Source organism: Scleropages formosus, chromosome 23 (assembly GCF_900964775.1).
Source record: "Scleropages formosus chromosome 23, fSclFor1.1, whole genome shotgun sequence".
In the NCBI taxonomy this organism is placed as follows: domain Eukaryota; kingdom Metazoa; phylum Chordata; class Actinopteri; order Osteoglossiformes; family Osteoglossidae; genus Scleropages; species Scleropages formosus.
The window spans coordinates 12578034-12721115 of record NC_041828.1 but is presented as its reverse complement, the minus strand read 5'-3'; the positions used below and the strand labels follow the sequence as shown (position 1 = coordinate 12721115).

General features: G+C 45.6%; 6 protein-coding genes across 8 annotated transcripts; 3 read left to right on the top strand and 3 right to left on the bottom strand.

The window, feature by feature from the left end:
• Positions 1-54806: 54806 nt before the first annotated feature.
• On the bottom strand, positions 54807-71736 carry LOC108922067 (TBC1 domain family member 20). Its single transcript, XM_018731943.2, has 8 exons — positions 71473-71736; positions 70163-70348; positions 69740-69820; positions 69395-69581; positions 69162-69263; positions 65759-65900; positions 63567-63751; positions 54807-57165 (listed from the first exon to the last, which is right to left on the bottom strand). Exons 1-8 carry the CDS (start codon positions 71543-71545, stop codon positions 56913-56915), a joined length of 1209 nt encoding a protein of 402 aa, XP_018587459.1. The 5' UTR covers positions 71546-71736; the 3' UTR covers positions 54807-56912.
• Positions 71737-72222: 486 nt separating this feature from the next.
• On the top strand, positions 72223-91668 carry LOC108922051 (diacylglycerol O-acyltransferase 1-like). The gene is made up of 17 exons (XM_018731907.2): positions 72223-72734; positions 75172-75259; positions 81974-82014; positions 82888-82973; positions 83885-83937; positions 84392-84497; positions 86035-86163; positions 86618-86692; positions 86805-86908; positions 87076-87114; positions 87302-87343; positions 87433-87477; positions 87839-87951; positions 89271-89336; positions 89876-89963; positions 90338-90400; positions 90953-91668. Exons 1-17 carry the CDS (start codon positions 72478-72480, stop codon positions 91103-91105), a joined length of 1548 nt encoding a protein of 515 aa, XP_018587423.2. The 5' UTR covers positions 72223-72477; the 3' UTR covers positions 91106-91668.
• A 1983-nt stretch (positions 91669-93651) lies between these two features.
• On the bottom strand, positions 93652-96649 carry cfap20 (cilia and flagella associated protein 20). Its single transcript, XM_018731935.2, has 5 exons — positions 96067-96649; positions 95708-95787; positions 95512-95623; positions 95047-95235; positions 93652-94671 (listed from the first exon to the last, which is right to left on the bottom strand). Exons 1-5 carry the CDS (start codon positions 96148-96150, stop codon positions 94549-94551), a joined length of 588 nt encoding a protein of 195 aa, XP_018587451.1. The 5' UTR covers positions 96151-96649; the 3' UTR covers positions 93652-94548.
• Positions 96650-98004: 1355 nt separating this feature from the next.
• On the bottom strand, positions 98005-100141 carry LOC114909068 (cilia- and flagella-associated protein 20-like). Its single transcript, XM_029248337.1, has 6 exons — positions 100061-100141; positions 99599-99833; positions 99294-99373; positions 99098-99209; positions 98430-98618; positions 98005-98205 (listed from the first exon to the last, which is right to left on the bottom strand). Exons 2-6 carry the CDS (start codon positions 99680-99682, stop codon positions 98083-98085), a joined length of 588 nt encoding a protein of 195 aa, XP_029104170.1. The 5' UTR covers positions 99683-99833; positions 100061-100141; the 3' UTR covers positions 98005-98082.
• Positions 100142-100155: 14 nt separating this feature from the next.
• On the top strand, positions 100156-129012 carry trpn1 (transient receptor potential cation channel, subfamily N, member 1). 3 transcript variants are annotated; one of them, XM_018731933.2, is made up of 29 exons: positions 100156-100200; positions 102706-102905; positions 103408-103509; positions 110104-110199; positions 112127-112240; positions 112683-112787; positions 114694-114792; positions 114956-115057; positions 115135-115236; positions 115486-115584; positions 116320-116520; positions 116712-116813; positions 117189-117287; positions 117386-117514; positions 118408-118536; positions 118661-118777; positions 118928-119026; positions 119191-119391; positions 119723-119821; positions 119920-120126; positions 121115-121216; positions 121715-121813; positions 121933-122082; positions 122310-122417; positions 122845-123042; positions 123450-123656; positions 126225-127575; positions 127878-128021; positions 128382-129012. In XM_018731933.2, the coding sequence occupies exons 2-29, from the start codon at positions 102774-102776 to the stop codon at positions 128531-128533; spliced, it is 4845 nt and encodes a 1614-aa protein (XP_018587449.2). In that variant the 5' UTR covers positions 100156-100200; positions 102706-102773; the 3' UTR covers positions 128534-129012. The 3 variants fall into 3 exon arrangements, with proteins under 3 accessions (XP_018587449.2, XP_018587448.2, XP_018587450.2); XM_018731932.2 differs by lacking the exon at positions 100156-100200 and adding an exon at positions 102271-102378; XM_018731934.2 differs by lacking the exons at positions 100156-100200; positions 102706-102905; positions 103408-103509 and adding an exon at positions 108465-108517.
• Positions 129013-135937: 6925 nt separating this feature from the next.
• Positions 135938-142135, top strand: LOC108922035 (G-protein coupled receptor 20). Its single transcript, XM_018731862.1, has 2 exons — positions 135938-135971; positions 140812-142135. Exon 2 carries the CDS (start codon positions 140830-140832, stop codon positions 141922-141924), a length of 1095 nt encoding a protein of 364 aa, XP_018587378.1. The 5' UTR covers positions 135938-135971; positions 140812-140829; the 3' UTR covers positions 141925-142135.
• Positions 142136-143082: the final 947 nt, after the last annotated feature.

The following is a 143082-nucleotide window of genomic DNA, read 5'->3' as shown; positions in this document are numbered from 1 at the left end:
GTTGACAGGATTTTTAAAAAATGATGAAACCAAATATATATATTTCAAAAGTTGTGTAGTTCTGCAGAGGGCGTCGGCGCTTCAGAGCAGCACTTGGGGTTGGAGTCCTGCGTCTTCCAAATGTAGGTGTGTGATACAGGTATGTGCTGCTGATTCCAGTTTGTCAGCAAGGCTCCCCAGGTACCCCAAAGGTCAGTGTGCCACTCAGTCTAATTCTGTGTCTGTCTCTTTACCTCTGCTGGGGGCAGACAGTGCAGCACTGTGACACCTGCCATATGGGTGTGTATTGGGTTCTTGTCCCAGCCAGACAGGGACCGCATTGGGAGGTAATAGAACCCCACTGTGAACGCTTCAGTGCCCATGTTTTATGCTCTTTGATCATAATCTGTATTCATAACCTACTGGACGGCATAAAGGTTACTGTTCCAAGGCATATTCTGGTGTACTTTAACTGTCTTCGACATCAATGATGTCTCTAATGGTGACGCTTTGATAACAGCAATAAAGGGTGCCCGATTTTTGCCCAAATTTTTATAGGTAAAATCATCGAAATTTATTTCCCACCTTGTTTACCCTTTCTTGCGTGCAATACATTTACACAAAAAGCATTTCGGTGCTTGTCACTCTATTGATATTGCTGGCAACAGAACAAAAACAAACTAGTTGTAACAGATTAAGAATATTTGCTTCATGTTTGTTATTTTGCTATACATTTATTCCATACATAATGCAGAGGTTGTGCAGCACCCCTGTAGTATTAGTATTTGTACTAGTATTAGTATTGTTAGTATTGTTTATTAGTATTTAGTACCCCTTTAGATCAATTCGTGTTTTGAGGGAAACTGCCATTGTTTATTATGGGTAAAAATAATCAGTTTCCAGATGAAAAATATGACACTTGAAGCAGATTAAAATGCCCAAAACAAAAGGTATGTTTATGCCTGATAATAACAACATATTTGAAACAGATTAATTATTTTATATAACTTGTCTTTCAACATGTTTTCCTTAATTCATCAGTTATCAATAACTGCCTGTTCAGAGCGGAGATGCAGAGATACGGAGTCTATATGGGAAGCATTGGGCAAGAAGTAGGCTATACCCTAGATGGAGACATTTTGATAACTTGGCTTATGGGTGTTTACGATATACGAAATAAAGCTCCTAAATTCACAGCCTTGGGTGCATAGTGTCCACGAGCATTGTAGAATGAAACACAAAGTAGGAAAAGAAAAAAATACCTTTTGTCTGCTGAAGTACTCAATAAAAAGCCTGCTGTATGAACACACACACCTTCAGAGCCGCTTGTCCCATATGGGGTCACGGGGAACCGGAGCCTACCCGGCAACACAGGGCGTAAGGCCGGAGGGGGAGGGGACACACCCAGGACGGGACGCCAGTCCGTCGCAAGGTACCCCAAGCGGGACTCGAACCCCAGACCTACCGGACAGCAGGACTGTGGTCCAACCCACTGCGCCACCGCACCCCCCGCTGTATGAACAAATTACATATATTTCTGTAAGCCATTGCAGAGGTTTTGTTGTACGGGCACCAAATGAAAAGAAAATGAAAACGAACGGCTGCTACACAAATAGCTAAGCATTTCATACCTTATGTCCACTTCCATAATTTTTCTTCATGAGAGCTTGAAACTATTTTTGGGTTAACTCTCGGTTTATGGTCAGGTAAAACTGAGACTGTTGGCAGCAATGACTGATACACGCCTAACATGCTCTGTTGACTTCAAGCGCATCAACTCATGGAATGGACGTGCTGGCAGTACTTTGTATCCCCACTTCTCCCTTTGTGGGTCAGACCCGGGTGCGACGCAACAAAACCTCGCGCAACGCGCCGACAAAGCTGTGAAAATGTATCAGTGCTCTGCCTTCAGCGAGTGAATCGCGGCGCAAAGGGAAGGCGTCTCGATTCATTCGGATACAATGGTTTTACTGTACGCGGAGATATCAAATGTTTAGCTGTTTCGGGAGGCCTAATTGTGTGAGATTAGCATGCACTTTAGTAGGATGTGTTTCTGACAGCGCTCTTGTGTATCAGTGCTCGCGTGTATCATTTTCATGTCAATCATGCTTCGGATTCACACAGACAGTCTCGGTACACGAGAGAGACTGTCTACTTCCCTTCAAATGCAAATAGGGACAAGCGGGAAGCTGGAGGACTGTAAGGTACGGGCGGAAGCGAAAGGGGACGGCATCGCAGGTGAGACGTGACAGCTCGCACATGATAGCTGATCTCAACAGCTCCATATTTCCAATCATTACATGCGTGTTGCACGAATGTCGGTTTTTCAGTATTCGCACAGCGCAGCCGTCGAAGGAGCTGTTATAGGAGCCGAAGCTAAAACAAGCAAAGATGACGCTCCATTTCTTGTAGGTGGCCGGAAGTTCTGCTACGAGGCGTCGGCCTGCAGGCCACGACTTCTCTCTGGAGAGTCGCGCTTGGCAAGGTACCATCGAGCCCTCGGTTTTTTCTTGATTTTCAATTAACTATAGAGTGACTAGCAGCAGGAGTCACCCCCGTGTTAAATATTGAGGGGCCGTAGAGGCAAGAAGGATGAATCTTTTACTTGCGCTTGAAAGATGTTCTTGTATTATGCAGCGGTGCACTCCAGTGCCTTCCGAGCCCTTCCATCTGGCAGACAGGAGTTTCTCCACACCGCTGTTGCTGAGGGCCAAGATGTGGGGAGCGTCGCTGCCGCCGAAGACATTTAGCGCTGCAGTCTGGTTTTCGGTCCTACGGCACCGGTACTCTACCAATTGGGGGAGAAATGAGGGACCTGTGGCTACCTGTAAATATTCAGATCCATACAAAAAAATCAGTGCTGCCTGTACAGCTTAGTCTGGACGGTATGTATCAGCGAGGAGACTGCTGTTTTCCTTAAAGAAAACACGTTTTAACATCTCAGAAGTGCATGTTTCATGTCACGACCAACACGATCGCTAAACGGTTACGTGTACGCGGCGCGCTTGCCGTTCCGCGTGCGCTTTACCGTGTGATCATATTGCGTGTAGCACGCCGTGATATCCGCAGAAAGAATTCATTGACGGCACTCCCCATGTTCGCGAGCGGAGCGGTAACGCGTACGGTCAGCCGTGAGTCCGCCCTGTAATTCCGTTTGACTCGGCCGTGTGTGGAGCAGCACAGCTCGGCGCCCGCCTCGCCCCCGCCCAGATAGCAGGGAGATGGCGAGCTCCTCCCGGCATCCCTCCGAGAGGACTGCGGAAGGAGGGAGCAGAAAGGGCCGATGCGAACGACTCCTCCAGGTCTGCTTCAAGCGGGGCCCGAATGACACAATACAAATGGAAGAGCCCGCGTGTCAATTTATCAAGAAGGCTCGGTCTCCCATTGCCCCCGGCGCCACCCGGCGCCACCCGGCACAAGGGCACTCGATGCGCTCGGGAACAGGGTCGCCCGCCTGCCGCTACACACATTTCTCATGTCCTGACCCTCCAACACGTGAAGCTCACGCACATGACCCTTGGGACACATTCCTGTCACTCATGATACGTAGTGCTGATCTTTTTTTCCAGCCCCAGCATGTTCCCTACGCTGTTTCTAGGACACTCTTTTTTTAACGTTTTGTAATTGAGAAGCACAGGCTGGTGTTTCCCTCTACAGGGAAGGACAAGGAGCTCTTGGGACCGCAGGCTTTCGCAGAGCGTCTCCCTGCTTTGGTCCAGTGGAGGCTGGTCATCGATGCGGGCTAAGCGATGTACACTGCGGGCAAGACAACACGGCGTCTCCCCTGACGGCTTTTTGCGGACAAACGCAAACAGACACGGACACGTACTCGCGTGGCCCAACGCCGGATCCGGCCCCGTGTCTGGGCAACGAAGCGCTTCATTTCGGCTTGTACATCCGTGAGGGTCACACGAACCTCCACGCTGAAGGTTTATCCGTGCCAACGACCCGAAAAGAAAGATGCTTCGAATTCTCACGCACGGAGACACACGGAGACAGACACAGAGAGGAGGGAACGGTTACGGTTATGTAGATGGATATTCTTATGTAAAAGGTTAAGGCCTAGAAGTGGTTTACTGATCACAATGCCTTTTGGTAAAAGAAAAAACGCTTCATACAGGCATGTGGTGACTCATTTCTTGCTGCTACAGCATTTGGGAAAGCTGGATAAAACAGTCAGCGAAAATAGACAGACCGTCCTGGCATGTGTAAATCCTGTACGAAGCGCACAAGTAATCCATTGCCATTTCAGCAGGCCAAGTGAAAGCCACACACAGGAACATATATATTTAAACATTTTACCGTACTGGAACATAACACTCTTGTTACGATATTAGTCGAAATTACTCATATACCATCAAAATCATTCACTTCGCCTCCATTTCCACACCCGACGAGACACACACACACACACACACACACACACATACAAAAGCCTTTTAAATAATTATTGAGTTAAGTTCCACTGCTGTAGGATGTACTTTAAAAGCTCTTTCTGTTGCAACATTTATGCCTTTGCCAACAGGGTGAGTTTCGCTGCCTGTTTGAATGCACTGCTGGGGGACTTAAGTCTCCCTTTCGTCAGCCCCGCTCTCCCTCTCGCCGCATTCAAACACCCGGCGCTCTCAGAGTAACTCCAGTTCTGCCAGACTCACAGCACACAGTTGTCTTTTGCTCAAATGCTTCAATTCTCTCTTGTCTTTTCTTCTGCTACACACTTCAGATAACTGTAACAATGGGCATGGAGGGTTTTTGACATTATATGTAAATTCCACTCAACCTGTGGTTTTTTTGCAACAAGACAATGGAATAAGGTCCATTCCAGGAGCACTTGGTATCATTTGCTGTTTGGCAGTCTGAGATCTCATATACCTGGGTGGCATGGTGGCACAGCGCCTGGGTGGTGTCAAAGGATGTGGGTTCGATTACTGCTCAGTCTGTGTGGAGTTTGCATGTTCTCCCTGTGTCTGTGTGGGTTTCCTCTGGGTGCTCTGGTTCCCTCCCACAGTCCAAAGACATGCTGTTCATTTCACCCATAGTGTGTGAGTGTGTTCCACTGATGCATGGCTGAGCGACTCATTGTAAGTAGTGTATCTAGCAGTGTAAGTCACCGTGGTGAATAAGGTGTGTGGGCTCATTACACTACAGAGAGTTCACTGGAAGTCACTTTGGGGAAAAGCACCTGCGAAATATGCAGTGCACAATATAATTTTAAAATCAAAGTTTGCCTACTAGCCAAAATCTGTGTTGTGTATCATTGATCATAATTAAAGGTCCATCTAATTTGATCTGTAGGAACGTGAATCATTCGCGGCAATGCATTGACGAGTGCAGTCTTCTGCTGAAATACTCACTGCAGCTGGAACGGAGAGCTATTTTTTTTTAAAGATGGCTTCAATTTAATAAAAACAGTGCCTTCAGTGCTACATACAGCATAACAACACATTTAATTCACACAGTTTCACATAGTGGGAGATTTTGCACTTCGGTTCCTCCCCTCTGAGCAACCTGTGCTTTCATGCATCAGGATGTATTGCCATTTTGCTGCATTCTATTATTTTAATCCTTTTGTCAAAATCTTACTATATCAGGTTACAGCATGGAACACAGGATGCTCGGAAAAAGAACAGCAGAAAAATGACTTGGCTCTTGACACATTTTAAGATTTTTTTTCGGAAGGAAACTAAAAATATTAAAGATGACTCCACCCACATGATTCAGAGTCCGATTGAAAGCCTTTCCAGAATGAACAATCGGCATTAAAAACCAAACAAAAGGTAATCGCCAAAGCAGAAGCAGCTAGGCACTGGGTCATCAAAGCCTAATTATCGCCGCTTGTAAGTAGTCACACTGCACAATGAAAATAATTCATGCTGCATATTCCACAGTGATTAACTATTTCAAAATCTTCGCCGTGATATTAAAAAGCATTAAAAAAAATGTTAATTTGTATACTAAAATGTCTTGAGTTCTGTAAATGCTGTGAGGGGGCCTCACTTATGGTTCATTTCCATTCTATTAATCCTTCCTTTTCAGACCTCACTATGAATGACTAAAGGAAGGAAACCTGCACTGCCCTGTCCAGAGCTACCGTAGGCATTTGCTCCCACGTACGTAGCCAAATGATCCGCTCCCACGTTCTGCGAGCCATCATTTTCTGCTTGCGAAAGAATGGAAACTTCATCTGCAGTTATTGTTATGTTTCGAGATGCAAACTTCTAGATAAACAAGGCAATATTTTCTCTTATTGTAATTTGTGTCGTCAAATCAGAAATTACTTGGTGTTATTTGCTGTTTGGCAGTCTGAGATCTCGAATACCTCATATTTTCACGTTTTCTATGGTGTGGAAACGGTGCTCCTTAAAATGATTTGTGACTATTAGTGAACACAGTATTGTTGGTTAGGATTTTTTTTTTTTCTTTTTTTGGTTTTGCATGAACACGAAATTGCCCATGGGGTTTGAGCTGCAATAAGGATAAATTAGAAATAGATTTCAGGACTGCTTCCAGCTGCGACTGTGACCAGATTTGTTATTATTTGATTTTATTTAGTGGCTCGCAAATGTTCGACCGTCACCTTTCCCTAGAGGGAGGTGGCCAGCTGAGGTGGGGATTCTTCTAGAAGGCTTGTTCAATGCACATCTCAGCCACTTGCTCATCCATGAGCTGCTATGCTTCCTCCTAGGTCAGGAGGTCTCGCCAATGTCAAGTCCAAGCAGGAAATGACCAAGCTTGGATGCACATGAGGTTCCTCAGTTTGATCTGTGCAAAGTCAAACTTCTGACTTAAAAAATAGCCTCAGTGGGGAGAGAAACCCAAAAGCTGTTGTACAACATATGAAGTAACGCAGGTGAGAAATGTAGAGCCCTACAGGTGCCTGTGGCAGAAAAAGACTCACTGCAGCATTTAAATTTGGTAGGTTGAAAAAGAAAGCAACGAGCAGCACGTTGATGGCAGAAGTGTGTATTCGATGGCTGTGCTGTGTCTTTAACGATATGTATCGTATGGATGCATTTTCTTATGTCGGAAGAGAATATGCAGATCAACATTCCTGGCTAAGGCTAAGGTGGTACTGATAAGAGCTGGTATTTTTGTCTCTGGATACCAGTAGAGCATGTCGGGCTGAAGTGGGGGTGGGGGTGGGGGTGGGAACGGGCTGCACTGCAGGGCTACCGCAGTCACAGGTCCTCTATAGGATGTTAGAGGACATGAGGAAGGACTGGGATTCTGCACCCAGTATGGGAGCAGGATAAAAATACTGAGCTGACAAGCCAATTAATCAGGTTTCAAGGCGCCGCTGCGGAAGATCCAGCTCCGGCCGTGCGGGGGAGCGGGCCTGTTTAGGCCGAGCGATTCCAACGGCACGCCTCACGGTGGCATTATGTAGCGCATGCGAATTCTCCCTGAGATGGGGCATCGCCGAGACCGCAGCAGAACAACGCTCCTCCAGCGGTTAGCAGGGGAATGAGACCTACCATTCAATCAAACTATGTGAAACCCGCTGGCAGGTTTAAGGCTGTGTAATTCTTCTCCGTTGCTTTGGAAGTAATTGTTTCATGAATTTTTACTGTTACATAAGTGCATGCTAAGACTAGAAATTATTATTGCACTTTGTGAAACTGTTGCATTGTTGCTCTTAACGTTACTAAAGCTGTGATTGTTAAAATTGTACAAATACAATGGATCACGTAGTGTAAAATGACATTCTCAGCAACAAACTGAATAATAATAATAATAATAATAATAATAATATAATAATAGTTGTTGCTGTTGTTTACAAAAACAAGCAGTGGTAGGCACAGCATCCATTGTCCATTGTTTACCCTAACCCAAATCTTGACCTATATCCTGGTATTTACCTGCTGCTCAAGACCTTGGGGTATGCCCTTTCTCAAGAGAACTGTTGAGCAGGTATAGTCTTAATATCAGCTGAAAAGCTGTAAAATTCAAAGAATTTAAATAATAATAATAATAATACATTTGAAAATTAATCCAAGTTTAAATACATTGTGGCCGTACATTTCCGGTATTCAAACAGAAACTGATTTGCATTAAAAAAATATGACAATCTGCCATGTGACATAAAGTGTTCCATGAAATTGTTAAATTTCCAAAGCCAGTGCAACTAAGGCGGTTTTGCAGCCTGCTTTCAGTGAATTAAAATACTGCGAGTAGTCTTGCAATAAGGGCACAAAAGGCCCTTAAAGACAGTAAAATTTTTATTTGATGAGAAGAGACTTGTTAATGGATCTGGGTTAATACCGGTGTCAGAAATCTTAAAGAACACCCTGAAAATTAAATTTGAGTATGATGCTAGAATTTAGCAGTGACTCCGGACCCCCTTGACCCAGATCTCATTCGCATTTTCAGAGCTTGGGTCTAAACTAGATTTACTTTTGCCAGTCTGCTCTTCAACCATGTGTTTCTGGTAATACATGCAAGACTTTTCTTAGGGCAAAATGTAATGCCTGAAACAGAAAAGACACACACAACATCAAAATGACAGGAGGACACAGGCACTTAGTCGTAGTCTTAGTGACGTTTCAGTGACCAACACTCCCATTTGTGCATAGAAAAACGACTTTCAGTTCCCTTGGCTGTTTATGGTGGTTTTTTTCTTTTCTGAATGGGACAGTTGCTGCCTTTACCCCATGACCTTTGAGATGCAAACAACTTCTGGTGCCGTGAACACTAAGCGCGATACACAATTCATCTAACAAGGAGACATCACTGCCGAGATGATGTTTGTTGCCATTATTTATGTACAGTCGCACAAATGTGATTCCACTGTACATGAATAAGCTTTTAAATCAAGCAACGTTTAACTGCATCTTCTTTAATCATCATCATGCCATGGCAATTACCACAACTGCTGCTGAATGAATGCACTGTTTGGAATATAACAAGTCACTGAAACATGTTCCCACATGTGAATTAACAGAGCTGTTCCTCCACAGAATTTTTTAAAAAACCCTACCGTCTTTGTGATAGCATTAGGTACAGTATAGTGAGTTATGATGCTCCGCTGTTATCGCGCATGTGATAACCACTCACATTTGTATTTGCCTTCTCATCTTATTAGTCATTTAAGTTTTTTTTCTCATATCTATCCTCATTAGCATACTTGAGGATCTAATTGCTTTGCAAAATTTAACAGATGATTGAGTTTGTTATGAGAGGCCTGCGGAATGATGATGTCGAGTGGCTCTGCTGGGGAGAGTATGCAAAGGCACTTGGTTCAGGACAGGAATGATGGGAGCCCAGAAAGCCTCCCTATTGTCCAAGACTAGCAAGGAACTGTTGCTGTGTGGCAAAGAACTGAACAATATTTGTACTGTCCCAAACACGGGTGGAGTCCTTAGTGCTCGAGACCTTTCTGCACCGGGCCGGAATTGGAAACACTTGACTTATTGAATGGAATGATGAGCAACAGGTCCTTTTTTCATTGTGTTAGGAATGTCCCTTTGACTGTTACCTGGAAAACCAAGGCACACATATACTTTGAAAGTGAAATGAAAGAAAACAAAGATAAACCATTTTCCCGGTCACGAACTCCACGTTTTGCATCGTTAAAATTACGCCGGATTGTGTTCTTATTACAGCGTTGTGGACGACCCCTCTCACCCCTCTCATGGACTCTTCGCCCTGTTGCCATCTGGCAGGAGGCACAGGAGCATCCGCGCCACCACCAGCAGACTCCGCAACAATTTCTTCCCTGAGGCAATTAGACTTCTCAACACCCAGCTACCTCCCAACACTCAACTGGCTCCGTTGACCAATTAACTCAACACTACATTACTCCACAACTACCTACAGCCCACAGCCATACCCACATCCTATCCTGTGTATTTATCTATTTATTTACTTATTCATTGTCTTGTGCTATGTTCTGCCTTGCACCACGGTCTCCGAAGAAACGACATTTCGTTCCACTGGACACAGGATGGAGGAACGACAATAAAAACTACTTGTAACTTAGTGCAGGCAGCGACTCTAGAATCTGAGGTCTTCAGGTTTGACCAAATCAAAGCCTTCACACTCTCTTAATCATCAGAGACACAATTCAGCTGTTTTGTTCCTGAACACAGGACTTAAAAAAAAGTTCAGAACAGGTGAACAAAATCACTCGGAAAACGCAAAATTAGCAAGCGGGGATGTAGCTACCAAGAGGGAATAACAAAAAGGGTGCACAGACAGAGTCAAAACAGTGTCCACAAAGAGCGAGGAAATGGAAATGGTAAATATCAGCTTCGGCACAAGCATGCTTAATGCGCTCATTTGCACACCGGAAGAATGACTAATTGCATTTGTTCTTTGCTCATGCCACCATATGTCAACATTTCACATTTCTTTGTCTTCCGGACGAGAGAAATCAAAGTTGTTTGTGGTCTGAAAAACGCACCCACTTTGTCCCTATCACCTTCGATAGCCTTTTTAGCCCACTGTATGTCTCAGGAGACAAATGATGACTCACAAAACAAGGCCAACTTATGACCAGGGGGACAAAGAAGACTTCTGCAGGCATGGAAGGCACATCACGCATGCAAGCAAATGGAGAACAAAATCGTTCTCATTATGAAAGTCATTAACACCATGTTCATATGAATGATAACAATATGAGGGGTAATTTTATTAGTCATTTCTCAGCGTGGAAGCATAAACTTCTCTCCCACAGATAAAGCAGATGCAGAAAGAAGGGAAAAAAAAAGCAAATGTCAGGATGTCAAATTCACCCTTGCCACCTCGGTCTTCACCTCACATTTTTGCCTCTGCCTGGTACAGTACTTTTGCCGGTGGGGCAACGGATGCAAGCGGGGATATTGTGACGGACAGGAACATGGTCAAATTGTCATCTGTGTCATTGCGCATTTTTCCCCCCGTTGACAGCAGGCTCCCTGCTCGGTTGAAGTGAGTGCACCGGCGTTAAGAGAGGAACACAGCCAGCCCTCTCTGAAAACAGTCATTGTTTTATCCGTACATAACCGTGAGAAGCTCAAATGAACGAGTGTGTGCTTAAAACTGCGGGGTAGAAGTATGAGCTGTCAATCAGAACTCGGGGCATCACCGGCGGGGCAGGGGGATGCCTCCCCGTTCGAGCTGCCCGTGAGATGTGCTGTCAGATCAACGCGCTCTTATGGAGCTGCGGTGTTAAACCGAAGAGTCGAGTCACAACCCGAGGGCGGGCAGGACTACAGCCCCCACCCCCACGCTCCATCGCAGACTCTCACCCCTTAACCGCACGGTCACATTGAGCCCAACCGCCCTATGGGACCGTCCCAGCCTCGCCTCCAGCGGCGTGTTACACAACATGCCGCCCGACCCTGAGTCAGAGAAGCTTCTCCCTGCACCGGAAAATGAGGTGCGAGGAATTCTGTTGCCAGCGAATACAAACATTACTGCTTTCATTTCTCCTTTTTTGTTCCTCCCAATTGAAACAGCTTCACAGCTTTTAAATTCTAACCGTAAACATGAATGTTTGTAATTTTATGATTATTTACTTATTTGAAAAGCGTAATTTTACGTGATCTTTGTTGCGTTTGGTGAATTTCATACCACCGGAAGAAACAAGAACATGGGAGAGGCTGGTTTACTCCAGCATGACTTGAAGGTATTGTTTTCTAAAGAATAAAATGATAAGGAGATGTTTTCCTCCCAACTCATATGTAAATAAGCACAGAGCTTATGGCAACAGGTTGAGCGGAGTTTAAGGACATGGAGCTGTAACGTGAGTTTCCACTTTGAACCCTGTGAGGAGCGCTGCTGTAGTATCCTGAGTAAAGCTAAAAAGCATAATAAAATTAAGAAATAAAACCTGGCTCATGCATCCTCCAGTAATACTGAGTTATTGTAAAAAACCCACCATCCAAATTGTATCAAAGACAGGTGAACAATGACAGGTGAATAATGCTATTAATTACAGGATTTAATGGAATCTTAAGGGAATATGAGCAGTCATTATGTTTTCTATGGATATGAAATAGTCTTTGCTTACTGCCTGCTTGTTGAATATTGAGATTCAGTGAGTGCTAATAAGGGCAAAATCTACATCAGCTGCTGACAACCAGTGTGGTTAGAAATAGGCTGCAGGCTCACACATTTGCTGCTGTAGGTAGTGACTAATTCTACAGTGTAAAAAAAAAATGTATAAATAGTTTGATTTTGTGCCAGCCCCTGCCTTCACTAATTACAGGATACACGGTCGAACCTTTACCGTATATTTATATGAACCGGGATCCAGATGAGTGTTTTGGAGAAATACGTTATCAGTGTTGGTGCCCTTTGGAGACTCAGTTAGGCATGATGCGAACTTATACTGACTCCTCCCTGCAGCTTAGAACCCAGCTCCAGCCCTGCCTGCATGCACCTTCCACGTTTCCACCAGGTACCACCTGTTCCACCTGTTCCATTCAGGTGAATAAATGAACGCAAACACCTGTTAGTGTGAATAAATGCGTGTCCTATAGTGGACTGCTGTCCAGAAGAGAGTGTGGGCCACCTTAAAGTCTCCCCAGGAAAGGCCTTGGACCACCACGACCCCAGCTGGGTAGATGGTTACAGAAATAATCCATGGATGGAATCAAAAACTATACTCTACCGTATTTTTGATGCACGGGATCGGGGAACGAGCTTTTCGCGTCCACCAGGATGGATGGATAGACAGACACCCCCAAACGAACCTTGTGACACCTTTGCCAGCTGCTAATTGTCAATCGTGAGAATAAAGAGAGGAACCGGGCACGAAAGACCTCCGTCTCCCCACGGTGCAACAAGCATTAAGAAGCAATAGCACCAGTGTGGTATTGCAGCAGCGATCCAGCAGTGCGAGTTCCTGGTACCCCGTGTCAGACTGGGCTACCACATCTTGACAGAGCTATTAACTTTGATCTGCTGATCTCCCCCCTGACTGTAACACCAAGTCGGGGGGAGGGGGAGGGGAAAAAAACACCTCTGCGATTCTATTCCTGCCCATGACGGATTATTTCCCTGACAGAACCTCTTGTCAGAAACCCCGTGGACCCCTGTGAGATATTAGAGTATCGATTTCCCCGAGATGCTAAACGCCAGGCCTCGGCCCTGCTTAAAACTTCTGCCTCGATAAGAGGGTTCACCTGTAACTCCGGCGGTGGGAAAATGACTTGAAGACGAGAGGAGCTCCGCATGGAGAGACTTCAATTTGCAAGCAATCTCTTGGGCCTGCCCTAGTGGATTATGGTCCGCGCCACCCACCCGGGCCTCGAACGTGCCGTAACCCCCTCCTCAGGGCATGTTCCCTGCATTCCAAGCCAGAACAAAACTCTGTTTTCTTCTTTTTTTTCTCATGGCCTTGAAACATGACCTTATCATATTATAGGCATCAACAGATTTGCCTTTTGAAGCTAATCATAAAATTATGGTTTTAGGGCATCTGTTGGACTCCTGTCAAGAAATAGCCTTTTTTTTCTGCTTTTATTTAAGTGTTGTTTTCAAACAAGGGCAGCAAGCCTACAAGTCACTATTATATTTATGTATACTCATGAACATATGCATCATAGTTACTTGTCGTGAGCGGCGTGCTGTTACACCTAGCAGCGATGCCGTCCGGGCTGCCCAGGTGTGGGCTCGAATCCGGTTCAATCTGTGTGGAGCGTGCATGTTCTCCCCCGTTTGCATGTGTTTTCTCCGGGCGCTCTGGTTTCCTTCCACAGTCCAAATGCATGCTTTTTTAGGTGAAGAGGTGACTCTAAATTGCCCTGAGAGTTTGTGTGTGTGACTCAATCACTGTGTGTCTGGCTACCCTGCGATGGACTGGTGTCCCATTCAGCACATACTCTTACTACACACGTACACCCCGTGCTTCCGGGATAGGCTTCAGACCACCGCGGCCCTCCCTCGTACAAGTGTTACTGACAGCGTGTGTCTGCGAGTTGCTCATTATTTAATGATGCAAAGCCCAACAAATCTCATGACAGCTGACTCATTGTAAAGAGATCACTTGTGAGAAGCAGGTGTGGGGAAGCACAGAAAGACAAAAACAAAAGGTTGTAGATGCTACAGAGGCTTGGTCGGTGCGGCCAAAACAGAGACCCAGTGCCGAAGACATGAAGGAGCACCTTAAGCTATGAAGCAAAAAGGAGGACCAAAAAAAACACCTTTCCGCTGCTGCCACCCAACTCAAACTCAAGGTCCAAAGGGTCTAGTTTTGGGAGGGCGATGAGGGGAGGCTGTCAGTCTGCTGGCCACGGGTGCATGGCACCGCACGCCCTCCAAAATACACTGTCACTTTAAAAACAGTTTTTCCACAATAGAAACCTGCAGAGAATAACAGCAGAACAGGCTCGTCTCGAATAAAAAAGGCAGCGATTCAAAATGCAAAAATGACAGACGAGAGCAGCCGAGTGTGTGTTACTTTGTAGATATAAAAACACGTTCAGGCGGATCCCTTTCAAGCGCCTCTTGATTTCACGCTTGCCGTGGCGGGCCCGTTGCAAAGAGGGGCTGATGCTCTTGAAGAGCACTCGGCTCGTATCACCGGCAGTATCGGGACCGAAATCTCAAACCCAAAATGGCACTCTAAATATTTGATGCCACGTATTTACCATTTTTTTTTCCCCCCTCGCCGGAACCTCTTCCTCCGAGCACCAAGTGTTTTGTACGCGAGACGCGGAGGGAAAGGTCCGTGGGCGCGAAGCCGGACTTTCGCGTCACTCTCAATTCGGGGGCCGCGCGCTCGCAGCCGAGGCCTTCCGTCGAGGACGTCGCGTGCGAATTGAGGAAGGGAAGCGACTGTGTTTTGGGCACAGGTCAGGGGTGAAGCGGAGGGCAGCTATTATAGCCCCTCGACGCTCCAGAGGAGGCGCACGGCGGCGGCGGCGGCGGGGAGCGTATCCGTTGTCGGTGCCGCGAAAAAGCAGCTGCTACATAAGCACCATTTACATATTTAGGTAGGCGGTGTAGCTATATGTATTTCTCCAGATTAACCGGAGACATAAAAGGCTTCATGCGTGACTTGGCATAACGGCGAGGCACAGTATTAACAACGAATACGAGACTGTTGCTCCTTATTGTGACATAGCAAGCAGACATGTCGGCTTAGGAAGCCACAGCTTACGAAGGTGTTAAAAAAAGTGTTAATGTGGTGTAAGTCAAAAAAAAAAAAAAAAAAAAAAGAAAGAAAGAAAGAAAGAAACATGGATTCCGAGACCAGGTAAGATTAATGAATCGCCACATTATCAATGTTTTAAATAGACCTGGGAGAGGGTGGTAATTATAATTTCATAATTATATTTGTTTTGCGTTCCTTTCCAAGGGAGGGGGAGGGAATGCGGTGGAATGTGCTGAGGGGGCTCTTTGCTTAAATTAAAACTGTGCTCCTCAACGCTGCGGCCTAAACACTCTCAGGTGAGGATGCCTGAGGAGAGCAGGAGGCGCCTCTGGAAGGCATCATTAATTCTCCCAGCAGGCCCTGTATGTGTGTGTGTGTGTGTGTGTGTGTGTGTGTGTGTGTGCGCGCGTGCGCGCGCGCGCAATCATTCATATGCCTGTGTGTGTGTCCTGTGCTCCGCCGAGTGACTGTCACTTTGATCAAGGAAGTGGCTGCTGCAAACAGTTTGTGGGTTCAGCGCATACACACCAGGTGCAAAGATTAGGTGTGTGTGTGGGGGTGGGGGGCACAAGGCATATAATGCAGCATTAAGATTCAGGACGCCTCTCTGGGAACACTGCGGTCCTCCTGCCTGCCTGCCCCTCGCGTTTCTTTTATTAATCCGCACACTTGCGTGAGCATTAAAAGCACGGGGGAAGAACAGCCGTCCGCACCCGATCACGGCCGCGCTCCCGCACGCGCGCTCCCGCGCGCGGCAAAAGACGCGGTCTTGCGCGGTTGCTTTGCTACCGCTGCAAACCCCAGAGAGGTAAATGACACATTTATTAAAGGTGTGTGCGCTGCCCAAGTAGCGGGGAAATCAATTTGCGGCTGTTCCCTCTCGATATTGCATTCGGTTTAGGACGGAGCTTGACGGAAGCAAGGGGACAGAGAATGGATGAGGTTGAGGCGGGTTTGAGGCATGGGGTACGTATCACTGCTCCCAAGGTAGCCGTATGGGCCCAGACACAAGGAAAGTTTATCTGTGTGCTAGGAGGATTTGGAATTGAGAGACCATCTTGTTCATTTACATTTATTTCGCAGACACTTTTCTCCAAAGCAACTTCCAATGGATACTATGTAGTGTTATGAGCCCACACACCTTATTCACTGTGATGACTTACACTGCTAGATGCACTACTTACGCTGGGTCACTCATTCATACATCAGTGCAACACACTCTCTCTGTCACTCACACACTATGGGGGAACCTGAACAGCTTGTCTTTGGAGTGTGGGAGGAAACCAGAGCACCCAAAGACTTACACTGCTAGATACACTACTTACACTGGGTCACTCATTCATACATCAGTGCAACACACTCTCTCTGTCACTCACACACTATGGGGGAACCTGAACAGCTTGTCTTTGGAGTGTGGGAGGAAACCAGAGCACCCAAAGACTTACACTGCTAGATACACTACTTACACTGGGTCACTCATTCATACATCAGTGGAACACACACTCTCTGTCACTCACACACTGTGGGTGAACCTGAACAGCATGTCGTTGGACTGCGGGAGGAAACCAGAGCTCCCAGAGGAAACCCACCCAAACACTGGGAGAACACGCAAACTCCACACGGACTGAGCGGTGATCGAACCCACGTCCTCTGCACCACCCAGACGCTGTAAGACAGCAGCACCGCTCACTGTGCCACCGTGTTCATGTCAATTAGTCTACTTGTCTAATGAATTTTAGTGTCATCTGGACATGTTACATGTTTCTGTCGGTTCACTGTACGATGACATTAATTTAAACCCAACTTCAATAAGTGATTGCAGAAATTGTTACATTTAAGAGTTTTTTCACAAGCACTATATATTAAACTTACTGTATCCCGATCAATGACAAAATTGTGATGTAGGGACAGTTAGACACCGTCCTCTATCAATTCATCTTTCAGCCAGTATCTTTGCTCTTCTTTGTGTCGTATTTCCTGTCAGAATATCTGAAACGTGCTCCTCCATCTCGGCTCCGCGCACATGCCTTTATCGCACTTTGATACGTACGGTACAACTTGCTTAGACAATATAAGGAGATACGATAGGTTTCTTCATAAAAGCTTTACTGCACTTCAAACGCTATGATGAATAAAGCAAGTCAAGCAGAACAGAAGACATTTATGCTCTTCTGCTGGGGCCAGGAGGGACTTTGTCTGTCAAGCCCTTCCTGTTTCTCGAAAATGTTTTTTTTTATTTTTTTTTAAATTTATTTATTTTTACGAGTTATGGTCCTCAGGAACAGTACAGTGTGCGACAGGCAGACTGTAAACCTGCAGTAACGAAACCATCACGGTGACTCCCCAGGCCTCTCAATCTCCTGAATGACATGCCCCCCACCCTCCTCCCCCTCCCTCCCTCCCTCTCTCCCTTCTCCTTCTTTCTTGCTCCTTCTCTACCTGGCTTTGTCTGGTGAATGTAAGCGCCGCAAAAAGTCCGACCCGCGCCTGCCGCATTTCATTTTCGCTAAAGCCCTTTTATTAATGAACGGTTTGGGCAGACCCGCCGCTTGACATCGCCACCCCGAGCGGATCCCGAATGGCCGATAATAATAAATAATCTCTTGGCTGATGCGCGGCGGAGCAGACTGGCCGATGTTGGTGACTTACAAGAAAAGTGCGCAGCGCAATGCGCTCTATTACCAGGCAGGACCGTAAGGGCCAACGAGCGCTCCGGCTGAAGCCCTTCACATCTTCGCGTGCCCTAATAGGGATGGGCTGTTTCCAGCGGTAAACTCTCCTGCTCGTAGATCAGCGCAAAGGCTAGCAAGCCCACCGGCGGGATAGTGAGGAGTGGGGAGCGGGGGCGTGGGGTGCGGGGCCACTGGGGGAGTGGGGGAGCAGGCCTGACTGAATGTTCTGTAATTGGAGTGACCCTGCTTTTGCTCCTCTCGCTCCTGCTCGGAGCTCCACTCCACTCCACTCCTCTCTCTCTCTCTCTCTCTCTCTCTCTCTCTCTCTCTCTCTCTCTCTCTCTCTCTCTCTCTCTCTCTCTCTCTCTCTCTCTCTCTCTCTCTCACACACACCTCTCCTCCTCAAACCCCAAACTCCCCCAGCTCATTTGCTGATGTGCATGACCGTGTCCAAGAGGTACCGGTGTTGAGATAAAAGGGAGCTGATGGAGGTGTGGCGAGGACGAGCGAGAGTGTGTGTGTGCGTGCGCGCGTTTGCGCGTTCGCACGTACCTACCCGCACAAAATACGTACGCACAGGTGCTATAACACGCGCGCCGTTTTGTTGAAAAAAATGATTCGCTGTCCATTTCTTTCGCTCACAATTCAGCGGGGTTGCTGCTGTTGCTCTCCAGCCTTTTCAACAGTTATTCGAAGCTGTCAAAAGCCTTCGGTAAAATGTCTTGTAATGGACCACCTGTTCCATCTGGTTGGTAGTTTATTGTCATATTTCTGGAATTTAATAGGATTCAGGGAGGGGTGCGCCTTCTGTCTGAAGTCTGAAGACTGTTATAAATAGGAAAATCAAACACAGAAGGCACTTTTTTCAGGGGCTGTTTAAATGCATTGGGGATTTTATGCGCATCAAGATGTCAGTTTTGGTTTCCAAACATCAAAGAGCTGCTCCACGGTGCACGCGAGTGAGAATTTTCATAATTGCACGTTGCTTTGTTCTGCTGGTGTGACCTGTGTAGAGTGGGGGCCTGCGGGGCTCCCTGACCCTTACACGTGCTGACAGTTCTGCTTAGACTCTGCGAGGTCAAGTGCGTGCAGAGGGATGATACACCAGGGCATCTCGCCTACTTGGAGCTCCCGGCTCCCTCTTCGGCCGCATCAGCCCCGAAACGCCGGCACACCGATGCAGACGCACCCAGGTGGAGGAGCGCAAGCCATGCGTGGACGCCCATCCAGGTGATGCTGACCTTTCTTAGACCAGCTCGAGCAAGGATACGGAACAACAGCTGCTCCCAGGAATGGGGTCCTCGGGTCCGAATCCCACGCCGGGTCCCTGGGGGAGGGGAGTGGAGCTCGCCGCGACCGGAGCCCGCCTGTCGCCACAGTCACTGTGATTTTTACCGCTCCTTGATGTCTCCGAAACCTTTGGGGTTCAGGAGAGGACATGTCATCAGCGAGCACGCGCACGCACGCACGCACACACACACTTAGCTGCCTTATACCTGTGCGCTGGTATCACACTTCAGTGTTTTCTCCACTGACACATTCTTAGTGCTACATGTTAGAACAGCATAGTAAACCTGTTGTGGCAGTTGCTCTGCTTAAATTTGGACTTGGCATTCTGAGTTCTAGCAGCAATACTGGAGCTCTGACTTGTCTCCTCGAATTAGAAATCCGCCAAACAAAAAAGACAAAATTTTCTGTAAGAGTTTTTCAACTTCCCTGTTCGGGGAAACAATCTCTCAGTGTATAGTTCACACTAGGCATGTACCTCTCTGTCCATCGAGCACAGAAATATACACACTTCCCCCCCCACACACACACACACACACACACACACGCTTACACACTCAGATGTCCATCTTGATCTAGTGGCCTGTCAGTTCCTCCTACCGGGCTGTGATGGAACCCTCATCCCTGGGGCTGCTGGATCTTTCACTTCCTGATACCTGCATAGTTCCATCCCTTCATTCATCACCTTCTTTTCTACAAGGGCCAAAAACATCAAAATGATCTTTCTCAACCTGGCAGTTAAATGTCGGGAGTGTGACTAGTTATCAGTGACAACATGGGCTCCATTGCCTGCTAATTGAAATCCAATGAGCTGTGAAAGGATCTCAGAAAAATCACAATCAAAGGGGGATGGCAATGTAGCATAGCTGAAACCAGCATGTATAATTCCATTTGGACAGTTTTACTGCTTATTATCATTCTGTAGGACCATCGCAGTACATTACCACATGAGATGGGTTTCATGTGGCAGGTTTGAAAATGCTAAAAGACAAAAGAGGTCTTATTAACTTCTGATAACCTGGCTTGACTCATCCACCAATTACTGTATTGCTTTTATTAGAAGCTAAAATGCCTGTGTCCCAAGGGATACATTTTCAAGTTGAGAAATTTTAGAGCATGTGGCTGTATTTATGTTCACATTTACATTTGCACGTGTTCATTTAGCAGGCGCTTTTCTCTAAAGCGCCGTACAGCTCAGCAAAAACAACAGTGCCTTTCATCTACAGAGAGACATAAATGCAGACACGTGATTCTCGAAGTATGGTCAGTTTATCCGATGTCCCCTTTTAAACCAACATACATTACATGGGTAGCTGCACATAAAATTTGTTGAGAGTACAACATTTTGACAACAGATAACATGCTATGACAATTACATTATAAGAGTCGCAGCATCTAGAACTGATAGGAAATACAAAGGTAATTGTGACAAATGATGTAATGCAAATTTATGGGGTAGATAGGAGATCCAAAATGAATTGAGGCTGAAAGAGCTGTGTTTTGATGATCTTCTGGAATGTTGAGAGGTATTCAACAGTTCTGAATGAGAGAAGGAGATCATTCTACCACACACTGGGACCAGGACTAAGAACTTTTTTGGATTTGGATCTTTTGTGTGTGGGACCATCAAGCAGCCAGAGGTGGAGGAACCATCTGGTTGGGGCAAAATGGGGGATCAGGTCCTGTAGATGTCAGGGAGCAGATACACTGATGGTCTTGTAGTCCACAACCAGAGACTTGCGCTTGATATGGGCAGCTACAGGAAACCAATAGCAAGAGATGAGGCAGGGAGATACATGAGAATGTATCAGCAGGTCAAACACAACTTGTGCAGCAATATTCTGTATCAGTTGGAGATATTTGTTGGTAAAGGCCAGACAGCAGGGAGTTGCTGTCATCCAGGTGAGATATCACTTTGCCCTCAACCAGAAGCTGCATAGAGTGTGATATGAGGCAATGTGTTGAGATAAGCAGAAACAAACAAACACACACACACACACACACACACACACACACACACACACTGTCTGAAGCAGCAAGCCAGAGTCTAACCTGGCAACACAGGGCACAAGGCTGGAGGGGGGAGGGGACACACCCAGGGCTGGACACCAGCCCAGCCACAAGGCACCCCAAGCAGGACTCGAACCCCAGACCCACCAGAGAGCAGGACCCAGCCAAACCCACTGTGCCACCACATCCCCATAAGCAGAAATACACACACACACACACACATTTTCAGAACCACTTGTCCCACACGGGGTCACAGGGAACCAGAGCCTACCCGGCAACACAGGGCGTAAGGCCGAAGGGGGAGGGGACACACCCAGGACAGGACGCCAGTCCGTCGCAAGGCACCCCAAGCGGGACTCAAACCCCAGACCTACTGGAGAGCAGGACCCGGTCCAACCCACTGCGCCACCGCACCCCCTAAGCAGAAATAGTTTACTATTAAATAAAATAAGTAAATGTAAAAGTTAAAATTGTAAAAAAAAAAAATCATTTATTTTATGTAATGTAAGATTAAAGCATGTTTTCTCAACACTGTTTTCCTGAACTTTCTTGGGAACTTGTACATACGTTGCATGAAGTTCTAACAAAGTTTCAAATAAATCTAAGGCAATGAAAGGGGAAGCAGCTCAATGAATTTCTAACACTTCAGACATGCATTAGTTGATGGAACTGGAGACATATTGAAGGTATTTCTCCATTTATAATTCAAATATTTTAAACAAGTGTATCTGGGAAGAACTGAACAAGCTTTCTCATTATAAATTATTAACACACCTTATTGACTCTACCATTTTTTTCAAACAGTTGCATTCGAGTCATGATGCCTGTTGACATTTTAACGTTAATGTTCAAAAACACAACAAACCAAAAATAATACGTTTTCAAAGCTTTTAATGACAGTTTTTGTAAGTCTGTAAAAATGGTCCTAATCACCTTCACACAGCCAGATTTTCAGTTTTTAAAAGTTTCTGCATTGTAAATTTAATTGCATAACCTTCTTGCTGAATGATTATATTCAAAATATTTCAAACATAAATGGCATCAAGCTTCCATTCAGCTGATTAAAATATACTACTTAATGCAGGACAAATAAATTTTCAAAGTGAATGGAAGCAGCAAGAGCTGATTAAGTGGTCTAGAAGAGCAAGAATATTAATTGGAAAAGTAGCCTGCTCGCTCTTGGTTTGTGAAGGATTTATATTGTGTTTGATAAGAAAATGGACATGGGACAAGACAGAATGACAGGATCATAGGCAGTGTGCTGGACTGGACGTATGCAGTGTACAGCATGGGTGACACAACATCATCATCCTCAGACTTTCATGGCTTGGCCATTGGTAAGGTAATTAGTTATCACCTAGTTATTGACATTAGTAATCGTGGAACACCAGCCTGATGAGTACTATTCCTATTCATATTCACTATTTTTCTGCTTTTATTACCTACTGCCTTATTTACCTAGTTGCTACTCTTACTGTCTTATCCTGTTATAGATGTTTCTTTCATTTTCATTTTTTATTATTTTACTTGTTGCACATACACGTGCTCTGACACAGCACCTGTGTAGAAAGCGGAAACTTCAGGACAAAGCACCCCTGTCTATAACTTTCTACAGGTGGATGTGCAAAAGACCTTAACTAACTCTTGTTTTAGTGACGTATCGATAAGAACTATGTCTCGGGGTGTATTTAAAGAGGAGAGCAGAGATGAGCAGTGGAGTGCACATAAGAACACCCAATAAATCTTTTGCAAGTTTTCTGCGTGCAGCTGCCTGCTGAAATTCTGCCCAGAAACAGAAATAAAATATGTTTAAGCTCTATTGTGGCTCATCATTAAGTGTCCAAAGAACCGAAAGAAAATCAGTTCAAATATATGCAAATTGCTCAAGTTGACACTTTTACTCTGTGTCTTGATGCGGCGTCATGGGCTACTTGTCATGGTATAATATGACCTCCCACAGCTTCAGATCCCACACAAGGAAGGGCCCCTCCAGTCCCCAGAAAACCAATCCGTCTCTCATGCAGAACTCCATCCTTAATGTCCTCATAGCAAGCGTGCAATGGCTCTGTTTCCTGCTGGCAAATGCCTATTCCTTGCACTCGGTGTCTGAGGTGACAGGAGTGTTTCGTTCCAGCGATCCTCGGCGAGCTTCTGCTAGCTGAACATTTTCCCAGGCCTCAAAGCACACATAAAGGTCACGAGCGAGAGCCTTGCCCACCTAGCCCAGAGAGGTGTCCTTCTGCTGGCTCTCGCAGCGAGGTCCCCGGGTCTCTTTCGGCCGCTATTGAAGTCCGCTGTAATTGTGTGTCAATCCGTCGAGCCCTCCGCACTGTGGTTTGCAGATAAAATAGGGCTTTGATACCTCTCTCCCTCTCATGGCTTGTCCCAGGTGACAGTACACACCGCTCAGCACCATGGTGTCTATCTGATCCTCACGCTTGGCCGGCGCAGGCAGAAGCCGGACTGGCTTCACCGGCTTCACCGCTCTCCTTATGGGGCACAGACTGAGGAGCTGGAAGCTGAAGCAGAACTTCATCAGCGTACATGTCGGAGAACCACACGTATCACCATTTCGTCAACATTTTATATGGGTTGCAGTGTGGAAGGTTGTTATTATCTGTCCCTGTTGTTGATCTTCTATCCTTGTTGTATATGAAACAATAAGAAGAGAAAGGGAAAGAAAGACTGTTTCTAAAAACCTCAGTGATAGTCATTATTTCAAAATATTGTGCTGGTTAAGGACATCAACCTTTAAACTGAACTGCTTCAGTAGCAGACTATATTAACATACCTATGCAGCTTCGTGTGAGTCTATTTTAATTAAAGGTATAAAAATCCTTTGAAAGATTTACTTCTGCAGAGGATCTCGGGGACGAAATGAAACCGTAAAAGCGGACCCACAGCTGACAGCTCACAGCCGACAGACTCTTCTGTGCCTTTAGATCGGGTGGCAATGACAGAGAAGGACCAGACATGACGCACAAAGGTCATTGTGACAGTGACGGACAGGGAGAGGACAGTGCACGCAATGCAGAGCCTGGATCTCCCGCTTGTGACCATTCCATCTGGCACGGGGATAACAAGGGCTCGCTCAGAACCGTCACGGACGAGAACTGCAAAACGGAGTCAAGCTTGAGAGTCCCTCCAGCTGCATTTACCACACAGTAATGTTATTAAAATCTAATGTTACTGCGCTCTGGACACTTGGGTGGGACCATTAATATTTTGTTCTACAGCAAATTATTCCGCAGGCAACGTTTCCAAGGCCACGGAATTTATTACAGGGCAAACGCAGGGAATCACCTTCAAGGTAAACTGAATCTTATTACATGCAAAGTGTTTCCCGCTATGGGGTGGGAACATTGTAAATGGAGCACACATTATGATGAGAATCCCCTTCCCATCATGCTGCTGCTGAGAGGGAGATGTGGGGGGTCTATTCTGGTCCTGGATGCTTCAGGCTCAACATCGCCGAAGTGCACTGCCACGCAGGTCTCCTGGGAGGGGGACTGAATTTAACAGAGCATTAAGTTTATAAGCTTATGACCGGTCGCTACTGACCATGTGAAATTGTGTTCACAGTCTATTGATTTATAATAACATGAGAACATGAGAAAGTTAAATGACGAGAGCGAGGCTTTCGGCCCACCGCGGCTCCTGTCGTCGTGTTGCCAGGCGACATTGGAAAAAAATCAATTACTTGAACCGGGAGCCAGTCTTTAAAAGTGCTCTCCCTCCAGTCCTCCCGTGCATTCCTGGGAAATTGGAAACCCACATGTCTGTAGCCGTTGATTCTATTACACTGGTTAACGTTTGTCACCGACTGGGCTGGTCAAGAGGAGTCTCTTGAGAAAATCGCAGGACAGAGGGGTATGCCATCGTTACTGTGATTTAACCAAGCTGGACATCTGTGACACGTTGCTTTGTGACACATTCATGCTCTCACAACTGGGATTCTGTTGCTTTTCCCAGATACAGCTTGAAGATCTTTGCAGTTCCCCCTGTAATGGTGAAACTGGGGTGAGTCACCATGTAAGGTACAGGTGCATAAAAAGGACAAGGGCATGCTTTGCCTCACGGCAATGTCACTATTAACACGTGCAAATCAGTGGCGTCGAGGCTGCATCATCATGAACCATGGTCTCATTGTTTTCGGGTTTGACCTGTCACGGCTGAAATCGCCTCTTCTTTGTCTACCTGATCAGCTCTGAGGCCACAAAATCACATAAATTGCAGTCATTAACCATCAATTAAAATGAAAAAAAGATTCACACAGAAATAAATTCATTGCAAATTTATTGTTCTCCAAAAGTAATAGACAAAAAGTTAAAAATGTCTTAATGTTCCCTTCTTAGTGAATGTTTGGGAGGTAGTCATCAACAGAATGCTTTGGAAATGAAAACAGCAAGACATACGTATTCAGAAGACGCAGTTATGAGCAGAGATCATCCCCCTGTAAGTGAAATGCGGTGTTCTGACACAAGGTCAGTTAGCTATGAACTGTAAACTCACGGGGGACACACATTCCAATCTAAAATCATTTATTCATTTGCTGTGCCCATACAGGTCATGTCCATGGAGAACAAGTGTCAATTAATGGAGAAACCTCTCTTGCTCAATCCCAGCTACCGTTTGAGAGCCAGAGCAGGTAAAATATGAAGCCATTCCCTCTCTATAAGCAATTAGCACAATCTAATAAAATGCCTAATTACAGCGATCTTACCGAAAGCAAAACTTAGGATACAATAAGGGAAAATATGCTAATGGCTTCAGTGGCAACAGGCATTATTTTACCCCAAGCATTAAATTATGGTATTGCAACAACAGGAACACTAATTATATACCACAGAAGGCCTAGCGTTAATGTGCAACGGACCAGTACAATGCCTGTAATCTGAGGGGTGTGCTGTCGTAGCACCGTGCTATGCGAGATCGTTCCAGAAGAAAGCCATTAATGCGAGTACTGGGCTTTGTTATTTTACGATTTTACACAAGCATATGAAGTGTGCGAGGAAAAAGAAGAGTAATGTAAATGGAAGGAGTTAATATCGCCCACAGCCCATTTGGAATTAAGTCTAGCCATGCAAAAGACTCCAAAGGTCACAATCCTAGAGCGTGGAGGAGAGAGAAGAAAATGGCAGGAGCAGGTAAAGGGAGAAGAACTCCAAAGATCATAGCTTTAATTAAAGCAAGCCTTTCACTGGGATGTCTGTGAGGAAAGCTCTAGATTGCAAGTTATGTTGATGAGGATCATTGCATTGATCTTCAAGGCTTATAAAATCAATTTAGCTGCGCTGGGTCCTTGTTTCAGAAATGCAAAACTTGTAATAAAGGTAATTGAGAATGCCCTTTCAGCGCTGTGTTAAATGACTGAGCAGCAGAAGAACACATCTTCGTTATTTCACCATATGGCTTCGCCGGAACCGTTTCCGGGGCTTCTTTTTCCCTTGCGACTGGAGACCCGGATGAGTCGCGTCTCGATGCACGTTACGTCCCTCCCTTCACTTTACAAGATCACTGCCAGGGTTCATGAGGTCCTGGTTGGTTGTTCTCGGGTTTCCACGTGTTTAATGGCTGGCGAGCTTTTCCAAAGGGTGGTTTGTTGTCTCTTCCTGTCAAAAGTTGTGCTGTGCGTACTGGTCAAAGATGTCCCTTGTAGGGCCCACATAAGTAGGGCAGTCGCATTAAAAACCAGCAGCAGGTCAATAAAAGCGTGAGAGCCTTTGACCAGCGGCATGGATTCGGCAAAAGAAAAGAACCCCATTTGTGTGAATGTCAGCAGAGGCATTCGTTTTGCCGAGGAAGCAAGAAGAAACTGTTGTTCCTTCAGACACATTCTTATGGTAAAAACTTGTGATGTTTTATTAAAATAGCTTGTATTTGATGGATGAACACCTGAAAGAGGGGAAAAAACAGGAAAGAATGAAATACCTTTGATGATTTTGAGGAGCCTGTCTGCGGACCTGTCTTCGTAATGATGATATGCAATGTGTGTCAGTTTCCGTTTCACACGAGTCACCTGACAACAGGAATACACACAATGCAAATTTTCAAGCTTCGCGTTTGGTCAGGAGTACAGGAGTACACGCAATGCAGATTTTTAGGCTTCACCTTCGGACAGGAGTGTACACAATGCGAATTTTCCAGCTCCACATTTGTGGTGGGGAAGCAATGTGGCCTCAGCTCTTGCAAAGGGCTGTTAACATCCAGCACGGCTCCCTCTGTCAGAGACGCGGGTTCATCTCAAACACGGTTATCAGCTTTTTAACAAAGAGCCGAACTAATGCATTATGGGTGTTTGGAGGCCTTCGACACAGCACGCTTTGTAAGAAGAAGGTATGGGAAGAGGAGCTAGTTAGCACAGTCTATTCTTCAGAAAAATCCTCAGGTGATCACAGACCCCCTCTGCCTCCAAAATGTAATTATTTCACAAGAAATACACTCTTGACATACATATTTTCTCTGGACGTTTGAACTAGGGTGTGGTGCATGTGTACATAGTGACTTTTAGAATAACCGTTTCAAGTAATCACCCGCAGCACATTTGCAGTATTTGCGGAATACGGTGTTGTGTATAACTACATGCTGTAATGAGCACTACCACGTGTGTGTGGGTTTCCTTCAGGAGCGCGGCTTCCTCCCGTAGCCTAAAGACATGGAGTTTAGGTGAACTGGCGACTGTAAATTGCCCTTACTGTGTGAATGGGTGTATGAGTGTTTGCATGTGCGGCTAGCTTGCGATGTACTGGCATTCTGTCTTGCACCCAGTGATTCTGGGATTGGCTCTAGGCCTCGGAAAGTCTGATCACTTCATGAGAATGGATGGATGGATGGATGGATGGATGGATGGATGGATGGATGGATGGATGGACAAATTTATGGATGGATGGATGCTGGGCACTCCTACAAAACACACATGTATACTCTGACTGCAGGGCATAGAATCATACGGAATTGGCCTGTTGACCAACAGCAACTAATAACGTGCTCGGAATTTTGAAAGCACCATCACATCGGTAACATGCTAAGTTTCATTGTTAGTCATTTTACAGAACATCAACTTCCATTACTTGTACTTAAACTGGATTGACATGCAGTGACGGTGAACTCTTTTTTTTTTATCTGAATGTTAATCACTGTTTCTCTTGGTTGTATATGATTTTTTCAGCGGTAAAATGGGGGTGTGTACATTTACATACTTCCGCAGTATTTCTAATCCAGACCTTTTTGTTTTTGAGGCCAAGTGTTTTTTTTCTTCAGCATCTATCTGACAAAAAAGTTTCTTTTTTCCCCTCTAGATGCGTCCATTTTATTGCACAGAGAGATCAATAACCATTTAGATCAAACAGAATTGATTTCTGCAAAGCTTATTCTTTTTTTTTTCTTTAATGAATACTTACACATCATTGTGAACGCGAGTGGAATTAATGCATGTTTAAGAAGATAAGAAATAAATTTGGTGCACTCTCCTTGAGTATCAAGCGCTAGTATTGATGGGCATATTGAATTTTCAGTGTGTCGTTATGTTTGTACAGAATCCTTATCACAGGCTATACTCCTCATTATTGAATAATGACTGTTATACATGCTATAATATATATATGTATACATTATAACAGTTTATAAACACCTATGTAGCTTGCCCTTTTTTAAAATAAGATGGACTAAAGCTCAAGGGACAAAGAAGCTGGTATCCTGAGTAAAATATTGTAATTTATATAAGTAAACTGAACGAGGTCAGTTAATTCATGTGTTTAAAGACATAACTGCAAATGAGCAGAATGACTCAGCAAGACCCCATTTTTCTTGGGTACCTTGTAGATGTGGAACTGTAGCTTCACTGATCCTCTGCAGAGGAGCAGCGCATTTCCTTACAAACAAACTGCTCCGACTGCTTAGGTGCTCAGATTTCAAATGAGCGGTCCAGGGCACTGCAGACACGACTGACAGCTGAGCGCTGCGTCACATAGCAAATTAAACCTGCGGTGACAAGCAGCGATGCCATCGACTCGGGGAGTGGGGCCTTGCGTCACGCCGCGCTCGCCACGGGGGCCCTGCGCCTGCAGTGGGAGATAAAGCAGCTCTGGAGGCAAGGGCTAATTTACTGGAGAGGGAACAAATTAGATGGAGGTCGCTCTTAAGGTTTCCCCCAAAAAGGCAGCAAGGTGAGGTTAGATGACCACACGTGATCGACAGGGTCCGGCGGAGGGCAAGTCAGGCCCTGCCGGCGAGGGGATGGGTGACACCACCTTCTGAGCTTGGCATCTTGGTGTCAGACACAACACCCCTTCGAGGAGCAATATCATGTGCCGTTATCAATATAATGCCCTGTGAGGTCACGCTGAAATGAACTGCTTTCTGTCACTCCGGTAAGTCAAAAAAGATATTATCATAGCTGTTCAGCAGTTTCTTTTATCCAGCGCACATAGCTTACAATTTTACCCCTGCAAACTGGAAATGTACCGACGTTACTCAAGAATTGAGCTCAAAGGGTACAACAGCATTACATTATAAGTGTTTGTTTAGCTGATGTTCTTTTATTATTTTTTTTCAAAAGCAATGTAGAATGATTTTACCTCTACATACAGCTGGAGCTATTGAGTTTAAGGACCTTATGGCAATTGCAAGGTTACAGCTCTGACCATTATGCTGTCCCTCATGGTGAATCACCAGTGCCACTACCACAAGCTATATGTTCTTCGAAGTTCTTGTAGCACCTTTATTTTCCTCTTAGTTTCAGTCTCATCTCCTAACAGTATATTTTTAAGCACTGATAAAGTCTGGATGTTGCCTGTCTATCGTTCTGTGTCCGTTGTGTCTAACGGGGACCGCGCGTGCACAAACGCCAAGTTCACGGATAAGATGATTTGCTCCTTTTTTGTATCATCCTGTTGCTCGTTTTTTCATCATCGTGTCACCGGGGAAAGTTTGATTCATGGATCACGAGAGTTGTGTCTTTTTTAGGGATGAGGAGGGAAAAAAACATGGACCGTTACCAGAGCTGCGACACAGAGACGATGCGATGACACCTTACGGCTGCTAAGCTGACACATCTCCCGTGTGCCCGTGTGTCTTTTTTTATTAGGGCGATGCGTGCCGAGAGGAGATGATAATGAAGATTGAGAGGCCGGGTGACTGGCGTGCTCTGTGTTTGTGTGTGAGGTATGTGGAGCAAGCTATGCTGGGAGAACACGTCTGAGTGTGTGAGTGACAGTTCGTACTCGCAGAGCCCTGACACTGAAAGGCAGGCCCAGATCTCCAGTCAGTGGACTGGCTGAAGGCTTCTGATTTCCTTCCTCGATCCTTTCATACAAACGCATTGTTTTATGACGCTTATGTACAGTTTTTCAATGTACTAATTTTGGGTTTCGGTGGATGTGAGAAAAGGTTTCTTCCGTTCAACGCTGTTGACATATATGACTTAGCAAGTTAGCGCTACCGCCATCATTTAGCACTGCGGAATTGTCATCATGTTCTCATCTATATTCCAGGCTGGACAGACGCTGGAGGTGTCGCTGAATTTGTCATACGGAAGCACAGCTCGAAGTGCTGCAGCTCGGTACTTGACTTCTGAGGCTCTCTTTACACTTGTCATGCCTAAAGATTAACCAGGAAAGTGCTTTAGAAGCGCACGAAAATCACCAGGGCGGCCTGTGCGGTTGCCTCAAAGCTCCGAAGTTGTGGGTTCGGATTTGACCCCAGCTCTGTCTGTGGAGTTTAAATTTTTCTCGACGTGTTTCCGTCGGCTTCCTGCTCGAGCTCTCATTTCCTCCCCTTTTTCCAAAGAGCAGCGGCTTTAAAACTCCCACTAAAGGAGTGCGGCCTGTCTCACGTCCCGTGTTCCTGTGGAGCTCTGCGTTGGCATGATCCTGCCTGAACGCCTGCCTGAAAATTCAAAAAAACCTCACGGAGAATATACTGTCCTCGAACGCAGTCTTATTTACTGCAGTATGGAAAGCAGCTGACCTGACTGCGGGTCTACAGAGTATTACATCTGAGAGGCTGCTGAGATAAATGCCACGTGTTTGGTATATATGATGCATGCTGGTATGCAAATTAATTTGATGAAAATGGCTTACTAATTAAAAAAGAACTGTTGCTGCTTTTCCGCACCTCGATGTTTGTCACTGACACCGTGTAGCGCGATAATTATTTTTCTTTTTGGTTCCTTTGAGAATAGAGCTATTGACCCACCAATATGTATGTTAGGGAAAATGTTCAGCCTGAAAAATCTGTAAAAACTTGTCACACTTATAAAAATGTGTCAGTGTGAGGGTAAAAAAAATACCCTTCAGTAAAAATGGTTAAACCTCAAGCACTGATTCCATATAAAGACTATAGACATTTCCCTAGATTTTCATCTCTGTGTGTATATGTGACAGCTGGTAGGGTAGTGGTTAGAGCTGTTGCCTTTAGACCCAAAAAAAGTTGCAGGTTTGAGTCCCATGTACAGCTGTAGTACCCTTGAGCAAGGTACTTACTCTAAATTGCTCCGGTTAAATTACCCTGCTGTAAAAATGGGTAAATAATTGTAAGTAGCTTAACATTGTAAGTTGCTTTGGAGAAAAAGCATCAGCTAAATCGAATGTTTTGTTTTCCAGTTATGCCGGAGAGCATATTGTTCACATCATCCTCTGCCGATAGCCAAAGGCCTTAAAGTCAGGGTCTACAGTGTTCCAGCTCTTTTTTCAAACTGTACAGGTTACATTGTCTCATACTTTACAGCTAGTGATCATTTATAGAAACTTATAGGGTTCTTTATACAGAATCAGCCACTGTCTGTCTAAATCATCTGACATTTGGCTCAAAGAAAAGTATTGCTACTGGATGTTAGAGGTTTTTTGCATAATTTATGCAGAATCTGTCACAATGTCTAAAACTTAGGGTTAGGGTTATCACTTTGCCGTATTACCTTTGCGAGGCTAACTTTGCAGTAAAGTCAGCCTCACAACTAGATGTGCCTCTGACTAGATGTACTTCTAAAGCACATTGAATAAAGGAGCAAAGAAGTTTGCATCTACATCATTCTCCTTCTTGAAAATCTGTGGGGTCCACGAGGCAATGAAACACAAAAATCGCACGGGGCCCTGAGTGTGCGGGAGTAACAATGAGTTTTGTGGCGTTCTGGAGCCTCCAGGTGGAGTTAGGTATTCTGGGACTCTGTCAGCTGAGTGAAGGGCAGTTTCTGGCCCCAGGCTGCTGCCAACTGCTGCACACAGTATTTGAAAAGTAAGCAGATTTAACCAAGGCCTGGTACTGTTCCAGGTGCAGGTTATTGTTTTCTAAATCGACCTGCCCAGTTTCCCCCCTATACAGTACAGTTTTTGGGTATGTTCAGAGGTCCAAATGGAGTTGCTCCACGATGAAAAAGGCCTTCAGACATTCATTGATCCAGTCTGGATGTATTAGCAGTTATAGCCTCTAAGATTCATAGTCTGAAAGTACGTGAAATCATTTTGCTTTTTTTTTCCTGTAGCTCTGAATGCCCAAGAGTCAAACACCTATACATGTATGTCTTCGCATTGTTGGTCAGTTCACATTCTCATTCTGTTGAAACCTTTATTGCATTCTCTCACTGTGACCTACAAACTCAGATGTTTTTCTACAATGTATAATACAAAATGTTTTCAAGTGACAGTTCCAGAGAGAAAACCACAGTTATCGCAGCAAGCACAAAAAAGACTAAAAAATTCTACATGGTTAACAGAAAACTGTATATATATTGCTACTATATTGTACTGTATATATTATTCAATTTATTTTGCTCTTTTGGTCTTTCCTGAGTTATTAGTTATATTTCTGAGGATTATCATGAGTTCTTAGCACACAATGAAAGTGCTACATTTGTTATTGTATAGTCATTAGAGGTGACATTCATTAATGCAAGCATTCTTTTCAAACTCACATCCACACTAATGCCTTGATACATATATCCTTACAGTAATCTGAAATATTACCGAACATTATATTTTTTATAATTGCATCTCTTTATGCATGGGTTTTAAATTTCTTTGTGAGTGCCATAAAAGGACCGGTCATTTTCATTTTGCACATTCATTTTACTTCATAAAAAGAAATTGTTTCCCTGAAAAAAACTACTGGCAGTGCCAAAGAATTTCAATAAAAATGAAAAACTCTAAATTGTTGACAAGCGACATCATCTGCTCCACACCATATTGTTGCAGCATGTGGGCAAAATGCAGTTATTGCTCAACCCAAGCCTTAAAGATAATTAAAGTTTTCCTCTTATAGAATTTGTTATTTTCTGACATAATTTTAGCCCATATTCCCATCTAAGTCGTGTCTGTCTTTCCTTGTCAAGCTTCGTCTTTCATTTTTCATGAGCTTGAAATCGGCAACCAGCACTTTATTGTGATGGAGATTTTTCCTTTCTCTTAATCCCAAAAAAAACAGATTATAAATGCTTCACACTCGGTTTTGGGGAAAATAGGTTTTTAAATACAATTCTTGATGTGATTTTCAGTGAGAAATTACTGTTAGTGAATTAATTAGCCAAATTTGTATAAAAATAGGTTCGTGACATCTGGTCTGGTAGTAGAGCAAAGTGTTAATGAGCTAGATACAGTCCATTAGCATCTGTTGACTGGGTCTCAGAGATACCAGGCACTAGCAATGACCTGCAGACCAGACTTTGCAGGCGGTATTGAGTGTGGGGGGTGAGCAGCATGGTTGAGGGAACAATCTTTCATTTGGATGCGTGATACCATCAGAATTAAAAGACCAACACTACAGAATATTCAAAGTAAGTAGGATAAATCGAAGTATTAAAAGGTCTAATTGAAAAATGTTTTATGACCACATAACATCTTTTGTTTTTGGTTTGGGCCCTAAAAAATCTGTAGGTCTTGTCCAGCAATGTGCAAAGCTTAACGTAGCCTTTGTCAGTGCGTTGTCTCATTTCATTGTTACTTTCTACAAGTTAGACAGTTTGAATTTCATTGCCTACCTTTTGGCCTGAGCTGTGCTCCTACCAAAGCAGATCTCATAGATCTTTTATCTTGTCAAAGGTTTGATGCTATTAGGGACGCTGTGTTCTTCTCTGTATCTTCAGCAGGCAGGTGGTTCACACTGCAGTTTTGCGCTTCATTCAAAATCTTGCACCAAAATTTTGAGTCTCCCAGATCATTTTGGTGTTGACAGCCACTGGCTACAGCACCAATCCCTCACCTCCTTCCAACCAATGTTCCAAGCCAAGGTGCCTCCGAATGCCCCACCAAGAATTTTATTTTTCACATCAGTGGTATGGGAGCACATTAATGCTGCATTTAGAAGAGCAAGAATGCAACATAAATAATTCCTGCAGATTCAGTGGTACCATCTAAAGAAGCACTTACTGCAAGACATATTTTTAACATTCTCTGTATTCTAAATAACAAATCATTTGTAATAATAATTATGGTTCATAAATGGAAAGCATTTTGTGTGAATGTAAAATATTCAGACTCTTTGTATTAAAAACATCATATAATTTTTTTGCATGGAAATCTGAAGTAATATCAGCTGAATTTCTTAATCATGCTTTCCAGCCTTTGTTGTTCAGATGTCATTAAAGCTTTACAAAATGGCCTTTTTTTGGATGGCTATGTCATGCATCATGCATTACTCATAGTCTTGGGAGAAATGTAAGGTGCTACAACTGGGATTTATCGTCTCAGTGGGGAATGATTTTGCTCAAGACAAAAGAGCGTTTTTGTTTTTGTGAGGATTGTGGTAGTTTAGAGAAATAGGATTTTATTTTTGTTGGTCCAAACTCCCGTATAAGAGGACAATGAGAGCAGTGCACCCCTCGAGGCAAAAAATGTTCTCTCTTTAAAATGTCACTGCCGCTCACTTGTACAAAACTGTGCATACAGCACATATGCTGCGGCACATATTAACCGTCCTCCATTCTTTCCTAGCCTTCACTGATAAATTCACTCTTGCTATAGCTTACTTTAATTGCTGTTTTTTTTCCATTGTTTTTTCCATGCTCTGGATGAAAATCATTGGCTAGGGGCTTCCTGGACCGATTATATGAGCATTTCTGCAGCCACAGTCCACAGATGCTAGCCCAGAGGCAGCTGAGGTGTTTGCGGGTCACTGGGTACTTGGGGAAACTAAGCCACAGCACATCCTCATCTCTCGGGCAATCCCTTGGCACTAGATGTGTTCATCTCTCGGGGATGGACAGCGTACAAGCGCGGCAGAAGCTCTGGGCTGCTGTGCGAGAGCAGAGCCTCGCCACTTCCAGGCCCGCTGTGGTGGTTTAGACATGGTTCTTCCTGTCGCAGGGACAAGCTGAAAAACCTGCAGAAAACTTTGGAACAGCTTAAAGTACAAAGGAGGTCTTCAAGACCAAAAGCGTTCCCTGGCCAGCGATGCAGAACAGTCTCTAAACTGCGGTAGTATTGAAGTCTTTCACCACACGCTCCACTGCAAGATTTATGAATTGTACCTTCTAAAAAATGAACCGGAGCTTTACAAATATGCTGTGGGCACTTCTTGGGTTTCAGGTTTAAAAAAAAAAAAAAAAGTCAAAGCAATCAACACCAACTTAATCATTATTCATATAAGCCAGCTTCGTTACGATCGTGATAGGAACATGTCCTAATCAATAATGATACATTAGTATTGCTTTTTTCTGTTCTCAGCAAATGTTAATCAGTGTAAATTCATTATGACTCATTACGACAAGGAGCATGCACCTCAGGTCTTCTAATTGAAGCACGACATCGCCTCGGTAGTTAGAATACGAACGGCATGAAGTTCACGTACGCATCTCTTCAACGTAATAATTTTTAAAAAATGTCATTTTAGTAACGATGCGAATGGTAGAGTGACAGCAAGCAAAGGAAATTAAAGCCTTTTCGAGGCCGCGTCCATGCAAACGGCCTTTTCGGTTACCGTTGTAACAGTTAGGGGTGTATTGCTCTAGAGATTTATGAACGTACACAGCATGTCACCCTTAGTTAGTTAGTGTTGCTCTTTGACAGAGTTATACCTTGTTTACATGTTCACTCACATTTACCTCAGTCTGATGCAGCTTTACTGTTTCGTCCCATTAAAGGGCTTTGTTTCCCACATGAATCTTTAATTCTCCCAGTCGCTGCAAATCTCCGAGATTGTAAGGGACATTGTTGCTGACTTGAACCCACACACAGCTACTGCGATTGTAGTAAATACACGGGCAGAGGAGGAGGAGGAGGAGGAGGAGGAGGGCGAGGAGTGTGTATCTTCACAGATGAGCTATTCATGCTCACGTTCTGTCTGCGCTGCGACACGCTTGGTGGAAACAATAACCCCGGGCCCAGCACTTCACAGACTTAAAACATGATTACCTCCATGCTTAGCATTATTATGTGGGGAGAGATGTCACTCTTGTTTGTTTTACTTCTGCTCTTGCCCGTTTTTAAAAAAAAAGCAGCGTCCCGAAAAAGATGAGGAAAGGCCCATCCTTTCAGCAGTCATAAAATGGTCAATATTAATACGGTAAATGCATTTTTAAGACCCGGAACCATCCGCAGGGTTCTCTCGCACGGCCACTTAAGAACGAAAAAGAAAAAGAGCAGAATGTGCGTGTGAAGGGACAAAAAAAAAAAAAAAGTTGTGGGGTTTGGTGTCTTGTCTTTCCGCACAAAGAGACGTGGATGAATGGGCATCTAAAATGCCACGAAACAAACTTTGCCCACCTCCACCTGATAAGCGGAGCTATGCTGAGACGGGAGCCTCAGCCATTCTGCGCAGATAAACAGATTAGATCAAAAGGCTATTCTGACGGTCTGTCCCTCAGCGGAACATCAAAATTGTTTTTATACAGCGCGGTGCTTTTTCGCGCCGAAAACTCCGCTCCTTGCCGGGGCTCCTGATACGAGATCTCTTCTTTTTTGGCTTGTTTATGTGTTTATCCCCCTCGGTCACTATGCTCAGACATGCCCTGCTGGTTCTTGTCTGTGTCCTAGATTGTAATTAGCATTACTCCATCTCCCTCCTTCCACAAACGCCAACCTTGGCAGCGTAAGAATAAAGAGCAAAGTCTTCTTTCGGCGTAATCTCCTTACGTCATATGACTCGCGTTACCGAGAACGCTCTTTAAAAGGAACTTCTTCGCCTTTTACGTATGATAATTGGACCCGTCGGCTCACGAGGCGCAAGAAAGCGTGCCCTAGCTGCATGGACTATTAGAGGAGAGCCTCAAAGATTCGTATTGCGCTCGTGTCACGTCGAAGATCCGTGAAACGGCACATTAGATCCATGCGAAGCAACCTGCTTTGGTTTCTTCCACCACCTTTGTAGGTACACACGTGTCCATCCTCTGGCGGGAACAGCGGGGTGGGGTATCTGAGCCAAGCGCGGGTCGGCCAGCGGGTATGCCTCCGACAGCAAACCACGCCAGCTGGGCGTCTCGGGAGCCTGGCATACAGCGTCAGCATCCCTCAGAGGACTGGACTCAGATGCCACCTTGCAGGATGGGGAGGAGAGCAGTAGAGCTGGTCTAGTCACTACAGTAAATAAATAAACGGGGGGGAGCGAGCAGGGACAAGGACGAGAGAACATGTTTTCGACCCGCTCGTGAGCGTGCAGTTGCAGATCACAACAGTTAATTCTGTACAACCATGAGCTGAGTTTTCTCTGAACTCAACATGTTTACATTATTCGGCGGGTAATATCACACACATTAATACAGTAATAAGAGCTAAACACATTCTTTTTCCCTTCTTCAGTAGGGCTTGTGAAACATGTTTACTGACCTTGTTTTCCTCAAAGCTTCCAAACTTCTCAAAAACCCTACGTACGAATACAGCGGGCTTTAAACCGGACTTTTTGTGGCGCACGCTTGGAGACAGAACTGAGCACGCTCACGAAATTGCCCATATCATCCGAGAGCCAAAAGAACGGTTTACACTTAGGGTGGGGGTCTCCACGGGAGCATGGCCGAGGGACGCCCAGGGTGGATTTTATTAATATCCATTACTTAGATGATGCCTTGTCCCTGGTGACTTACAAATGTTAGATTTCTGCAACAACTTGCCTATTTAAAAAGCAGGGTAATTTTTACCGGAGCAGTTCAACGTAATCAGACTCAACGTGAACGGAGACTCACACCTGGGACTTTCAATAGCAATGCGATGCCTCCAGCCCCTAGGCTACTCGCCGCCCCCCCTCCGCCCTCCCAGTGAGGACCGGGAGCCCCGGCGCCCCGAGTTTGAATTCGGCCCGGGCACCGCGCGGAGTTGCGCTCGCGGAGACGTGCCGAGGCATTGCTGGGGATGCTCCGAATGCTCGACGGAGCACGTCGTTCGGAGCACGGACCTTTCGGAGGAGGAGGCTCTCCGCTCCTTCGGGGTCCGAACCGCGTCGGAACGAATCGGACCGCTCCCCTCTGTCCTCCGCGCACCTGGAGCCCCGATGCACGCTGCATATTAAACACAAAGGAGCAATCTGCCCACTCCTCTGCCCACACCAAGAAGGGAATCCTCACGTGTTTTTAATCTTCCTCCCACTTCCACTGCAGGCTTCATTAGGAACCAAGATGGGCCTCTAATTAGTTTTGCAGCGAAAACTTCAGTGTTTCCCCCCCACCCATAAATGAGTGTGACCTTAATAAACAGGCGAGATTTAGAGCGTGCACAAAATGAGTTGTTTCAGCATTTTTATGGATAAGTATACTGATTTGTTTAGCGTAGCCACACGCGAATATACCCGAAAATGAAATATCAGAAAGCCACGCGGGTTGCACAAAGGTCTCCGCAAGTATTCTGAAAGTCGGCGGTTTGGAAGTTGACAATGAGGCTCGCTGTCGCCGTACCGCCGACAGATGTCACATCGTACGGGATGCGGGGGGGGATGGCGGGGAAATCGGTTGCGCTTACAGGTTCTTGTCGGAATTTAACTAACGCTACGGGTCCCGTCTCCATCATCACGCTTTTCCCGGAAAAAAAAATCTGCTGCGTGATGTATTTAGGCCTCAACAGAAAATTAGACTTAATTGCCACAAGCACAGAGAGACACATTTCAATACTTGTCTCCCGGCGTTTGCTTTATGTGGGAGTAGGGGGATGAGAAACGGATTACGTCTCGAGGTGGGAATGCAATAACTGCATGAGTATTGTATTTTCCACATTGGCTTGTCTCTTATTACATATGACCCAGGCCAGCAAAAAACTATTTTGTTTTTTTTTTTAAGCACAGCAAATCACCTTATGGTAATTCTGCACATCGAGCAGTGGGTGTTTTTCTCAGGAAATGGCAATGCGAAACTTACTCTTATTGGGCACAACAGGTTGCCAGTTTATCCCAGCAACAATTCCTCTTCAACAATAAGATGCAAATGTACGTAACTTAATTTTTTTTACAACTAGGCCGTTGTTCCGCAGATACTGCGGTGGTGCCATAAATACATTGAATGATGAACGGACTGTGGGAAGCAGCTGAGAACTATTTAATTAATAAAAGAGCGGAGAAGAACAATATTTTAGTTTTTACTTTTACAAAACATGTAAGTTTGCCTCGCTTTAAATTTTGCATCGCTTTAATTATTGCGACACAGTGAAGGCAGTAGTGTTGAGTCAAGCAGAAATAGGAGAGTTCTCTGGTCTCTGCAAACTCTCCTCAGAGTTGGCTTAACACAGTTAATTTAAATCTGAAGCAGAGTTAATAAAACGTCCAGTTTTACCATGTAGGCTGGTATGTTCTGACTCTTCCTGGCTTTAAAAGTGCAGTAATTAATATTTCATGTGATGATACTGAAAGGCAGACAGAATGCGTAACTCTTAGTGTACATATTGTTTATTGCTCCGGAAACATATAGGGCTAAATTTAACACCGCTTAATTCACGTTTGATTTAAACATAGCATTTAAATCTTCAGTTCTGAAAATTAACATGAATAATGTAGAGCAGAATGCACGGTGCTTCTAACCATCTACGGAAGTTATAAAGTAATAAATGGGAAAAATTATCAAGAGAATATCATTTTTTTTTGTGAAAAGACCAGTAAAAACCTTACGAATGAAAAGACCAGCAACAGATTTTACATAAGGATGAACCGTAATTCCAGGAAAAAAAAAAAAACTTAAAAAACTTACAGCATTATGGTCCTTTTCAAATTCAGCCTGTCTTTTGATGCACCGTGGCGAGTTATTGATGAAATATCTCTGTCTAGGCTTCTCAACACATGCTTTGCAGACATAACACACCAAAGCCAATTAGATGGTTTAGTGACTCCTGGCATGAACTGACAAATGTTCGCGATCACGATTCGATGGTTAAATCAGTTATAACAATCGGCAAACACTGCTTAATGAATGGGAAGAGTCATTACAATTCATTTGTCTTGATTTAGACAGAGCAATAATTATGGAACTCTTCAAAGCAAAGTAAAAAGTGCTGAAATTAAAGTTCCTCCACAGGTACAGAATGTATTATAAAATAGAAGACCTGATAATATGAAAACATCCGCTGTTACTCTTATTATGTACAAATTATGTCCAGAAGTCACATGCAAATAATTTTTTTTTCAGATAAGCATGTTTTCTTTTTTATTTTATTTTATTTTATTTTTTTTGTTTTAATGATTAATAACAGAACAGAACCAAGCAGAAGCAACACAGAGGCAGGAACAGTTCCCCAATAAATTCCAAATACGTACACATACATAATAGAATACAAGGGCGAAAGGTGATGTGGGTGAACAATGTATTTAAATGGGGAATTTTAATTTGCTGTATGTACGGTCTGGACAGTCTTTCAAAATTGCGTGGAGAATGGAGGGGAACATAAAGTCAATTTCTAATAAAGTTTAACTTTGTGGCCATCAAATGCAAATTGTACTACGTACGTAATACAGCAATGTTTGGTATATTATGCACGTATGTACTGTACATTTCCAGATTTCTTTTGTAACTTTGCCTTGTAACGGTAGCGTACGAGACGTGGATCTCACAGGCACGGAATAATGCGTGTAAAGGTTTAAATCATTGCAGGCGATGCTTGCTGCGGTGTGAAGGTTAATTGCTGAAGCCAGACTGCTCGGCAGCAGACTGCACATCCCCGGGGTGCTTCCGCTGAACTCACCTGTCTGCTTCGGGTGACCGGCGCCTTGAGTTCGCAGAGGCTGCCGGACCCGCGGGGGAGCAGGAGCCACGTCCTCCGCGGACCGCCCCGGGTTGCCGCGGACTCCCCGGCTACACGCAAAACCTAACAGGCATCTCCGCCTTGCAGAGGAATTAGCAAAAGTTCCCAAAGTGCCATTTAAATAAAGAGCAGAGAAACACATTATAGAAATGAGAAGGGAGTGAAAAAACTGAAGCAGGTGTGAAGATGCCACAGGTATTGCATTGATTCTGTGAGGTTACAGCACACCTGAGGGCTTCTCAAAATCAGAATGAGTTAGAATGCTTTATAGTTGTCTTCTACCAAAATAACTGTGCTGTTGTGTAACAGATTTTCTCAAAAATCTTTGCATCCATAGCTTTAAAGTTCTTGACTATTGATAAGCATTCTGCTTCAAAGCTTGCCTTCTCCAGAGGAATGTAAATTAGATGAGATATTGATGGCAGTGCTTTAAACTTTCATTATTTTAGAGATGGCAGAATTTACAATGAAAATCTCTACTTTAATAGCAATTTCAATAATAATAATAATAATGGCAGCAATAGCAATAAGATGATGATTATTATTATTATTATTATTATTATTATTATAACCTTTTTGGTAAAACTTTTGTCCATTACCTTGTGCAGATTAAATTTTTCCACAAATGGCCAAGTGTGCAGTAAGACTATTGTGAAATATTTTGTTACGACTGTATATTTACAGTGAAATATTTCATTATTAAGCATGAATGACCCATCCTTGTGTAGCCTAAGACATGCTATATATGAAATGAAACAAAGGACAGTATAGCAGGCTTCATTTTGATTTTTGGAAGCTCTGTGTCCGGGCTTTTTTTCTTAGTTTTTAAGTTCGGTTGCCAGTTTGATCGGCGTTAACCACCCCAACGCCGGTTTCAGTGTCTGCTCCGGGAAACGTGCATTTGCGCAGCAGTCCTGCGCTCGGCTGTGCACCCGTTCATTAGCATCTCAACTGGATTTTTTGCATGCCAGATGAAAGCAGCAGAACAAACAGTTTACATGCGACACCGGCGGCTGAGAACGGCTCGGCTTCGTACATCCTGGCGTCCATTAGCAGATGCGACTTGGCTGACATTTGCGACTGCTTTATATTTTACACCTTTTAACCGCGGTGAGGACGGAGAGATGGCTCCGTTCGGAGGCACGGCGTACACGACACGATTCTGTTCCAGGAGATGACGCAGGCTCGGTTAATACAATATTCACATCGGCGCCGTGAGCTTCTGAAATCCTGTGTTTCACGCGTCGTCCTGTTTCCCAGTCTGGAAAGATTGGAATTTTCACACTGAAAGTCTTTGTGTGAACACACTGAGATTCCACGGGGCCCATGAGGACAGTTGCAGCAAATCATTTGTTATCATCGTTCCTGTAACAGAACTGACAGCATATTGATATCTTGATGTCCTGGATTTCACGAAGCGATAAATCACAACCCAGTACATTGCTGCTGCCCTCATCACCTGGAACCCCCCTCACGTTGCAGAAGAGCGTCCAACAGGCTGTCGACGTGAACTCTGCGAATGGAAAGGAACCACTGCGAAGAACTCCCCTTGTATCCTTAATACCGTATTGATGCATATTATTATACTAGCATTGACGAATTTGATCCACCGATGTTTCCAGCATTACACTTCTTGTCATGTTTTATGGCATTAGCTTCTGTTGGGCCCGGTGGACAACGTGCGCAAATCAGAGAACGCTCGATAAGGGAAATGCTGCTTTACTACGCATCTGTAAAACCTTAACTGTGATGAATGTATTACAATAAATGTTTATGAAAGCAGGGACAGAAAGGAGTCTTTATGCTTCATCTGGCTGCCAGTAAATCATTCACCGAGGGATCTCCCGAGGTTTTTACCGTTCTGGCTGTTCCAGCACCGCGTCTATGCAACAGTACCTCCGCAGATGCCTCTTGAGGTTATTCCTTAATTCATTCCACTTAATAACCATTTTAATCTGATCCCCGTCTCTGTGCTGTTTGAAGTGCCTTAATCGTCTGAGCTGAGGCTGTTCTTCCGAGCACCGACTGCGTGCGTGTTGCTTCCATCAACTGCTCTTCTGTATTCATTCATTGTGAATTCCAGATTTGTTATTATTTTTCCCTGGATTGATTTTTTTTCCCGTTGCACCGGACATAAATCGCATTAAGGGGTCGCCTGTGCCCGTGGTGTCCGTGTGAGATGCATGGGGTATTACACGGTGTGAGACAGTGTAAATTTCCATTGAGGTCATTAGACACCCGAACCCATTTTATGCCAATTAGGCGAATATTTCGCCTCACTGTAATCCCCAGCACTGGAGAGCGGCATAATGATGTTGAGATAAACAGCTCTTTGAAATGTTTTCAGTCTCCTTTGCTATGTAATATTGTTTTTTGGTGAATTCGCAGTCTTTTGAAACTGAGACAAAATGAAAGCATTCACTCTGGAGTTCAGACTTTTCTTTCGGATTTCACAGCTGTGATCTAGAGCATATAAAATATCAAAAAAATGAGAGACTATAAGTAGATATTTAATTTTCCAGTTAAATTAGTTAAAAAAAAAAAAAAGCTCTATTTTGCCGAACATATTGAACGATTCCACATTGTTTGACTTTCACTGGATAATTTCCCCCTTGTGCAATCAATAGGGAAGCACAGTGAGGTCTATATCAAACAAATTACCGCAATAATATTAATAGTTCTGCTCCTGTAGCTTCATAATGAATAAAGGAGTCAAAGCTGGACAGTTAATTCATCTTATTTTTAAATCCACCTTTTTTATATATACTGCTTTTTACACAATCTCCGCTTTGTCCATGTATGCGATTTTGCTAAGGGAACAAAATGAAAATGGAATATTTGCTGTGTGCTTCTCCGTGCAAGTTTGCAGTGCGTCCCCAAATGTTTATTTCTTAGCGAAATTGATCTTATTTTACTTGGTCACTTTTCCAGCTCCTTGATAGGCAACCATTTTCTCACCTTTTCTTCCACAGTGTTAGCATTTGCAAAGAAATGTGTTTGAAGAATGCCCCTCCTTGAGCGGCAGTGAAAGTTCACGGCGTATTTTAAGCTCAAGGCTTTGGGTTTTCCCATCATTAAGGGAGGCCCACTCTTGATATTCGCTCAGCATCTGAAGGGAAGATAGTGGGATACTCTGTTCTTTCAACCCTCCATGATCGCTCCTGCTGAGCCTGCATAATCCTTAGTCACATTGCGCAAAACCACCACCTGGAAGTCCTTGACCAATGCACATGACGGCATTTCCCATTTACTGAGGATGATGACTTATGTAAATGCAGCGCTGGGATCATTCCGCATATCAGCACTCCAATACAGTGATGACCTATACACACATACTGTATATTCCTGTACATATACACACATGCCCAAAGAGCATATATACATACATGAGCATATATACACACATACCTACATTACTGCTTGAATGTATGTTAACCCTGTGGGGATGGTCATTACACACACACACACACACACACACACACACACACAGTCTACAACCGCCTGTCCCAAGCAGGGTTGCAGCGAAACGGAGCCCAACCCAGCAACACGGAGCACAAGGCTGGAGAGGGAGGGGACACACCCAGGACGGGACGCCAGTCCATCACAAGGCACCCCAAGCGGGACTCGAACCCCTGACCCTCCAAGGAGCGGGACCCGGCCAAACCCGCTGCACCGCTGTTCTTGTTTAAAATACTAAAATCATTCAGTCTAAATCTTAAATCTTGATATAAACGTAAAATAAATAAATTATTCTCATTTACACAACTGATTCCACATAGCCAGCTGGTTTAACCAGCGCATCTCCGGGTTCGCTTATTTTTGCATCTGCACTTCTTCCGTGTCTCTACTACGCACAATTTCCTTTAAAGCAACATATGGAATTGATCATTACACACCTATTATGTCAGATGAGAAAGACTGCTTCTCATTAAACAACCTCTTTGTGGTAAAACTAAGGGACGCAAGGGGTCCGCATACTTTCAGGTATCACAGTACATTCATGCATACACACACCAAACAGAATGACTGGTGGTAGCGAAGGGAAGCTGTGAAAGTCACTCATGACTCAGAGAGCCGCTCATCAGGTCTGATTATGCAAATGGTGGCAGAGAGGGAAAGACAGGGACAGGAGGAGATGGAATGTGTGGGGGAGAGAATAAGGAGACAAAAGCCAAGGGAAAGAGAACAGGCATGTTGAAAGAGACAGAGCGAACGACAGGAGAGGAAGGTGGAAATGGATACAGACAGAGAGGTGGCGAGAGGGACAGGAGGAGCTGCGAGAGGTAGCGGCTCCGGGCTGCGCGACGGCTCCGTGCGAAGCTGCAGCCAAAGATAAGAGCTCAACCTGGAGCTCAGGTGCAGCGAGCCAGGCCGAGTACAGGCAGTCCCGTCACTCAGCCTGCCACTCATACTCATCACCGTGCGGTGCCGCCCTGCTGCTTAACACGCTGTTCGTTCCTAGCCCGCAGAGTAGCGGGGCTCTCTAAATAAAGGGGAGATGATTGTATAAGCATTTCTTATCCCCTTACTCACAGATGTGAAATCACAGGAAAAAAATAAGTGAGCAATACGTTTCAGACCCTTCATTTTTTTCAGACCAGGTGAACTCCATGACACAGCTGTGCGTTTGAGTGAATGGACCTTGCAGATGCTGATCATCTTCAGCATCAGTTCTGTTGGTAGCGGTGAGTCTTGGTTCATTACAGACACAATGGCGAGATATGGAGACTTGGATTCATGAGATCCATACATAAATATTGCATAGTCAGCTTCCTAGATACTACCCTTCTTCTCTGAATCAACAAGTGCCAAAAGCATCTGAGTCACGCCAGTCCTTTATACCCTCTTTGTCTGCTGTGTCTGACAAACACATACACGAACACATCCCATGCCCTGCTTTTACAGCCCAGCAACCTACTGTCAGTAATTCGCCCCTCATGACTCCAGGCTTCTAGAAAAACTTGCAATAACATAAACTTATACTGTATATACACAAACACATTGACTGAAACCGTTTATCCCAAGCGGGGTCACGGCAAGCTGAAGCCTAACCAGGCGACGCGGGGTGCAAGGCTGGAAGGGGAGGAGACACACCCAGGACGGGACGCCAGTCCATCGCAAGGCACCCCAGGTGAGTTTCGAACCCCAGATCCACCAGAGAGCAGGCACAGGCCAAACCTGCTGCGCCACCACACCCCCCTACCTATATATAGCATAACCATATTAATGTAAACATAGACAGATATATATTAGGGTACATTAGTGGGAAAGGGTAGTTGAGTAGATTATTCATGAAACGACACTGGTGAAATTATTACACTGTTCCTTTAGCCTTGATCATGAACCAGGCTAATACGAGGAAGGGTCCAGCAAATGGCCACATGCAGCATACAACTTAGAGACCAGCATCCTGTAGACACGCTATCAAATGGAAGCTCCTCAAGTATATCCAGCATCTGGAACTCGGGGCGAACAAAACAACACGGAGATGAAAGAGCTGGCAGAAGACGCTCCCCGTAACCGTCGAGGAGCGCTGCCTTAACGGCGCAGCTGCCAGAAATGCCCTGAAACGGGACAGCGCTAGAAACCCTATCCCCTTCCACACCAGTGCAGGCTGAGCCAGCTTTTCCACAGAGCTTCAAGAAATACCTCTAAGGGGAAAGGAACTTATAGGCATACACACACGCGTTGTATACCGGAAAAGAGAAACGCGAACCTAGCGGCCGAGGTAGTTTGCGGGTATCAATCACACGTGGAATTGAGGTCGTTTCCCTCGGTGAGGGGGGTTAATAGCAGCCACTCCGGGGGCCCCGGTGAACCCGAAACAATTACATAGCCTCGTGAGGGCGTGTACCGCGCTGCCCGCGGAACGCTGGAGGAGGTTGCGTGGCAGAGCTTGGGGAGACGCCTGGAGGCGATTAGAGGAGCCCCACAATCAGCGCGGTTCTGGAGTTGCCTTGTGTTGCAATCCAAAAGTGTCCCGATCGCCTGAACGGTGCCGCACGCTGTACTCTTCCTCGAGCAGCTTTTCATCCGTTCTCAGCCTGTGCGCTCACAGAGGGCCGCCTTACTCTAGGGTGCAACATCTACGGCCGGAAACACAGCTGTACGAGCCCAAATCCGAGCGTCATTAACGCGTGTCGCGTCAGTTTGGAAAAAATTGCGGCCCGCAAAGCGACGGCGACGTTAACAAACGCATCGCGCTTGTAAATCATATCCGATCGGTCCCGTATTTCCTTCGAAAGCTCGAGCCGCTTTCCAGAGTCTCTTTCGATGATTGTTAATGCCAAGGGCATGAGTAGCTTCAGATGGCGCAGTGCAGCTCTCGCTATCCGGCGAGCAATTAGTTATTTCTGACATTCCGTACACCGAGAGCTCCCCAGCCGCGTGCATTAGTCAAGCGCGATTTTGGAAGGCAATGAGCAATGGGGGGAATGCTTGCTGACACGTGTGGTTTCCCCGTCGCAGGCAATGCGGATGCTCGGGCACAGATTGCAGAGGCACTCCCCCCTCGATGGCTCACCGAAGTGCTGATGAAAGCCGTTCCACGCCAACCCCTGCGCGGCTGAAAAGCGCTGGGTCCGTGGTCCACTTGCCTTTTCCGAACTTACAACCGGTCTTGGAATTGCCTCTACAGGTGTGTTGTGTTTTAGCCCACCTGCCCCCGTGCCCCCGTGCTCCCTTGCCTCCCCAGCGCTCTCTTTGATTCTCTGACATTTCCTCAGCTTCCGGATGGATTAAAAAATGGATTTGGCCTTCATCCTTGTCACGCAGATGACATCGTGTCCCATCATGTAGCCTGCTATAACCGTTATGACTTGCTCGCATGCCTCATTTCCTCAGGTATTTATCTTTCTTTCATCTATCTTCCATCTGCTGCTGCTCGTGGCTATGGGTTTCAATAAAACTATTTACTTTTAGGATAAATATAAAAAATAAACTGATAACAGCTAATTTCATCATCCATGACAAACGGAAATGGCATCTGCTTCGAAAACAAATTGATTCCAGATTTATCTACCTTAAGTTCCCAGTCTCGCATAGGCCCGAGCTGACTAGTTATCTCTGCTTTAAAGTGTAAAGTTTTAACACAGGTGACATATATTATCTTTCAAGGTTATCAGCTATACTCCTCTTCAGCTGATCAGCGGCTATACTGTGCGTGCGACATTCCAACCGGCTCACAGGCATTTCGAACACTGCACGCTTTATTTTTTTCTGTACAAACATTTTGTTAAATTGACTGTTTCACCTGGGTGTGTCTTTATTTTCAAATTTAAAGCAAATCCTCATGAAGCTGGACTTAAAACTTGCAGGTTTCATTTCTCTCGTCAAATATTTCCACGTAGGCTTCAGGCTGCCCGTTACAGTTTGTCTAGATCTCCCCTTACTGAGCCGCCCGATCCGAAAATGCCGAGGCTCTGAGCTACACTCAGGTGTACCGGAGGCACAGAGACAATAAAGCGAAAGGGATGCAGCTGGAGTTAATCTGGGAAGACAGAATCACGGCTGGAGTCTGTGTTCCTAACACAGTTACGCTGCCTGCGATGCCGGCCCTATGGTGGCTTTACTATTTGAACACATGACGCTGATTTGTTTAATAAAACGTGACCAGTCACAGCCAAAACAAATGATGCCATGCTGATTAGCAGCCTCTTGGTGCCACACAGCCATATGCCAGTTCCCTCTCGTTGCCCACCATGGAGAGGCAGGGAGGCAGAGCCGTGGCACACTGGCACGCTTTCACAGACGCAAAATAATCACCCCCCCGTCACCATCCCCACAGGGACATCAGTGAAAGGACAGAATGAGTCCAGCGCAAAACCCGCCACTTCTCCCCGCAATCTCAGTTCTCCTCTGCAGCATTCGTTTTGAGCGCCAGGATCAGTGAGCTCTGTGAAAACAAACAGTACAGTGCTAGTTCCAAGCCCATGCCTCCTAGGCACTCTCGTCACGCAGTCCAGGCTGAGTGGGGCCCCGGGACTGGGCAGGCCATTAAAGGACGTTTTGTCGACAGAGCGGGATCGTATTTGCAGCCGCTTGTGATCCCTTTGCCCATGGAAGGGAATGAAAAACAGCCGAAGGTGCTCGGGAACAGATGAGTGGGTGGGAAGGGGGGGCTCTGAACCAGCTGGCTCCAGCGCATCCTGCTCTCTCAGGCTTGCTGGTCCTCCTCGGCCCCAAGCCCAGGAACCACCCCCCTTGCCATTTCTCCCGTCGGCCGTCGCCAAGAACACCCCATCAGTTTGTGAACATTGTGCTTTGCTTTAGTGTGGAATGAAAGGGGGTTCTCAGCCCACCTGGCATTAATGGTGCTGCTTGAATCAAAGGTAAGGATTGAGCATGGGCCTATAGGTAAGTGAACCATGGTGGATTCCAACCCAACCCAAAAATGGGGAACATATTTATTATACATATACACATATACATATACATACATACATTATACAGCTGAATGTTCTGCTGAAGTAATTTTGGACAAATACCTTTTTCAGGGGTACAGCAGCAGGATCCTTCGTGGGATTTAAACCGGCAGCTTTTAGCTTACAAATCCGTGTCCTCATCGACTGCGCTATCTCAGAGCTATTTCAGCACCGAGGTGCGCAGAGTAAGAGGTAAACCACGTGTGTTTTCCTCCAGGAGCACTACCTGTGCTTTTCGAACTATGATGATAATTTAGAATTGAAGCATCTGAGGCCCCAGAGGTCCACGGCGCTCCGAGAGCCTCGTCGCAGATGCAGTAGCACGGTGAAAATTAATCGCAAGCAAACGGGCCTGGCCAATCAGACGCACTTTAAAAAAAGTTAAAACAAATTCCGGTGGAGCCCGAGAGAATAATCTAGTAAAACGTACAATCTGCCTCACTGTCAGCTCAGTCTTCCAGCAGGAGGGTGTCCCGTTTGACAGGCCTCCAATTACTCAACCTGCCTGGCGATCGCCTCTCCGGAGTGCCCGTTCCTCCTCTCCGTCCAATTACCCCATGGCAGGAGCCCGTTACGGAGTAAAGCGAGTCCCGGTCAGCGCGGTAGTCCCCGCTGCAGCCGCAGCCGCCCGCCAGCATGCCGCCGTCGCCTCGCGCCCGCGTCGGACTAGGTCGCGAAGATGAGCTGTGACAGCTGGGGCGCAGCGGGCCGAAGACCGCACGGGTTCGAGGAGGCAGGTCGTCGAGCCGTGCCTTCCAGGACGGCCATAGCGAACGTGGAGTCGGTGCCCGTTTCCAGCTGGTGCGGACCGTGAGACCGTGCGGCGGTGGCGAGTGTGTAAATGTGCTCCCCTGGTTACAGTTTGGAGCTCTGTAGAACCCTCTTGTTTGGAATGACAATGAGCTGCTGGGGCCTTTGCTGCGGACTGCTGCACAATTTCTGCCTTTTTTTTTTTCTGAGTAGCAGAAGAGAAAGCAGAGAAAGAAAGATTGGGATGGCATTGGGGGGGGGGGGTCTGGGGGAGTAATTATTCAGACTGATTATTAGTCAATTACAGTTACTTTACAGGACATTTGTGCCGGAGTGGGAGAGAGAGTAATCCTGTTCTCGGCGATGTTTCGATAATGTACTTTACGCCGGCAATTGAATGTCGCCGTATTATCTTGCCGAAACATTTGCCGCACACTCTTAGTGTGACATTGCGGCATGTGATAAAGCTGAAGGGCTGGGGCTGGGGGGGAGGGGAGCCCAGTTCCAGCGTTCCGGGAAGCAGGTCAGCAGGCACCCTACGTGACATTCCACTCCTCCCTGGGCTTCTTTCGGGCGTTCCAACGGAATCAAACGTTCGGCCGTGTGATCGGAAACACCCACCCCGTTGTTTTGAGAACGCGCGGGGCTGCCAGTGCACGCGTGGGTCCTGCGGAGGGCTGCACATCATGCCGGAATGACCCTTTTCACCTTATCTATGGATAGAGCAGTCCACTGTTGCAGTAAAGAAAGTGGGGAAATGACGGAAACACTTCGGCTTGGTTTGCAGGGAGCTTCCGAAGAAAGAGAGGCGGAGAGGAACTGCTAGGGGTGTGGGGGGGGGGGATTTGAGGACGGGATTTGAGGGCAGACTCTCACATTCTTAGATATTCCCCCATGAGGAGCTTTGCTACTTTAAGACCTAATACATCAGAATAAAGTTCAGCTTTCAGCAGAAAACATACATTTTTAAAAAAAAAGTGAACAAAATAATGCAAACACTACAGGGAAAAGGATCTCAACTTTGAAGCAGCTAAATCACGATTATAAATGCAGCTGCAAAGGTGAATAATATCGGGCTGATTGCCAATTAGCAGTGGGCTATGTGTCACTTATAAGCAAAGTCTTACAATTAGCACTTCGATGTATGAGTTCTCAAAGCAACGTGTGGTAACTTACAGAGTTCCAAAGGGGCCTGATAGTTGTTGCCTGAGTTACAGGTACACTAGCTGGGGGGGGGGGGAAAGATAACTGCTAAATTATTTAATGTGATGTGGAGCAAAGTTTCAAAAATAGTGGCAGCATATGCCAAATGTGGACAAACTCCATCAGCCAAGAGGAACAGCGGATGTAAGGTGAAGATCAGGGGACGGGGACAGACAGACACTTGCTGAATTCCACAAAAGCACAGCCTCGGAAATGATCGTAGTACTGAATCAGCACCCCTGCGAGCCAGTCGCAATAAAATCTATATGTCACGAGCTTCACAAAGCTGGAATTTATGGCCAGGCTGCCATTTGGAATCCACTTGTATCCAAGTCCAATGCACAAAGACCCTTAACCTGGTGTAAGGAGCACAAAACCTGGACCTCCGAACGATGGAGAGCGTTACATGGGCTCACGAGTCCTCTTTGATCCTATTTTCTACATCCAGAGAGGAAACCCAAGGGATACCTTGAACCCACAATCTTTGTTGCCACCTTTTAAACATAGTGAGGGATCCTTAATAGCATGAACAGCCATCTTCTGGGAGCCATTAGGTCTGATGAAGACGGTGGTTGTATAACAGTCAAGGAAATTGAGGATATTTCACAGGATCAGGTGCACCCTATGGCGCAAACACTATTCGCTCATCATGCTTCCATATTCCAGGATGATTATGCCCCCATACACACTGCTAAAGAAATTTGAGTGCTTTCATGAATGCAGTCAAATCTAGACATCATTGGGAAGTTCTGGAGTGCAGAATGCAAAATACATTTGCAGCATCCTAGTACACACAGTTCAGGATGCGTATGCCTATATTCCATTTAATCTGTCACGATGGAAGAAGGTGGCTGTACTCCTTATTAGGGCCCTGATGTTCATATATTGTTGATTCTTCTGTAATTAGCCCCCACCCTGTACAAAAATTATACGTGGGCTGCAATATACTATGACGGCACGTCTGCTGCGTGTGAAAGACTGAACGGGGGGTCGCCGTCATTAAGACGTCTGTATGTATGAAACAGTATGACTTCCTTGTTCATTTTTTAATGTTTTATGGACACGTTTTCCTAATTTAATGGACAAATATGTTAATTGGCCCAGTAAAATCAGCCAGCTGCATAAATTGGTACGTAGTTGTCGGTAGCTTAACGCTGCAAGTTGCGATAAATGTAAACGTGTATTTGTAGCGAGGTGAAGGAGACACGCTAAGCCCATGCTATGCAGGTGCCACTCATTTCCAATTATCGGGACCTGGGTCTAATTGAAGACTCTAGGAGTGTCTGATTGAAGACTGAGGAGGTCTTCGCTAACGGAGCTGATTAGATTAAAACATGGCGCATCTGAGCACTGAGCTTTAGTGACAAGTGCATGTTTCAATGAGCGATTACTTGCGCAATGTTTGCAGCGTCAAAGATTTTTTTTTTCTTTTTTTTATTAAGTTTTATTGTGAAACAGATTTTGATGTTTGTCATGTTCCTTCCAGGTGTCCTGTAACTCCTGCCAGCCCCGCGGGCTTGCTGCAGGCAGTGGACCTGTAACCCACCAAGCGGCTGAGCCACGACGGCCTTCGCGTTTATGAAGATCCACCTCAACGCGGCAAAAACTTGTTTCCTTTTGTCCACAAATATATAATAAACATTGAAATGTTAAGCGGAGGTTCGTTGGAGTCTTACAATATCCCCTTTTTACTGGAGTCAAGGAGTAGTCTGCAGTAGTTGGGATTCTTACGTTTGATTTCTTCAGGAAAAAATGTAGTAATGTAGTCATCGCGGTAATTTTCTCGTAGAGATGCGTAGATGAAAACGTAGCCCATAAGAGGTCGGTTGCTTTACCTACGCCGGCCCGGGGCGAGCCCGCTTGTCCGCTAGGTCTGCTGCCGAGCCGAGCCCCGCGTCCCAGCGCCCGCCCCGGGCCGTGCTCGGGCCGGCGGGAGCGCGGGGGTTTGGCCCCGGCTCAGCCCTGCGAACAGTCAGCGGTGAAACTCATCAGAAAGTTCCGGGAGCTCAGGGGCCAATTAGAGTCCACTCATTTCCTACCTGCGCACGAAAACACTCCAACAGTCATTTTTCATTATTAATACTTCAGCACCGCTGACCGACAGGAGAGAATTTAATTTGATCAATTAACCCAGCGGTGGAGCGCCGTGGGTCCGGAGCCCCCCCTTCCCCTCCGACGCCCACCTCTCTGCGCTCGTCGGGCTCCGTTGGGGGTCCGCTGCGGTCACATGAATATTAATCGCCACCTTCGCCGTTTGGGCGCGTTCGGGTGCTCCGTGGAGACGAGACCTTGGGCCGGGGAGGCGAGACGTACTCGACTCCCTTTCTGCGGAAGGAAGCCGGCTTCAGACAGCCGAGCTCTTGATCCGGGTCTGCAGATCCGTCACTTGCAGCCTGACCAGCCGGACCTATTTTGGGATCCCATTAACAGTATGGAACCGCACATCTGCCAAGTGTGTGAACAGAAGAACCATTTATACAGGTGACACATTTTCAGTTTCCCCTCAAAAGTTTATTCATTTTTTTTTTTTTTTTTTTTTTTTGTTAACATGTACAAAAATAAACCAAAACACCATTTCACCAGTACCTTTTTTGAAAGCTGTCAGAGGAGTTTCGCATCTGCTAATGTGATGGTGTTAAAGAACACACTGGCACTTACGAGAATTCACAAGATGTTTCGGATACAAAGACATACAGTACCAAAGAGGAACCTTGCTGTCGCCGAGTTTGAGCGTGGCAGTTGGGTAGGGAACGATCGGAGAAGCCGCAGCAGCCAGTTCTTCACGGTCGCTGCACCGTAAAGGCTGCGAGAGCGAGGACCATCTAGGTCCAGGTGAGGCCCGCCACCTCCATCCGGGGCACCATACCTCTCCCCCTGCCCCTTTTAGAGCCTTTTCGATGGCACACCAACACAGCCGCTTGCTGTAATGCGAAAAGAATCCGACGGCCCCCCGGTCATCAACTGTTAAAACGGGCTGCGGGGCCGTTTCAACGCCGGGTGCTTTTCGTATTCGTAGTAAACACGGCACTTCCTCAGACTGGGCAGCACCACCTGAAGGACTGTGATAACCACAAGAGATGCACTCACGGGATCAGGTCTCATCTCAGGTGCCAACAAGTCCTTCATTTTCCTAGTAGTTTCAGTTTCAAGTTTTTCTTTCCATAACTAGGTAGAACACATTAAAAGCAGGTACCTGAAAATTAAAAATGTCTGTTTTACCCAGAATTCTTATTTAATACAAACATATTACAAAGAGCCTTTTGTCCTGTTTTTTTTTTTTTTTTTAAAGCTAACTACATGTCACACACTCTTGTGAAAAATAATTAGAAGAGGTGAACAGCCAGACCATTCACAGCACTGAAATCGCACCACGCCAGAGCGGGGTGCGAATGCATTCTTAAAAAAGACAGCTGAGGTTATTGCATAATTAATATTTAGCTTCAAACTACAGTATACTACAGTACAAAGGCCTGAACATATTACTCACAAAGCAAGCTACGGTATGCATTCACAAAGTGTGTTACGTACAAAGTTCAGTCAATAACAGAGTAACAACACGTATTTCCGAAGTCACAAGAGTGGCACGAAAAGATTCCCGCGTCACCAGTAATAGCAAAAGTGGCAGTACGAGCACTTGAAAAAGAGCACCTAATGAACGTATGAACGGGTGCAGAGGTGCGACAAGGTCGGGTGAGGGTCTGCTTTACATTCCGTAAGTTGTACAAGAACTGGAACTACTAGAAGTACTACAGCCGTGACCTGTAACTCAGTAACTCAGACATTGTGTGCCTAATTATGCTTACTAGCTAAATAAATGTATAAAGAGATGAAGAAGAACATAAACGATTAGCAACAGCTACGCTCTGGACTTATGGGTGACGAATGCTCTTGTACTGAACGTTTGTACTTCACTGGCAAACTTTTGGTTTTTTTTTTTTTTTAATTTATTAAATAATAATAATAATAATAATAATACATTATGTGCTAAAAGCCAGTCCCTTACGCTGACTCTACTGAACATCAGCTTGGTCCACTAGGTACATCTCACACCTAAGCCCCGTCAACAAGCTGGGCTTACAAATAAACAAACAAACAAACACAGTAAGACGCAAATACAAGACTGCTGACCAATTCCAGCAGCCGGATGCATTTATTTCACCGTTTGCGATACGGGGTGCTGGCGTTTCCCGACGGAGGGCACAGCGCCGCGGCGGGGCTTCCGTTCGCCCACGGCGAGACCGACAGCGCGCGCCATCACGACGAGCTCGAGACGAAGCGACGCAAACGCGGTCCAACCCTCCCCCCGTGTCGCAGAAAGGCCTGCTGACGCAAGTACCCCCCGTCCCTACATCCGTAAGCGAGGGCAACACGATGTTGGCTCGTTGCCTCGTTTTGAGAAGCGGAGACAAGAGAACCACGGAACCCACAACACCCTTGAGCGCAGGAAACATTTAGAAGAAGCTTGAAAGAGGACGACTTGACAACCCACCGCGCAGACCCGTCCGCGGGCTATTTGCTTCTGGATTTGGACGGATTACTCAGGGAACAGGCGTTTCGGGTTTGATTTCCTATTAAAAGCGCCGCTTGCTCAAATACAAATCTTTCCCTCTGGCTCGGCGTCAGAGATGGGTGAGCGCAGTTGATCTTTCGGTCGCGTTTCGGGAGGGAACGTGCGCACGCAATGAGAGAATAATGGCTGTCCCATTTGCGGAGACGACTGCACTTAGTGCAGTGCTTCGATGGGTGGCGGCACCGGTTTTGAAGGCGCGCTGATGGCGCAGGGGAGGAGGGGGACTCCAACGTTCCTTCACCGGCATTGCTCTCACATACGACTCCTCCTGACGCCCTATCATGGGGCAGGTAGATACTAGTGGTCACGTGATTCTGGGTGGAGAATCATCTGAGCTCATAGTCCGAGGAGTGGGGGGAAACCCTCGAGTGCTCTTTCCCTTAGAACTGGCCTGTCTGATCCAATAGAAGCCCTTTATAATGGGCTGTTCCAGACAAGTTTATTGCTAGTGTTTCCTTCCCTAAATTGAGCCTTTCCTCTCTTTTGCCTTCATGGCAAAAAAGGGTTTTTTTTTTTTTTTTTTTTAATAATTTCCTCCTCTGTTGTAGAAACGTGGATCAGCAATTTCCACACTTCCGCAGACATACTGCTGACAGGCTGGCATTCAAAACGCTTATTGTTACAAAAAAGAATTTCATACCATCCTTTCCCAATATTAGCACAAGTTAAATCTATAACCGCTACCGAGTGAATAAATCATACTGGAGATGCACCGCGCTCCGCCACCCGACGCCCTTGCCCGCTGCCCCGTGCCCACCGAGTACACAGATGAGTGTCGCTTAAAGGGTGGCGAAGGGTGAAGCTTCAGAAGAGCTGCATCAGGAACTCGGGGGCCCAGTCCAGCGCGGTCTGCGCCACGGCCAGGGCCGCCGCGCCCAAGGTGGCAGAGATGCCCCACACCGCTACTTTGATCAGCTGGCTGGTGCCGGAGGCCTGTCCGTTCTCGGGGGCCACCGGCAGGGCGGGGGAACGCTGGCGGAGCTGCCGCCGCAGCACGGCATCTGGGCGCTGCTTCAGCGTTGCCATCTGAAAGTCCTTGAAGGAGTTGATGGTGATGCTGAGGAAGACAGAAAGAAGGGGCGGTTTGAGTGCGACAGGCCAGTGAGGGGACGCTTCTGTCCAAACGGATCTCAGCGCAATTACAGCGAGAGACAGGGCGCCTCCACTTCTCCGACAGAAATACGGGTCATCTGTTACATGTCAGTTTGGTAAATCCCAATAAATCCAAATGTACCCCATGGGGAAAAAAAAAAAAACATTCAAATAATTTCAAATGCTAAGCATCCAGGCAAACGGAAATTTATGTAAAGCTTTAATTAAGAAAAACTTTATTTTCAAGTTACCGATTCTTTTTTTTTTTTTCTTTCGAAGTACGTCCTCTGTGTGTCCTTTAAGGTAATGTAAATTTATCTTCTCATCTCTTATCTCAGCACCTTAGACGACCTCAGGTACCATCTCTCTGTTGTAACTACAGACGCAGAACTTAGAGACACGTGAAATTTTCATTTTATATTTAGGAAAGCCTGGAGAGAACAAAACCTTGCGTTTGTCTTCTTCATTTTCTTTATTTTTCCTGAAGGAAAGTGCGCGCGGCTGTACCATGCCTCGGTGAGGTAGACGGAATTTCACACGAACATGAAGATTAAGCACAGCAGAATCCTTGGTGATGGACAGAATGGATTTTAGTTCATCAATTTGGAATCATGGTTATGGTTACAAACCTCATTAAGAGCTAATAAGATATTCACTTCTGCTCCATTATTTTCCCTCCAGACACATCCTAAACATTACATTAAATTAAATGCAAATCATTTCCTCATACTGGGAGAAAAAGGACTGCATAAAGGTTTCCCGGAAAAAAAAAAAAAAGAACGTAACATGGGCGTGGACGAGGGCTCCGTGTCTTAAAGACTTAATTTCGTTTAAAATTAGACTTGATTTTATTCTCCAGCTCTCATTAGGATATGATGCTAATGCCATAAACGCTGAAAATAGCTGACAGGTAACACCGGAGCAATTAACTTTTAAACTTTTAGTTGAACAGCTGAAAGCCCCAGAGACAGACGGGTTTTTCAATAATGAAACGTATTCCCCACTAAGTGGCGGCTGGACCGGCTGGCTCCACGTAACCGAGGCCTCCTTCGCGGCGAGATCCCGCAGTTTGGCACAGGCTTCACAGCACCGCGGTCCGACTCCTGCCGACTTGATGCAACGATCGCGTCAGTTTGTTCTAATTCTTTAACTTGGCAGGGGATGCCCAGCTGATGCCATACTAAAGTTTTTTTTTTTTTTTTTTTTTTAACCCCCCCTGCTTCCTTGTAGGAAACAGAGCCATTTTACCGTTTTCTTGGGTCATGCTTTGTCTCGACGGGATGGCCCACAACTGTGCCCACCATTTCAAAAGGACCCATGTGGGGCGGGGCATCACGGACGAAGGGGGGTTCGATCCAGCAAGCGTCGTGATGAGTCACTACTCTTGCCGTTCTGGCCGAGGGGCGCCAGGTGCCTGCATGTCAGAGCGCTGGGGGGGGGGGGGGGAGTAGAGGTGTGCAGCCTGGTCAGAGCCCAGGGAGCATCATCCACGCAAGGCAGATTGGCAGCACTACAGCCGAGCTCTCTGCGTGTTACGCCTCCCCCAATGCACCCTCTGAAAGTACATGAGAAGAGTGTGGACAACAACCTCACTCAAACAGTGCGGCAGCAGGTAGCACAGTGGTTAAGAACACACACTGGGACCTGCAGGTCTCCGGGGGGGCCCTGCTGAAGTGCCTTTGAGAAAAGTTATACAGCTAAAAAAATAAAAGGTTGAAGGAATTCATTCTAAATACAGAGGAGCATGTAACTTTCCCTGTACATGAAATACTGATGAAAATAAATCGCTGGGCAAAGACTGATGCCACAGTAACTACGGTGTGGCTTTTACTGCAGTACCAGTGAAAAGTGTGGGAACACCTGGGCAACACCTGCGTGGGACAAACTGGACAGAGGAGTGAAAGCAAAGCAACACGCAGGTGTCCTACATCTCGGGGACCTGCTGCACAAGAGCTGGGGGGACGTGGCACCGCAACCCCTGATCAGCACTCTTACCCAAATGCCTTGTAGGGGGGAAAAAATTGTTTCCAGCAAGAAGACTCAAATTTTTCACTGGTCTTACAGTAATCAATCTTCATCATGTTGCTATTAGGCAAATATAAGGTCTTCCACAGACTGGCCACTATCTCTCTCACACACACACACACACACACACACACACACACACACACACACACACACACACACACACACACACACACGTCTCCAGCCGTTTGTCCTGAGCGGGGCCGCGGGGGGCCGGAGCCTAGGGCGGGAGCACAGGGCGCAGGGCTAGAGGGGGAGGTGGCGCACCTAGGGCGGGACATCGGGCTGCCACAGAGCACCCAAAGCAGGACTCGAACCCCAGGCCCCCACTGGCCACTATTCCCTCAGTAATTTAATACCTAAATTAACAATAGAAGTTCTGCTTGCAAATGGCTTATTTATTCATCCATTTAGTTGACACATTTCGCCAAACTGGCTTCCAGCGTTAGGTTTATACTGGAAGAGCCTTACAGTGATTTAGCCCATAATACAGCTGGGGAGTTTTTTTTTTTTTACTGGAGCAAGTCAGGGTAAGTACCTTGTTCACGGGTACCGCAGTGGGATCGGGGGGGTTTGAACCCTGCTCCTTTCTGCAAAGGACTGGGACTAGCCACTACACTACCTGCTGAGTGGCTGAGTGTAAATAACGAGGTGAATGCAAACCCAGAGAGCAGCTAAGCCCTGCGGCACCAGCGTAACGCTTTCGGCCCAAATACGCAAGGCAGCGGCGAACAGGACTGCGGTCGGAGGAGTCTCTCCCGCCTCGCACCGTCTGCCGTAGCCGGCGCTCCCGTAGCGGCGCGTCGGCAGCGCCGAAGCAGCGGAGCTCTCTACCGATGTTCCGCCGGCGCTTCCCGCGAGTCCTGCTGCACACCTGTCACGCGAGGGGGAAGCTACGGCGAGCCGTCGCAAAACAAACGGGAAACACGGCGAACGAGCCCCAACCGCAGACCTCTCAAGATTATTCAAAAGACGGCCTTTTTGTGCGGCGCCGCTAAATAATTAACGCTCCGGCGGAAGTGCGCCTCGTTACTCGTCGCGGCGCAGACAGACGGCTGCCTTTCACCGGGGGCCTCGCTTGATCTCCCCCGCCGAGCCGGAGGGGCGCCGGCAGACGTGGCGCGAAGCACGGCACGGACGGGGATTCAGACTGAACAAAAAAAAATTAATAAATAAATGTAAAAAAGCCCTCACTGCAGAGCACTTCCTGGTAAAGAAAGGAGACGACACGCACTTCTCCCGGGTGTTTGTGCACCACAAAGGGAAGAGCTTCCCCGGGTCGAGAAGCGCGGGGCGCCGTTTGCTTTACCCCACAAAGTAACAGGTGCACTTTCATTCGCCCATATCTAAGCCGTGCCTGGAAGCTGCCGAGTGCCGCTGCCGTGTTGGATTCAAACCGATACGCCGGGGCCCGACAGGGACTCGAGCGCTGGGGGAGAAGCTGACCGGGTCACGCCGAGATGAGGCGGGGAAACGCTCGGAGACCACGCCCCAAACCTTTGACCTCGCACACCGTCGCATATGGCGAGGCCGCGCATCGCTGTTCGGCGTCCCCGTCCGGGACCTTTGACCCTAGCGTGAGGCACTTACAGCCAGGGGTATCGCCGAGTGCAGTCACCACGCGGAAGAGCTCGCTGGCGCCGACGGGACACCGCCGTGCCTTCTACCGCTCGGCCGGAGCGGCGAGGGCGCAGCGACAGAGCTGCCCCCCCCTCCTTAAGGCCAGCCCGGGGTGACACAGTCACCCACTGCAGACTTGGCAGCCAGCGGGGTAATCATCCGCATCAAATCCTGTCACTTCGCAAACGATCTGCTCCTGTTGCAACACATCGCCGCAGACAAACGCGGGGCCGAAGGCGGGGGCCGCGAAGCGAGCTCCGCGGGGCACCGAGGTGAACGGCAGCAGCCGTGCGCGTTCCATCACGGCCAGGTGAGTGGGGCGACGGGCGGAGCGTTATTCCCGTCCCCTCACCACTTTCCCATCCAATCACGAGCGAGGATGAAAGTTGCCGCCGCTCGACAGCTTGTGGGGGGGGGGGGGGAACACGGAGGCCGGAGGGCCATTTTCTTTTTTGCGATAACACCCGACGCCACACGTGCGCGCCGCTGACAGCGCTAGGTCCACATCAGCCCCCCGGCGGAGATGGTTGCTATGAGCACTCCTAGTGTTGCAGGAGCTGCCACCGCCTTTGATGCTCAGTTCATGCTTTGCTTCATCATCCCCACAGACACGTGTGGCACGTCCTCTGGTGGGAGCCATCGGAGGGCTGTCCACAGCTGTCCGGCATTAAAAAAAACGAAAAAAAAAAAAAAAAAAAAAAAAGCCACAGCAATTACTGGGAGCCGGTATCAGCTGCTCCTGCATTTGACCGAGCTGTTTTTCAAACCGCTTGTGGATGCTGGCAAAAGTTTTTTTTTTTTTTTTTTTTTTTGGGACAAAGACAGCAGCCAGCGAACAGTCCCCCCTCTGCTTTACACAGAGCATTTGGGAGCTCAGAGACATCATCCCGTGTCGCCAGCACCGTTCCAGGCCGTGTTGGCATAACGGCAGGATAAAGGTTAAGGTGCCACACGCGCTCATTTCATCACCTCCAAGAACAATGCGAGCACACAGGCGCCCCTCCCCCCAGAACCCCCTGGCTCCCCGCTGAGGCCCTACTGCCTCGAGAGGCCACAGATGCTGAGGGGAGGTGTAATTTATGCAAAATTAGGCATGCACATAATTACCACGGGACATGTCTCATTTATTGCATTGCTGCCCCCCATAAGGGGCCTTGGAGTCCCTTTCAACACCGAGGGGTGAAGCGCAGGGACCAGGGCGCCATGTAAAGCACGTCGGATCGGCACCCTTTGCCGGCCGCTAGTCCGACGGAGGCGCGAGGGCAGAGCGGCGCCAAATCGGCACCAAGCAAGGAAACCTGCCGATCAGAATCCTGAACCCTGATGCCGATGAGCAGGCGAAGGCGTTCCGCTTCCGACCGTTTGCCGACGAGAACGTCGCGAGAAACCTTCTCCCTGTAGGAATCGCCACCAACACCAACACGCTGCGTCTCCAGCCAGACAGGTACGGGTTAGCTATAAGGGAGTCAGACGCAGACAGGCAGGACGCCGGTTTACATTTCAATAGCCCCTAAGGTTACACCTAGGATGACGGAGCCAGCGGCTCTTATTCCCCACTCCACAGCCCCACCTGCTGGACCGACGACAAACAGCGCGTTCTATTACTTGCATCGCATTCTCATTTCTTTCAACGCGTATCGCAATATTTAACCGGACTGCTTTCGGATTGGATTTATCCATAATTCCAATTCTAATGTAATTTTCTCCCCCTTGTGCGGATGTCCCCGGTTCAGGAGAGAGCAGAACAGTATGTTACAAAGCACAGAGACGGAAAAGAACAAGCAATGACAGAGCATAGCATTTACAAGGTCACCGAGTCAGCCGTTAAGTCGTACTCGTTACTACGGTAATAACAGAAGAACTTTAGCGTTGTCTCTGAATGAAACCGGCTCGCAGGGATCTGCTTCGCCAACACCGATGATTAACTTGGCACAACGCAGCACAAGGAAAACTTCTAAGCAGAAGCATGCTGGGAACATGAAAAAGAGCCATTATCGTTTGTGCATTTCCGCAACCCAATTATACAGTGCCTGGCTCCGGCGATCCGGGTGCAAAGTGGAGGCCCTCACGGGATACACACATCCACTCAAACAGGCACACGCACGAGGCAACTTGTAGGGATCAACGTGAGATGACATTCAAACCGATTAAGAGGAAACGGACGTCTGGAATGTCGAAGGAAACCGGATCAAGTGGAGGAGAACCATGCGAATACGGGAGGAACGCGAGGAGTACTTTTGAACTCCGAAGGGAGCTGGGCTCAAACCCGTGTAAGGTGACAGCTCTACCCACTGAGTGACCAGGCTGCCTTACGGAGCATCACGCGAGGTCCGACGTCTCGCCTCTTGCAAGCATGTCTGAAGAGGAGCTCTGCCGTGGTGTCCTGGGTGTGACCCTTCCTGCGGTTAGATGCAGCATGACTCCTCAAGCGAGAGACAAAAGCGACAGGGGGGCTTCACAGGCCAACAACGTCCACCTCAGCCACAAGCAGAGAAGGGCAGCGATAGACTGATGGCCCTCCCTCCGAGACCGAAAGAACCGTGGGAGCGAGAAACCAGCGCCACACACACACACACACACACACACACACACACACACACACACACACACACACACACACACACACACACACACAGCCCTTAGGTGTGAAGAATGGAGACGGTCTGTCACCCTGAGTGCAGGCCATTACTCCTGGAGCACACTCAGCTGTCCTGTTCCCACCTCTTGCGGGACTGCAGAGCGGCACGCTGCTCCAGCAGACTGGGTGGGTACATCGAGAAGAGGGTGTGGGCGTGAGCGATCAGGCCCTCGTAGGGCAGGTCCTGAGGGATCTGAGAGAGCAGGTGGTGCAAGCTGGCCATGTCGCACTCACAGCTCTTCACCTCCTGCTCCCGGTGCAGGACAATCTGGGGGAGGAAGCAGACAAACAGGGGGTCAGGGGAGCTGGTCACATGACCGGAGCTCTGCTCCAGTCATGGCAAGCAACGATGCACCAAACCTCTGTTACTTATGTACAGGTGTGAAGTACGAGGCGAGATGTATATGGGTGTGTGAGACACAGGCATTGCAGGTAGTGGAGGAGTTACAGCAGACAGGCTGCAAGTCGAAAGACACGGGTTCAAATCAATTCCTACTCTAAAACCCTTCATCAAGGTACTTATCCTGAATGCCTCCTGTGAAACTGACCCTGCTGTATTAACGGATAAATCACTGTGCAACTTAATACCTAAGGGCATAAGTCACTTCGGAGATAAAAATGTCACATGGATTCATACTTGCACTGTGAAGGTTACAGGTTCACGTCCCCAGGAATTTACATTTCTGCTTCATTTACCTGGCACTTTTCTCCAAGGAGCATCCAATGATTTATCCATTTACAGAGCTGGATCATTTTTAGCGGAGCAATTTAGTGTAAGCCCTTTACTTAAGGGCACTATGACAGTAGGTGGGATTCGAACCCACAACCTCGGCCGTTGTACCCCAGAGCGAGCTACTTAACCCGAAGTGCTCATCTCCTGTTTGCGGCACATGTGGAGGGGAAGAGTTAAAGCCCGCTGCCGTTTGGAAACCTAAGAAGCGGAGCTGCACTACATTTCCTGGCCGCTCCATTATAAGGACTTCAAAAGGCAGAGTGCCCCCTCTGGTCTCCGCGGCGAGTGAGATAGGGGATGGGCTCGGCGCAAACGGGCCACGAGATGCTTCCACTAATCTTGCAGAAACAGCACTAGTCTTCCAAGCAAACCTCCAGTGAGTTCATTAGAGCTGTTTAATTAACTGGTCGACAACAAAGTGCCCCCGATTCCCTCATGATGTGCGCAACAAAAAAGGAAAAATAACAACAAAAACCAGCAACAACAACAACAAAAAAAAAAAAATCATTAAAACCCCTGTCCTTCTTTCAAAGTTTCAGGGGTGTTGGTATACAGCATTGAAGGGAAAAAAAAAGCTATCAATGCAATTAAAAACAAAAGTGTGTGCGCGCACGCACACATGCACACACACACAAAAAATGAGGAAAAACGCTTCATTGGGATCCTTCAGCATCTCTGTAAAGTTACACCAGATCCCCATCAGTTTATCGAAAATCAATTTTAATTTAAGTTTTCACCAAGAGGATGTGAATGGAGGCACAACGGGGTACATTGTGCGGTACATGTATGCAGCATCACAGCATAACGGGGGGGGGGGGGGGGATATATATCACGCAATGAAATTATTTTCAGGGAAATAAAATTCTATTTGTCCTTGGTGGATCAACTTAAGAATTCCCTGCCTCTCATGGCTACGGTCAAGTTTATGTACTAGTTCCAGACTGCTTCAGGCTTTCTTTTTAAACTATTTAGTATTATTGTTATTATTTACTAATTTAGCTGACATTTTTCTCCAAAGACACTACAGATGTGAGGTTTCTACAGTAAGCCACTAAAGGATTTACCCATTTATACAGCTAGGTTTTTTTTTTTTTTTCTTTTCTCTCCTTACTGCATTGATTCTGAGAAAGTACCTCGATCAAGGGTACTAGAGCAGGATGAGGGATCTGAATCCAGGCCCTTTGACAGCAAAGTGAAGCATCTAGCTACTATGCTACCCTCTACCAACAATGCGGTAAAATAATTATGTGATTATTATCTGGCCATGGTATATTTCACTATTTTTTGACCTCACAATAGACAATAATGACTCACAGCAAATGCACCAGCTGTATGCCACATGTAACTGAGAAAACAAAAAAAAAAAAAAACTGACACTAGAGGGGACATTTAAGAGAATCAGTAGTTGTGTGTGAGTGTGAGAGAGAGAGATAGTGGCCAGCAGTATCCGCTCCCCAGGTAGGCTGGTACGCAGTTCATGCGAAACACGCAGTCACACGTCCGAGCTGCGATGCACCACAAGAAGCGAGGATGTGTTCTTACCACCGCAGCAAAGTAAATAGCCATCAGAGGGTGGGAGGCCAGGAAGAAATCGTAGAGCCGGAGGACGTGGCGAAATTCCAACAGGACGTGGCCGTACCACGTGATGAGCCAGCTCAACGCGAAGATGGTGCCCACCTCTGCCCTGCAGTGTGACGGCATGGACAAGAGTGGGAAGAACATCATCGGTGCACGCCCGGTCAGACAAGACCGACCCCCCCAGCGCCCTGCGGAAACCATTAGGGACACCCAAACCGGGCTTCGGCAAGCTTATGAGCACAGCGGGCGCCTCTAGGATCGACACCCCAGGAGCAGGCGTCCTTCTCATCCTGCAGGTACCGGAGCCGCGACCTGTTGATCGCATGCGGCGATGCCAATCGCCCGTGACGACCGCTGCGAACGTCGCATAACGTTCGCCCGCGTCGGAACGTGTGCGAAGGGGACGAGTTCGGGATTCCGTTCACTGGTTCGAGCGCGAGCGGCTCGCCCGGACCCCCTGCATTCGCCAGAAGGTGTCCGAGAAGCACCGCTCGTGCTAATAAAGCAGAACCAGCTACTGAGACACATTTTCTAACTACCCAGTTAGTATTTCATATTTCATCTGCGCCGATACGTTCCATAACAAGAGGGGGAATAAAGAAACACCACAACAGACACAGAACAACCCTTCTACCGCAGCTGTGTCTTTCCTTTCTATCCCTCCGTGTATCAGGGGACTTCAGTCCTAGTCACTGCAGCAGCCACCTAATATTACGCGAAGAAACCGCATTAAAAATCCAACAGCAACCAACAGGGTTTGAAGTGTATATGCTGCACTGGGAGTGTTTTGGAGGCGCCGAAAAGGAAAGGTGACCTACACGCCTGGCCCGTGTCACGCCGGGGGATGCCGTAATCCCCTCGTCCCCTCGCCGGGGCCGCGGTGGGCTCCGAGGGGCTTCGGCGACACTCCGGCGCACATCGAGTGCAGCGGCCGCTGCTAAAACCTTTCCGGTCACATCCGCCTCTCTCGCGGCGCTCGAGCAGACAGGAGCCTGTGGCTCAGCCGTTGCCTGTGAAGATGCTCGCATTCATTATTTAACAGCCTCTTATTCTCTACATTTTAAATGTCCCACTATTAAAAATAACTTCCACGTTGAAGGCTGGAGAACCGGCACGCAACGTACTGAAAAAAAACCCCTTTGGCCCAGTCTGGCCAAATGCAGGTTTCCATGAAACCGAGAAAAACTGAATATGGCTTTCAAGGAAAAAATTTAAATAATAATCTGCTATTTGGAATCCAGTAAAGGCCTGTGATTAACCGCATAATGTGACAACCCCAAGCCGCTAAAGATTAAACCAAGTCCGGCTCACTGAGGTGGCCGTCCGGAGCACTGATGAAATCCAGCGCTCGATTGCTCCTTCTGAGCCACTGCGGAATGAAATGGCTCTGAGAAAAACCGTTTGGCGGTGGATACACATCGCAGCAACTTTTCACGCAGTCACATAATTGGCAGAGAAGTCCGACTTGAGCACCACGTCTGATGGAGAGAGAGAACGGGGACAATTACAAGAGCCGAGAGCCCGAAGGCCGACAGCCTCCCTGGAAACGGACAGCGCGCGCTCGGAGCCTCCCCAATTAAACCCCGTAAAGGGTGTGCTTTCGTGTCGTTTAATCAATTATTCACACACAGCGACGGCGGGAAAAGTTCCCTAATAAACAAGAAATCCACTGCACTCTTTCACTCTCTCCACCCATGTTGACACTGCATTAGTCTCACAGGCGACGAGGGGAGCGGAAGGCAGAGGCGATCGATACGATGGATTTTCTCCCCATCTCTTACGTTTGATCCAATGTAATTAATATCCTGCGACAGACTGCTAGTCCGCATCCTCCAGTGCACCGCTCATGGAGGCAAAAAAAAAAAAAAAGCTTGCAGCCATACACTGTACCCCCCTCTCACCAGCAGCAGCACCTCCAGACTGGAAGTGATTCATTTAGGCTGCGTTGCTCCGAGGGCAACGCACAGCCTGTTAAAGCAAAGGAAATTAAAGGCAACCTTAGCCTGTTCACTGTCTGCTGTGATATAACAAACAAACATCTGACACCCTCCTTCCAAAAATAAAACCCTCAAGGACATCCGTTTAAAGTGTTAACAGAAAAATAACTGGGAAACAAAACAAAAACTGAGAAACACAAAGAAGTGCACACAAAATGAAGAGAAACTGACTGGCTCTATCCTATAGATGACATTATGTCTAATAGTATATTCACAAATTACAGTTTACAATTAGCAAACCCTACACTCCATCACCCAGGGTGAAGGTCGATCATCACTTGCACGATCACGTGTTACTTGACCATGCCGACGTGGTTGCTACGGAGTCTTTGTGCTTCACAAGTGAGAAGTATTTCACCGTTCAGTTTAAACATGGATTCTTACCAGTGCAAGTCTCTTCTCACCGTTAACCTGGATGAGTCAGCTTGTCCTGCTACACATTCTTATACTAAGCCCAGCTGAGTGGATCCATAAAGGGTGTGCTGGATCTGCTATAATCCAGACTCTCACAGTCATGCTGAAGGTGAGTGCTTCATGGTTTTTACCTCAGAAGCTACATGTGTTACTCACAGCAATACTTGCCTCACAATAAAAAAAGTTCACATATTTACTGTATCTTGTGTCACCTAAAATGAAAGCTCCAATACTGTAAAAGACCCTAAATACATCAAAATCTTCAATTTAAAAAGTTTTGTGAAGGTTGATCATCACTTGCACGATCACATGTTACTTGACCATGAGGACGCGGTTGCTACGGAGTTAAGGTCTCGAAAAAAAATGCATAATTTATGGGAATTCTGTGTCCACCAAATGTGAAATGACTCATCACAGCTAAACATTACAGATTAAATAAAAACAAAATTAATGCATCTGTCAATAGCTTTGTTACAGGACACACAGCTGGATTATATGAGTGACGAAGGCTATACACAGGGAGAGATTGGGGTTGACGATTCTCGAAGCGCAATGTATATTGCCCTACTCAAACATGCCAGCAGCTACCCATAGAGGTGACACTCAAGTATAAAAATAGCGGCTACCTTACAAGGTGTTGGGAGTTATTGATGTGTGTCACATGTTTCTATCTTCAAACATGCCTGCTGTTTTACAGAAACACAGTTCATGTTGACCAGCACATTTTTATCTGACAACAGAGCATTGCTTCCAAACTTTGCCGAGCCTTCCTCAGCTCATACACATGACAAACAACCCCATTAGAGGAATAACACTTGGCACTTTGTTTACTCCCAGCACGAGCATTTCTTATAGGGGAACACAAGCCTGGCAGGTGAGAGAAATACAGTATGTGTTGCTAACTGACACATGTCCATGAATCCCTCCATCAGCTCCCACATTTGGCGTGGTCCTACCTCTGCATAAAGCTGTGCAATTCAGGGTCTACTTGCTCCAGTATGGGCATCAGGTAGTTCAGTATATGTTTTGTGCTGTCCATAGTGGGGTCCATGAAATCCCTGCAAAACAAGAAAGGACGCCATTACAAAAAAAAAAAAAAAAAAAAAGTACGAGACCATTTTCTTTATTCACGATTCTCTGCGAGAAATCGGCATCTGGATGGGACGTGAAGGGACAGGGTGTCAGTCACCTGAGGTGGTGATTGGAGAGCCTTTCCACCATGGCTATAGACATCCTTTCCCCCACCACCAGTAAGAAGGTGACCACGATGTCATGGTAGCCCTGGTAGTAGTGCAGCTGTGGGTTCCTCTGCAGGACATCTAAGATAATGTCTATGAGCTGCTCCTGTAGGACCTCTCGCTGCGCTGCACGCATACCTAGGGAAACATCACAGACTAGTTGTGTCTGAGCCAGCTGGCAGCATAAGGATGGTATGTGATCTGACGGGTCCATTATCTCCTAAAAGGGACGTTTTACGGATGAAGCCCCCTCTGCACCTTTCCAATATGCTTCAATTATGCAAAACCAGGAATACCTTTAGGAAAGCGGCGCATTGACCTCCTGACATCAAGGAGCACCTGGTTGTAATCCTTGTGATTTTCTCGAGCATCCTTCACTGTAAATAACACATCTTTCTGTAAATCTATACGTAAAACGTGCCCTGTTGCATTACCATAGAAGGAATTATAGATCCACAGATGCAACATTAACTTGTCAACATGACAACATGCATTATGAGAATGCATGTTGGTGCAGAAGAATGTTCACACATTTATTTGGCATGTGACCATCAAACTTTTACAATATTAAGTTTAAATTAACGGATTGCTGGTAGAACAGAATTACAGTACCAGATGTTACGTGACAAAAGCCTGAATAATGGGTTTTAAAAATATCTTGGGACTTCAAGCCTTATTCTTATCATGCACAGAGCTTACAAACACACAGCTGGATTTACCTGGCTTGGCAGGCAGCTCATAGATGTTGATACTGAGAAGCTTTGGCCACACCTTCCTCCTGATCTCATCTGTCAGCAGTCCTCCTTCACTGATGGCGGCCCTGCGCAGGGTCTCGATGTCCACAGGGTCACTGTTGAGAGCCTGGTGGACCTCAACTAGCTTCTGCCTCTTCCTGGACTCTTGCTCTGCATGTATGAGTCAGTTGTTGAACGTGTCAGTTTGCTGAGTCACATCAAAAGAAGAGTGTCTCGTGCACTTTTCCCACATTCGTATTAAAAAAGCATTTTATATTTTATTTAAAAGGCAATTAAATGACTATCAGAGAGTGTCTAATTCTTGACTTCTGCTGTGGCTGATCTGAGATGTTCGGCATTGCATTCGTACAAGCCATTCCCGATCGGTCACACAGTTATGTGCACAGACAATGAGGGGGGAAGTGTTCAAGAAGTCTGCTCCTGGAGAGTGAACTGAATACTACAGATAATAGAATGTCTCGAAAAAGTATTTATTCATTTAGTAAAAGAAATATATGGACATTTCCATTGTGTGGAAACGCATGTTAACGGGGCAAATGTCAAACACCTGTCCTAATTCAACATTTGTCAAAAACCTGTCTTTATAAATAGCTTCCTCCAACAAGCACTGCGTTTAGTACGTTAACAAGTGTATGAGTGTACTGACGCATCAGACAATATATCTGATTCCCAGATACTTGAGAAATTTGTTTTCACAAACAATGATGTGTGCTCTTGGTTAACATAGACTTGCACCACATAAAGCCATGTGTCAACTGATTCATAAAACTGAGTTGTGCGTTGATTGGTTACACACACAATGACATGCACTGATTGGTCATACATATAATAAGCTGCGCTGATTGGTTACAGGAATAATGACGCGTTTTTGGTCGGCTACGACCCTTTAGACGTGTAACGTGCGAGAATGAACTGGAGCCCGCTCTCGGAAAGTGGCCGGTGACCAGTTTCCTATCAGCCTACTTTGGAATGTCAGCTGGAAGTTGTACAAAATGCGACCACTGACTAAAAAGTGTTAAACACGCCGTGCTGGGGGATTTAGGGAAACCGTTTTGCTGTAACCCTGGGAATCCCAGTGAGATGAGCCTGCCTTGCGGCTCCCACCTGGGAGAGATCCACGTCACAAGGCGGCTGAGATAGTTAAGTATCGATGAGCCGCAGCACGTATGAAACAAACAGTCGAAACTTTTCTGTACAGTCAAGAATATATTGCCAATGACACGTGTAGGTGAAATGGAATTACATTCACTCAGATCCACTTTAATTATTCTCACCTCCTTTCTTTATGTGTCCATTTCCAGTCACTTGGAATCCAGTATTCTGTAGGTGTTTCTTTACCTTCTTCATTTCCTTTTAAATTATAACTACGCGCATTATGAATTTACCGTACTGTGAAGGGAAACCACGGAGGAAATGCATACAAATCTGCAGCTGTCATCTACCATACAGCTGTTCCTGCTCGATCGGTTCCTGTCATCCAAATGCACCTCCACCACGCAGACGGAACCGCGGCGGCCCTGTTTTATTATTGGTCCAAACTAAGGGTGTCGTATAGATTAGCTATCTGATTGGACAAACTGTAACAAACGCGCCCGTTTGAAGGGATCACGTAGCGCGAGAGAGACGCTGTGCATTGTGGGCATTGTAGGATGCGTAATCATTTTGATTATTGTTTGAATTATTCTGAATGAATGTTAAATACGATAGATTTCTTATAAATATATTTATTCTTTTAGTTGACGCTTTTCTCCCAAAAATAGTTTACAATGTTAAGCTATTTACAATTATTTACCCATTTATATAACGGTGTAATTTTACTGGACTAATTAATTTAAGAGAAGCATCAGTCTAGAGTCTACTAAGAAGTGGAATTTGAACTTGCGACGTTTTGGGTCCAAAGACACCACTATGCTACCAACTATCCCACAGTTATAGTAAAATACAAACGATGGGAGTGAACTTTACAGCAGTTCTAAATCCACACTATGGGCACAAAAGTTAAAATGAGTGAGCTCTGTACGCCTAGCCTAGTTAACCAGCAAGTGAGTGGAAAAAACTACAACGACCACAAAGCGCTGCTTCGTGGAGCTCCACCCCCTCACTTCCGTGATGTTCATGAAGGCACAAGTAGTGAGAGGCGCTGGGAGCGTTTCAGCTCCTACGCTACCTGATGGGGCGTGACTGAATTAACGTATCGGAGAACTTTGACTGTCCCGACCTTGTTTCCCCCCCTCTCTCTCTCCCTTCCTCCCTTCCTTAATGTGTCTTAACGAAGGAAAATGGGAGACAAATACGTGAGAGCCCCGATCTCTCGCAAAAGAAGGACTACAATATCTGGGGGAACAGGGGTGGTAACTTTGAAAGCGGGCAATGGCAGCAGGTCTGCAGCTGGAGATAATAATATGACACTGGCAGATGGCAACAGGAAGAACAGCAGTAGGAGGAAGGAGGAGGACAAGCAGCGTGGATCTCCCACCAAGGACAAGGACAGAGGCAAGGAGAGGGGCAGGCATGAAGGTTCAGGCGATGAACTCAGGTGAGGAAGCCGGATGACCCTTCCCCTCTTGTGTGTCTCTATCTGTAATGGTGTATGTGTCATATGAGCGTCACTGTCGGTGGTGCCACTGGCCAGCTAAGGCATGTAAAAGTGAGATCCTGAGCAAATTCAGTGTTTTGTTTAGCTCATGCGCCTGACAGTCTGCTCAGCTTTCCAGGTTCCTCTCCTCCTCCTCCTCCGGTTCGGAGCGGCGTCTCTCGGCTGTGGTTTCTTTCCCACTTTTCGCCGTCGGCGCACTTTCACCCGGCAGTTTTCCTGCGGGAGGCCTGGCACGTTTCATTCGAGCAGATGTCACGAGCAACAGGTCGCGGTTGCTTTCCCAGCTGACGTTAACCGACGGTGAACTGCGGCCTGCTGCGGTCCCGCAGTGGGTCAAGTGTCACTCGATGCTGGTGTTGCGAAATTTTCCTTGCATTTCGTGAGCGAACACAGTTTCACAATTTAACCCCCTGAGCTGTTTGCCAAGCCCCATACTTTCAGATCTTTTTTTGGAAAGAGCCAAATCTATAGAAGAATAAAGCATTTCTTTTCAAAGTTGCACTTTGACTCCAGGAAGCCACGCTGAGGAACACATACTAACATTAAACACACACACACACACACATTTTCTGAACCGCTTGTCCCATACGGGGGTGCGGGGAACCGGAGCCTAACCCGGCAACTCAGGGCGTAAGGCTGGAGGGAGAGGGGACACACCCAGGACGGGATGCCAGTCCATAGCAAGGCACCCCAAGCGGGACTCGAACCCCAGACCCACCAGAGAGCAGGACCCGGTCCAACCCACTGCGCCACCGCGCCCCCCTCTAACATTAAACAAGTGAAGGAAAATATATTTTCAGCTTTCCCACAGGTTCAACATTATAGGATAAGTGCAGAAACTGTATGTACAGTTGAACCACTCATTGCCATATCTGAAGTTTCGGCGCTTTGTTGAACATTGTAAGCTTCGCCTTCCTGTGCCACGTCAAATGTCCTGCCCTCCAACAGCAATTGAATTGAACATTAATATTAATAAGTACAATTTAAACAATCTCTCTCTAATGATTGGCTGTGGTTCATGAGGAAAGTTATTCATTTGAAAAATACCATTAGGGTTCACCTAAAGATCTGTTGAAGGTCAAAGTACATCATCATGAATACTTAAACTTTGTCAGTGTGTAAGCATGATAGCTGAGGCAGTTGTCCATTGGCTTGGTATTTTTCATGGAAAATAAAATGCGCTTACACAAAAGTAAGCATCCAACATGCAGCCTTATTTTTAATATTGCGAAGATCAAGTCGCATTCAATAAGTGAATGCTGAATGTTATACTTTTACGAGAAACAGCGGCAGTGCAGTAGCACTAATGATTCAAATGCTGATTGGTTTTACCTTCGTTTATTTGATAGCTCTCTAGTCTGCTAGAACTTCCAACCTCTACTCAAATATTATTCTTGAGATCTCGGCAGCTTTTGACCTGATCAACCAACTCCGTACTTCATTTCAACGATGTGGTATCAAATGATTTTCACTGAAATAGTTTCAGTCTTACCTAGCAGGCTGATTTTATCAGGTGTTTTAGCTTGATTTCTTCTCTGCCCCTCAGTTTTACAGAGACCTCATCTGCAACAGTTTTAGAATCTGCCTGTTTCTCATGCCACACTCCACACGCACACCTCTTGGTCCATGTTATGGTGATATTTCAATAGGACTATTGCAAACCCTGCTTGCAGGCTTTCTGGCCTCTGCCACCAAGCCTCTCCAACTGATCAGGAATGCTGCCATGTGAGTTGTGTTTGACGTGCCAAAGCGTTTTTATGTGCGTGCCTTCCGCATCTCTCTGCATTGGCTTCCCAGTGCTGCCCACATCAAGTTCAACACTCTGATTACTTTCTGCAAGGTGCTCTGAGAGTCAGCACTCTGATACCAATGGGTCCTGAACAGTCCCACCTGGTCCCACTCTTGAAAGGTTCAAAACCGAACGTTTCTTGTTTCTCAGTTTTCCCCCATGTGTGGTGCCATGAGTTCCCTCTCTCCCTTTAAATTGCCGAATCTCTCCCAGCATTCTAGGAGCCCCTCAAAACTCAACTCTTTCAAACCGATTTCTCTCTCAACCTCCTGTCAGTTACATTAGTTTGTACCACACTGATCCATCCATATTACCTCTTGAACCTCACTTGTATAGACAGCCCTTTGAGTAATGTGTCCAAGCAAAGTGGCTGTAACAAACAAACTAGCTGTACTTTTAACAATTGTGTTTGTATTTAGAGCTCTTTGTCTGTTGAACGCACTTTGATATGTTATAAGTTGTATGTCGCTTCGGAGAAAATCATCTCATGAATGAATGAATGAATGTAAATGTAAATGGTAGGCAGTTGTTTTTTTGTTCCTGTTTTGATATCAGTTTTGTTATCCCTGTTTTGATTCTGTTCTGCAGCTGCCACAAGCTGCAGGAGTCCTTGCTCAGCTCAGCCAGTGGTTACAGTAACTACAGAGGCATCCTCAACTGGTGTGTTGTCATGCTGGTAAGTGCTTAGGCCTGCAGCTGTGAGCCTTTGAACCAGGGTGCAGCTCCCAGGTACTGGGTCTCATCAGAGGCTGCCATAGCGACTGGCAGGATCGTAAAATATGTTTTTCCTGGTGCTTCAAACGGGTATCAGTCTGCTCATGTTTTCAGCTCAGCTTTGACTGAACTAACTGGTAACAAGCCTGTTTTTCACTTTTAAAATGTTGGTTTTAACACATAAGTATACTGCACTCTACTGTACCCCTGCTGATTGACACGCTGTTCTTCGTCTGTACTGTCCAATAATGAGTTCTCTTCTGAACAACTTTTCTACTTCTGCTGAACATAAGCATCCACTGTTACACACAACTATATTCTTTCTTATTCTCTCAATTTTAATTTCTGTTTTGCATACGTATATTCTGTTGTATTCCAGGAGAGTTCCATGGTTAGTTGCGTATTGTTTCAAATAAGTACTGTACAGTTTACAGCCTACATCAGAAGTGATGTTTTAGTCAGACGGTTAAGACTGTGTGTCTTTCCCAATATTACAACAGCAAATCCCATCGTGGGACTTGAATTTGGTCACGAGTTTGGTCTCTTGAGCACGGTGCTGTAGTACTTGAAACTTTATTTAGTTGTTTTTGAAATGCATGAACAAGCCAATGGCTGCTGTATGGCAGTGTTTTTTAACTGGTGACCTCTGACAGTTGCTGGATTTTGTTTAAACTGAATGAATTAGCTATGCTCGAGCTGTTCGCTGAATGAATTGCGTGATGCAAACCATGTTAAATTGCGTAGCATTTTTGTTTTCAATAATCTTACAAGCAAATCTTGAGGATACAGGGAAAATATCGCATGTCTTTGTGCTAGTGATGATTCTCGCAGTGTAATTATTTGCAGAACTGAATCAAATTGTTCAAAACAATTCAGCACAATTGAAAAGACTAAGTTCTATATTGATCAAAGAATGCTTTTTGTAATCAATAGAGTAATTTTAATAGCGAGCATAGTTTGTTTTAAAAGGTAAACTAACAAATATAAACATTTGAACATTAATGTAGACATAGCAGGTTTTTGCTAAATGCATGCAATTGATTCAGAAACCAGCTAAATAGTAGTTAAATTACAAGTTCTGTTGAACAAAACCTGCATGCACGGTGGATTGCTAAATCCAGAACTGAGGCCTGTTGCCCATGGTATACTATTATGCATGATGTACCACACAAGTATATTCCAGGATACGCTGGGTTTTTTTTAGAGTTAATATAGCTGAAGATAAAGGCTGCATCTAGGACTTTCTGTGTGGTGGTCTAATTTTCTATCACAACATGTTTAATGCAGTTACTTCTGCTTAATAAGCCAATAAAACTCAGGATTTGGTTCGTTGGTGTGGCTAACCCTTAGCCTAGGCCTCCTCATGCTAACTTTAGGAGCATTGTTGTTACCTTTTGTGATTACTGCACAAGGAATAATTGTAAAATATAGAGACTGACAGCATCCTCCAAAAATGGAAGAGAACAGAAGATTTGCATCCTGAGTGGTTTCATTATTAGTTGGCATCTTTGGTAGGGACATTCTGTTTCCAGTCAAGGTCACATTGTTTGTTCCCTCAACTGGTAATGAAACCTTTGCATCAAAAATCACAAGCTCAGCAATCGGCTAATAATGAAATCCTCCAGAAGTGCATTATGTTAGAGTTAGGCAAGTAAGGTGATGTTAACTAAGTGCAATTCTGGTTAAAAGTTTGCACATGCAAACTTGTCCTCGAGCGAGGCGTTAAGCTTGAAGTTCCTTTTAAACTGCCGTCTATTTTTAGGATGTGAACTGCCTAGCAAATACAGCCTCGCAAAGTTGTCAAGCCACAATGAAGACTCGGTACATTTGCGAATTGCGAGTCTTTTATATGTGTGATTCAAAATTATCGAGACTGATACCTGCACGTGCGCACTGCACAGGTGAAACTTCACTGAAACAGTTTAATTTGGCTTCAGCAAAATTTGCGCAAGCGGCAGAGCTGATGCGAAAGCAGCGACTCCTTCGTGTTCGATCTCGGTGCTTGGGGCAATGTGTAACGTGAGAATGGTTTCTGTTGTTCCCGCGCCCCTGGAAAAGATCAAAGCGGGAATATTGCACGAAGGGAGATGCCTTCAGGTCACACCGCTGGTGGAGAAAAATGCAGCGATGGTTCAAGAGGAACCTCCAGGTTTAAAACGCGTCTGAATATGCAAGCACTGATCACTTCTCATAAGGGACGAAATCCCTAGAAAGAGCCTTTGTGGCATTTTTTTGAAACTGAGTAGCTGAACAAAAAGTTTTGCTTTAATTTCATTTAAACCCTAAACTACAATATAACTCTTCTAATATGAAAATGTGCAGCACCTCAGCTGAAACGGTTAGATTTATTCTTATGTTCTTTGCTGCCCAAAAACACAACTGGATACGTGGCAGCAGGTGACATAGTGGTTAGAGCTGCTGGCTTTGGGCTCAGCAAACCTGGACCAGGTTTGAATCTCATCGCCAGCTGTTGTACTTTTGAGCGAGATACTTACCCTGAACTGAGACAGGAAGAAATTACCCAGCTCTGTAGGTGTCTTAGCAAAAAACTGCTTTGGATTTGCGTTAGTGAAGGAAACGAATGTAACGTATACATGAAATGTCCACTTCCAAAAATGTTTGGGTTCTGCCTGTGATAACAATAGACTGACAGGTTTCACATTGCAGTGTCTCTGTGGGACAGCATTGTGCGGCGACCTGTAGGTGGCGCCGTGCCGTGCGTTAAACAGTTTTTCAGTCCCCAGGCCTGCAGCGGCACTCTGAGCCCAGGAACGGGCCTTTCTGCAGAACAGCGTGATGTCTGCGCCGCTGGTCCTTCGGTTCCCGTAAGCACCCTAACTCACACGGGTCGCTACACCCAGATACCACAAACAGCTTGGTGGAGCTTCACCTTTTAGTTAGTGTAGCAGTACTGTGTTAATGTTCCCTGGCCTGCTTTCAGGCAGCAGAGGCACGCTGCGCCAGCTGTCCTCATACCAGGTTTCTGGCCCCTGCTGCGTGCCACACCGGTCACCTCAGTTGGCTACGCCGCGCAGCGAAAACATGCCCGGGGTCTCAGGGGACGGAGCTGCGAACAGGTTGGGGCAATGATTCCACGCACTTTGGCAGGGAGCACCGCCACCATACTTGCTGTCCTCATTGTTTGTGAAACAGCTGTGAGGGAGGAACAGGTCACCTCTGCATGTTTAAAGGGCGCTCCACTGGAAAGGTCATAATTTTCATATTCTCATTACACATGAAATACATCAACCCATGTGGCTGCTTCACACATCTTTATCTTGAGCTCTAGCTTATATCCATTTTTCAGTTATCAATAACCGCATGTCCTCGTGCAGGGTAACGGTGATCCAGAGTCTATCCTGGGCATCACAGGGTTTCAGACAGGGTACACACTGGATGGGACACCAGTCCATCACAGGGTAGTCACACAGTTACTTGCTCAGTTACACACAAAGGGTAATTTTAGTTTATTTCACTGACTCATTTCAGGCTCTAGTCATTGCTCAGTGGCGCATCAGCAGGGATTTGAACCAGACACCTTCTGATCTCAGTGTCTAGGTTCTGTGAAGTGATAAATTACCTAATGCCCCTTGTTTCAGGTCACTTATTGATTCAGTAAAAGACTGAGAGACTTGCAGTCTGTGGGGTCGCTGTCTGGCGGTGATGGACCCTGTCAGGTGTGTTGGCACAGGACCAGGAAAGGCCCTAAACAGCGCTGTGCCCTCCGAGACCTCGGCAAGTGGCTCATCTGCGTCAGCTGTTCCTCTGCTTCATCAGCCTGGCAGCGGCTGCGGGCTGGATCTGTCCTTGTCATCTTTTAATTGGGTAAAGTCCACGTGAAACCCGGCGGACCACCAGACCCCTTCACGCAACACACATGTAATTCTCTGTACGTGTTCAGTCTCCGCTTTGATAGTGAACTTCAAGGTTGCTGTGATCACGGCGCAGCACATCTGATGCAGTTTACCGCAGTTGAGAGAAATTAACAATTTCTGTACGTCTGCGGTACAGTGCGCACAACGTGTCACGCGACAGCTAAAAATAAACAGCCTGCAACAGCTTGTCCCTCGGAATTGAAGGCAGGTCTGGATTGCCGCCAGCGTCGTCGCGCTCTTCAAAGCGGCCGAGAACTCCTCTTCCTTTCTGAAGCCGCTATTAAGACGTGCTTTGAAACAAGATCGTTTGACATTGCAATAATTTTAATATTTTGTGAACTTTCATCATATCCCCTCAGAACACGGTAAAGTCTTTGTGTTCCGTAATGAGGAACCGCAACGGCAAGCGCAGGGATCCGAGGACGGGAGGAGCGGCGCTGCGGTTTTCACAGACTTCTTTTGCCTGGTCTTCTGTTCTAAATGTCGCTCGTTCTCAGGAAGTTGAAATCCTGTGCTGTTAGGAAGCATTACGTCCATCGATGATATGGCAGAAAGGCTGTGCGGGAGCATCAACGGGCAAAGTTCCTGTTGCCCTCGGCCCTCCGCAAAGGGCCCAGGTTCGCGCATCTGTCGAGGGAAATGGCTTTTGCTTCCAGGTCTCAGAAGCAGGATGAGAAAGCTAATGCAAAATGCAAAATACAAAACACCAGTGAAAAGTTTTGAGTCCATTTTCTGTGGGTTCCCACCCCCCCCCACCAGGCATTTGGTGAACAAGTTTTGTCAGGAATTGAGTCCGCACGTCTTGCCAGCTCTTCCGCAGCAGCTCCCAGAGGGTATGAGTAGGACATCTGTGTGTTGCTTTCCTTTCACTTTTCTTTCCAGTTTGTCCCCTAACAGTGTTGTCTAGGTGGACTCTTTCTTTCCACTGCTACTGTAAATGTAAGATAATGCTTCTTATTCCTACAGTGCATTATAAATATATGAGAATCATTCTAAAATTGTTATAAAAATAACACTAATTTATTTTAGAATAATTTCTTTGGATAGGAAGCTTTTAGCAGACAGGTTGCAAATAATGGTGTTATTTATACCTGTCAGTAATTTCAGACTTCAGTCAAGTTACGTGATGTTCGCTTAAATAAGGTTTCAAACGATGAAACCACTCCTGTCCCCTTATGCCCTGTTCATGCTACCCAAAAAGAGCCATCAGCAGCCTTGACCTGAGGGTCAGGTGCAATAGCTCTACCGCCCTCCAGGGTAACATGCGGCCAACCAATGTCTACAACCGCTTGTCCTGAGCCGGAGCCTAACCCGGCAACACCAGGCACAAGGCTGAAGGGGGAGGGGACACACCCAGGACGGGACGCCAGTCCACCTCAAGGCACCCCAAGCAGGACTTGAACCCAAGACCCGCCACGCAGCGGGCGCTGGCCAAACTCGCCGCGCCACCGTAATGAATGCGCTAATAAACATTCCATGACTATGTGAGCATTGACTCCTGCAGAAGGCACTACAGCGTGGACCAGTTTGACAGACACTACCTAACGCTGTTTGTCGAGAGCGAACTCTAAATATTTTTCATCGCATGTCAACACTCGTTATAAGGAGACTCGGAACCATGATGAGTTGGGCAAGTGCACTGTATTGCATCATGCAAATCCAAATGTGTATTTACTTGGTTTCCAAAATCTGTAGTGTTCCTGTGTGTGTTCATCTACTGCAAGAAAGATGAAATTTGTACTTCCAACGAGCGCTTAACTGTGGCGAGAGACCCTTGATAGCATAGCCACGTGTAGAGCTAGCTTTACGCAAGGACCATCTGCACATTCTCACAGCGTTGGAAGTTAGTAACACGTTGGATCCGCGCTGCCAGAAGACTTTGCCATCTTTTGCTTTGTTCGGCAACAAAATTGGACAAACGGGGAGAATGGGTTGTTGCTAAGGTTACCGCTTCGCCGCCGCTCGGCAGCAGCCGTCGGTGCTGCAGGGAAGATTTCCCCTCGATTAGTAGAAAGCTGAAACTTCCTCCCCGATTCATGGAATAAGATAAAAGAGAGCATCCAACCCCCTCCCCCCGTCCTCTGCGAACCGTGTCCCAATTAGGAGCGCGGGCGCGCGAAAACAGCGCTGCCACCAACAGGCAGGCGGCGAAATGCGAGCGAGTGAGCGCACACCGCCGCTGGTGCGTTCCTTTACTACGGCACACTGGCTCTTCCTTTATTTGTACAGCAGGGCCATTAATGATTTAACCGTTCAGCTGAGGGATGGAATGAGAGCGAAGGAGTGCGTTTAGGATTAATTGCGCTGCTCTTCAGGAGCAGCGTGCGGTAACTCGGGCCCCGTCTGCACAGCCCGCTCCTCCGCCGAACTTGTGCCAAAAATACGCAGTACACTGGAGGGGCTGATCCCTTAAGTCTACTGCAGTCTGCTGTGCTTAATCAGAACCATAATGCTGAAGACTAACAAGCCATAAAATTGCATGACACGGCTGTTGCTCGGTTTTATTCCCACTATTGACCGTGTAAATTGCTGGCTTTATCAGCGCTGGGCGACGGCGGCGATAAACCCACATGATGCTCCCCGTTCACGTGTTGCAGACTTTGATCTGTCTCTGGATCCTTTCATCTTCCTCGCTATCGGAGCGCTCATCTCCCGATGTAGAGATGGCTCTGCCTCCGCCGCTTTCTGGGGCTGTTCGCTAAACAAAAAAACAGCACAATTCCACGCTGGCGATAACAAGGCCGCTCTGTGGCGACTCGGGATGGTAAAGAGTGCTCACTGGGTCTCCCCCTCTCTTGCAGATCTTGAGCAATGCTCGCCTCTTCCTGGAGAACCTCATAAAGTAAGTATGTGGAGATGACGTCACATCTTTTCTGGAGCATGTGTCTTTCTGCACGGGACTGACGTGGCCAAAAAGTACACGTTCGTGAAGCCCGTTCTCAGACAACAGATAGTGGTAAGGTTCATTCCCAGGACTGATCGGTTAAAAATTAGATGGTGGTGATCCATATTTACAAGGATGACCTGGTGACCATTATATATCATGGTGAGGTCTGTTGCCAGGGATCACCTACCCAAATATAATACCATGGTGAGATCCACATTCTCAGTGTTGATCTGGTCAAATACCCCACAGTTGTGAGATCCACGTACAGTGATGACCTCTTCAAATACGCAATGATGAGGGCCGTCCCCAAAGATTACTGCTGACCCTCAACAACAAATGAGGATGTGGAAGATCAGTTTTCGCCTGAGGCATCTTCTCAAATGCGCTTTGACTTCTGTATAAAAGAAAACTTGATGTGCAGTGTGTTATAACAAAACAATAAATTTGCTGACAGCAAGACAATGTCTTGTTATACATTTTAAAAAGCAATTAAATTACACCGAGCTTGGGGTGTTTTTTTGTACTTTTTAATTGATAGAGTCATGACAAAGATCTCATCTGACAGGAAGACGTGCAGAGTTGGGTCCTGCCAGGTGGAGCTGAGCGTGGTCTCTCTGCTGAGGAGACCATATGTTGCAGTGTGCAGCGTTACAGGCTTGACGCCGCGTCTCCCAACAGCCCGATCCCGTCTCTGCTCCACCTGGCCCAGCTTTCCATCTTGGATGTGCTCCATTTTCTGCAGCTGTCAGGAAAACTCCGTTCAGCTGTGCTTTGCTATTTAACTGATGGACTTTTCTTTTTCTTCTCCATCATCTTTGCCTTCTTTAGATATGGAATACTGGTGGACCCCATCCAGGTGATCTCTCTGTTCCTAAAGGACCCCTACAGTTGGCCAGCGCTGTGCCTTATCATTTGTAAGTGTCTTGCACTCCTTTGTGGGATTGTCCCTTAGACTGGGATTCTTCTCTTGAGGAAACGTTCCACAATGGTGCCATCTCCTGTTGCATATGCCTGTGCCGTGCTTGTGGGACTATGGGAGCTCCTCTCATTCGGTCCAACTGCATGTTTGGCAAGACACTGACTTTATACAGCTCAGCACTGTGTCCGTCCGTCCATCCGTCCGTCCGTCCATCCATCCATCTAGTCCAAACAGTCAATCAATGTTCTGAATTTGAAAGAAGCACAAATCATTCCAGGCTGGTTGTTGTTAATACACACTGTGCCTTGTATCTGTGACAAATATGGATTTTCTGTCTTAAACCAGTGGAGATGGCTGGTGTACTGTTATGTATAAGTTTTACGTTTAAAGTTAAGCTTATTAAGTTGAGTGGTACCATTTTATTAAAGTAATAGAGAATATTTGTATCAGTAAGATGGATACAGCTGGACAGTTTAGTGAGCTGCTTCTGCTGAGAAAGGGCTGTCTCACCTGCTGTCCCATAATTGCAAAGCTGTTTTACCCCCATTCCTATCGCTCCGGAGCTGTCTTGCCTCCCTTCCTGCTATGGCAGATACAGGCTGACAGTGCAGTCTGTATGCTGTGTTTACACTGGCACTCTTCACAATAGCTCAAGCAGCCTGATCTCTCTTCAAGAAGCGGAGCTGACCCGCTGTACTCGCCCAGAGTGTCTCTGCTGTCACTTATGTGCTCTGTAGTTCATCGCTGCACTGAAAATTGTTTGTGTAAAACCTTGTGTCATGATAACGATTAAATATGTCTCAGGAGATGCAAGAAGACAAATAATGTAATGAAAAATTATCCTTGCGCATCTCAAGGTCTTGTCTTCATTGTCTAAATGTCTATTTTTTTTTCCTTCTGTTTCAGTCTCAAATGTCTTCATTATGGCAGCTTTGTACACAGAGAGGAGATTATCCGTGGTGAGTGTCATGCAGTAATGTATTAATAAAATTAAAATATATGCACATATATAAAACTTCTGCAAAGTTCAGGTTTGGGGGAAGAAGTATAGCAGTCTAACAAGAATATTAGACCAAGTTCATAAACCTGACTCTCAAACAGGTATCCTTGTTATTCCAAGATGTGCTGTTTATGAATATAATGAAATTATAAAACCATATTTTGTAAGGAACATATGGTTTGCTGCTTTTATATCACTGTATCCGGTAGTATAGTCTTGAGATAAAATACCATCTTCATCTGATCTTGCCATCAGAAGTGCTGCAAGGTTCTTCTTAGCTCAGAAGCTCCTGTTTCTCTCACAACGAGGTAGGAGTGACCTGCAGCAGTGTCTTCAGGTTCAGCAGGGGGTACTTGAGCCTTCTGCCGGCTTGCGTAACCATGACGACACACTGAGTTTACCTCTGGTTGCAGGGCACTTTTGGCGAGCGTCTTGGGACCTTCCTTCACCTCATAAACCTGTCCACCATCCTGTGTCTCCCAGTGGCCACAGTGCTGTTCGTCAGCTCCATGACACCAGGTTAGCCCTCCCACTTCGTGTGACCCATAGAGCGCCCCTAGCATCAAGCTCTCTCTCTCTGCATTCCACATGTGTCCCTCACGCAGGACACTCCGTGTACCATGCAGACTCCATTCTAGAGCCTGTAGCACTGAAGGCTTATGATGGTCTCAGTTCTCCTGGCTGTGTCTGCAAAAGTGCTGAAAACACAGGACTTTGTGGTTAAGTCTTTGCTGGGTTCCGCTCCCCCCCCGCCTTCTTTTTTCTTTCTTTCTTTTAAACCTTGCACTGGCAGGCATGGTTGATTCCCTGTATTTATAGCACTGGCAGACAGTACTCGGAAAGGTGTCACAGAACAGACAGACAGTAAAGCTGCCCACTGAAGGACTTGGCGTGACTTTGAGCTGACCACACGTGAGGCGAAATTACGCGTTACCATGACGACAGATCTCCGTTGTGTGCCCTGGAGTGACTTGACTTGACAAGTTACTCCGGCTGCTGGTCTCGTCCTTGACGAGAATTGAGAGGGAGCCCAGATTTCGGTCTGAGTGGTAGGGGAAAAAAAAAAAATCTCACCACCTGCTAAATCGCTGAGAGACGTCCTTTGCTTATTCGCATTTCTTTTAAGTGCTTTTTTTGTCATCTATGAACACCACAGGGGTTGACAGTAGCATACTGTCAAGCTGCATTCTGAACTGGTTAGTACAGAAAGGTCGGGGAGGTGTGTGACCGCAGCCGTGCGGCTCAGAAAATTCACTGTGGAACTCATCAGGAGTTACATTTACATTCATTCATTTCACAGATGCTTTTCTCCACAGCCGCATACAATGATTATTAACTAGTATTAAGCCGGACGCTTTATCCAAGGTGACTTACAGTGCTAGATATTCTGCACTGTACTGCCTACATTGATTCAACCATTTATACAGCACAGTAATATAACACACCCACACAAAGGGCAATTTACAGTCATCAGTTCACCCACAATACATGTGTTTGGGCTGTGGAAAGAAACCAGAGCACCTATAAGATACACAGGGAGAAATCCATCTCCTAATGTACAGCCCAGGTGCTGCGTTGCACCAGTGCTACCCACTGAGCCATCGTGCCACTCTGAGTCCATCGGGGAGTCCAACAGGGGCCTCTACCACACAGCGTATGACACTGTTGATAAAGGAGCAGTTAGTCTGATACAGTAGACTTGGACCCTTGCTAGCACTCTTACCTCAGGCATGTTCCTTTAACCTTTATCTCCACAGGATAAAGATCATTCCACCAAATGTGAAAAACTAGCATCATCACATTATCCACAATCCTTACACAAACTGGTGGTATAAAAGCTGGTGAATGCAGTGTGTGCTGTTCTGGATGCATGCCTGTTTGCTGCAGCCTCACACCTGCGCTGCCGTATGTATTCACGCTTATTTGTAAACTCCAGGCGAGGGCATGGCGGGGAAGTATAGCAGATGGCTGCGTGCGGCGAGAAGGTGGCACCTATTCATTACCGTCACGTGAGCCGCGCTTCCGCCTTTAACTGCTTGTCCGCTCATGTCTGCAGTGGGAGCCGTGTTCGCCCTGGCCGTCTACACCATCCTCTTCCTGAAGCTCTACTCCTACAAGGATGTCAACAGGTGGTGCCGGGACATCCGTCAGGCCAGGGCGCGTACCCTGGCGAGGTCCCTGTCCTGTGAGTAGCTCGCCGCCGTCTCCCGCAGCATCTGAAAACGCACGCTGGCCGGGGGCCTTGGTTCTTTGCTCAACCGAGCCGAGCCAAGCTCCATGGGGAATGCGCTTTAACTGAGGGATCCGCACCGACCTTCCTACGTCGGCCCCGACCGACAGAGGAATTAAAAGAGCATCCTGGGGTTTACGAGAAGCATCAGCGTAAATAACTTCCGTGACCCACTTTCTGTGGCGCTTTTGCGGTTCGATTACTGTGAACGGTCTTCCATATTGGTTTGGATATTTATCTTCCGCATTAGACCCACAAACACAAGCTTACGCAAGTATGGGTGGAAACTTTTACTGTGTCTCCCCCTGCTGGAGAAATTCAGGAACCCATTCCAGTTCACTCAAGGGCACCTGGGCCTGTGCGGCAGGAAGCCAACCCTTCTGACTTAGGATCTCATGTCCGTCCCCAGGCCCCACAGTCCAGCGGTTCAATGGATCTGCTGTGCAGACTCAGGTGTCTTATCCGGGAAATCTCACTCACAGGGGTACGTACGCAAACGCTCGCGGTACAAGCTTTCACCACATCTCACTCTGCTTTGTGACCTAACCTTGAACCTTCCTGTGTCTTTTCTCTCTTTTTTTTTCGTGATCATCAAGATATGTATTACTTCATTTTTGCCCCAACCCTCTGCTACGAGCTCAACTTCCCCCGGTCACCACGGATACGCAAGCGCTTCTTGCTGAGGAGGCTGTTTGAGATGGTGAGTATTACATGGAGAAGTGTGCGCTGCGTGCAACATATGGCAAGCGCATCACTGACACAATAACTGTCACACGCCTACCCGTGTGTGTGTGCGCGCGTGTGCGTGCGCGGACTAGCAGCTCCGCGTGGTTCACGTTTTGATTTGTCAAGTGGTTTTCATTTCAGGTTTTTCTCATGCAGCTGCTGGTTGGATTGATACAGCAGGTATGTCACGCCACTTTCACACCGCTTCCCATTTGAAGGGCGTCACCGGTAATTATTTTTGTCTTGAGAAACTATAATTTCTGCAACTTTTTTTGCTTACCTGCCTAACCTGTCAGCAAGTATTTGTTTTACATAAGCAACAAAAACAAGATTATTTCACTCAACAGCTGATACTGTTATTTTTCAGTGGATGGTACCAACTATTCAGAATTCCATGAAGCCATTCCAGGTAAAGTACAGTTTTCATATCTGCGCTACATTTTGTGTGTGTGTGTGCACGTGTGTGTTAGAATCTAATTTGTGTTCCTCTTGCTGTAGGACATGGACTTCTCCAGAATGATTGAGCGTTTGCTGAAACTTGCTGTAAGTATCAAAGACAAGCAGAGAATATCTGATAGCTTCAGAAGTGATTAAGAAAATCGTAGACTTAGTAATATATAAACTAATTTGTTGAGGTGGAATTTTTTTTAATACTACGAACATTCAAGTGTTTACACTATTTGTATCATTTACTACATATTGGGTCATTCCTGATTAAGTACAAAATAACACTACAGACATCTGGTTAGTCACACTTTGTCCAATTTATCTGCATAAAATCACCTTTCAAATAGTGATGCATTAATGCACCTGTGCTTATGTTTGGTATGTTTTTCATTCGCAGTCACACTGTTCCAAAGCAGTCTAAAGGCACAGGGTTTCCCTTCTCCCGTCTACCCAACAGGTCCCCAATCACTTAATCTGGTTGATCTTTTTCTATTGGTTTTTCCACTCCTCCATGAACTTTGTAGCTGAGCTCATGCAGTTTGGGGACAGGGAGTTCTACAGAGACTGGTGGTAGGTGGATCGCCCTCTTGCTCCTTCCTTTTCACCCTGGTGTATACCCGATCTGTGCCTGTGTACTTGTTTGTATGTGTGCTCTATGAGACCTGTGCAAGTGCATTTACAATCTATCCAACAAAGGGTTAAAAAAAAAAAAAAAAAAAAAAAAACTGTTTCTTGTAGTCTTCTCGACACCTACCTAAGCACCTATGGATTCTAAAGGTGCAGCTTCTCAACAGTTCTGTCATTCTCAACATTTAAATATTTTCTTATTTTACTTTGCTCTTCCAGAACAAACTAGACGAGTACTATACGGAAAGGGTAAAATGGTATGTGGATCATAGTTCCACAGCAGCCACAGGACCTGCGTCCTTCATAGTGTAAGGTGAAGGCAGAAAGGAAGTGCTGTACAGGCGTCAGCGGTGGGTCAGGTCTTTCTGTCTCTGGATTTGGGGCCGGCCCTGAGATGCATCTTTTTATAGCACTAATATCCACCTTCCGCCTTCACTAACTGAGTTTCAGGTGTAGCCTTGAACTCCAGCTTTTGTGCACGCGCCTAGGGACCAAGGGAATACAATAACATTGCAATTTAGCCTCTGAAGGAATGGGCTTTATTGCAGAAATCCGGAACATTCCTCCCAGGTTTATTACAGTCTATTAGTGTGAAGGAGATAAATGTCAGAGCTGTTGCTCAGTAATGAGCTGTTAAAGGATCCTCTGTGTATGATTTGAAAGACTCAGAAGGCCACTGGGGATGCTGGGAACCCACTGGCATGTGCAGCGTTAGCAGTGAGTCACAGGCGGCGGTTCTTCCTGTGGGGTGGGGGTCGGGGGAGAACCTTTTCGACGACCCGCCATCCCCTTCACGCACCCCCACGCATAATCTCCGTGAAGAATCCCTTCCCCGACTGCTCCCTTGTTTCCCGTTTTGCCCTCCGCACCGACGCCTTGAGGAAGTCGGCGTATTGAAGCTTGAGTACAGCCGCGTGTGTCGGTCTGCCGTGAGCGTGATGAGTGAACAGTCGTCAAAAGACACACGTAGGCCATACCGTTACTGTTGGCCAAATGTGAAAATGCAGGCGCTTACACTTTCAGTGATTAAAACACGTGTTTGTATATATACTGGTAAATGTTATTCATACCTGCCCTGTCTGCCCAGGCTCTGCCTCGACTCCACTTGGCTCCTCACACTCATAAATGATTAATGTGCTTTGGGTTATCGTATATAATGGCCCTGTTGAAGTGCTGCCGCCGTGTAGCGCGGGGTCCTGTTGTGCGGTGAGGACGGCGGACATCTGTGTCAATGTGGCGTGAACAGGTGACTTGTTTTGCAGGAACTCTGAGACGGTCACTTACTTCTGGGCGAACTGGAACATTCCTGTGCACAAGTGGTGTCTACGGTAGGTGACCGTGTCGTCTGGTCAGTTTGGGCTGACTGGGTGCGTTCAACATATTTCTGTACGTCATCCACAGTAGGGTAGCATTTTCGTTGTTTGGTCTGAAATGTTGGAAAAAACTAAAAATTCCATGTTTTTACTGGCCCAATCGAGTTTGTCGATAACAACCTATTTTTATTTCATTTTAGTTTTAGTAGTTTGAATTTAATAAAATATTTAAAACGCCTTGCAAAGTATTTTATTTATTACAGCTACATCCAAGATTTTGAACCTGCAAATAAACTGAGGGATGTGTGTTGAGTTTGACTTGATAGTGAGTTAATGGTAGAAGTAACCTGGGCATTTGAACAAAGCAAGCTATGAAAAGACTTCCAGAACCAAGCATGTTTGTAAGTTGAGGAACTGATGTAATCTTGGATTTCGGCTTCTTAATATCAGAAGTGATTTTTGTTAAAAACACGGTGCGTATTTTTTTCTTCGTTTAATGCTTAGTGCCACATTGTTTCCTTAACCACCTTTGGTTGGGCATGTCTCTCCTGAAGCCACTTCTACAAGCCCATGCTGAAGAGGGGAGTCAGCAAGCGGGTGGCCCAGGCTGCCGTCTTCCTCGTCTCAGCTTTCTTTCACGAGGTGAGGCTAGGCGAGGCGCCCCGGTCCGAGGACGTTCCCGTGGAGCACAGAGCAGTTCTTGAAACAACTCGACTGTAACGTTTAAAAAAGGTTTCCGAATGCATCTCTGAGAGCCGGCAGTCAGAGCGGGACGTGTCTGCCGTGCGCACTTCCTTTCGTTGGATGTCTGATAAGCGGCGAATAAAGGCAGAAAGAGGCCCTTAGCCTGCAGGCTTGGAGGGGACTTCATTCTGACAGCAAAGCCTTACTCTTGATGGCAGGTCCCAGAAAGGCTCCTGTTTAAGATGTGTGCAATTAGCCAGTATAATTGGTGATACAGCTATGGATCAAGTAGAGTGAATGACCATCTTGAAAGCTGCTCTGGTTTCTTGCAGTACCTGGTCAGCGTTCCTCTGAAGATGTTCCGCTTGTGGGCCTTCATGGGCATGATGGTTCAGGTGAGCAGAAAATGCCAGATATTTTCTGTGTCTTATGAAAATCTCTTTTGTTTTCTTTTCACTGGGTTGGCATGTTACAAACAGCCGAGTTATACATTTTTCAATATATTCACATTGTCCACTTTTTTATTTTCTTCACTTATACGTACATTTATTAATTTAGCAAATGCTTTTTTTTTCAAAATGACGTAAAGCTCAGCGAACATTTTACGTTAAATGTAACACTTCAGGCCAGGTAGTGGACAATGTACCATACAGCCAAGTCCAAGGTTTGTACAGAACGTAACCAGTGAATACACTGATTGGCATCTGTGTTGCTATAACCTTTAACTGATCGTGACTTTGTCATTAAAACAATTTTCAAAGAAAATGAGTTGGGAACAGACTTCTGGTACTAGTCGTGTTTGTAAGATGAAGAACCAGCGCATGCTGCGTTCTGTGGAAAAAAGACGTTGTTTTGTTTTCTATGCTAATTAGGATACAGTTTGGTAATTACTGTAGTGTTTGTTTATTACATTCTGGGATGAACCCATTTTGATTCTGTGAATTCAGGTTCCCCTAGCCTGGTTTGTGGGCCAGTTTCTGAGAGGCAACTATGGTAACGCGGCGGTCTGGATCTCACTCATCATTGGCCAGCCCATCGCTGTGCTCATGTACGTCCACGACTATTACGTGCTCCACGTCCAGGGACCATCAGCAGGGTAAAGGCCATAGGTGAATCGTTACATTCCCCTGGCACAAAAACGTTTCATTATCATTCTTTTTTTTTTAAATTTTTATTTTTATTAAAATATGTGTTTTCCTTTAATTAGCATTGTATGACTTCGCCAGACAGGCCTTTCAGGTCCAGATTTTTTTTCTGCCCGGTGTAACTTGTGCAGAGTTCAAACTCCGTGTGAATCACCCCATCAACACTGTCTGGCTGAAGTAATGTTAAAGTTCCCATTAAATGTTTCTTTTGATATTTCCTTGAAATGTACTGTAGTTTCTTGGACATTTCTGCAAACATCCATATGCATCCTTTTTCTATAAATGAGTATTTTCAGTGTGTTCTGCGTTGTTCCATTGCCTTTCAAAGCATCTCGGTGTGTGTTGTGTTTTTTTTTTTTTTTTTTATAGGGCATCATGTTACGCCTCATGTTGCATTAATAGCCGAGCCAATGACATTGTTTAAACTGTATCCACATTTGTTTTCATTTTCCTTCAACTTTGCCAGAATACTGTACAGTATAATCGCTGCACTTTTTACAGACTAGTTTTTGCAAAGATTTGCCAAACAATAGAATGATGAATTTTTTCAAACAATGCATCTATTACTTAATAGATGTTTAGATGTCAAATTTTATTTTTTCCAGTTCATTTCCGGTTGGGATTTTTAAAGTAATTCATAGTGACTTTTGAAAGAGAAAACTTTGCACAAATTAAACACTTGCAGGTAAATAAGTCATTAGCAAATTGGTTTTGCTGGAATTATAGGATTGTATTTCTGTAACTGCTTACGTACTGAAAAACAAATGCATATATTAATGTTTAAGGAATTCATAGGTATCCAGCTGTGTTTGTAATACAGATATTCACTGTGGAATTCTACATCTGCATGCTCCTGTTATTAGGGTTATTCATATCTCCCTGCTCTGATGCTAGCACATGCCTCTAAATGGTTACTTCGTGTTATTGCCTTTTCAATTTTTTATGCCTCAGTTCTTTCTATTAAGGTGTAATTTAATTTCCTGACAAAATCCATTCTTTTCTCAGCTATGTTTCATTGTGTTAGGATTTTTGGGGAAAACGTTTAGACATGGAGATGTATTGGACATACTTCCGCATATAATATAGAAATGTCAATGAGTAATTGTCCGGGGTTCTTTTTAGTCCTCACCAATAGGAGAACAGAATGTATACTGTAAAGTTTACATAATGCCATGTAATTACAAGAATACTTATAGGGAAATGTTATGAATGGTAAGCATTTTGATTTTCAGCATTTTTTTTTTTTTTTTTTTTTTTTTAAAGAATTTGAGTGCGGTCTTTGTATTCAGCTGTATGAATGTACTGTGCTTAATTGCCAAGTTATTGCTTCAAATTGTTTTTGTCTGATTGCTGTGGAAGCTTTGCATCCCAGATGTTTTGAGCCACTTTCACATTATCACTAATCCCAGAGTACAATCAGCCTTGCACGTGTTCATTTGCAGTGGCTGGAATTATAAATGTGATCAGGATGTGTGGGATGACTCGGGTCAGAATATGATGGCATACACTGCATGCTTTAAAGCCCTAGTTGCACACAGAAGCAGAATTCAGTCAATAGGAACTATTAATACTGATTTTGGTTTTTCGGTTTGCATTAACGCTGGTGTGTTAATCCGTCCAATGAACATCAGTTACGTCCCATTTTATTTTAAGGTTATTTACAACTGAGTTTTATGCCTGAATACCCAGTTCTATGTTCTAACATGTATAATGATCAGTGGTGGCTTATCCCAGCTGTCAAAATCAGTTCACCCCTGGGCCCTCTCAAGTGCTAGTGTGAAAGTGACAAGGTGGATTTATTAAAAATATATATATATATTTTGTACATGTATATTGACCATCTAAAGTCAGTTTTCACTGATACTAGCTCCTACTTTGGCAGCTACTGTACTCGTGAAATAAAATCCTGCCTGTGGAAATGTCAGTCTCTCTTTCTAATACGGGTTTCGGTATAAAATACTGGTTATTGTTTCTGTAAGAACATGGCTTTACCCAATTTGCCACAGACTACGTGAATGTTTCCTTTCAGTCCTGAAACTTTGCCCAAAAAGTAATCATCTTAGAAACAATTGCTTTACCTTTAAATCTTTATAAAAAAAAAAAAAAATCATGTTGCTGAGCTGCTTTTTTTTTTTTTTTTTTTTCTTCTTTCCTCCCACCAGACACAAAATTTCTACCTTAACTTTTGAACAGAAAAAATCTAGTTCAAAACTGCTTCGGATACTTCTAAATCCAGGCTCAAGGCCAAGATGTTGACGTAATTTTTAACAGTGGATGTTTTTTTTTTTTTTTAATTTATTTAAAGAATGTGGACTTAATAGTAAATTTCCTTAGAGTAGCACTGCTACCCCACAGCACCTGAGCTGTTCTGATGTAGGCTCAAATCCAACTCATTTTGTGTGGAGTGGAATCAGGCATGGGTTTTGTCCAAGTAATTCAGTTTCCTTACTCAGTCCAACAACATGTATTTCAGGTGGATCAGTTATTTGAAATTACTCGTAGTATGCATGTTTGGCTACCCTGTGATGGTCCGGCATTCTGTGTAAGGAGTTCCCTCATTCGCCTTGTGCTTCCAGTATAGGCTCCAGACTACACAACCCCAGACATGGACATGCAGTTGGGGAAGTGAGTTCTTTGTTCAAGAGTTGGAACTCGCATATATTTCTTCTTTCGGGTTTTATTTGTGATAACTGAATGGTAAAGAAGTTATTTGTAATGTCTTTTTTTTTTCCCCAGTTCATGTTTAAAACTGATTGGTAGTGCTTTCCTTTGTCTTTGCCTTGTAAACTTTTTTTTTTTTTTTTTTAAGCTGTGGGAGTCTGTATGCTTTTTATGGAACTTGACATCATTATGATGCATTGTGCATTTCTGTTCTCATAAGGCATTTCTCATGTTAGCGGATAGATCATTAGAGTTCTTGTAATAAAAGGGCTTGGTATAGGGAAAAGATAGTGAACACAGTAAATGGGCCAATGATTTATAAACCCTTTATTGCAAATACATTAAACAAATTACATGGCTCCAGAATAATTATAAAAAACAATGTTTCATCACAGGGTAAACCATTTGTATGAATATGTTCTGCAGATAAAACTAGCATCTGGAATGAAAATTGGTTACAGTCCTACTGTTGTAATAAAACAAATGGGACCACTGCACTGACAGCAACACAAAAAATACATTATACAATGAAACTAAGTCAGAGTAGTTTAACTTCTAAATTTCAACATCTTTTAAATCAATAGCATAAATACAAAATAATGTGATAGAATCCGGTTCCTCTTTTAATATATGTAAGCACAGTAAATGAAATCACACATTTCCATTTACTAATCTGCACACCCAGTTAAAGGTTGCAGTTTTTTTTCCTACATAAACTAAATGTATAGTTGAATGTTTTATGCATTTACCTTTGCTTTATTCTGAACTGGTAAATATAGTTTGAATTCTGCAGGGAGCTCATCTTCTGAATACAGTCTGTCAGAGAAGTAAACTCTCCTAATGCGACAATTTGCATGGATCTGTGGGAAGAAAAAAAGACTTCGTGAGTTTCATTTGTTAAAAGCAAATGTTCCTGAAAAATTTACATTTTTTTCAAATTAGAAACTTATAAAATCATGTTCCCATAAGGACTTTTAAAATCAATCAAATTTCAACCTTAATATAGCAAATTCCTTTGCCTTATGTATGCTTTTGACTGTATTCATACCAATTATGAATGAGTGATTGTTAATGATTATGAATGTATTAATGACCATGACTCATGATTATGAATCATACCAATTATTCAAACCACAACTATGAATTGTATTCATGACTGTAGTCATACCAATTCATAATACCAAGTATTTTACTTTGTTGTTAGTCTTCGACTAGGGCTTCTGTCTACAGCTCACCTGTACACGGAGCGTCTCGATGTAGTTTGTGCCGTAGGCCCGACGCGTGAAATCGGACAGATTGAACTGAATCTGGTTCCAGCCGTCGTCCAGGCGCATCGGCATGGTGCAGATGAAGGGTTTCACCCGAGTTGTGCTCTGGTAGTTACTTGCTCTGAATCGCCGTCTGACATTCTTATCATCTAACACCTACAACCAAGAAGTGACCCTGACAGTTCAGGAGCATAAATGACAACACAATTACACACACACACACTCATGCCCACTTTTGGCCTATGGCTAGTGTACAAAAGCTCAACACACATGTGAACTGTAAGGGCAGAGAATGTTCTTTTTCATAAAGTAGGTGTGCTTAGAATTAGATGTAATTTTATAGGTAAATAACCTGTACCTGTGAATGTCATATTGTGTTTAAAATCAACTGTTGAATAACTTACACACACACAGAGTTTTTGGACTTCTTACCTGAACTTCAAAGGTGAAATATTTCTTTAAATTTTTGATGATCATGACCAAGAAGGGAAGTTTGATGCCCAGTGTTTTTTTTGGGTCTGCAGGACATGTGATGTATGTAGTGCTATTGGAGGACAATAATAAGAGTTAAAATCTCACACTGAACATCTGTTCAGCTTTTAAAACTGTTCATAATTCATCAACTTACCTCACATTGGTTCCCTCCACTTCTAGGACCAGAGACTGGATGTCGTTGTCAGTGATTCGCTTGATGTGTCCATTTCTCACCTGATGGACAGACGCACACAGACAGACAAAATCAACACAACACACAGGACAAACTCGCAGAGAGACAAACTTTACTTTACCGATAACCCATGTTGCGTTTATTCGTTTTGCAAACGCTTTTTCTTCATAACACTACAGCCACATGATCTAGAATCTTAGCGTTAGGTGACTAAAAAAATTAAAACAGTTACACACCGGCGTCACCGACCTGCCGGGCTAACTCGCTTGACTGACATGTCATGATGACACCCGTGAAAAAAAAAGGGAAGTTGTTCTTACCTTTTTATCCCATATCTGGAGAGGTTTGCTCCCTATGCTGTACAGAATGGACAGGAATCCGCTCTGAAACGTGTTTTTAAACATGTTCTTCCCCTTCTCTCCTTTCCTTTCCTTCCTCTCCTCTAGCTAACTGCGTTGCCCACACGCGCTCCGCCCGATTAGCTCTCACTTTGTTGACGTTACGAGCTTTGCGTCCGTACGTCACGTTTCCAGCTCCGGGTGGAATCAAAGTTTCGGACAGAAAATATTCCGTTCCGCTGCTGAAAAAAATATTTTACGATCTATTTCAAAAACCTGTCATACTGCAGGCGGCGCCTGAATATATGAACTTTTAGACTGGCTTGCAATTTTTTTTTTCCTATTTGCCTCCTAGTTAACTGGCTATATAGCAAATTACCTAAGTAAGCCCTGATACTTCATTTGGCAAAACAAAATAACACAAATTAAGACATCTAGTCTGAAAAAGTTTTGTAAACGGGGCAATTTAGTCAAACTGACCAACTCTGCAATCCGACACAGAGGGTAGATTTAGCGGTTTGATCCGTTTCCCTTCGCCTGTTCTTCCGAGTTGCTGAGAGACGAGATGCAGGCGGATTCATTACGCCTTACTGTAGCCACGTGACCGTTACTATAGCAACTAAAAACATCACCAGCTGGTCCACCATGTCATGGTGAAAATCAGTGTTTTTTTTCAATATAGTAGGGTGTTAAATTAGTCTTTTACTCGCTGTGTAACTACATGCATCATCCTTTTTGGTAATGTTCTGGAGACTTAAAAGAACCTTTTGCTAGTGTTTGCATAGCTAGTGATATAGGAGTATGTATCAATTAACTTCTCAAGGTATTTGAATGTTGTAAAGTGTTGTAATAAAAGATCCAACCATAATTATGCTCTTTAAAGACTGATATTTTACAGACATGGCAACAAGTGAAAATCATTCTTCAGAAAATTGCTGCATAGCAACATCTAAGTGAAGGTGGGGCAGCTGTTAGTGTGGTGGTATGAACAGTTGCTTTTGGACCAAAATGTCATCGGTTCAAATCTCACCTCTAGCTGCAATACCCTTCAGCAAAGTACTTACCCTACAACTGCACCGGTAAAATTACCAACCTGTATAAATAGGTAAATTATTGTAGGTTAGGTAAATCAACATTGCAAGTTGCTGTAGAGAAGTATCAGCTAAGTGAATTAATGCAAAAATTATTATTACAGCTACTGAAACTAGAGGTCCAAGGTTGGCAGTAGTATGGGGCCTTCTTCTGTCTGGGAAGCCTCCACCCTGAACTGCTGCCACTCTACACAAACCTGCTGTGTACAAAGATTAATTAGATGTAATTAGTTTTTAAATCACACAGATGTTCATTGTGTTTACGATGTGTCAACTGACAGTTCTGAGATTAGTAAATATGAACAGCATTTTGTCCATGTGGATCATCTTTCTAGTGAATGCGAGCAGCTGAATTATGAGGTGAATCTTTAGACCTAAATATAAGGTGTATATCACCCTAAAAAAAGAGCAATGTCCAGGGATTCCTGACTCCGAGACCCTACCTCTACGGCACTATAGGGAGTTGTTACAATAAAGACAAAAAGGCAACATTTATGCTGTTCTGTCAACACAGATGGAAGAGTAAGGTGATAAAAGCTGTTTATTAGTCTCATACAAAATCATATATTATACACGTGTACCATATAAACAAAAAACCACAAACTAAAATAACCATTTTGACTAATTTTCCAGTTACTGCAACTTTTGAATATAACTGATCATACTGTTTGCAAATTGAAGACTTCAATCAAATACATGTAATGCATTAAATATCAAAAGGTATAGTTACAAAAATATATGTACAAAAATATATTAGTTGCAAATGAAGAAAAATTCCGTTGGAAATGAAATTAAAGGTTTTTTTTCAAATTACAACTATCTTGTCTGAGTCTATATTAACTACTCTGCTTACCCAGTTTAAGGTTGAGGTTTTCTTCTGCACAAAAGAGAAGTACAGCTCAATGGCTTATGTATTTCCCTTTGTTTTATTCTGAACCGGTAAATACAGTTTGAACTCTGCGGGGAGCTCATCCTCTGAGTACAGTCTGTCAGAGAAGTAAACTCTCCTAATGCGGCAATTTGCATGGATCTGTGGGAAGAAAAAAAAGACACTTGGTGAATTTCAATCAGTAAATAGTCACACGAATGGTTAACTATTTCACCTGAATGTGTGTGGTTTTTTTATATGTATTATATATATATATATATATATATACAAAAAATAATAAATGCTTTTTGACTTCCAAACAGTATGCTGTTGACTATATTCATAACACTAATACCAAGTACTTTGTTACTGGTCTTACAGCTCACCTGTACACGCAGCGTCTCGATGTAGTTTGTGCCGTAGGCCCGACGCGTGAAATCGGACAGATTGAACTGAATCTGGTTCCAGCCGTCGTCCAGGCGCATCGGCATGGTGCAGATGAAGGGTTTCACCCGAGTTGTGCTCTGGTAGTTACTTGCTCTGAATCGCCGCCTGACATTCTTATCGTCTAACACCTACAACCAAGAAGTGACCCTGACAGTTCAGGAGCATAAATGACAACACAACTACACACACACACACGCCCACTTTTGGCCTACAGTTAGTGTACAAAAGCTTTACACATGTGAACTTCAAATGCAGAGAATGTCCCTTTTCATTAAGTAGGTGTGCTTAAAATTAAATGTATTTTTAAGATTTTGTAGCTAAATAACCTATATCTGTGAATGTCGGGGGGGCGCGGTGGCGCAGCAGGTTTGGCCGGAGCCTTCTCTCTGGTAGGTCTGGGGTTTGAGTCCTGCTGGGGGTGTCTTGCGGCGGACTGGCATCACCACCGGGGTGTGCCCTGTGCTGCCAGGCTTGGCTCCAGCTGGCTGCAGCTCCACTCGAGACAAGCAGTTGTAGTCATTGTGTGTGTGTTTGTGTGTTAATGTCATTTTATGTTTAAAAGCAACTGCTGAATAACTTTCATACACAGAGTTTTTGGACTTCTTACCTGAACTTCAAAGGTGAAATATTTCTTTAAATTTTTGATGATCATGACCAAGAAGGGAAGTTTGATGCCCAATGTTTTTTTCGGGTCTGCAGGACATGTGATGTATGTAGTGCTATTGGAGGACAATAATAAGAGTTAAAATCTCACACTGAACATCTGTTCAGCTTTTAAAACTGTTCATAATTCATCAACTTACCTCACATTGGTTCCCTCCACTTCTAGGACCAGAGACTGGATGTCGTTGTCTGTGATTCGCTTGATGTGTCCATTTCTCACCTGATATATTGGACAGACAGACAGACAGACAGACAATCAACAGTTACACTGTAGGACAAACTTCGCACAGACTAGAGACAGCAAAAGTTAATACTCTCCCATACATGAAATACAACATTAATTCATAATCAATTATTGACTGATTCAATACATCGCAGCAGGCATTCACACATTTATTTAACTATCACATAACTCACATTTTCACTTTATTGGAATTAATCTTACCTTTTTATCCCATATCTCTAGGGGTTTGCTGCCTATGCTGTAAAGAATAGACAGGAATCCGCTCTGAAACGTGTTTTTGAACATGCTTTAAACTCCCCTCCAGTTACTGCGCTGCTCACGCGCCCTCCGCGCGCCGCTCACCGTCTCGCCCGCTACACACAGCAGCGTCCGCACGTCACGTTTCCCCTCTGCGGCTCCAATCAAACTGGTCTCGTGCGGACGAGATGACGTAATGCTGTCGACGAAAACGAACGTTTCACTGCGCAGTCGGGAAAAAGATCCCGCCGCTCTGCGCGTGGCGACTGACCGCGTCAACACATGATGACACGGACGCGAAGTTATACGATAGATACAAACGACTCTGCCTATTAGCTGGCCGCATGACACATTTCCCGTGATAATAAGAAAAACAAACAAAAGAGCACAAATCTGATGTAAATCAGACAATTTAGCAAAACCTACCACTACCGCTTCGGTCCGACAAGGAGACGGATTAATTGTCTGGCTGCCCTTCGCCAGTACTTTTTGGAGTTGCTGTGACACGAGACGCCGGCGGATTCGTCCGCCCTCGGTGTTGGCACGTGACCGTTACCACAGAAACGGTAAACTAAGTTTACCCGCTAATTAAGCAAAGCGTTTTTCGGACACATGTGGGAATGCGACTCCAAATATTAAAACATTTGATTTGTTTTTGAGGGCTTTTTTCAATGAGTTCTAACACTATCGTCGCAGATGTCTGGCTAAATTTGCAGAAAGATGTAGAAGGACGTGTTTTCACTCGAAATCGAAAGGTTACACAGAAGTGTTTTTAATTGTTAAATCAGTTTTCTTGTCTGTTTACGAAAAGGTGCTGCTGACATTTTTTTTTCCCATGAATCCTATTAGTCCAAGGGAGTGTAAATATTCTCTTAAGTATGTGACATATATTAATCAAATTATATATTTACAAAATATGTTTTTAAAAAAGTAGTTAAAATGAACAGATGTTATGATGAAAAATTAAAATATGTTGGAAAAGACATTTGAAGCTTCAGGTTACAGTTGTCTTTTCTTTCTTCCTCACTTTCTACGGTGTGTGTGTGTGTGTGTGTGTGTGTGTGCGTGCGTGCGTGCGTGTGTGCGCGCGCGCGCGCGCGCATATTGACACCCGGTGAGAGGTGGAGTTGAACTTGATGAACAGTTCCCCACTTCAGGCACACCGTTTCTTGATAACAAAGACCATTTGCTAACAAAGCAAAACATTTAATACAGTTGGGTTGTGGGTTCAAGGACTTGAGAAGAGTGCTGGGTGGGAGCAGAAGGATTACTCATTCATTTAGCAGACACTTTTCTTCAAATCGACCTACAAGTCAGTAAACAAAAATGCATTTCACCACCTGCCAGAAAGACAGAGACTCTCTGGAGTCTTAAAGTACAGTTGATTAGTCCAGTTTCACTGTTTTAGCAGCATATATTGTTCAAGTGGCTCAATATAGAACTGACTGGGAGTTAATTATTTCAAGCAGGTAGTGTACTGAAAGCTGGCGGAGCAGATGGGAGATCAAGTCGGTCCAAAAGATGTTTTGTAACCTTTCTTGAATGTTGATGGGGATTCATCAGTCCTGAGTGACAGAGGGAACCCGTTCCACCACATTCCACGTCATCCAGGAGAACCTTTTGTCTTTTTGATTTGTGATCTATTGTATGTGGGACCATCATGCAGCAGAGATGGAGGAGTGTAGTAGTCTGGTTGGGGCATAAGGAGTGATCAGGTCCTGTAGGTGTTACACTGATGGTCTTGTAGTCCACAACCAGAGGCTTGAGCTTGATATGGGCAGCTAGGAATCCTGTAGAGAGAGATGATGAGGACGGGAGGTACGTGGAAATGTATCAGCAGGTCAAATACAGCTTGTGCTGTGTTATTCTGTATCAGCTGGAGAGGACTGATGGTGAAAGAAAGGAGGCCAGAAAAGAAATGCAGGGAAGTTCAGCGATCTTGGTGGATATCACCATGAGCTGGACCAGAAGGTGTGATGGGAGGTAAGGGTGGATCCCTTTGAGATGCTATGCAGAACATTTTCTTGTGATGGTCACTTTCTGTTGGTGATTTCTTCCTTGTTTGGTTTCTTTTTTTGTGTTCTGCTACAAAGAGGCAATACCGTCATTTGATTTTAAGGTTTTCTTGTTTCTTGCAGCAAAGTATATATAGAAGATAAAATGCAAATACTGCTTAAATTAAAATGATGCTTGACAATTTTCCACAAATTAGCATTACACATTTTTTAATTTAAATCGCTGACCATATTGTTCCCAGGGTAAATTGAAATACATGTAATATCTTAAAAATCAAATGATTTTATTTCCAAAAACCCGTTTACAAAAGCGGCTGCAAATGAGCAAATTTTATGGTGAAGAAAAAAATAGTTTTCAAAACAGTTTTCTTTTGAAAGTTCACGTTACAGTTGTCTTTTCAATCGTTTCTCTCTCGCTCGCGCTCTCCCTCTGTCTGCGCGCGCTCGTCGTGTGTGTGTTTTGTGCGGGGGTGGCTTTTTGTCAGACTGAAGACACAAACTCTTTTGTCCGATGGATGTAATCCAAGGAAACACGAGCCAGAGAGGCGGAGTTAGAGCAGTTTGACCTGACTTTAAATAGAGTGGCCCTCACACTCGGAGCCCGAGCGGCTTTGACGCTTTCCACGCGCACGCCACGTGCACCTCCCGAAAAGAGCGAGTGGGACCGGCGCCGGTGTAGCGCACTGAGGCACAGCGCGATGAACGAACACGCAGAAAATCCGCCAACAGGTTGATGAGCCCAGAACAAGCCAAAGCTGGACTGATGAACGTTTTTGTTCCTGCTTTGATGTAGATCTAGCTGTAGATGTAGGTGTGGATGTGGATGGTGATCATAATGCTGCAGTGCTGTGTGTATGTTACATGTATGGGCGCTGAAGTGGGAGAAGTTCATCATCATATTGATGACTGATATTGATGATGGCGCTGTTAATCATGGAGACGGGTGTACTGTGTAGATGTTGCGCGCGCTGATATCGATGCTGGTGTCATAGATTGTACAGCGATGCCTGTGTGTTGACGTAGGTGGTGCTGATGTTGGTATCGATCTTGATGCAGGTCAGGCAGACGTTGATGTCGATGCCGATGCCGACGCCGATGTCGCAGCTGAAGCAGATGCTGAGAAGATGCCAGAGAGTTTGTCTCCAGCCTCCGACCAGCGGCCCCTCCAGCTGGCGCTGCGCGGGTCATGGGAAGCGCTGGAGCACCTCCTCCGGACCCTGGATAAAGGAGACCCCGAAATTGCCCAGGTGGACCAGGTACGCATATGATAATATGGCCGTGTGCCTATTATTATTATTATTATTATTATTATTATTATTATTCCGTAGCAGACGCTTTTTTCCACAGTGTTGACTTCCAATCAAATAATTATACTGTGTAGTAATATTTAGCCCACACTTTTTCACCCAAGGTGACGTGCAATGCTCGTTTTACAGTGCTAGATATTACTAGTACGATGAGTAGATTATCTTAACACCAGTGAGCACACACACACTTCGGGCAATTTAAAGTCTCCCATTTACTTGAAAATATGTTTTTAGACTGTGGATGGAAACCAGAGTAGCCAGAGGAAACCTACACAAAAACGGGGAGAACATGCAAACTCAATGTTGTTGTTGTTGTTGTTGCTGTTGTTTACCTGTAATCTTCAACTGACTCCTTTGTCCAAGGTGACTTACAATGATAATCAACTTTTCAATGATTTACTCATTTATTCAGCAAGGTTCTTCATTAACATTAATAACTTTTTCATTACAGGAGTCTGGTCTAAATGTGTTGATGATCGCAGTCAAAGAAAATCGAATTTCCGTGGTGGTGAAGCTTCTGGACTTGGGGCTGAATCCCAATGAACAGACAACGGTAAGAGTGAAGAACAAATGTCGGTAAGAGGTGATTTACAAGCCGAACACCAGGCCAGTGTTCATGTTATTCTGCTATAGCTTACAAGTGTGGCTACATCGTTTTAGATCAGGTTTCTAATTCAGACCAAAGCAGGTGATCTTGATTTTCTTTTTATATGTGCAATATCTTAAGTTGAAATAATTTTGTGACCATTATGGACATCAAAGCCACCGTGTGACTCTCGTGGTTAATTGTATTGAAATTATTTTGCTAGTAAACTCTTTAGTCTGTTTACAGTATGCAACATTGCTTTGTCCTTTGGGACTCCAAGAGGAATGAACTGGGATACTTGTTCTTTGCTAATGAATGCTGTTTTCCTCAACTCGTTGCTCAACGAGCAATTAGCCAGAACTCTTCTGAGATATCGCGAATTTCCAGTGGTGAGGGGTGGTTTTCAGATGGAAAAGGTCAGTACCAGATATGGGGAAGGGAGAGAAGGGTGAGGGGAGTAAAGTAGAAAGTGACTCGTCTTTAACAGGGACCTTTACAAAGTATCTGCATCTGTTCTGCTATCAGAGATGCCTTTCTCTCCATTTGTTGTAACAATGAGTATGAGACTGCAAACGCTCACTTTCTTCATGGCAGGGAACATAGGCCCCTGGTTAGTGCTCTTTTCCTTTCACCAGTCATATCAAGATTTTAAGTACTTTGCTCTTTTAGTTGTTTTAGTTGTTTTTCTATGGAAAAGCTGATTTGAATGAAATGACAACCGAAAGAACCTGCAAACCTGGGTAAATTTTGCAAAAAAAGTGCAGAAGGTCATAGCTGTCTGTCAGAAAATCAACTGCCAATGTAAGAGCTCCTTGTTTATTTCTGTATTTTTCTTTCATTGTGTCAGTTGCTCTTTGGGCGACGCAATGGCGTAGTGAGTAGCGCTACCCCCTCACAGTACCTCGGTCAGCGGATGTGGGTGTGCCTGCTCAGTCTGTGTAGAGTTAACGTGTTCTCCCGGTGTTTGGGTAGGTTTCCTCTAGGTGCTCTGGTTTCCTCCAAAAACACATGTGTTTCAGATGAACTGGTGATGCTAAACTGTCAGTGTTGGTCCTAAACCTGGGTAAATGGTGACGACTGACGTCAAGAAGGGCATCCGGTCAAAAAATCTCTGCTCCAACCACACTTCCAAATGCTCGGAGGTAGAAAGACCAGCCTGGGTTCTCCTGAAAAAACTCACAGTGAAACTTAGTGTTGTCAGTTGCTGTTTGTCATTTGCACAGAAAATTATGAATATACTTAACAAAAGAGCTGAATTTCTTTCTGCAGTACAGATAATAAGTTAATTGCAAATGTTTAAGTGAGCAGAGCAGTAGTTCCTCCTGGCCTCAGTTTCCAGTGGCAAAACAGCTCCAGCAGTGTATGGAGGTCCGCATCGGTCCGTATCGGTCCGCAGCTCTGACTGAGGAGTGGGTCAGGGGTTGTAGGAGCGACACTGGCTGTTATCTGGGATGGCAGAGAAGGCACCCAAGGGCTAGTCCAGGCCAGCTAATTACCATCTAAAAGTGGTTGGGGGGGGTCATAGAACAGTCATAGCCAAAGATGGTCAGTCAAGCACTTGTGAATTGAATTTTCTGACTAATCTATTAAAAGAAGGACTGGAAGGGTTTAACCATAAAGGCAGTTATGGAAGCAATGAATGCCATACAAGGTAATATACACACACACACACACACACACATACACACAGTGACTGAAACCTCTCGTCCCAAGCGGGGTCACAACAAGCCGAAGCCCAGCCCCGCCCAGCAACACAAGGACACGGCTGGAGGGGGAGGGGACACACCCAGGACAGGAAGCCAGTCCGGTGCAAGGGACCCCAAGCGGGACTCGAACCCCAGACCCATCAGAGAGTAGGAACAGACCAAACCGGCTACACCACCGTACCTCCCCTTACAAAGTAATAGCATACAACATTATAGTTGCGGCAGCTACACTAATACACAGTATCAAAAGCATTAACCTTTAAACGTTATACTCGAGAGACTTTCATTGGCACACATTAACTGTCTGAAGAACTGATTATTCAAAATGTGTAAACATAATACATAAAGTATTACATTAATGTATAGAATATAAAATAAATGATGCAGCGATGTACAACAAATGACCTTTATTAAATTGTTTCAAGTCCTTAAGATCTCAGTTGACATGATTCATTGCGAATTATAGAGCACTTTAGTACATATTTCTTCTTATTTCCAAAACATCTGTCTAATTATATGCAGAGTATTATGTGCAACTTGCAGACTCTTGAAGACTCATTGCTTTTGGTGAGAAACCTTTTCATTACATCCTGAAGTGACTTATAAAGAACATATGTTTTGCTTCCTGTCATCCACAAATGCATCCATTTGTCCAGTGGGACAAAGTGACGAACAGTCACTTTTTATGAATTAAATTAACTTAAGTTGCGCATAACACTCCCTTCCTGCTCAAGTGTATCAAAATTTGAAACATTCTGAGAACAGGAACGTGTTAAGACTAGAAAATGGAATTGTCACAAAAACCCACAAATGTGCAAAGCCATAAGAGCAGGATGTAGTGAAGAAAAAAAAAAATTATTAAAGCTCAGCTTTATGAGTGCGAACAAGAGGCAGGCAACTGTAGGATTGATTTTTTTTAACAATAGAACATAAGAACTTAATATTAGGTTTGAATGCATGCCAAGGTCAACCGTGACCCGTCTACATTGTCTTTCTCACTTAGCTGTGGCCCCAGGTTATAATAGCCTGTCATTTAGGAATTTTCAGCTTGACATTGCTCTCCATTCCCGAGATTGCAATGAGATAACTGTTTGCAGTGGTTGCAAAGTGTTTTACCATTGCAGGGTGGAGGTTGGGGGAACATTATCGAAGTCATTGTTGCGGGCTGTAGCTTTTCCACATGGCTTTGGCAGATAGTTAGCTCAGTTTTATTGCTTGGAAAATAAGAAAATATTATGAAGGGCGGTATCATGCTTCCTTTTATATAATAAAGAGCGGGTTTCATTTAAGTTAGGATTTTTGTGCGTAATGGATACCTTATTGGGTGCTATGACCAATTATAATTAAATGATGAACAACCTATTTGGTATTTGTATCGTTAAAATAATGTCTTCCCTTCACTTCAGAAGAAATAATTGGGAGTGCAACTTGACCGTTAACGCAGCTTACTTGAGAGCCTGGGAACACATTTAAAGGTTGCAATTATGCCCTGTCTTGACTTTATTTTAGAATCTTAGAAGCAATCATCATTAATGAATTCATTCTGTGGCAGGAATGTAACGTATTATAGCCACATACTTTTGCAGTTCTTGGAGCGAAAATATTGGCTCGTCGCTGATGACACTGATGATTTTCACCATCATGAGGTTGGTCATCATGCACCAGCATGGAGAGAAGACAGGAGGTATGGATGCTACAGAAATTCCAGACACCTATGAGGGCATGAGGTCCCCCTTGCCTCTGGGCTGGGCTACATCTGACAGACTTTTGAAAGCCTGGAACAGGCTGGCGGTCTGTTTGGAGCAGCAGGCTGCAGTGTCCTTCCATGCCAGTGAGATCCCACAAGTTCTCCAGTTAGTCCCAGGCTCAGGACCGGAAACCAGAAGGGAGTTTTCATGGGTGAAGTCATGTGAGTGGCTTCCAGCTACACTTAGCACATATGGATTTGGGAGCCTAAAGAGATCCATCAGTGCAGTCTGGTTTGGGAGAGGAAGGTTAACAAAAGCACTTTCTTCTGATGTCTCTTGATTCGTAGTTGTGGCGCTGATGTGAAATGTTCAGCACGTACTCTTAATTTTGTAAAGTTTGGCAGGGCTGTGTCTGGATTTATGAAAAGTAGATTTTTACAGGGAATTGCAGACCAGTATTTTTGTTGGAATTGAGGGGGCGCGGTGGCGCAGTGGGTTGGACCGGGTCCTGCTCTGCAGTGGGTCTGGGGTTCGAGTCCCGCTTGGGGTGCCTTGCGACGGACTGGCGTCCCGTCCTGGGTGTGTCCCCTCCCCCTCCGGCCTTACGCCCTGAGTTGCCGGGTAGGCTCCGGTTCCCTGTGACCCCGTATGGGATGAGCGGTTCTGAAAATGTGTGTGTGTGTGTGTGTGTGTGTGTGTGTGTGTGTGTGTGTGTGTATTTTTGTTGGAGTGGGGGGTGCGGTGGTGCAGTGGGCTTGGCTGGGTCCTGCTCTCTGGTGCGTCTGGGGTTTGAGTCCCACTTGGGGTGCCTTGTGATGGACTGGCGTCCTGTCCTGAGTGTGTCCCCTCCCCCTCCAGCCTTACGCTCTGTGTTGCCGGGTTAGGCTCTGGCTCGTTGCAACCCCTCTTGGGACAAGCAGCTTCGGTCTGTGTGTGTGTGTGTGTGTGTGTATTTTTGTTGGATAAGTTTAATAAGGCTTAGGGCATTATTTCTGCTTACTGAACATTAAGTAACTATGCAATACAATACAGTGGATTTCAACTCCAAAAGCTTCTTTGTATTTTTCTACTGGTATGCAGTCCTTGGGTCTTTGGACCCACAAAGATTAACATTGCATTTGTGTGTGTGTGTTTGGAATGCTTAAAAGCCCAGTTCTTACAAAAATAATTCTGTGGAATCTTAGATGGTCTTTTTCTCAAGCAAGAGCTTTGTGGTGTTCCTTCCTAGAAGATTTTGGGAAATTACATTGGCCAATTGGCCATAAAGTTGCAAAGTTCCAGTGAAAATGTTACCCTTTCATAAAGCTATTGTCTCATGGTGATGGACAACAGGTTTCGTGAGTATTTTGCAAGAACGCAGTTTTTCTCTGGAAGCCCAGGAAGATGTGGAACGCTCAGATAAAACGTCAGTACATTAAAACAATTAAAGCATTTTCCTTGTGATTTCAGGATGTTTATATCCTGCAATTTCTTTTCAAAGGCAACATTCCAAGAAAAGAGAAGTGAATTCTCAATGCGGAGTCCCTTGCTGCCCTAAAGGAAGTGAAGGTTGTGCTCTGCTTTGTAGCAATGGCTTTAGGGGTGGGTGTTGGATTTCCTACCGCATGTTCATGTTGTGTATGGGTTACTATCCTTTCCACAATGACTATAATCTTTTACTTCTCTGGAAGCTTCCATATCCTGTATCTGTAATGTCAGCTAAGATAAATCATATTAAAGGTTAATCAAAGTTTACCTTTTAAAGGACAGCACCACATTTCAGAACCAAGTGGGGGAAATCTCTACAGGTTTTGGAATTACGGGTGTGATGATAAGATTGATATCATGGTGCACTTTTTGAACACAATGACTGTCCTCAGGGCACGCTTAATTTTCAGTGTTGTTACAAAGCTACTTTTGTTTGTAAATTGTGATCCATTGCCCAGTTACGTTTGGCTCCGTGGTATATTTTCTCACGTAATTATATTCCTTTTAGTTTTCAGATAAAGACTATTAAAATATGACTTTCTTCTCTCAGGCAAAATACAGAGCTGCTTCCTGCTTCTGTTCATGCATGCATGCCATGGCACTGAGGTACAATAGATGAAATGCATAGGTTTAGTTCTGAGGAAGATTCCTACAGCCCGACCTAGACAGACTGGTCTAACTAATGAAATGTGTGCATATCTGTGGTCAAAAACTGTGGGCTTTGGATAACTTGGCAGTCCCTGTCGGCTACCGCAGCAGCCAAATATGCCCAGCAGATGCACCCGTGTGCACGGAGCCCTAAACTCAGCATGTCCATATCAAGACATAGTCTTAAGCTCACTGTCTGTGCTCCTCTCATGGGTGCTTTTAATGCTTAGCTGGGCAAATGAGTGGAATGACATCACTATATGTAATTTACATTACATTTATTCATGTAGCTGATGCTTTTCTCCAAAGCAACTTACAATTGTTTACCCATTTATACAGGTAGGTAATTTTACTAGAGCACTTTAGAATAAGTACCTTGCTCAAGTGTACTCGTGGGAATCAAACCCACAACCTTTGGGCTTAAAGGCAACTATGCTGACTACTACACTACCAGCTGTTCCTATTTGCAGGTGAGCTGTATCACATGTGTTAAATTTATTTGAATTCATTGGAAATAAATGGGGAAAAATCTTCTCACCACACTGAAGTGACATTTTTGACTTTTGATACACCAGGGTTACTTAAATCTTTCTGCGTATTTCCACTTTCATGCATTTATTTAAAAATCCGACATATTAATGGTATTTTAACCAATCAATCCATTATTATTAATTTGTCTCTTTTTTCCAGTGTGAAGTTAGAAGGAAATGTTACACGAGTATTCAGTAGGCCATTGTTTAATTGAATCAGGAGCTCTCATATTCAATGTTTATTGAGTGTATAAAGACTGGACATGTCGCTTCAGTTTGTTCCATCCTTCGAGGGTCGGTTTCCATGTAGTCTCAGAGAAAAGATGCCAGTTAATAAAACAAATAGAACTGGTGTCATGAGTGTGATCTACTGCTTTTGATTAAATTAGTCTTCAGGAAAACAGGATTTACGCTAAATAAAACGATCAGATTTATGTCTATGGAAATGACAGGGAAATGGTCAAATCCAGAGAACTGATGTCACTCAAAAGCTCACTCTCTTCCCTTTGCCTCCTCCTACAGGACGGTCGGACCGCGCTTCATGTGGCTGCTGCGCATTCAAAGGAGGACATTGTCAAACTGCTGGTGAAGAAAGTAGACCCCAATATCCAGGGAGGGGTAAGAATAGCCCTTATGCACAACCTTTTGGTTTTTCTTACCACACAACTATCCTGGAGAGGGTAACGTTCTTAGAGCAAGCTGTGTCCTGGCTGATTTTTGCAATTTTTAAAACTTTAAACCAGAACTAATTGAGGCTATGACAACCCCAATTCCAGAAAAGTTGGGACAGTTAGGTAAAACATTAAATACCTTGTCTTTATACTGTTTTTGTTTGAACACAAGCCAAAGTAAATTTACAAATCACTCCTTTTTTTGTTTTTATTAGTATTTTCCATACTGTCCCAACGTTGTAATTTTTCTGTAAGTCTTGGCACAGCTCAAATTTTTAGATGAAAAATGACTAACAGACAAAAAAATAGACAAAAAATATCATCATCACCATGACTTCTGAATAGTGAACATGAAAATTCTGGGCTGTACATACAGAACAGTAACAGTTTTTGTTTGTTTTATTGCTGTCCCAGCAAACTTGGCAGTATAAACTATCTTACTGTTCAGGGTGTCCTCTTTAGGTTAGTTCATTAGTCTCGGAGCATCACAACTTTGTGCATGTCTTTCTTGTAACCGTTCCATTTATATTGCAAAGGCCTTCTCAATACAACACACTCCTGTTAGATGTCAGTGGTGTAAACAAGTGAAGATATCAATGAGGAGAACATTTAAATTACAATTCAGATCCCACTGTCTTTAATTGGTACTGGTCCAGAAAATGACTTGCACCACAGAATGCCTAATGTGAATTCCAGAGAACTAAGCTACTCAGGAACTTTTAAAAAGTAGGTAACCCCTCTGCCCTTCCAGGAAAGAATGTTGCTGACCATTTATTTTGGAAAGAGTGCAGTTACCGTGAACTTCAAAAAATCCCTGACAAGCACTGAGAAACTGAGAGATCTGCCTTTGCTAATCATCCCATGTAGGGCAACCTAATAGAGTCAGCATGCAAGAGAATAGCCCATGTTTTGAGGCATCAGGGCCGACCGCACACGCTGCCCAGGTGCTCGTGCCACCCCGCTGTAGCTGGGAATCCGTGACAGCACAACATGCCAGCCTTCCTCTAGCTCTCGTGACGGGAGATGCAGCCCCAGATAGAACAATGACTGGCAAATCACCACCTGGATGCAACATGGGAAACAGACTGATATTCCTGTTGACAAATATCTGAAAAAATCCCAGACCGGAATGCAAGAGTGTCAAATGCAGGAACATGTGCTTTATGGTGCCTCGGCATGTCTTAGCAGACAAACCATAGAGTATACAGACATACCAGGCAAAGCTGTAGAACACATGGAGCTATGTAACTGTCAATAATACAGCTTTCTACATTAGGACACATCTGTGTTTCTTTATGTATCTGGCCTTAATAAATTTAAATGGCTATGAAAGTTGCTTACCCACTTTGCTAGCTATTGTCAGTGTTATATAAATATGATTTTCAGAACTGGCTTGCAGTAGGCACCATGAATCCTGTTCGAACCACAGTGTGAAAGCAGTTTCACACCCCTACCAAACCACTTTCAGATTTTTAAGTGCAAATTAATCTTAAGGAATAATCTCATCTCTTTCCAGCAGCTCTTCTAGGGTACTGCTTCGAAGTATCAGCGTCATGATTTTGAATGCACCTCATAAAAACTAGATAATCTGTAGAAATGTAAAAATTAATTTGGTCCAGATTTTAGTGTCCTCTTAATGCCTGCTATCCTCTCTGTTCTCCCATTTCTTGGACTTTTCCTTTCCCCTACTTTATAGATTGTCCTCTCCATTCCTCCACTCAATGGCTGCACAGTATCTATAGTCCATGGACTGTTTTTCTGCTCTCTCTTCCCATGGACTTTTCTCACCATACCTGAGTCTATGGATTGCCCTTTCATTCTTGAGCTGTTATCCCTGTTTTCCTGGCTCTCATTACTGGTTTTGTGCTGTTTAGGAAAAGAACCAACTCCCCCTACACTATGCAGCCAGCCAGGCAACGGGTGCCATCAACGTTGTCCAGACCTTGCTCAAGTGTTCAAAAAAAGAGGCCCGTCTTGTACAAGACAAGGTAGTTCCCACAAGCCTCACTTTTGCTTCTGGCTTCTCTATGTGTAGAGTTGCTCTTTTAGTTAAATATCTTCTGCATTGAGTAGCATAATAGTCAGAGCCTTGGATTTGAATGACTGGCAAGAACTAAGAATTACCCATCTGTGTAATACAGTAACTGTAATTAGACTAGTGTATTATTATACCTGACAGTGTAAATTGCTTTGGTCTAAGATTTCTGCTAAATATATTTTTTCAATCAGACTTCGTGGCCAATGCTTTTCAGTGCTGTTCTTTTTTAGGAAAGCAAATACTGGAGAAATAGTTTTAAAAATCTTGTAGGGTATTACAATATTTAAAATAACAATTTTACAGTGTTGTGGTTACCCAACATAGTGCTTTGGATCTTTGATGACTTCCCCAAATCAGACAATCACCATTTCACTACCTTTGCTCCTATTCAGGACGGCTACCTTCCTTTGTTCCTCGCTATAGAGGCAGGAAATATGGGGACCGTGAAGGAACTCCTTGGAGCCTTAACTGAAGCCCAGCTCACAGCTCGGAGGAAGGTAGAGCCAGAGTATCTCAGAGGTCACACAACCCCCCAAAGTCCCCTGTTCATTTGCTTTAGCCTGACAGTAAAAGAAGGACAAATTTTTGACTTTGTCCTTGACTGCTAGCTGTTATTTTTCCCATCATGTACAGTATCCCCACCAACGGTGCATATTGAACCTGATGCCCAGTATGAAGCTGGTGGGAGGAAATGTGGAATTCGCATTTGCCTATGCGTTGGATCAAAGTAGTATGGTCATAGAAGTGCTCCTCCTGAACCTTTGGGGACGGTATTTGAAACAGGCCAGTCATCTGCTGCACACAAATGCTGCAGGCCTCATAATTCCGCTCTCATTTTGTTCTGCGCATTGGACTGACCTTTTCTTTGTCATTACATGCGTTTAAAGGCACAATCAAAGCATTTCAATGGAATTGTAAAATATACTGCTTTAAATCATGACAGAATTTGTAATAAATCCTGCTAGAGATAACAGATTTAAAATACTATTTATATGTCTGGAACAGCAGGATATTTGATTGGACTGTTATTCTGTTGCCAAAAATGTTTTATTTTAATAGGGTTTAATAGGGTTTTCCACTTGTATTCTTGCTTGTTTCCTATTTATCTCTCAGTGCCTTTTAATTGTACATTTTATTTTGCAGGGCTGAAATGTAGACAGCTGTGGTTTTCTTTGTTAAAAAGTAAGAAAGGTGACATAATGAGTCAAAAGGGAAAACGTTTTCTCGAAGAATGTTTATAATGACTGATTTTAATCCCTTTGCTGCTATTGAGTGCAAAAAAGGTTAGCTTCTTACAAAATATTGAACTTAGGCTATACAATCAAAGATAATACCAGTCCTTGGTACATCCTTCCTCTGTTAAGAGAAGGACTTCTGAATTTTGTCCCTGTCCTATACTAATGTAAAATAATACTGTATATGCCTTTTGTGAAGTGGAGGTGTCAACACAGACAGGATAAAGACAATAGCAGGTTTCCCAGAAGTGAAAGGTTTCATTTACCAACTCAAACAAGCAAAATGGGAATGTTCCTTCTTTAAAGCAAAATATAATGTCACTGAGCAGGTCAACCAGCAATATCATTAATACATCCTACTTTTTCAAGTGTCCAAAAGTCTCTCGGACAAGCTGCTGACATCACCACGTTGACTGGTCCTTAAGTGCTCTCAACTGGTCACGATTAATTTGGCTGGACAGAGACTGGTAGTGGAGAGGTATCCATCAAGATCCTTCCCACCCCTACCATGGAAATGCCTCCACCAGCTCAAAAAGTGTTTTGTAATTCTTCATTTGTTTTTATCACAGAGTGAACATGCTATCACATTATTTCTAAATAATTTAAATCTTTTACTCTATTGCAACTGCTCATAGATATCAATTAAAGGTACTGAAGACATTAGAGACCAAAAATGAAGAACAAAACTTCCTTAATCTAACTTTCCTCCTAATCAGTTCTTGTTTTCCATAAATATTTCCCAGATGTCAGCAACTGCAATAATTTTTGGCTGTTTGTCAGTCATGTTCTAGGCCATTGTGCAAAGTCTGGACTACGTGTAGCAGTATCAAAAGATACTTATTAAGCCCACATAATTATGTGAATGACATAATAAGCCATAATTATAAGTAAATAAAGCTTATTTATCATAACACATTAAACATTATTCAGTAAAATTTTGAAACCTGCTCTGTGGGAGGAGTTATAGGAACGATCAGAAATGTACCCCGAAGAGTCAGCGAAAATTAGTCCACGTTACAACTCAGATACAAAATAATGGTCAAATCTAACGATCTAATAACTATGGTGTTAACTGTCCTCATGAAGTAGAAAAATTGAGTATTTTCAAGCTCATTTTAAACCTGACACAAGTCCACCATTCCTACTGCTCTGTGGGGTTTGACTCCAGGAGAATGGAGACAGCGCCCTTCACATCAGCTGCCGGAGAAGAGATGTAGAAATGGTCAAGGTCCTGGCAGAACACGGTGCCAACGTTGACATGCAGAACGTAAGTGTCCACTCTATGATTCTCCACTCTGTTCCAGAGTACTGTGGACTGTGGGTGAGATGAAACATGAGCAATGGCCACTCTGGGAGAAGGTTTTTTCCACCATAGAACTATGACAAGTGACCTGTATGTCTGTTAATTATGACATGTGGCCTACCCGCAGGACAAAGGACAGACCCCTTTACACATAGCTGCAGGGTTAGGGGATGAGCCCCTGCTGAAGTACCTCTGCTATTGCAGGGCCAACCCCAACATCATGGACAAGGTGGGTAGATTGATGCCTGTAAGTGGATTGATCTCCATGTCCCACCCAGCTGCTCATTTCTGTTATTTCCTCTGCAGAAAGACCGCACCCCTCTACACATTGTTGCTGAACGAGGTTTTACAAATCTGGTTGAGATCCTGACAGAAAGGTTCAGGTCCAGCGTGTTGGCCCGAACTAAGGTGCTAAACTTCAGAGAGCCCTCGCTCCACATACTGTATGTCCTACACGGTCCAGCTTGCATGACATCATCACATAAACGTGACGCATCATAAGGAGAATGGAAATAACCAAAAAAGCTGTATAAGGCCTGTGCTCCTGCATCTGCCGTTTTTGTATTTACTCCAGAGCTAATCCACTCTGCAGCGTGGGACATGTCACGGTTTCCTAGCAATAACCAAGAGTTTGTCTGCCTCGTCTCTCCCTGCAAGGACGGAAGCACATTGATGCACGTTGCTTCTCAGAGTGGACACCCGGATACAGCGCTGGCTTTTCTGAAGAAGGGGGTCCCTCTGTACATGCCCAACAAGGTGACCCTCAGTTTGCACGACAGCACTTTTTGTGTTGTGCAATTAAAGCAATAAAACACACAAAATAGGCATTAAAAGCAATAAAAAATGTTTAAATACATATGCGTGTACTTCTGTGTACGTGGGCACAAACATTTGCATAACAATCCGAGCGTAGCGCAAGGTCGGTGCCTCCTCTAAAAGTTAGCAAAGCAGGTTGTGCTCGCTTGTTACGTAGCGCTCGTTGTCCTTTTTAAACATTAAAATTTAAGTGTTTTTAATTTGACCTTCTTTGGTTTTCCCCCCAGGAATATACATACATATGTGCATATATTCATATTTTCATATAATAAAACTGTCTGTGTGTGTACAGTCTATGCATGTGTGTATATATACTGCATGTGTATATATAGTATATTTATAGTATGCAAAATGTTGGGAACAACAGATTTTTGGGGCAATGGATACTTTCCACCATAGAGTCCCCTGTTCCAAAGATGGACTGTATAGGTTATATGGTTGCGTGTACACTTGATAGGGGCCAAACAGTTCTTTAGACCAATTAATCTTTAGCCTTTACAGTCTGTCTTTATCTCTGAATGATGCATTAAATGAAATGTCACTTTATTCAGAATGTATTATTTTAGTGACAAACAAATTTTGCACATGGCCTTTAGTAACGGTGGCCATTCTTGGCCTCATGCAATGGTTGAAGTGCCCCAGGCAAAGATGTATCTGACTGCAAGTCCTCCTCAGTCAGGAGCAGTGTGCCTCCACGCAGCTGCAAGGTCCGGACACGCGGGTGTAGTGAAGGCTCTGCTCCTCAAAGGGGCACAAGTGGATACGATCACCAAGGACGGCTACACGGCGCTCCACCTGGCCGTGCAGGCCTGCAAGCCACTGGTGGTGGAGACCCTGCTGGGCTTTGGGGCCCAAGTGCAGTGCAAAGGGGGCAAGGTACCACGCAAGACCAGTCCCGGTCCTGGTCTCCACAGAGTAAAGTGTGTCTGGTGAATGTGTCACGTGATGAATCCATCGTAAATGTTTTCAGATGTTTTCGTTGTCCTGCTCCTTTCTCTCCATCAAGGGTTTCTCAGAGTTGCACACAAACAGGTTCTGAAATGTGCTTTGTCTTCCGCTGTGGAAAGGCCAAGGAGACCCCACTGCACATTGCTGCCCAGGTGAAGGAAGGCAAAAATGTGGCAGAGATGCTGCTCAAAAGCGGGGCAGACGTCAACGCAGAGCAGGAGGTCAGGGCTCATCTGGATTGGATCGCAATGTCTCATGACTAAGCTGCACACTGACTTCAACGTTATTCAGGGTCAGATATTTGCAGAATGAAGTGGTTTTGGCCACAGCCTTCTAATAACTAGCCTGGTCGAAGGTTTCTCTCATTTGCATTTATTTTATTTTATAATAAGAGGCAAAATAGTCAATATAATAGCTGTGGCAGACTTTAACATGTCCTAAGTTTCATTAAAACTGACTAGGTACAGCTCTTACGTTCATTTGATTGTATGAACTTGGTCTGGCATTATTTATGCGATCACCTAGAGTCAACGTTAACTCAATGGCACTTAACATGGATGAATTTGCTCTGACCCCGAGCTCCTCCCTCTGTCCAGAACGGGGAGACGGCCGTGCACGTAGCCGCCCGGCATGGCAACCTGCAGACGTTGAAGGCCCTCATAGAGGAAGGTGGAGATGTCACCTGGCAATCTAAGGTAGGAAGAAGCTCCTGACATTGCTGTCGAGTTAATCCAACCACCTGTAGACAAAATAAGGAGCAACACTGGTACACCCATTTTCTTTTGACTTTCAGGCTGGGGAGAACCCGCTGCACATCGCAGCGCGCCATTGCCGTGCTCACATTGTGAGGGAGATCCTCACCTACCTGGCTAATGAAAGGAGCTACAGCGAGGCACAGCGATGTGTCTGCCAGGAGAACCATGTAAGTCTCCACCAAGAAACCCTCAAGAATAAACTATCCTCCATAGTCTTTATGACTTTTACGCTATAATTGTTAGCTAAACCAAGCAATAGATTTGCTGTGGAGTGCTTTGTCTTCCTTAGCTGCACATCTTCTCCATGTAAAATTTGTGCGCCTCTGTGTGGTAGAGGGCTGCCATCGCCATCACAGGCAGTCAGTGAAAGCTAAGGCTAGGCCAAAGTTTTGTGGTAGTTGTTTGAAAACCACTTTTTACATTTACATTTATTCATTTAGCAGATGCTTTTGTCCAAAGCGACATACATCTCAGCAGAAGTACGATTTATGCATTACATTGAGAGAAGGAGACAAAGCTGCAGACAAAGTCTCAAGCAAACCTAGTTTGTTACCCACCACTTGCTGCACCGAGGTTTATCGTTCGAGTAGGTGCATAAAACACAGGATAGACAAATCCCGATACCCTCCCACCAATTTTTTTTTTTTTTTTTTTAAGTATTATAAGATACACAAAGAAGCAAGTACAATGCCAGAGTAGTGGCTGAATAAAGACTGTATCTGGGGATGCTTGTGGAATTACGACGCGTGAACAGTTGCACCGTAAATGAGCTGGAGAGATCTTGGGTGAAGTGGATCTGGAAAAGGTGAGTTTTCAGACCCTTCTTGAGAGTAGACAGAGTTTCGGCAGTTCTGAGTGACAGGGGAAGGTCGTTCCACCACAACGGACCCAGAACCGAGAACTTTTTTTCACGTACTGACCGGTATCCTTGATGTTAAAACCAGCACGCTGATTTCTGAGGAAAAGGAAAAGGAAAGAAAGGTGAAAATGTCAGGAAAACCTACCCCTTTGGAGACAATGGAGGGCTCACTGTTTGTTTTTTCTTGACGTTTGGCTGCAGGCAGGGGAGACACCCTTGCACCTGGCCGCAGCGCTGAAGAAGGAGATGGCCCACAGCGAAGGAGAGCGCATCGACATCATCACGGCTCTCATGGAATATGATGCCGATGCCGCTGCAGCCACCAAAGAGGTACAGCGATGGAGCCAGGTTTGGCTTTGCGCAAGTGCCCTATAGTGGCCCTCTGGCAACAGGGCTGTGCGTAAACGCTGTTTGTGTCTTTCTGTCTGTCCTGTCTCTTTCCCTCCATCCACAGGCAGGGGAGACCCCTTTGCACTACTGCGCCAGGGTGGGAAACAGTGATGTTCTGCAGGCGATCCTGAGCAATGTCGAGGACAATAGTCTGTCCCTGGTTGTCAACAAGCATGCCAAGGTACCAAATCATGGATCCGTGCGCACAAGCCGTGTTCCCACCAGTGCTTGAGATGCAGTCGGGTTATTAAGAGCGTGGAAAAGAAATGCGGGGCTGTGCCGTGCCCTGTCCAGCAGCGAAGACTGACTGCTTCCTGCTGCGTCTTGACAGAATGGCCGGTCACCCCTGCTGCTGGCTGCTGAGGGAGGCCACACAGAGGTTGTGAAGGTCCTGCTACAGAACCATGCCAGGGTGGACATCTTTGATGAGGTCAGATATCCTCCGAAGTTAGCGGGCCTTCGTGTTCACGTATACAGATGCCTCCTCTGGGGCTGTTTTGAAACATTCTGTGTGCCTTAAGTGACTTCTGTTCATTCAGTCCTGCTTTCAGGTTCACTTTTTGTTCATGAGGAATGGTGTCCTTACTCCTCTAGCAAGGCAAGGCTGCCCTGCACCTGGCTGCAGAACATGGGTACGAGGAGATTGCAGACATCCTGCTGTCCAACAAAGCCTTTGTTAATGCCAAGACCAAGCTGGGTATGACACCACTACACCTAGGTGCCCAGAGCGGCTCTACCTGCCTGGTGATGCTGCTGGTGAATACGCACCTGGCCAGCATTGATGCGCTTACCCTGGTGAGATCCTTTTCCTGGCACAGCACAGCAAAGATACTCTTGTTCTCCACGTTTAATCTGCTGTCGACTGAGTGATGTTCTGCTAGTCAGTCACGAAATTAGAGCTAAATAATGAAGGAGTTAATATCATTGGCAAGGGACTAAGCACTGCACTGCAGCACCCTTCATGTCAGGTTGTGCTACTTCTCATGACTGAAACCTTTTGGCGATCTTTCAGTGTCCTGTAGTGGTCTTTTTATTTATTTTTTTTTTGCCTTTGACCTTTTGATCAGTCGCTGCCACTGGTGGCAGAGGCATCATTGTCACAGCCACTTTGTCTTTCTCTCTCCAGAAGAAACAGACACCCTTACATCTGGCTGCTCTCTACGGAGAGCTGGACGTGTGCAGCGCTTTACTCAACATGAATGCTGACGTCAACGCTTGTGACATGGTGCGTGGCCATCTGCCCAGCATGCTCGCGGAGCAAAACGTGCACACAGCCTCACTCACATGACTCGTGCTGCTTTTCTTTCTCCTGTTCGCATCCAGCATGGACAGAGTCCCCTGCACCTTGCAGCAGAGAGCAACCACTCTGAGGTGGTGAAGCTCTTCCTGAACCACCGGCCAGAGCTGGCCAGCCTGGCCAACGTGGAGGGTTCCACTTGTGCTCACATTGCTGCCTCCAAGGGCAGCGTGGCTGTCATCAGGGAGCTGCTCAAGTTCAGCAAAGGGGGAGTGATGTCAGCACACAGCAAGGTCAGGCTCAGGATGTCACAGCTCTTACAGTGATTGAGTTCAGACATTCATATTTCAAATACCATGAAAACATATTATGAACGTAACATAACTTAACAAGGTTAGGCGTTAATACCAAATAAGCAGGAGGGGTGCGGTGGCACAGTGGGTTGGGCCACAGTCCTGCTCTCCGGTGGGTCTGGGGTTCGAGTCCCGCTTGGGGTGCCTTGCGACGGACTGGCGTCCCGTCCTGGGTGTGTCCCCTCCCCCTCCGGCCTTACGCCCTGAGTTGCCGGGTTAGGCTCCGGTTCCCCGCGACCCCGTATAGGACAAGCGGTTCTGAACATGAAATGACCAAATAAGCAGTCAGCGTTTACTGCGAATGAATCACTGCTTGGTGCCAATCAAAGACCAGTCGAAGGTTAGTGTCGACTTCTTAAACTTTCTAAGTATTAACTAGGTTTTGATTTGTTTTTGAATTGAATTAACTGCTTAGTCAACCTTGGAGGATATAGTACAGAGAAAGGGACTCTGAGCAGGCTCTCATAAATGAGGGCTGTGTACATGAACACGGGGGGGGAAGCAAACAGTTATGTAGAGGGCGAGACCTAATGTTGGACAGGGCGCAAGGAATGCCAGGACCCATGGAATTGTGGGCCAGTATTGTGTGACCACAAAAGCATTTTTCTCATCAGGTTTCAGCAGCAGTTGTCATCGAATGACTGACCGTTTGGTTTATTTGCACAGCTGTCTGCTGTTTTTTTCCCTCTAATTGCTGAGCCAGTTTAATGAATACAATAGTTAACCACACTCTCAAACAGAAAACATGTGCCATGAGGCTGTTGCCTGTGTACTGTGCTGTCCCTGTGATGACATCAGATGCAGTAGTGTGGAACGTCTCGTCGGCAGGGTCACCGCTCTGCGGCATCCTGCCGCTTCTGCTTTCTCTGTACCGCCAGTATGGTCACCAATAACCTTGCTGTCCTTTGTCCCTTTTGCGCTCCTCCAGGCCAAGGGCTCCTCCCCGTTGCACTTAGCAGCTGCCGGCGGCCATAAGGAGGTGGTAAAGATTTTGCTGGAGGCGGGTGCTTCCACGACGGAGGAGGATTTGGTGAGTGGTAGGCACCAGTTGGGTGGGCTGCTGGGGCATCTTCCACCTTACAGGTGATCCTGGCTGTCCAGTGGATAGTATGACAGGTCATGTAACTTGTGGGTGGCATGGTCACAGAGCGGGTGGCGCTGGTGCCTCACAGCTCCTGCCCCGCGGGTTCGAATACGAGCATGAATCTGGCTCTGCCTGTGCCGAGTTTGTATATCGCTCCCCATGTTTGCACGGGCTTCCCTCCAGAACTCAGAGAGGTTTTCCTCAGGGAAACCGGTGACTCTAAACTGCCCTTTGGGTATATGCCTGTGTGTGATTGCCCTGTATTAGATTCGTGCCCTGTCTTGAGCGTACCCTGTTGCGCAGCCTAAACAATCCACAGTGACTAGCACTGGACAAATGGTTATCGATGACGGATGGACATAACATTCGTGTGTCAGCGTATGCGTGCCTGTGAGGTCATTTCCAGCAATTGTGTGATGACTTCTGTTTCTGCACCACCCCCAGGATGGAATGACAGCGATTCACTTAGCAGCTAAGAACGGACATACACACCTCCTGGAAGTTCTAAAGGGCCACATCTCCTTCAAAATCAGCAGTGCCAAGGTATTATTGCTGTTGTACAAACGCATTCCATGTGATTTGGTTCTGATTTGAAAAATTGTTTATTGTGAGATGATACAGACTTCTACTCATATACTCGTGTGTGTGTGTCACTTTTACAGACAGGGCTGACAGCCCTCCATATAGCTGCCTCTTTTGGGCAGGAGGACTTTGCACACGAGCTCCTTACCGAAGTGCCTGCCACCATTTGCAGCATGCCCCCTATTGGCAGCTTCAGGGACAGCATAATTAGGCATCAGCTGCTCTCAGAGGTACAGAAGATGTCACCTGCAGATCCAGGATGGGCGTTTGCACAGCAGTGACACGTGTTCTCCACACTAGCTTTGACTCTGTTTCCACCGCACATGCTCCAGTGTAATGCACAATGTGCAGTAATAGAGCCTTTTAAAGAAATGGTCTTTTGGCGATACACATGGATGTGCAGGAGGGCTGATCCATGGCTATCTGTGTCTCTATGCATGTGTGTTGCATCCCGTAGGCTGGTTATACTCCTTTGCACCTAGCAGCACAATCGGGCCACGAGGGCTTGGTGAGGCTGCTGCTGAACTACCCCGATGTTCAGGCTGACGCGCAGACGGATAAAGAGGCAGGTCCACCCCACCCCACCCCACCACGCCAGCTCAATGGACGTTGCCGTTCGCACGCCTCGCCACTACTTCCGCTGCACAAACAAGGCCAAGCTGTGGTATTTTCATGAGCCTTCCCCATATGCTCGGTTTCACACAGAGCTCGGCCCGACTCGTGCAGTTTACAGTGAGATAAAAGGAGACGTTCCGTCACTGTCATCTCACATTTACACTCGAAGTCAGCTGTTATGCAGTAGATGAAATATTCCCATATATAAACATGACTTGGCCTAGACACATGACCTCTGCAACTCTGGATTTTTGTATATTTTTTAAACATAATGCTTGACATACAACATTTAAATCCTCCTTTTATGGTCTCCTGTTGGCCACTGTGCCGCACCACTGGGAAAAGCATGTGTGTGACACACAGTCTTTCCCTCTCAGGGCTCGACCCCCCTCCACCTGGCTGCTCAGAATGGCCACATAGCCGTTCTGGGTCTCTTGCTCAGCAGGTCCAGCTCGTACCTCCACCTGAACGACCTGAAGGGGCGCACCTGTCTGCACGGGGCAGCAGCCCGCGGACACATCGCCACGGCCAGGATGCTGCTGGGCCAGGGGGCCGAGGTCAACCACACGGACAAGGTGGGAGCGGCGAGGGCCAAGACGGGGACCTTATTCCCACCACCTGCCCAGTGCTGCCTAACATTGGCATGCAGCCACGTTTGCTTTGCTGTAGTTCCAGGACGTAAACTCTGGAATTCTGCAGAGCTGTGAATATGAGTCGCCTTGGATGAAAGGGTGTGAGCTGAATACTACAGAGTATGTATTGTAAGTTGCTTTTGGAGAAAAGCGTCTACCGAATGTGGTGATCGCCTAGGGATGCCGGCCAAAGCTGTGCGCTCTGATGCACCCAGAAAGATTATGAGGCTTTTCGTCTTGTGTTCCGTTAAAATAAAATACGACTATGCTTAGCCGATGTTACTTGTAATAGGCAGGAAGCAGCACTTCCCCAAGCCCACCCTCCTACCTCTGTACTTTCTTTCCTTCAGAACGGGTGGACCCCCCTGCACTACGCAGCCAATTCGGGCTGCCTGGAAATGGTGCGATTCCTGGTGGAAAGCGGGGCATCGGTGCTCTTAGAGTGTCAGCACGGCCGTACGCCTCTCCAGCACGCGGCAGAGGGAAACCACCACGACACCGTCAGCTTCCTTCTTTGCAGGAGCAACAACACGCTGCGGCTGCTTGAGGATAAAAAGGTAAAGCAGCTCCGTCCTCCTGCCAAGGCACGAGAGGAAACCTCATGCTAACAGGAGTGCGTTTGTGTTGTGTTGTGTGTGTGAATGTGAGTATGAATGTGTATGCATAGTATATGAGTGCATATTGCAGTATGCACTCATATACTATGTCTAAGCGCATGCATGTTTGCACCAGTATGCATGCAGGAGTGTGCCAGCTTGTGCGTGTACGTGCACGAGCGTTCCTGTTCGACCGGGCATACGCAACGCTGTAGATGCTGTGTTTCCCACCATCGGAAATATGCCTCTAAGACACACAATACTTTTCCGTTACCCGTGGACCCCAACTTACAAATTTTACACGAAGAACCAACGCAAATATTTTTGAGATGCGTTTCGTACTTATTTTTTCATGAAAGGAGAGCTAGCGTGTGAATTCAGATCGCAAACTAAAGGGTCAGCTGATGTACGGGCAGATGTTGATCACAAACAGTAACCACTGCCTTAAGTTTTTCAAAGTAGTGGAGGTGAACAAGTTGTAGATGGACCTCTGCTGGTTTTGATAGCAAAGCACTGAACTGCCCCGAGGTAAATAACATACAACTCTCTCACTCACACAAACACTTGCTGAAGCCGCTTGTCCCGAGCGGGATCGCGGCGAGCAGGAGTGTAACACGGAAACACAGGGCGCAAGGCTGGAGGGGGACGGGACACACCCAGGACGGGACGCCAGTCCGCTGCGGGGCACCCCAAGCGGGACTCGAACCCCAGACCCACCAGAAAGCGGGCAAAGCCCAAACTCCCTGCGCTGCCGCACCCCCCTACACATACAACTTGGTTTTTTTAAATTTCTTCATTATGCCTTCCTGGGGCATTAATGAATTTGGTGTGATGTGAGCGGGTGAAAGAAGGGATCGCAGAGCTGCTCGTGAAAACTGCATTCTAGCTCTGGGCCTGTATTTGCACCAAGTCATAAATTCCCCTGCCAGGGGAGTCAGAATGTGGAGACGCGTCTCGGCTCACGAGAAGGAGGGGCCGTCTCCCCCACTGCCGTCCGCAATCTGCGCAACAGCAGAGAGGAACAACCCAGATAACCCCACTCCTTCTTCTCTCCCTCCTGTTCAGGTTGCTGACATTGAAGTTACATTTAGTTGTTTAGCTGATGTTTTTCTCTAGAGGGACATATAGCTCAGAGTAAAGAAAAGTTAATTCCACAAGTTGAAGAATTATAGATGCAAACACGTGATTCTCAAAGCACAATCACTTAGCCCAATAGCACTAGTTTTTGCTGCCTCATATTACATAAGCTGCAAATAGAGTTGATGACAGGCCCCTGGCCCTTCCTGTGTTACCCTTGACTTGCGAACTTTTTGAGTTACGAACCAACTTCGTCCTAATTAAGTTTGTAAGTAGGGGACCAAATATACTGACCAGAAATGTTACATATCCCAACAAAGAAAACCACAAGAGTGTAATATACTTAAATTTACGTCTATTCTTTTAGAAGACGCTTTTTTTCCAAAGCGATGTACAAATCATAGAAAATACAATTTGTGCATTACATTAGGAGAGAGACATAGTTGCAGACATCTGATTCTTAAGTAGTTTTTTTTAATTTCCACCATGTTAATCACAATATTCATCATACGAGTAGCTGCCTAAAACTCAGAATATTGACGATTCCTGCTCACTTTCCTATTATTTTTTTTTTTTTTCCTTTAAACCTGGTTTTGTGTCTATAATAGCATAGCAAGGTGGTATTTGTACCTTGTTTTTAAAAAATATAAAAATTCACTGGTTCTTCATGTTAGGAACACTTAAGGTACACATCTTTGAAGATGCATTTGAAGAACGTTTCCCAGTTTATTTATGTTTAACTGCATACTTTCTTCACTTTACTTGCATTTCAAAATTTCAGGCAAAAAGTCTAAAATTTTCCAAGGTGTAGCAGAGCAAAGTGTGGCAGACCTGCGCTATGTTTTCCCACAAAGCCAATAGATGGCAGTAAAATGTACTCAAGCAGTATGAATGTGGGACTGACTTAATTCAACTGACTTCCAGAGTGTTTGCGAATGTTGGAGAGCTGCAACAAGGTGATAAACATTGTGGAGACTAAGTATTTTTAATTTCACAGATTTTTAAATTAGTTTTAATTTTAACGTGGCACAAAATTAATAAAAAATAAAAAAAAAAACTTTTTTTTTTAAACAAAATTTTTGTTAGTTTCATCCAAAAGTTTTATAAAATCTAAGCTTTAAACAGATCAAGCACATTTGGAGTCAAATAGTCAAACAGATGAAACAGTGAAAATATAATTTTCTTAAACTGTTTTTGACTGAGGTGTAGAAGTGAAAGTGGCTTTGGAGTTATAAGCAAAAATAAAATCAGAATTTCCGTGTTAATAAACTCAGGAGCCAGTGTAATTTTTTATGAGCAGAAAAGCTCTTTGAGAATACTGCTTGTACTAAATCATCAGCAGTGACGAAAATCTTAAACGGCTATTCTTTAATCAAAAATTGCCTAAATGGGACTGAAGTTTTTTGTTTTTTTTTTCTCTCCCCCTGATTCCTTGCTGTCCTGCTCCTCCAGTTCATTTTTGACCTTATGGTGTGTGGAAAGCTCAACAACAACATAGTCATCCAGGAGTTCGTGCTGCACTCCGCGGCCCCTCTAGACACTGCAGTAAAGCTGTCGCGGGCGCTGGACCAGGCGGCGTTGCGCGAGAAGGAGCGATCCGTGGATCTGCTGGACACAGCACGACACTGCGAGGCCATTGCCACCGAGCTGCTCACTGTGGCCTCGGAGAGCACGTCCACTGATACAATTCTGCGGGCCGTGGACCACCGTGGTGCCACAGTGCTCGACTGCCTCATTGAGTGTCAGAAGAAGGCAGTGGTGGCTCACCCAGCCGTGCAGGAGTACCTAACAGAGGTGTGGCACGGCGGCCTTCGGTGGGCCTCTTGGAAGATCGTTCTGCTTTTCCTCGGCCTGCTGTTCTGTCCCCCGCTCTGGCTGATCCTCTCTCTGCCCTTCAGGCACAAGTTTAATGCCATCCCCATCATCAAGTTTATGAATTATCTGGTGTCTCACATCATCCTTCTCTTCCTGTTCATCCTCACCATCGTCTACCCGCCCAGCAACACTAACTGTCTGAATCACCTGCTGCCGAACTGGAGCGAGTGGCTGCTGCTACTCTGGCTATGTGGGATGTTGGTGACTGAGCTGACACAGCCCGGGTTACAGGCTGTCCTGCCTTGCGTGCGGCTCCTGGTTCTGGCCTTCTCCGGCGTTGCCTTCATCTGCCACCTGGTGGCTTTTGGCTTTCAGGACACTGACCGCTTTCACTGCCTCTTTGCTCGCAACATTTTCCTGGCTATGGCGATGACCCTCAGCTTTGTGCAGCTCCTAGAGTTTCTGACCTTCCATCACCTCTTTGGACCTTGGGCTATTATCATCAAAGACTTAATGAAGGATGTGGTCCGCTTCGCTGTCATCCTGGTCCTCTTCCATACTGCTTTTACCATGAACCTCTCAGCTATTTACCAGCCTTTTCACACTGCCGTTAACACTACTGAATGTCACAGAGGCAACGGCACCAACATGCGACCTTTGAACATCTCTTATAACCTCTTCTTTGCTCTCTTTGGCTTGACGGGGCTTGATTCCATGCCTTCCCTAAGCCATTCTTCAAAGTTTGCAGATATCATTACCCACATAGTGTTTGGGATCTACTTGGTGGTGACCATCATTGTCCTGATCAACTTGCTAATTGCTATGATGAGCGACACATACCAGCGCATCCAGGCCCAGTCAGACACTGAATGGAAGTTCGGGAGGGCCGTGCTGATTCGGGATATGAACGTTAAGTCTGGCACCCCTTCTCCTTTCAACCTCTTCACAAGCCTCTTCTTCTTCATCAAGGTGCACTGCAAACGTGGAGGTACTTTTTGATTTTACATTGGTGTAATTTTATTTCTTTACTGTTTTGTGGTGGTAATTATTGTAAATGACATGCTGGGATCCACAAAGATCTCCTCCTACTAATGTGTGTGTATCGTGGTGTGTTCATAAAACCTGCTTGTTGGACATTTACATAACGAGATCCAAAGCAATGGTATAACCACTGATCTGCTATTGTGAGATACCAAAAATTTTCAAGAGAAGATCTGTCCTTAGGAATATGGTGTGATCTGAAAGATAGCTCTGCTCATATTAGTGTGTATAATATTCTGTGGTCCATAGGGAAAATCTGCTCCTCTCAGGCCAGAGACCCGATGACTGAAGAAGACATGGAAGGACTGTCAGATGTATCTACTCTGGACATAGTAGCACGTGCCTCCACTGGCTGGTTGAGGAGCAGTAAAAGAACAGGGATCCTTCCAGAAGGCAAGAGTGATAAAGTGATGTAGAAGCACAGTGTGTTTTAGTAATGAGGCAATGAAGAGTTCTGTTGTCTGCACTGTTGTCACTTGACTAGTAAAGTCAAGCTTGCCTGTATTTCTACAAGTGCAACTTGAATTTGAGAGTGTAGTTAGTACCAGGTTAGTCCCAAGACAACATAGACTCTTATAGGTATATATATATAATTGCATAGTTTTTGCCAAAGGTTCTGAAATTGTTATCGAAGGCTCATGTGGATCTTAATCATGTTGCATAAATGTTTCCCAGTATTGGCTTTCATGTCCCACATGCTACAAAAATAACTGTTTCTGCTACATCTCTCCAATGGTATGCTTCATTACACAGGTGGTTTCATGGAGTCCTGTCACCAAGATGAACTCATAAGAGTGGAGCAAGTGACAGACTGGAAGGTGGTGGCACTACGCTATCTCACCCTGAGGGGCGAGACTGACGAAAGTCTGCTAACGAAGGAAAACTGTGGCCCACTCTCTGCTTGACAAGATTTCCTGATTCCCTGATGAGTTGCTCACCGGCCATGTCTTTCTCTAATTCTCACCTGCCCTAGGCCTGAAAAACTCAGTTGTGTCAGCTGAAGAATTATTTCCTTGTCTACAGTACATGTTTTCATTTGCAGAAAGTATAAAAGTGGTCAGTACGGTATTTGATTTATAGCTGTAATTCACTATAAGCTGGACTTGCAACTTCATGTGAAAGGTCCAAAGACACTTTCGGCAAACTAGGAATATTTCAAAAGCTTAGGGTATAAACTACAGCTTTTAGAACCCCACTGCTTAATTAATCAAAAACATATCTGCAATGCAGTACTTGCAAGAAGTAGATTATGATGCTATATGAACACATTATTGTTACATATTTTATTCTTGTGACATTTTTTCATATTACCAGCAATGAATTCCTTTAGAACTCCATTTATCATCCTTATTGAAGCTGTCAAATGTCTAAACTGGATTGCGCTTTCTTCTTCTTTTTTTTTTTTTTTTTTTGTGCTTTCCCAGGCAGGTGCCACTTGAGTACTGTATCCTTGTTAGAGTTGTAGGTTATGGCAGGAGAAATTATTAAGTGAAGCAGTTGCTACTGCTAAACAGTTTGTCATGAATTCTTGGGAGGTTTAACTTTTTAGTGATACTGTTTGGATTTGCCAGCGTTCCTTCAAGTTATGTCATTCATAGAATTTGTATCTTTTAAATTGCAACTAAACAGCATATTTCATATCATTTCATTTATGCTTTATTCCTCTGGACTGAAGTGAAATTTTTAAAAGGGTTGTTGCTGTTAATAAATTGCAATATTTTAGCCTCCCATATCTTTGGAGATAGAGTTAACAGACCATCTGTGTGTACTTAAAAGCAGAGAGAGAATAGAATGTGCTTACTTTAAAACTGATATACTTTAAACCAACATACTATTAGTCATTGTCACTGGGACCCTGCTCAACATAACTCTGGACAGCGAAGGTGAGAGGAGAAATAAAAATAACATTCAATAAAAAGGGCTAGAGCGCACACTTTTCTAAACTGCTCTGGTTTCTGAGTGGGAGATCTGTGAGATTTTCATTAACCATAAGGTCTGCAAAACTGAGTCCTCTTTGTTTACCCCATCCTTTTGTGTCCACCCATGGGCCACGTGCTAACCTGACAAAAAATGGCTAAACAATGATGAAATTGTTTGCCAAGTAGGGCAACGTCTGCTTGAGGAAATTTTGCCACCGCTGGTTGGTCACACAACAGTCTCACAATGATTGTGGGTTATACAGACCATTTTAACCTGTATAATATTTGACTTGGTTGCCGCACGGAAATATTTTTTTCTTTCTCCGTTTATCTTCATTTAATCTAAATATCCGCTGCACTGTAGACCTGGCAAATTCCTCTGGAATCCAGATTAATTCCTGTACAGTTTCAGCATACAGGGAGACAGGTTGAAAAGGTAGACGGAACATCCCACAGCAGTATATGCAGTGCATGCATGCAGTGTCTGTCCAGTAGGTATATATGATTTTTTTCATGACAAGGTTATGAATAATAAAGTAAATAAAGTGAATTTACTGAAGAAATTAATCAGAATGAATTTAAGAAGGTCTTACATGTCAAGATATATGGGTTAGTAATGCTACTAGTTATTGTTTATTAAAGCAGTGTGTTCTTCTGCAAGCTTTTATTTTTCTGTTCCAAGTTTATGCTTTCCACAATAAGGAAATCCAAATTTGATTTTAGTTTAAATACTTAAGTTATTCTTCTTCATTAAGCTTTGGTGAATAACCTGGGTTTTTTATAATGAAATATATTTGAATGGCATGTGCCTGGACTTACTCAGTTGGCTGCATTGAATGAATTGATTTCACTGAATTTCACTGCACTGAATTGATTTCATAATATAATTACAGTTGTATTTCTGCTATTGTGCATAAGGTAGTGAAGGTTTTTCTTAAGCACATTGTGGTAAAACACTATTGGCTCAAGTAATGTGGCAGATTAGTATTTTCATTTAACTGTGAGTCAGCACATTCTTTCTAGTATACTCTTTAGGATAAAAAGAGTGCAGGAAATATCTACCCTTGTTATAATAAACCTACTGATACTATTTGTCTTGCATATGCACTTTGTGTGTGTGCACACTAATTATATTTAAAGTTTCTGACCGATCACAGGAAAAACAACAATGGAAAAAGAAATGTCACCAGCCATTTAAAGAAGTTCTACTAAACGTAGTTTTTAGCCAACTTCAACTGAATCTCATTGATGTAGAACAGGAGAGTCCATGCCTCCAATGACTATAAGGGCCATGAAGTATTCAGGGTGTAAACATGCTCAACACAATTACCGAAAAATCCATTACGTCCATCCGGTTTCAATAACCACTTGTCCTGAGCAGGATCATAGTGGACTGGAGCCTATCCTGAAAACGCTGGGCCCAAGGCCGAGGGGGAAGTACACCACGGAGGAAACGCCAATCCTTCACAGGGTAGCCACATACACACTAAAGGTAATTTAGCAGTTTGCCTGCGCTGCACATCTTTGCACTGTGGGTGGAAACCAGAACACTCAGAGGAAACTCATGGAGCCACACAAAAGACATGGAAACTCCTCATGGATTGTCCAGGAATCAAACCCCTGTTCTCTTGCACCACCCAGGCACTGTGAGGCACCACCATGTCATTGACCGAAAGGAAATAAACCAAATCGGTTGAAAGGAAGGATGAGTATTGTATTTCACTTGATCCCTCATTAAGGCAGTATGCTGAAAACCCTGACCCTGTGACCCTTGTAGGGCAGGATCAGATAACCTTGATGTACAGTAGATTGTGTAACGCTCTCTGGAAACATCGCATCATCTAAACCAGCGGCTTTACCAAAGTCTTCAGCCTTCAAGGGTGGGAATGCATCGTTTCATATATATGTCGACTCCGAACCCGACGTTCTCTCTGTTAACTGGATCATTCCATTAGAAACACGTACAGTGTGAAGTGACGTATGAAATCGCTCGGATCGTGGTCACTTAGTGTGCACGCTAACTGACACTAAGCTGTTTCAATTTCTATCTTTGGAGAAATATCCATCTTCGAGTTTAACACACAAGGGATTGTTTACGTGTTGCGTCAGGACTCTCTTCTCCTCCTCACTTCCAAGAGAGTGGATTAATTTAACATTTTCTGCCAGTAAACATAATAAATCACTAGGTCAAGAGACTGCTTAGGTTCTTTTCTCCCCTTTTGTATTTCTTCGCAGAAGACTGTCAGGTTTGCGCAGGTTGGGTCGATGCCATGAGCGGTGCTGTCAGATGAGCTGAGATTGAGATGGCAGAACTGCTTCACTTAATATCCTGCAATTGCTGTCAAAGTCAGGGTGTGGTGGTGTGGTGGCGTGGTGGGTTTGTCTGGGTTCTGCTTTCCGGTGGGTCTGGGGTTCAAGTCCCACTTGCGTTGCCTTGCAACGGACTGACATCCCATCTCGGGTGTGCCCCCTTCAGCCTTCTGCCCCGTGTGGTTGGGTTAGGCTCTGGCTCTCCCCAACCCATATGGGACAAGTGGTTGCAGCAAATGCGTGTCTGTGTCCAGTCAAAGTCTTCCTTATGCAGTGGTTTGTAGGTTTGAAGCTCATCTCCCTTCTCCCTACCACCCTCGTAAACAACTTTTCAAAGTTCTGATTCTGTCCTCACATGTTGCTGCTCTTCTTCTTCTTCTTCTTCTTATTATTATTATTATTATTATTATTAGCAGTAGTAATAGTACTTGTAGGAGTTTTTCAGAGGTCAGTTGGTGCTTTTATCCAAATGGGTTTAACTGCGGAATCTATTTATGCAATCAAATATTTCACAGCAGCATTTCAGCTTATGTGCGTTTCTCGTGGGTACTACAGCAGGAATTTTTTCGGTTATTCGGCATAACATTTATCTGAGCAGCCATCCAATAGTTGCGCATGAAAAAGAATGAGATTCTTTCAGCACGTGGAAAATGCTGAATGTGACCCGGACTCTAGGAAATCTCCACGGTTCCAAACTCGCTGCCGTCTTCGGCTGCGTTACCGAGCCACGAACGCGTTCCGAAGCAGTTTGTTTGGCCTGTCGTGATTCTCAATCAGTTTGTTGAAGTATCAGAGGAGAGTGAGCGTAGCTTTCGAGAGCACCATTTGAAATCCGTCCAGCCATCGTCAAAACACTCACGATGTTTTGCTTATATGTATCCAGCAGGAATCTAGGGCCCTCAAGCCATATTTAGAAGTCGAGAAGGGGAAGAAGGCTCTTGCCCCGCGTGCGCCTTTGGGTCGGCAGCGGGTCGCAGAGGTCCCTGCCCTCCGCGGCCGGAAGCGCGAGGACGGGGCCCACGCAGCGAGAGGCCCTCTTCCGCACGCCTGCCACACGCCGCTTTGACAGTGACAGGAAACACGGCCCCCCCTGGGCTTTGTCACGCTGACACGTGTTTAGGCTTGTCTGGAGCGCGCGCGCGGGCAGGGCCGGGAAGCGCCGCATCGGCGTGCTGTCTCGCCTCGTCACGCGGCACAGCTCCAGAAGGAAGCCGGACGCTCCCGCTTGTTGTCAAACATTCGGCGAGGTCTTATCGCACGGCCCGCCATTCACCGAGCCTGCGCCGAGACGGATCGCTGTGTTTACCGTACCGCCGGTCCAGGCGCACTGTACGGAGGCTATTGTCCCTGCGTGTGTGTACAAACACACACACACACACACACACACACACACACACGCGTATTACTGCATAAAGCTGAATCATCTCACAGCTGCCATGGGCTGTATGATGCTCAGAAGGACTGCTGGGATGTTGAATGAGGGAGAAGCACTGAAAAGATCTTGTGCTGTGTAAGAAAAGCGGTCTAGAATGTCGGCTTGGTCTCGACTGAGTAGAGGATAACTCTTTCTGCCCTCGTGTTCTGGTTTAAACCAAGCCGAAAAAATACCCTAACCCCCATCCCCCCTGAAATCAAAACGATGGCCTTGACGTCAGCGAACCAGTAATCCGTGTCACATCCTCTGCTGCATTCCCAGGGCAGAGCCTGCGGGGACCTACGGGTAGGGGCACCCCGAGTCCGAAGGCTTCCGGGACTTCTCGGAGCGGGCGGCCGGGACCTTCTATCCTTTCCGCAAAACGTTAATTTTTCCCGCGCTCACGGACACGTCGCGGCATCTCGCCGCCCCCTGAGGACGGGAGCTTCTTCAGTGAGACAGATGCTGCCGTGCAACGTCTCTTCTTTTATTACCCCGCTCTGTTCTCGCTTTCCGCGTGCATTTTCTGAAACGGAGCAGCGAGTCGTCACAGCAACAACTTGCTTTTGCTCGCTCTAGCGAGTTCCGGGGGTCGTTTGGTCCCAAACCCATACGAAAAAGGTGTACGCGTCCACTTTCCAGTTCAGTACTACGGTCGCCGGCTCCCCAAGGGTAATTAGAGCATTCAGGGCACGGACATCTTAAATCTACATGCATGCATTTTCAGAACCGCTTGTCCCATACGGGGTCGCGGGGAACCGGAGCCTACCCGGCAACTCGGCGTAAGGCCGGAGGGGGAGGGGACACACCCAGGACGGGACGCCAGTCCGTCGCAAGGCACCCCAAGCGGGACTCGAACCCCAGACCCACGGGAGAGCAGGAACCGGTCCAACCCGCTGCGCCACCGCACCCCCTCACATCTTAAATCATCATGGCAAAACTATTCGCCGCTTGACTAAAAACAAATTTTCCCTCAAGGGTGCTATTTTGAGCTTGTAGGTACTATTTTGCTCTCAGCAGAGCTTGGGAAAAAAAAAAAAAAAAAAAATGTTTCTTTCCCCAGAGGAATGTTTCCAGGATCGGTGCCAATGCGAACATAAATAAAAATACCTTAAATCATGACGCAGGGATTCTTTTCCCCAGTGATTGCCATTTCAGATCAGTGAGCGTGAGGCCAGGCAGGGAATGCAGCTCAGGACAATTGTTTTTCCTCTTCGCGATAAATCAAAGCTTTTTAAAAAGAGCTGTTTACAGAGCGGCTGGCAAACAGAGCAGTTTCGAGTTTCGCATTCCCAGCTTCGAGACGTGTACCCCTTGCGGATGGATGAGGCCTTTGTGCTATAAATTGTATTTACGATGATTTTCCCTCTAAGTTCTGCGTCGGTTCCCTCCCGGCCCACCCGCTCTCGCCCTCCGGACACGCGTCTGACACACACGCACGATAACCCAGCCACCCACCCTTCGCCCCGGAGACAGCATTATTCTCGAGCGTTAGCAGCGCTGCTTTTTTTGACAGTTTTATGACATTCACCACTTACGCTCCCCTCTCTAGCCGCGCGATAAGCCGGTACGCTTCGGCGCTTGAATTACCGAGGAGCGCTCGCCGAGGAGTCCGGAGCTCCGGCGGGGGAGACAAATGAGCGTACAGGAAATGGAGAATATGTTTAGACTCATCTCGGGGACAGTTCCTTTAGTAAGCTGCACACTTCATCACCCTTGCCATTTTGTGTGCGCGGCGGTAATCTCCCCCCTCGCAGAAATACGTTTCGCTGAGGGAGCTGCGGAGACGCCGAATACGCTGCTCTCCGCTGCCGGCGTTACTGTACTCTGCTACTTTAATTGCGCTTTTCGAGATGGCCTGCTCTAAATGCATCTAAGTTCTAAAAAAAAAAAACAACGAGGTTTTCAGATGTGTCAGCACATTTCTCAAAATATTATGCTGAAAAGCTACGAATAAACGAAGTAGTAAATATTTGAAACTATAAACCATAATGTAACCCCGGCCGGCAGGAAACACGCGGGCTACACCAGACTGATGCGGCGTGAATTTCCTCTCTTACTCTAAGACAATTTCAACATCGCTATTGTTTTCAACCTTTCTTTTCTCATTCTGTACCGTACGCCTCTCTCCGCACACTTAGTAGTAGAAGGAAAAGGGCCGAGTTCCTCGACTATAGTTTTCCGATGCTGTCGTAACATTTCAAGTAAACTCGGGACGATGCGATTCCTCCCCAAGAGTCTCGGCCCAACTCTGAGTGGCCGGAGCACCGATCGTCCCTACGGAAGGCGGGGAGCCAGCTGCTCCCACGCAGACTCTCGGAGACAGCGGCAGGGCGCCACCAAAAGTCCCAGAGAGCCAGAAACGGTCAATGAGAGAGGTGCACAGAGGCACTGAGACGGAGCCACCGAGATACACTACTAGGGAGGCACCGAGACTCTCGCCAAGAGTCGCACGGAGTCACCGGGAAGCGCCGAGACAGACCGGTTCCAGCTAGAGGCGCGCGTCGCCTTTCGTTCAGGGAACTTGCGATGCTGAGGACGGCGGCCCCGACCACTTGGGGGGGCTGCGCTTCAGAGCTGGCAGCGGTGTCACGCAGGAGGGGGCGGACGGGGAAGTGAGAGGCCAGGATCGGATCACGGCGCACTCAACGCAGCTTTCCATCCAGGCTGGTCCGAAGCACGCCGCCGCTGCTACTCAAGGTAGGAAAAGACCCTTTTTGTGTTAATAACATGGATAAGACCACTTTTCTTACATTTGTCTTTACTGGTCACGCAGATCCCATGATACCCTGGTGAAGTACTGTTTCCGTACCTCATTCTGTGCACACGGTGGATACAAGCGCACTGATTTTGAAGCCTTCATTACGTAACTTCTTTACAGTAAGACGAAAAAAAAATGTAAATGGCGAGTTTTAGCTGGAAGGAGGTGTATTTTGTAGCTGCAAAGAACCGTTCAGTAAAGTTTTAATCGTGGCTAATTAATAGTGAACATTTCCTACGGAAGTGGAACGGGTGAATACAGAACAGGTGAATTTCTATCTCAGCCCTGCAGAAAAAGCACCTCATCTGCCCCGCTGACTCAGGCAACACCCCCTGTGTCGTATTTATTAGTGATGTGCGTCATTCATTTTCGCTTGATCTCTTTTTCTGTTTTGTCTCCGTCTCCTCATCATTCTGCGTGTCATCGTCTCTCCTGCACAATTAGATACGGCGAAGGAAAAAAGGTGCGGTTTGTGTGCGTGAGCCGAGATGTGAGCCGTCAAACAAGCGGCGCCGTCCGTGACACCGTAACTCTTAACACGTCCAGAGTTTAGTACAGCGACATGAAATTGTCATAATAAATACGTCGTTCCTCTGTCCTCGTGCTTCCCACCGCATGTGGATGTTTGGACGTTGGGAGTCGGGTCAGGGAGGGCCACAGACGGGCAGGCGGAAAAAACCGGTTTAATGAGATCACGAACTCTCTCACAGCCGACACCGGCTCCTCGGACGAGTTCCTGCCAGTTTTTGAGCGGTTGCGTCTTTATTCTGATGAATTAGACGTATTTAGTCATATTTTCCCAGGCCGGGCTAGCATGGGTACAGAAGGAAGCGGCACTGCTCCGTTTCCGCACATTTCCGAAATGCGACTCGGTTAAAGCGAAAGGCCTTCGGCCGCTTCCCTCCGCCGGGCTACGCGGCGCTCCTCAGGGACGCCCGTCCCTCAAATATCTGCCTAGAAACAAAAATGCACCCCGTGCTGAACGTGGTTTCTCACGGAACCGGACGCCGCTCTTCTCATTAAGCAACTTGGGCCAGAAGGTTGTGTAGGGCTTAGAGCCGTCTGTAGCCCGGAGCAAGGTGCTTACCATGAATTGCTGCAGTGAAAGTTACCCATCTGTTTAAATGGGTAAATAAAACATTAATTTTGCATTATGATGACCATATTTTGTTGTTTTTAAATCTGGGAAAGGTGCTTTTATGCATAAGTTCAAATAGATAGATAGCTAGATAGACAGAACTTTATTGTCATTGGTCATACAGGTACACAGCAACGAAATGCAGTTTAGTATCTACAAGAAGTGCAAATAGTAGAATTGTGCAAATGAACAAGAGCAGTTAAATATAAGAAATATATGTACAACAAGTAAATAAATAGGATATGGCAGAAAATGTACAGAAGCTGGTGAGCAGGTAGCAGTAGGAATGTGTATATAGAAATATCTATAGAGTATGTACAACAGTAGCAGGCATAATGCACCATGTATGTACAGATAATATACATCTATATTATACGGATATATACACACACACACTTTCTGAACCGCTTGAACCATACGGGGTCACGGGGAACCGGAGCCTAACCCGGCAACACAGGGCGTAAGGCCGGAGGGGGAGGGGACACACCCAGGACGGGACGCCAGTCCGTCGCAAGGCACCCCAAGCGGGACTTGAACCCCAGACCCACCGGAGAGCAGGACCTAGTCCAACCCACTGCGCTACCGTGCCCCCATTACATGTATATAAATAAATATAAATATATACTCATATTTACAAACCATTGAGTGCAATGCAGGGCTCTGAAAGAGTGAAATAGTACATTCTGACACAATGTCTAGAATGACACAGTGCAACTTGAGTTTTAATTTTAAAACATATACACATCATGCAGATCCTGTCTTCACACTTATACACTTTGTCCAGTATTCAAGATCTCAACATGTATACATTTGTCACAAGTAATAAAGGTGAAGTAAGCAGTATGAATCAAATGCAAGTCTTGTGGAACCGCACAGATTTCACAAACATTAACAAATCATAAAACGTGTGAGAATAAGAAAGCGTGTTTTATACACAGGGCCGTAAAAATTGGTAAATTTTAAAAACGGAATTCGGCGCGGGAGCGAAACGCGTGTCTGAGGCTTTTGGCTGAATGAAGGTGCAATTAAACAGAGAAGGTAAACAGTGGCATCTTTTAAATTTTTGTCACATTAACAGGACAAGCTGTATATAAAGTGAAATAGGTGCACAGTGGCCCTTATGGGAAAGTAAGCTTAATCCTAACACTGAACAGCAATCTAAAATTTAAAGAAAATATTTCACACTGAAGTTAAACTGTCTTAATTTTTAAAAAGTTACGAACGGAATAGATTTTCTTACAATTAAACATAGAAGAATACATATAAAACACAGTCCCCTGTCTAAAATCATAAATTGCCTTGGGCAAAGGGGTCGGCTAAATAAAGGTTTGCAAATAATAATAAACGACCATCTATTTTAAAATACGTTCTTTACTGTATCCGGTGCATCACGTACTACTCGTAACAGGACACGGAGAAAAGGAGAAGTGCTTCGCTGTCTGAGGTCTCCCCGACCGCCGCTCCGCACCGCGCGCGGTGACGCGGACGGTGCGGTGGGTCTTCCGCGGCTCTCGGCCCCGGTGTCCGCGTCTCGCCGACGTGCGCAACGGGGACGAGCCGCGGGGCCGAGTGGCCCGACGGGACCTCGCCGGTCTGGCCCGGGCGAGAGCGTTTGGGCACGAAGAGCTCGGCGGCCCGGCGTGTTCTGCCGCTCTTCCGTCCGCCCTCTCCCCCTCTCCTCACCTCACCTCTTCCCGAGTCCTCGCTCCCCGCTCTGCCCTAATTTGGTAACGGCAGCCACCGGCAGGAGCCTCCAAGCGGGAAGCTGCCCGTCTTCCAGCCTCGGGCCTCTTCTCGGCGTCAGAGGCAGGGGGTCGCTCCCGCCGGCTCCGCCGCTCCTTCCTTACTCGTTCCGTCGTCATCATCGGTCCTCTTCCAGCCTCTCGGCTGTGGCTCCAGGGACGTTTACTGTAAAATCAGATAAGGCCACTATTTACTGACGATAAGCCAACAATCATGCAATCGCTGCTACGAAGAGAAGCACAGAGTGAGCGAGTAATGAGGTGAAAGCTGGGTGCCACCGTGGGACGGGTTCTGGAAGTGGGTTCATAGGAGTTGATACACTTTCGCTCATTTACAACAGGCGAAACAAATAATATTGATACGTGACTGAGTTTTTGGAGTGGAGCATGAGTAAATGTTTCATATCTGTGTTGGCTACTGCTGAAGCTGCTCGCAAAAATACACCGATAATCACTGCGGTAAAAGGGGTCGGCGAAGCGGGTGTGTGATGGGGGCACGTTCCCGACTTGTGAAAATGTGCCGTCTCAGGGGGCCTTAATCATTTTCGGAGGCACATTTGTACATTCTCTCATCTGTGCTCAGATGCATGATTCTTGTCTTATTAAGCCTTAAGATCATCGGTTTTACCGTGGACTATTCCCTCTTAGGGGGGTGGTGCAGTGCGGTGCAGCGGGTTTGGCCGGGTCCTGCTCTCTGGCGGGTCAGGGGTTCGAGTCCTGCTTGGGGTGCCTTGCGATGTACTGATGTCCCATCCTGGGTGTGTCCCCTCCCCCCTCTGGCCTTGCGCCCTGTGTTGCCGGGTTCGGGACAAGCGGTTTTCAGACTGTGTGCGTGCGTGTGTGTGCGTATTCCCTCTGGGGTATCCAGAGTCCAGGACTCTGGGGTTCTTGACTCCAGTAATGTCCTGCAAGCTGATCAGTAACACAAACGGTAACCCATACTGAAAGGACCTCGTGGTTCCCTACATTCCCGCAAGAACGCTGCACTCCTCCAACTCTGCCCTCTTGCTCCGACAATGAATGACCGTATGTTTTTGCTTTTTTCCTCTCCGCCTCAGAACTACTGAATCCCTTCCATTAATCACGAGGGCTTTCAAATCCTATCTCTTTCTCACCCACTCCTCTCTACTACATGAATTTGCATCACACCATCTGTCAAAATCACCTTCCTATGTCCTATCCGACCCTCAGTGCTACATACAGCCGCTGAAGTAACCTGTGCCAGTTAAATAGCAGTATGAGACAAGCTGCTTGGGTAATTGTGTGTCTGTATCTAAAGCTCTTTGTCACTTCTTAAAAGTTCTTTTGAATGGCCTCACTTGTGTGTGACTTTGAAAGGAAGTTCCTGCTAAATAAATCAATATAAATGTAAGTAAATTTAAATACATACTACCACGAAAACATCTGTTGTGTTGTTCAGCTGTGTTTACCATAGGGTGGCACGGCGGCAGAGCGAGTAGCTCTGGTGTCTCACAGCAGCTGGGTGGTGTGAGAGAACGTGGGTTCGAGTCTCTCTCAGTCTGTGTGGAGTTTGCATGTTCTCCCTATGTCAGCATGGGTTTCCTCTTGGTGCTCTGGTTTCCTCCCACACTCCAAAGACATGCTGTTCAGGTTCACCCATAGTGTGTGAGTGACAGAGAAAGATAGTGTGTTCCACTGATGTATGGATGAGTGACCCAGTGTAAGCAGTGTATCTAGCAGAGTAAGTCACCCTGGTGAATAAGGTGTGTGGGCTGATAACACTACATAGAGTTCATCGGAAGTCGCTTTGGAGAAAAGCATCTGCTAAACAAATAAATGTTTTCAAATGGCATGTAAATCTTACCGTTGACCCCGAGTCGTGTGAAGTGCTGCGTTCCCTTTCATTGCCTAATGCATCTTTAACTTCTCTGCACACAGAGGTCGAACACGGGTGAGATGGAGCCCTCTTCTGTTGGACTGTTAGTCAACACCACCCCCAGGTCCACTGGCAACACTTCCCATCTGCATGGGGAGCTATTCTACCTGAAGAAGCTGGCCCACCTGGATGAGGGCCTCTACAATGACTTCTACAGTGTGTGGATCGCCCTCGTGGTCATCAACATGCTCATCTTTGTGGTCGGACTGGTCCTCAACAGCCTGGCTCTGTACGTCTTCTGCCTCCGCACCAAGCCAAAGAGCACCTCGGTGGTCTACACCATCAACCTGGTGGTGACCGACCTGCTGGTAGGTCTGTCTCTGCCCACCCGCATCATTCTGTACTACAGCGGAGGCAAGTGTCTCATCTGCTCCTACGTGCACATCTTCAGCTACTTTGTCAACATGTACTGCAGCATCTTGTTCCTGACCAGCATCTGCGTGGATCGCTACCTGGCCATCGTGCAGCTGGAGGCGTCTCGCAAGTGGAGGAGCCCCGGCGTCGCCAAGGCCATCAGCTTCTGCATCTGGCTCTTCGCCTTCGTGGTCACCTACTCTTTCCTGACCACCGCCTTCAAGCACGGCGCCTGCTGCCTATCCAAGCTCTTTGCCCTGACTGTCTTCGAGTTCTTCCTGCCGCTGGTGGTCATCGTGGTGTTCACCGTGCGCATCATGTGCGCCTTGGCCAGCCCGCGGCTCATGCAGCAGAGCCGTGACCGCCGCATGCGGGCGGTGCAGCTGCTCCTCACCGTGCTGGTCATCTTCACCATCTGCTTCACTCCCTTCCACGTGCGCCAGGTGCTCGTCTACTTCTACCCAGACATGCCCCACCACATCATCATCTACCACGCCACCGTCACCCTCAGCAGCCTCAACAGCTGCATGGACCCCATCGTCTACTGCTTCGTCACCAACAACTTCCGAGCTACCATGAGGGGTATTTTCCGCAAGGCGGAGGCCGAGCAGACGAGCGGCGACATCGTCAGCATGCAGCGGAGCTCCAAGGGCTCCAAGGGCTCCAAGGGCTCCAAAGGGTCAGGGACACACACCGGTATCACCCACAGCATGATGATGACGAGCCTGGCCCCGCCCCTGCAGGGAGGCCTACCGGCATGAGAAAGGGTGCGAGACACCCGGGACCGATCGGACGACTGATGGACTCGGACGATTCGGCAAGCCCCGCCCACCAGGGTGGAGAGCGGGAGAAAGCGCCCTCGTGCGGTTTAGGGGCCGGCGGTGCCGTGTCCTCCGTTCCCCGTACGCCTTCGAAACTTCTGCGTGCAGGTGCACGGGCAGATTTAGAAACAGGACTAAAATATTACCGTTGATGCGCGGCGCTCTGGAAGGTGCCCTTTCTATTTTTTACGTCGAACACGCTAACCGTTTCGTCGCAGGGGAGATTATCTGCCCTCCCATTTCAAACATCGTCAGGGTTTAGAGGAAAAAAAACATCAGCTGTTAATCGCTTTTTTGTATTTTTATTAATTGCTCTTATTAATAGCAAAAGTAATGAAGGTAGGCATATTTTACGCAGTAGGATGTCTGTAGTAGGTCTGTGTGCTCTGTGTGCTGTCGAGATGTGTATGTGTAAGTTACTATGTAAATGGGTAGCTGGTACAGCGGCATCTGTAGCATAAAAGCATTGTTTCAGCTCTTTACGGTGATCAACGATGGCATAAGGGGGGGTTTCCAAACGGAAGACTTCTCTTGTCAAAGACCTCTGGACCCAGATTCTTGGCAGCTTTTGACTGCGAAAGTGAAACTTGATGTTTCCTGCCCGGCAGCAGATCGTCGTCTTGGCGACTCCCACGGAAAGCCAGAGGGGAAATTTCAGAACGAGGTGCGCGTGAATTATCTAGATGACGTTATTTATCGTGCTGGCAACAGGGACGATCGTCCAGGTGGGGGGGTGGGGGGGGGGGGAGAAAACCAAAAATTAAAACGGCTCCTGTAAGACAATCACGATGCTTTGCAGTATGAGAAAGCGAAATGTACCCTGGAAAACGGAGTAATCTCATGGTACCCTAAGATCAGGCTTGCAAGTAAGAAGCTGACAGCAATGTCACGAGGCCTATTCTGTCCTCTTTAAAGGAAGGGGCGCCTTGGCATCCTGTATATTTAAAGGAAGTTTAGGAAGGAAGTTTAAGAAAACCCTTCTGAAATTGAATTGTAATGTGTATAGAGAGTTTAGCGGCTTTAATAGAAGTCCTCCGCTGCTTCGTGTCGTTCCGTTGATGTTCCGTCGTTCACACTTCAGTTCTTCTCGACTGTTTG

Coding starts and splice junctions, on each gene's coding strand:
- trpn1 (XM_018731932.2), top strand. CDS start 102,348: ATGAACGAACACGCAGAAAATCCGCCAACAG. Junction 102,906..103,407: donor AAATTGCCCAGGTGGACCAG/GTACGCATATGA, acceptor TTTTCATTACAG/GAGTCTGGTCTAAATGTGTT. Junction 116,814..117,188: donor ACGTCAACGCAGAGCAGGAG/GTCAGGGCTCAT, acceptor CCCTCTGTCCAG/AACGGGGAGACGGCCGTGCA.
- LOC108922051 (XM_018731907.2), top strand. CDS start 72,478: ATGGGAGACAAATACGTGAGAGCCCCGATCTCTCGCAAAAGAAGGACT. Junction 86,909..87,075: donor TGAGGAGGCTGTTTGAGATG/GTGAGTATTACA, acceptor TTTTCATTTCAG/GTTTTTCTCATGCAGCTGCT. Junction 89,337..89,875: donor GTGCACAAGTGGTGTCTACG/GTAGGTGACCGT, acceptor TCTCTCCTGAAG/CCACTTCTACAAGCCCATGC.
- LOC108922035 (XM_018731862.1), top strand. CDS start 140,830: ATGGAGCCCTCTTCTGTTGGACTGTTAGTCAACACCACCCCCAGGTCC.
- LOC108922067 (XM_018731943.2), bottom strand. CDS start 71,545: ATGAAGAAGGTAAAGAAACACCTACAGAATACTGGATTCCAAGTGACT. Junction 69,821..70,162: donor TGAGCTGCCTGCCAAGCCAG/GTAAATCCAGCT, acceptor TGTTATTTACAG/TGAAGGATGCTCGAGAAAAT. Junction 63,752..65,758: donor CTATTTACTTTGCTGCGGTG/GTAAGAACACAT, acceptor TTCCTCCCCCAG/ATTGTCCTGCACCGGGAGCA.
- LOC114909068 (XM_029248337.1), bottom strand. CDS start 99,682: ATGTTCAAAAACACGTTTCAGAGCGGATTCCTGTCTATTCTTTACAGC. Junction 99,210..99,293: donor GTGGAGGGAACCAATGTGAG/GTAAGTTGATGA, acceptor GTCCTCCAATAG/CACTACATACATCACATGTC. Junction 98,619..99,097: donor ATTTCACCTTTGAAGTTCAG/GTAAGAAGTCCA, acceptor TCTTGGTTGTAG/GTGTTAGACGATAAGAATGT.
- cfap20 (XM_018731935.2), bottom strand. CDS start 96,150: ATGTTTAAAAACACGTTTCAGAGCGGATTCCTGTCCATTCTGTACAGC. Junction 95,624..95,707: donor GTGGAGGGAACCAATGTGAG/GTAAGTTGATGA, acceptor GTCCTCCAATAG/CACTACATACATCACATGTC. Junction 95,236..95,511: donor ATTTCACCTTTGAAGTTCAG/GTAAGAAGTCCA, acceptor TCTTGGTTGTAG/GTGTTAGATGATAAGAATGT.